The 144179-nt window shown below is 33.5% G+C and overlaps 1 protein-coding gene across 3 annotated transcripts; it reads left to right on the forward strand.

The window, feature by feature from the left end:
* The first annotated feature begins 3346 nt into the window (after positions 1-3346).
* LOC129005976 (calbindin-32) lies at positions 3347-108417 on the forward strand. 3 transcript variants are annotated; one of them, XM_054435053.1, is made up of 14 exons: positions 3357-3391; positions 30121-30185; positions 77438-77581; positions 79227-79312; positions 81745-81834; positions 82411-82497; positions 83975-84031; positions 84402-84485; positions 88518-88573; positions 89801-89846; positions 90348-90359; positions 102769-102825; positions 105840-105911; positions 105995-108417. In XM_054435053.1, the coding sequence occupies exons 3-14, from the start codon at positions 77440-77442 to the stop codon at positions 106142-106144; spliced, it is 939 nt and encodes a 312-aa protein (XP_054291028.1). In that variant the 5' UTR covers positions 3357-3391; positions 30121-30185; positions 77438-77439; the 3' UTR covers positions 106145-108417. The 3 variants fall into 3 exon arrangements, with proteins under 3 accessions (XP_054291030.1, XP_054291028.1, XP_054291031.1); XM_054435055.1 differs by lacking the exon at positions 30121-30185 and having other exon boundaries at positions 3347-3391; XM_054435056.1 differs by lacking the exon at positions 90348-90359 and having other exon boundaries at positions 3370-3391.
* Positions 108418-144179: the final 35762 nt, after the last annotated feature.

The raw sequence follows: 144179 nt of genomic DNA on the forward strand, positions 1-144179 counted from the left end.
GCAGTTTAATTTGATAATTAAAACATTATGGAATTGAATTTGACCCATTTATAGTTTTATTTTATGAACAGAAATGTTTTTTTCGGTTAAACCTTCATTTGATTTTTCATTGTTAGCAAGTCTGGTTAGTTTGGTTAGGTTATGTAGTTTAATTTTATAATAAAAAAATGTAAAATAGGATTTGAGGCATTTATAATTTTATTTTATGAACAGAACCATTTTTTTCGATTAATAAACCTTCATTAGATTTTTTCATTATCAGTACGTTTGGTTGGTTTGGTTAGGTTATGACGGTTTAATTTCATAATAAAAAGATATAAAATTGAATTTGAGGCATTTATAATTTTATTCTATGAACAAAAATAATTTTTCACTTACTAAACCTTCGTTATAGTCAATCAGAAGCCTCTAAATGACACTGTTAGCAAAATTAATCCTGAAAAACAAATTGTGCGGAGCGGAGCCCGAAAGGATTTGTCAGGAAAAAATATGCCCATATGTTAATCGGGAATGTGAGCTATCATCATGCAAAATTTCTGCCCAATCCGTCCAGTCGTTAATGCGTGATTGAACTTCAAACAAACAAACAAACAAACACACAAACTTTCACATTTATAATATTAGTAAGATAAGATAAGTAAGATAAGATTGATTGAAATAACGAAGAATTTCAATATTGACATTGAGTATTTAATTTTAACATATTCCCAATATTTGAGTGTTTATTAACTTTCTTTCGTTAGTTAGATTGGGATGGGAATAAATGATAACTTACCATTGATACGTGAAGTTTCCTTTTCTTATCTGTTTATTAGATAAAGTTGTACAGCCCAACCGCTTGTTGTGAACGATTATAAACGATTTTGATTAACACAGTAAACAATCATCAAATTAAAAATATTGTTATTAGAAGTAAACCTTGAGATATATCTAAAACTAATCCACGCCGAGGTTCATATAGGATGCATTAAATAATGTAAACTCTGTTGAAAAGGAGATTATGGCGCACAGTTCAATTTATTTTACATTTGTATACAAGACAATAACGAATTGTGGATATTTATAGGCATGCACTGTGGATGCGATACTCCCTGGTGTGGATTAACGTCCGCACTAGTGAGTACCACGACTATCCGCAGTACTATCCTGATAATTAGACCAATTAGTATACACCAAGGCAAAAATGTGGTTCGGACTCCACTATAAACTGTAGGTCCCCTTAGTTGCCTTTAGCTGTATGGGCTATAAATTAACACCTGTGTCAAAGGAATGTCGGCCTTAGTCACTAACAAGACTACAAGTACGCCACTAATCCTACACTCATCTCCATTCATACTTGGCTTAAAATACCTACTTTGTATGGTCGCCATTTAATAAGGAAGTATTAGAGTAATCTTAATTTGGTGTAAATTACCATTTCGCTTGGTTATCTAGTTACTGGCTCGAAAGATAGTGCAAGAGTAACCTGAACAAAAATGCGATCACTATGACGTACAATAAACGTTGTTTTTGCCTACGTTTGTGTTTCTTCGTACATCACTATGTTTGGATCGCAACATTTTAAATTTTTGACTAAATATGTATTACTTTTTATTTTTTTATTTTCGATACCTATAGGATTAGTTTTCAAAGAACGTAAATTTGGAAGGTAAATTTGTTTACCTTAGAAATATGACCACAATGAAAAAATTCTAGTATGATCAGTAGTACAACGATAACGCAATATACTATCTAAATAAACAATTTATGTCGTTTTTGGGTTGAAGACAACTAAAATATTGGCACATTACAGTAAAAACAAATCAAGTTTAAATTCTATCTCGGTTAACCCAATCCTAAGACAAACACACTTTTATAAACAGTTGGCTGGTATTTTGGACGAATCCCAAATGGATATTAGATAATATAGACATAGACATCGACATAGACATATTTTATTTGCACATAACATTCTTTACATGTGTTACATACAGAATAGGTGCATTGTCAGAGTTAAAATTATCAGAATATAAAAAATAAAATAGTAATCAAGATAATAATATAAATTAACAAAATTGAATGATAAAACTATTCTAAACTAAAAGGGCATTGTGAAAATTTGCAATTAAATAAAAGGCTCTGTCAATTAAGAGGTCACCTGTTTTATCTTTAAAATTATTTTCATTTAACAGTTTATAGTTTGCAGGCAGCACATTGTACAGCCTGAGCCCAGCATATACTGGACTTATGAACTAGGACTTATAGTGGAATATCGTTACATAAATCTGTAAGTAAGTAAGGTGTTTTCCTAAAATGACAATTATCATGTATTTTTGATAAAACGGATTGAAACAAGTTTTTTCTTTAACTTCTGAAAAGTTACAGATTTGAAAATCTAAGTCAAATAGGCTTCCCAATAGAGATAAGCATTTGCGGTCTTGGCAACCCATCAAACCATAAAAAATATAATCATATGTTGGCAAATAAATATTGGGGCCACACAATAATCCATGATTAGATAATGGTGTAGGATATTTCTTTGTGAATTATTTTACCTAAAAACAATTTATGTACGTGCAGAAAGAAAACTTTGCCTCCTAAAACGTGGATATACAGTAATATAACGATGAATAAAAATATTCTAGTTTTTCATTAGTAAGTTTAGGCCGCTTGAAAGTGGCTGCCTTGTTTTAAACTATACAATAATGTTTACCAAAAACTTTTAAATATTTTCCAACACATTAAATACATGCTAAAACTCTGCATTAGATTTTAATTATACATAAATATATTTAATAAAAGTTCTTAAAGTATTAATATAGTAAAAATAAAACTAGTATTCCCATTTTCTTCCAGGCTTGATGCAATGCCTGAAACAAAGTAGGTTACATAGTCCACAGTTAGTCTAATATTTTTTACATAATTGACTAGTCTTAAAGCTTTGTTGCTCTATTTTAAAAATAGAAAATACCTGCAACGGTTTTGCTATGTTCACCGGCCATAAATAAGTGTATTTGATATATATTGTCTTTCGCAATCAATGTTTTTTTTTCAATTCCGTGACATTTTTATAGTTTTGAAATTGATATTTCAAATTGGAGCAATGAGGTTCCGAAAACAGTTGTTGATTGATTCAACAAATTCGTTATATATTATTGTGGTAATTTAATACACTACTATTTCAGTTTGAAACGAAGTAGCCAATTTTAAGCAGCTCAAAAAGCGTAACAATAATGCAGTTTACCATTATTATGTGCGAACAAATAAAATGTACTATTCGAGCAAATCCCAGAGTGCACGCCCGGGCCGGGGTAGAGAGGTGGCACAGTGTGGGGGTTGTAACGCCTGCGCCCCCAGCCTGCGTCTAGTCCAGTGTTTGCTGGAGTGACCTCTTGACAACATCTTTCCCTCGGTAAGTACAGCCATTCAGTCAATTCGAGGGAAATGACAGTAGTATCCAGGCGAGGGGTGGTTAAAACCCCTTGGTTAGAGCACAGACTAAAATTTGATTATGAATTCTTATTGTTTGAGTGTTTGGAATGAATAGTTTGATGACTGAGTCACATAAAAAAAAAAACAATTAAGTAAATGATGATTTTATCATAAATAACATTTATAAATAAATTAAAGTTCAATTAATTTGATAGTTCAATGTTCAATATCAGACAATCACAATGTTCAATCAGACACCACACCAATAAATATTTAGTTTTAATTTTCCCCATTTACTAGTTGTTTTTGAGCCATCGAAAACTTTTTTTAGTCAATACAGTTTTCAACGTGTACGAGTTTACTTTTCCCCTTTACGTACATGATTTCGAATTCTATAATAACTAGCTGTTACCCACGGGCTTCACCCCGTTTGACTTCATAAGTATTAATACAACTATTGGTTGGTTCAGTTTTTTTTTTATTATTTATTTACAATCTGTTCAACAAAAATAGAACAGCAAGCAAATATGATAAAATTTAAACGCAGTAGTTAATCTTTATCTAACAATTAAGGTAGCACACAAACTTTGCATATTGGTACAAAGTTATAAGTCCATACATTTCTAAAAACTACAACTCAGGCCCAAAACATGGCATCTTTTCAATCTACGATACACAGTTGCTGTTGTCCAACAAATTTAAAGCAAGGTAGTTAGTATGGTATTATAATTTCTTAGTATTTGGCACTCAACCTTGAAATTTCTTCTTTGACCGTTGGGGTTCGACTGTCCCTATGAAGCACTTCGTTATTAACGAACCATGGTGCCTGGAGAATGTTCGTTAGAACCTTGGATTGGAATCTTTGGATGACGTTCAGATTTCATTCACTGGATATTAACAAACAAATTAATACTGCTGAGGTATTTTTAACATTAGGTATAAATAAAGTTCCCTTTAGAAAGGAATTACGACCTTAAAAGGCAATATATGAAATAATGGATAGTGTTGCGCAAGGTTTCTCGTCATGACGAACATTTTAAGTATATGGTTTATGGAGGTGTGACTTTTAGTTTTCTCAAAGGTTCATGGGTACTTTGGGCTTTATATATGGATAATAATTAAATTTAATTCCTAATTTTATAAATTAAATACAAGTTTTTCCAATTGTTAATCTATTTAACTAAACCAAAAATAAATGGCATCAGCTATCTGACACAAATTTTCTCCCATAAGCTTGTCAACAACATTTATCATGGGCAAGCAGTGAGAGTAACTATGATACCCATTTTATATTGAAAAATCACAAAAGCTGCAATAACTTTTGAACCGTAATTGTTACAGAAATGGTCACTATTTTGTTTAGAGTTATAAGGGCCATAACACATTAATTAGAATCAAACCCGGTTTTTTCCAAAGTTCGATTTCTTGTAATTTTAAGGTTTTTTTAAATGTTCTGTTAAATACTGTTCAACTAAAAAACTACATAAGTTACAAAAACTGTTGAACCGTGATCAGAATTTGAATGACCATAACACTTAAGTTTTAATCGAAACCGGTTTTTTAAAATCCAATTTTTGTTTTTTATGGGGTTTTTATTAAAATAACATAATTTGCAATAACTTTAAACCTATGATTTTTACGGAAATGGGATTTGTACAATTTTGTTCATAATCTAAAGGAATAAAACATACTAAACCTTCATCAAAATCGTTCAGGCCATTTTCGAGAAAATCCGTGTTTTCTGTTACCTAATTTTATGGTTTTCAATGGGAAAATCACCAAAGACAAAGGCACCATTAAAAATAAACATTTCAAACAAATAAAAAAAGCCTGGACATACCATGGATTAGGGGGTGAAAGTAAAATCCATTGTTTTTGGAATGATACTACAATTATTGGTGTTATAAATACCCAAATATTATTATTTCGTCAAACAAGACATTTTTGATCAGTAGGAAATAAGTTTGAATATTATATGGTTTATATGTTTTTTGTTTAGCTAGGCCTAGCTATGGCTAGTGATGCATTGACTAAAATTAATATAATGTTAAAACCAAAGAAAGTCATAGAGATTCTAAATAGTCTGTTTATACCAAAAAGATCATAATATAAGTGCAAATATAAATACCATCCAAGTATCATTGTAATAGTTATACAATATTATGCATAACATATGACTAAGGGACCAGAATGGCTATATTTTTATTTGATTGCTTTACAAAACTGAACGATTTGCAAAGAGAAATTCGTGTACTATTGAGGAGTTGTTTAGTTGTTAATTGCTCTATACTAATTGAATGCTTTTAGTGCTGTTTGGAGTCAGTAATGATGTTACTGGAGATAACTCTCTGACCACTAACTGTCAGGATTTTGCCCTTGATTAACAGTTCTTTTAAGTGCCCAACAAGATCACAACAATGTAAGTTTTCCTCTGTATAATGAAAAAGTAAAATATTTTGTGGTAAAAAAACGTTTTTGCCTTAGCAAATTAATTTTGTAAAATTATATAACTGAAAAAAAAAATAAATATTCTAAAAAACAATAACGTGAAAAAGTTAATAGCTCAGGAAAGTAATTTGTGTGAAAAGTAAATAGGTAAATATGTTACTGTTTTGTTTCTACAAATGTTAGAAATTACAATGTTCAGCTTATTTTGTAAATAATGTAAATTCTGTTGGTGTGTAAATGGGCAAGTAAAATAAAAGCAAATGTAACAAAGGCTGTAAAAAATATAACTCGGAATGTATATTATATTACAGTTATAAGATCAAACTTTACACAGAGATGGGTACTAAAAGATATAATAGTTATGTATTTTTCATGATCTTATAGCGAATTTCCCTTATAGGGAATAAGCTATTCTCATGGCAAGACCTAGACTCGGGACCGATTTACTTTTTCGTTTTGAGGTACCCAGAGGCTAAAAACACCTTCCGTTCAAATTCACCTATAAAAATATGTGTGTCCGTTAGCGAGATAACTCGAGCAAAAGTGATCCGATTTTGATGAAATTTTGTACAAACGTGTAAACCTGCGTTTAATCGAACGCATTCGCGAACCAGCATGATCGGACTTTTTGAACAGGGGGTTTTATGGTGTAAAAATTGGGTTTTCCCATTTTTGACTCTAAAAACATAACATTTCACAATTGCTTTCCAAACAATTTTGTAAAGCTGAAGAAATAAATAATTTTGTATATTGAAGCGTTGTTGTATGCCTAACGGTTACGGAGATAATAAAAACAAATTTAATTTAAAATTCCCATGTTATTTTTATAAATGAACTAGTGCAGTTTGCTCGTTTATGTATATATTTTAATAAAATTTGGTAATTTGTTAAACCAGCAACATAACAACATAAAATAAAACTAACAACATTTAATTTAAAACACACCTCAATACCTTCCCTGTAGCAGCAAACCGAAGTACTCATTAAAATTAATGTTTTTTAAATAGGAATAAAAACTGCCAATTTTTATGGAATGTTTTAGTAGAAATCCAGCCACGTAAATGAAAATTCGCTTAGTCTGCAGGTTTGCTGCGGCGGGGGTATTTTCTATTTACTGTATTTTTGCTTTTTCCTATTTATAATTTCTTTTTGGATTGCACTTGTTTAATGATCAACAAAATTATAGAATACAGTGCTTGAGGGCAATTTACTTTTACATTTCGTCCATATACGGGTATTTTTAGTAGGCCTAAAACATAAACACAAACATTGAACATAAATACCCCCACCGCAGCATATCTGCAGACTAAGCAAATTTCTATTTGCCTGCTTTGATTTTTAATCAAATCTATTTCTTAACCTGTAGAGCAACTTGTTATAATATTAGATATTTTTGTCTTGGTAAAATCTGTGATTTATTTTTTAATCTGATAAACTTTTCAAAACAAATAAATATAAAATCTTACAGCATGAACAAATCCAAAACCTAATTTTTTGCCACAATGTCTTTTTGTTGTGGTAATAAAATAGCGAATACTCTTTTATTTCTAAGAACCTGCCCATTTACTTTAAAATGAATTATTATTATCGTTGTTAAACTGTGTATACAAAGAGAAAAAGTAGAACTTATGTGACAAATGTTATTGCAGGTTTTGTCAGTGACAGCTCGCTATTACCACATGCGTTTTTTGTTACAGCAAACAATGGTTTGGTAAACAAAAACTTTTCATTGTTCAAACGTAACGCTGTTAAAGCACACAAGCGAATGCAAAGTACATTTTAATCTATTTGTTAGGATTATCCTTTCTTGAAAAAATCTTTTTAGGCATTTTTTTAATACTAGTAAAGCCACTTTTACATTTTAAAACTTAAAAATAACAGTTTTATAATTTTGTTATTTAACTTTGTGTTAATTTGCCAATTCCTTATTGTGATGTACACAGCGTGGCTGTACCGAAGATTAATTTTTCTTAAATACATAGTACATAGTAGTTACATAGTATACATTTATCAACATGATTTAGCGTTACCGGTAAATGTAATGATTAATACCGCTTTAAAATGTGTTTTATAATCCTAACAGTACCATATTAACAATACTTGTCCCAAATCAACACAAATCCTCATACAATCTGTGTCAATAGCGTGCCTAAGCTATTCGCTCAAATCGGTTGGAACGCTGGAAGCTGATTGGTTGCCATCTGGCAGAACTCCAGTCTGGTATTCCATTGAACAGAGCAAAGTGTGCATAAGTACTTCCTTTACTGTCCTGACACATTACGGCGATGGAGGAATATTCTAACTGTTAACTGTAAAATTAAGTTTTAAGTTCTAGCGGTGTACGGATGCTGTAAAAGTTTGTCCCTTCTTTCTCCAGCGTTGCAAATCGAAGTTTAATTTTATGGCCATGTAATACAAATCACATTCAAGAAACTATGCGATTCTATAAACATGCCTTGGTATTTCCCCATTCAAGATAAATATCTGCGGTATTTTTGTTGGGTTAAAACGTACTAACTCCTATAACGATTTCATGATTACAAAATATACTAGCTGTTACCCACGGGCTTCACCCGTTTGACATCATATCATAAGTATTAATAAAACTATTGATTGGTTAAGTTAACCTGAAATAAACAAAATACAGTAAAAGAAACAAAAATAGTCACACCTGATTTTAATAAGGCAATAAATTGAAAGAATAACAAACAAGTACAGCTGAGGTATTTTTAACCTTAGGTATATGAAAAGTTCCCTTTAGAAAGGAATTAAAGGGCAATTTATGAAATAATGGATAGTTTTGCGCTAGGTTTCTCGTCATGACGAACATTTTAAGTATATGGTTTATGGGGGTGTGACTTGTAGTTTTCTCAAAAGTTCATGGGTACTTTTGGCTTTATATATAGATAGTAAATACGATATATCATTCCCCATTACATCTTGGGAGTTTTACAGATTTTTGAATTTTGATTGTATTTTGTATTTAGGGGATTTTGAATCTAAATTTCTATGACTAATCTAGTTTAATGTTCATTATTTTTTCTTGGTCGTTGAATGCATAAGTGTTTTACTACACTCTCCGTTTCATGCATGTCGCTGTGTCGCCTGCTTTCTTCTGCAGGCAATACTAGCGCTGCATTCATTTTGCTGTCTGGTTATTTCAGGGGTTAAACCTAAACATTAGCAATGAAACACACTACATTTATTATAAAATTGAGAATATTCTATTTTATATTTGGAACAAAACTGTAATATATAAAAATATATTTATAAATTTGTTCTTTCCAGTGTTTGCGAGTTATGGCTGAAAAAGGAATCCTCCCTGAAACTTAAGTACCCAGATAAAAAAATTTGAAATCCCTGTAGTGCAACATAATTATGACAGATTTAGGTGGCTGCATAAGTATTTCCTAAATCACTGTCAAATTTGAGTTGAAAGTACAACTGACTTTTTCCCGAGCTGATACTAATCAATGAAAAATTTATAATACAGTAGAACCTCGGTTAACCGAGGTAATTGGGACCGAGGGTACCTCGGATACGGCGAACCTCGGATAACACGGAACGTAACCTAAAAATCGTTACCGGGGCTAAAAATAGCTCAAGATATACTAAAACATGAACAAAAGTTATTAACTGAACTGTTGTTTAGTTTATTAGTACAAGAAATGTTATTAGTACGCAATAAAACGTGAGAGGAAACGGTAACACTCACAATACTAAACACTGTTTTAATATAACACTCAATTTATTGCACAACTGAATACGTATGATATAGGCTACACAATGTACAGAAGTTTAGTTACAGTACAGTATTCCTGTTTACAAAATTAAATCAAAGAAATGAAAATTAATTTACTGTACATTGTACAAAAATAAACAAAGTAAGCTAATCTTTTTTCCCAAAGAAATCAGTTATTGTTTTTTGACTTAGATTAGAGGATCTTAGGTTAGCCGCCCTGTTGCGCCAGCGTCGCAGCCAAACTAAATCGTTTGTTGTTGCGGTTTCTTGTTGTTCAATGTATGCCAGTCACTGAGCTAAAATTATAACTGGAGGTAGCACTGCCATTGCAGAAGTCTGTTAAAAGCGTGTCGCTGATTTTGTTAGGTTGGTATAGCAGCAGGTTTTTTCATCCAATAACATGGCTTCTATAACTAGGTTTGCATAGCAGTGAGTTTTTTCATCCAATAACATGGCTTCATTTTAACTCACACCTCACGCAAACATGGCGGCTGGCGACACGCATCTTTGACATTCAGTGCTACCTCCAGTTAGAATTATAGCTCAGTGATGCCAGTGCTCCCTCGATCATTCTTAGACCTTCTGTATGTGATATTTTCTCAGTCGCCCCATCAGATTCATCGCCGTAAAAAAAAACTTTTGTCGAATCGGGGTGGTGGGGAGAGCGAGTGGCTCAGTCGCGTCTCGGCATTGAAACAGTTCGCATTGGTCCGGCGGCGAGCGGTGTCGGGTTACAACACCTGCAGCTGCTCTGGCGAGCGGTGTCGGGTGACAGTGCCGTATGCATTCGGCAAAGATAAGCGCTAAGCTACGCAAATATTTGGCCGAGGAAACACAACAGTTGCCAACATTTTACTGTACAGTAGTTTTAACGCATTGCAGGCTAGCGTGCGTATTGCGATAAAAGGAGCACCCAAACGCTCATTACTGTACGTAGTTTGTGCGTGTTTCTTTTGCTTTTTAAATAAAAACATCGTTCGAGGACGGCCTCGGTTAACCCGGAGTCTCGGTTAAGCGAGGCTCGGTTAACCGAGGTTCTACTGTACCCCCGCCGCAGCAAACCTGCAGACTAAGCAAATATCCATTTGCCAGATTTTTTAAAATCCCCACTTCAGAACTTTTAAAGCCGAAGGGGAAAAGCCTACAGTCAGTATCGAAGTGTGAATTACCATCGTTGATATGGTAGCTATATTTTTCCTAAAGTTTAAGCTGAGTCTGTTCAGTAGTGTTTACATTGTAGATTGTTATAATGTAATAGTATGGATGAAACCAATTGTAAACAAACTTTTGTCTAACTTACTATCACGTCCCTTGATCAAGTAAATCACAGCAGTTAAACAAGTCACAATACACAATTACGCTAACATTTGCATTTCGTGTTATCAACATCACTTTAATCAGAGTTACTGCAAATAGCTTCCCGAGTGAGCCGTCGAAGTTTAGCGGAGTTGAAAGGAAGAGTGAAAATAGCAAATAAACAACTCAGTCAGCCGTTTAGATTTAATCCAAACTGGTGCCAAAATCAGTAAGGCGACTATGCTACAAACGTTTCTCAACTTTTCAACCTGAAGCCTAATTAGCGTTCTCATTACACGACATTCAGCCCAACTCTTTGCGTCTTAGGAAGACAAAGTTTATGAAAACTGGACGGGTTATTCTTCTCCCATCAAACAACATTATTTTAGAGATTAGAAAGGTCGTTATAATTTCGCAATGATTCTATTTATTTATGTTTGACCTAACTGCTTGTCTGCAGCGAACTATAGTTTGACTGCAATGGCCAGCCTCGAACCACATAGCTAAAACAATAGGTGATTAGAGGGATTTGAACTCGGTACGTCCGGGGGAGACGTTTCACTCTCCAATCACTAGACTGTTTGGGTCTTGAATGTTTGAAGCTTTCGTGACCAAAAAAATTTTATGCTTCTATACCAATGATAAACATCAATGTTTATGGCTTTTAGATACCGTAAATGAAAATTTAGAAATAATTAATCATAACCCACATTTAAATAATTTGTAGCTGATTTAACACGAACAAATGTTTTTTTTTTATATTTAATGTTGAATACCACATAAAAAACAACACCACGCGCATCCTGAGTATTAGCTTTCATTAGACTATGTGATGATAGGAACCCGCCCGTTCTACTGACGGGGATCTGATAGTCAAGAAGAAACTATAGTGTTCGGCACTAAAACAGCAGTTTGTTTGAATACAAGTTTCTATTTTCCAGATATACAGGCAAAACTATTAAAGGCCTGCGCATGACTGACGTAAACACAACATGTGAAAGTTTCATGCCAAACCAAAATGCCTTGAAAATAAATGTCGGATGTAAAGTAAAGTAAGTATTATTTAGTCCATATTTGACATCGAATGATATACCTGAAAACACCCCCGCCGCAGAAAACCTGCAGGCCAAACGAATTTCCATTTGCCTGATTGCGTTTTCACATCTATCTATTTAAATAACATTAATTTTAATGAGTACCTAAGTTTGCTGCTACAGGGAGGGTAGTAAAATGTGTTTTTTTATATCAATAACTTAGTACACAATGAAAAAAAACAATCGCCAAGTTTAATCGTAATATATCCAAAAACAAGCAAACTACGACAGTTGACTTATCCTCCATAAGAATAACATTGAAACTATTTATCCGTAATCAATACACGTACAACAACAGTTAATATAAAATTATTTGTTTTAAGCTCTAAGCCCTAGCCCTAAGGTAATTGTAAGCATTTTTCTATTCGATAAAATGGTTTAAATACCTCACCATTGCACACTTTAAAGATTGACATTTCCGGTACTCTTGTCTTTTCCGTGAAAGGCTGAGAAAAGAAGGCACAAATGCGTTACCAACAGACATACACACAAAAACACAGAATAAAGGACAACATTGAATTAAAACAACTACCTTATAGCAAAATCAACGTACAGATTAAAATACCATTTAACATCTTTTTTAGCGGCATCCAAAATTACTATATTTTATTTACTTATCGTGCAGTGATTATGCCGTTCGTAATAACAATTTATATTATTTCCCTAATCCCAAAGATGACCCGAAGTGTTGTCGACTACTTTATTTATTCCATGAAATAAATTGAATGTTGGTGACAAGTGAGACGAGTACTATAAAGACTGTTATCCCAACATGTTTTATGCAAGCAGAAGTGTTTTTGTCCCTCAAGTATAGGTTTGGAAGGAGACGTCTCCCCGGAACAAGGGATGGGGAGGTTTTTATAAGGGGATGCTGAAAACATTGTTAACATAACTCGCCGCTTATCGAGTTACAATGCCATGAAGTAAGAGCGTCCTTTCCTCTACATAAAACCGTTTTATGTCCTTGTAATGCCGATGCTTTGCTTTTTGGGGTTTTACTCATCAATACTGGGGGACCGAGCCATTGCTATAGTTTATTTCGATTGTAAAAGCAATATAAATGATACTCACGTTTTATTTACGATTAATTTTGGTTTTTATTATTTAAGTTTCAGTGCAATTTAAATTTATTATGATGAAAATGTTAACCTGGCAATCCACAACACATTAATTTATTACACAGTCGATGGTAAAAATCACTCGTTTATGCCTACTTTCATAAATATTGTAGCTGATTATGGTAAATTTGTTTTATGTCAAATATACACAAACGGTCTATTGCTTGACAACCGTTGGTTCTAGAGGCTTAGTTAAAAAACCCCAATCATTAGTGACTATTTGCTATATGATAATGTCCTGGCTTGGCATTAAAAAACACACCTTAAACTCCGTAATCAATTAAAAAAAAATATCTTTGGAAGGTGCGTTGGACTGTTTCCTTGTTTGTGATCTCCCCACATGACCATTCGAAATTTATATAGGAATAATTTGATCGATCTTTTAAAACATGAGATCGAAAAGGATATTGCCTTATGACTCCATTCATAATATATCTTATCCTGGAATTGCCTCATCAGTAAAACTACTTGCATTGTTAGTTTTCTTTTATCACGACCTTCAAAATTAGGGGTCACTCGATGGGGCTTAAAATGATGGGGGTTTAAAATCTTTGAGTTTCCCCCCAAACCCCCCAATTTTGGGTTTGCGAACCAAGTAGCAATTAGGGTCACAAAGCTCATAACATGCCATAAAGGTGTGCAGAGTTTTTAGTCTTTCTAGTATGGGCCGTTAAAAAATTTACAGGGGGTCTCCAGACTTTTTATTAACCCTGTATAATGAAATAATACATTCATAAGTTACAATCATAAAGTAATATTACTTGTAAATAAATTATACTTAATCATTTATATTTAATCTTGAACTCTATTTATTCACGTTTTGATAACATACGTGGTTAGAAGAATTAACTGTGTTGAGACCTCGTTAATTTAGCCAGGAAGCTTTAAAGGAAGTTTGCTGGGTCGTATACTTAGCTGAAACTTAAGAACCAAGCAGACTGACGTAGATTACTGTAATCAAAAAAATTGTAATGTATTTTAAATGGCGATATTTTACGTATGGGATCATTGTTAAACATTTCTTGGCTAAGTCAAACTACTAAGAAATCGTCACTCGTAGAGCTTTACAATACGTAACCAATATTTACATCTTGAAATTAAGATGTAGTTTTACTAGCTCTAAACCTTAGTATTTCCTTACATCGTCATCTTCTGTATACAGGATAAAAGGCAAATACGACTCACTGACAGATGACCTCAAAACATATACGACATTATAAATTTGGTACGTGATGTAGATGTGCAATAAGACGGGGTTTTGGGAAATTCGTAATTTAAGGGGGGTTTAGGTGGGGGGGGGGGGGGGGGTTAAAGCGATTTTCGGTGAAAATTTTCTAAGTTAGTCTTTATATTTGGGTATTTAAAAGCTAGCCACTGATTAGATGTTAAATCTGATGGAAAATCGTTAGTGCGTGATTAAATTATCCACAACTTTGATTTTTAAAGTTCTTTCTATCTCAAACTGGTTTCGAGTAAAATCAGTTTAATCAAAACTTTTGAAAATTTACTTCCACATGTTTGTTCCTTAAAACAAGGCAGTTCTCATTAAACCACGATTACCAAACTTAGTATATCTCCATATAACATGAATAGTGTTTTTGTATAAACATTATGTAGGTCGTCCTAGAGAGAGTAGTTCGAAGCTCCTAGTTCGCCCTGAGTTTGGCTTCAGTAGTTCCAAATGTTTAGTTAGTTTAGGTGATTGGGGTATATTCAAATGAATTTAATCCTTAATAACTGTTACTATACGGAAAATTAATGCAAATAAATGGTTATTTTAGCCCGTAGCGAAGTCATAACTTCAGCGGGTTCATAATAATAAAAAAAGTATGTCAGGCGAAGTATGTCTGGCTAGTGATGTATATTTTAAAGTAGATTTTAATAATTTAAATCGGTGAACTTTCGTTTGTTCCCCTATATAGCACTAATAGCACTAAACTTGTTTATCATTTGTCTCATGAATTCAACACTATTAATTCAATATGATTGTAAATACATTGTAGAGTATATTATACATTTTTATTGTTCGTGTTGTGCGCATATGATTTGAAACAAATTATATTTTAAGTTGTTAAAACTACATATACCTAACTGGGTTACAAAGCAATGGAAAATGCGTTGATGACTCATTATAACCTCTTTGTTATATCTGTATGTATGTGATTAAAGTATTGTTTTTGATAAAGGCGAGGAAAACATTTATCTAAGTTATTTTACTCCTTTAATTACGGAGGGCACATGATGGGTTTTATCTTTTAGCAGGACACCAGACACTTGCTTCAATTAAGGTAAATAAATCTAATGAATTTATACATCTAAGCTTTTATAGTATTCGGTTACACGGTAAAAAAACCCCGGAATGTAGGCTAGCCTAACATCGAAATCTAATGCTGAGTTGAGATCACAAACATTGTCGACTCTTTGCAACAAAAACAATGTTGACATTTGGCCGGTTAAATGAGCTTTGATATTAGATGGGTAGCAGTAAATCCGCTCTTTGTTGTAGGCTACATTTGGTTTCCAGAAAGTATCGAATATAATTATATGAATATGGAAGAAGTAATGTTATATGTTTGCTCACGGCAAAAAATGGTTTATGTAAGCTTTGCCGGAGCTGAATATGCTGAATTCTAAAACCTAACTGAAGATACTTTTTTTCAATTAGAGAATAATTTAAAGGTCCTAGTATGTGGTATTCTTATTTTTTTTTTAATAGTGAACTCTCAATAAAAACAGTTTTTTGGGGAAGTCAGTAATTCTTCTCAGACTAACTCTTAGCGCCAGGACATCAAACGTTCAAGAAATCAATAACTGATCGTCAGCCTAGATAGACTACAATGTTTACCTTGAAGAAGTAATGTCTGTTTAACAGTTCCTAGATGAAGCCAATATCATCTCTGACTCACTCACTAGTGTCAGGACATCAAACATGCAACTAATCAATAACTGAAAGTCCTTAAAATATACAATATTTACCTCGAGGTAGTGATGCTTGTTTAACTGTGCCCAGATGAAGTCAACATCGTCTCTGATTCACTCAATAGTGTCAGGACATCACACATGCAGCCAATCAATAACTGATTGTCAGTCTAGAGAGATTCAATCTTTACCTAAAGTAGTGATGTCTGTTTAACAGTTCCGGTGTGAAGTAAATATCATCTCTGATTCACTCAATAGCGTCAGGACATCACACAGCCAACTAATCAATAACTCATTGTCTGTCTAGAGAGAGTCAATTTACCTTGAGAAGCGATGTTTAACAGTTCCGGTGTGAAGTAAATATCATCTCTGATTCACTCAATAGTGTCAGGACGTCAAACATGCAGCCAATCAATAACTGATCGTCAGTCTAGAGAGATTCAATTTACCTTGAGGTAGTGATGTCTGTTTAACAGTTCCGTTGTGAAGTCAATACTTCGTCTCTGACTCAGTTGTATTTTAGGACATCAAACATTTAACCAATCAATCGTCAGCATACAGCAGTCAATCGTTCTTCAGTTTGAACCATTAATGTCAAAAACAAATATTGTTTTTATGGTTTGCAAACTGTTTCCAATTAAACAGAAATAACCTTTGTTAATTTAAAAAAAGAAAGGAAAATACATCGCTTGGTTTGGACTGTACAACTTAAAAATTCCTCACTTCCTGTTACATTTCGCCTGATTGCAATTCCTCAGACTTATATAGCTAATAGTTTTTATTTTAGATTCGTAATATCAATTAAAAAATCTTCTTTGAATGTATTATTAAAAGGATATATTGCCCACCATGTTTTATAATTGACGTGTCCTTTAAGTTGGACATCACGTTTAGGATGTATTAGAGCAACTAATTCCAAATGTATACAATAGTCTTGAATTTTGTTTGTTATACAATAAAATGTACCAAACCTATCTATCATTAAAATCGTATTCTTACACCACAGAGTCCAATAGAATACCAAGATGCCAGAAACATTAGCCTAAAAACGTTGGCCACACTCAGAGAGTTGAATGAGAAAAGTTTTATAATTGAACTTCAAGACAGTCAATAATAGTGGCCTTTTCGGTTTATAAACAATTATTATGAACACTGGCTTTTGTCATTTCTTTTAGGAAACCATTGGTCATATTAGTATGACCGCTTCCAAAACACAAGTTTTCCACACAAAAGTGCCGTAATAGTTTGTTTTAAAAATAATTCTCTATAAATGAAACTGTTTGTAAAACTAGTGTTTTATATTGGAATTTGCGGCAATTCACTAATGGCAATACTTGTTGTGATACAGTGAGCTTGTCGTTAGGAGCTCACTATGAGTTGTAGACTAAGTAGTCTGAAATACAAAAGATGGAAAAAGTATGCCTCTGTGCAGGTGAACTATCTTTATAGTTGATATTTCCCCCAATTAACATTCATCCGATTACTTATGAGTATCGAACTTGGGAATAACTCGTGTATATTCGCTTGAATAATCCACCATAACTATGGGTCATTCGTTCATATTAAAGTGCAATGCAGTGCTCTTAAAGACTGCGACACAAAGTGCCTCTTCAGAAGCGGGTTTGAGTGCAGCTACTAAACTGCATAGATCGACTAAAGGCAGCGAAAAAACCACTTTTTACCCACGATTACTCCGACTTGTTGATATTGTAGCTTTCGATAAAAGCGTTATGTCTTAACTGTAAACTCAGAATAGTAGTGTTTAAGAGGTTTCCTACCCTTAGATTGGGATGCGTATTAGTTTTTGGTTGACGTTGTATTGCAATTTATTTATTTATAACAAACAATTATTGTTTATTATTCATTGTGACCCTTGGTTGGAATATATCATCGATAAAATAATAATTTGTAAATAAAAATACTTTTTAAAAATGCCACGTTTTTAAACGCACTAAAAAGTATAAAATAATTTATACAATTTTGAGAGAATAAATACTTGTAATATTTAAAACAAAAAACGTGGGGCACATGCTGATTTATAATTAACTTCACCTATTGGACTATTATGATCTATTGCATGCGCCCCACGTTTTTCGTTTTAAATCTTACAAGTATTTATTCTCTCAAAATTGTGTAAATTATTTTATACTTTTTAGTGCGTTTAAAAACGTGGCATTTTTAAAAAGTATTTTTATTTATAAATTATTATCTAGTTTTTAGTCTTTAATGTGTAAATATGTTAAATCTATTTAATATAGCCTCTTAATACTATAAAACACAAAACCTTATTATCTGTAATCAGATGTTTTATCTTTACTTTGAAATGATTGTTTTATATTTTTAGAATATCTTGGGAGCAGAACCTGTACCTCTTAACCTCTGCTCTTCTAACTGTCAAATTTAAGTATTTACAGCTGACTTAAATTAATTTATATGTTTACATCCTTTTAAAATGTAAACATGGAAAATTTTGAAGCCAAAGGGGCGTAGCCCAAGGGAAATATGAAAATTGAATGATATAATATTGCATTGTCTTCCATTTGTGAGCTATGTTTCAAGTTTCAAGTCTCTAGCTCGTCGGGAAGTTAGTATAAAATTGATTTCAAAATTTGTACCGGACAAGAAAGCGAGCTAATACAAACGTTTTAAAATGACTACATATCCAACCACAGTTGTTGGTATGATGGTTAAATACGTTGGTAATCCGTTAAAATACAGTACTATGGAAAAATCAACAACGCCCTTTAAAAAAATATTTAATAGAAAAAATACGACGGTCGCACATTTTGTAATCAACACACTTGAAAAGTTTATCCACGCCAAACCTGTCACCACAAACAACAATGAAACATCAGGTATCTATAGAATTAACTGTGACGACTGTCCAAAGTACAACATCGGCCAAACTGTAAAATGTTTTAAACAAAGATTTAAAGGTCATATACCTAAAAGATCAAACCATCAACAATCCAGTTACGCTGAACATATTTAATATCGGAATCTCACAACTACACATCTATTGATAAGAACATGGAAATAGTTGAAGTATTACAAAAAAGTTTGAAGCTTGATGTTAAAGAAGAATTCACCATCTACAAAGCTAAAAAGTTCGACCCATTTAACATTCTAAATTTATCAGACTTCTTTCCAGTCAAATATTATATTTTGATTCATACATTGACAAGTTACAAATCAAAGAAGAAGAACAAAATAAACTGAATTACAGGTGGCACTGGAGAGAAAGAGAAGAAACACCCATCATACACAATCAGTCAGTTTTATTTAGTCAGTGGCAGTGATAAGACAGTGTTGGACAGCCTGTGTAGGACTACAGTTTTATCAATTTCTATTCCATTTTAAATATATTATCAACATGACAAGTTTTAGTTATTGCGATTGTGACAATCTTATAAAGTATCTATTGACATAGGTACCACAATCTATTAATACATTGATGATGTGGTTACCTACCATATGACCTGACGAAGTTCTATGAAACGAAACTAGTCGACATACCAAAAACTGTGGTTGGATAAGGTAATCATTTTATTTATCCATTGTTTGTTCATCTTTATATCATTAGCAGTGCTCAATGTTTACTTTAAGAGAACGATTCTCACGCTGTAACAAATCGACTTCCTTCAAAGGAAAAAACTGTATTAGACACAATAAGAATCGACCTATTTCTAGTTTACTTGTTGGTTAATTCGGGCGTAATTTTGATTTATCTATCTATATATTAATAGGCAAGCATGTTTCTTTAAAACCTTTTTCCTTAGCTAGTGTGCATTACAGGGAAAATATACGCATACTGTTGAAAACATATTTTCCGTTAGGTTTGCAAAATCCCTTTTTAAATTAAAATAGGCTCAAAGATAAGCATAAAAAATGAAATAAAAATTAAAAAACAAATTAACATGGGCTTTATGGGTTGCCATGCTGGTGACGAAATAACAACAAAATACAGTATAAACAGAAAATCAAAACAAATAGAAGAAATTTCAATCACATGTTCAGTTCACAATCAGTTTACAGCGTTGGGTGAAAATAGAGAATTCGGTATAATAGGTATTTTTGGTCGAGTTTTCAACCACTGGATGGCCTCTAGTTTATATTAATAAACATGTGTTAAGTCAAAATAAAGTGCGACAGAGTGGTAAAGAAATTGTAATTTTTTTCGCTACACTACTGTTAAATTAACTGTTCGTTACAGGTTTATCACCGCCGAAAATTCACCGTGACATTGTTAACTACGGAAAAAGAATGTTTACAATGCGAAAGTAATGTTTACAATCTTTCTAGATTTTGCCAACGTTAACAAACAAAGATTTGATTATCGACCATTTAAAGTGCTCGATGAATCTCGCACTTCAAACATATCAAATACGTAATGACTCACATTCTACTCCTGTTATGACATATACTATTAAATGTTACGTCAGGATACATCATGCAATAAAAGTACTATTAAAAGACGATTAAGACGGCGAGCCTACCCATCATTTCAACTCTTAACTTTTTTAAATTTAATTTTACTGTACTGTATTGGTAAGATGATTGTAAATGCACAATTTACTTTTATTTTGATGGTCTACAACTCATCAGTCAATTTAAGAAGACATTTATTTAGTAATCATATGTTCATGTAGAACTTTCTAGGTAGTTTCTAAATCTAATATCAACAATCTAAAATTGACATTGAAAGTAAAATCCAAATATAAAATTCTACTTGAGTATTCCCTCTCTCCATCACAGTAATACATACAGTTCCGGGGTGAACCTGCATTTTATTAGACATCATAAAAATGTTCCGAATATATTTCCCTCAGAACTTCCTTCACTTAGATGTATGAAGGTAATTTGAACTCTTTGCAGTATTTGTCTTTCATATATTGTAGGATAAATTTTCTACGAGTAAAACAACATTTTCACTCTCATTTTACGTAGGTGATTACGTTGTTGTTATAGAATTTCTGTAATATAAATATTTACAACTAAACAAGTAAGGAAAATAACTCCCAATAACAAGGCAAACACTCGAGCAAAAGCTTTATACTCCTTTTATGGGTGTAAAGTTGATTCCTTTTGCCTACTCACTTGGCAAAGTAGAACTACTGGCATAAAATAGATACGTAAAGATTCACTACTTGTTCGTTGTACTGTAATATTTATTGCGATGTCACCTTGCAGAACGTATGTGCTTCTACATCAAAGAATACAACCGGACATATCGCGCCATGAATAAAACAAAAAGGATATAGTCTTTTGTGTCTCTACCATGAGAAACGTTGCTCGTCTCTACAAAATTTAAAATGCAATGAAATGAACGGAAAAGAATTTTACGCCACACTACATTATTTTGATGAACTTCCCACGCAAGGATTTAGTCCAGAAAACAGCTGTTTTCCGCCAGCTTATTCAAATGGGGTTTCATTGCGTAATACTGTTCTGCAATGAGTTTTACCGGACACCGCTGATCAGCTGATTATACTGTATTTGCGTGGCAATGATTGGTTATAAGCAAAAACATAACCTCTCTTAGAGGTTATGACTGGTGATGTTTAGTACTTTAGTTGGTGAAAATATATAAGGATTTGTACGAATTAAGTAGTATGGCGTAAACTATCGTACGTAACTCGTCCAAAATGTGTGTACCGGACTCGTATGGTAATCCCGTACTCGACTTCGTCTCGCACGGGAACGACCACACTCGTCCGGTAAACATTTATTTTCAGGACTAGTAACGTAATATACTTTTCTTGAGAGTTACATTATTACGAACTGCTTAATGTAATGCAATGTATCTTAAAACACTGTATGCAGTTGACATAAGCCAAGGAAGAAACCTTTAAATTAAGGTATAATAAGTATTTTAAGTTTGATAGTAACCATTTACATCTAACTTTATTAAATAAATATAAATATTATTTCTCGTAAAATATTTTATTAGAGTTATACAGGAAATAGTTACAGTACGTAAATCAAAAACATAATTAGTAACCACTTGTTACTACCAAGATACTACTGCAAAAAGATTGACTGTTTTTATAGCTAAATCATTAGGGTTATCTACATAAAAAATACATAAAATTCCAAAAAGTTGAACAAAGAAACTAATAAAAAGGGATTACCTTATCCAACCACAGTTGCAACAAAGATTTAAAAAACATATACCTAAAAGATCACAACATCAGCAATCCAGTTATGCCGAACATTTAATATCGGAACCTTACTACTACACATCTATTGATAAGAACATGGAAATAATTGAGTATCACCAAAAAGTGTTAAGCTTGATGTTGAAGAAGAATCGACCCATTTAAAATTTTAAACTCCTAGACTTTTTTCCAGTAAAATATAATATTTTGATACATATATTGACAAGCTACAAATTAAAGAAGTATAAAATAAGAACAAAACAAACTGAAATACAGGTGGTACTGGAGAGAAGAAGACACCTCATGATTCAGTCAATTTTATTTAGTCATTGCCAGTGATAAGACAGTGCTAGCCAGCCTTTACAGTTTTTATCCCATTTTATCACTTTTTATTCTATTTTAATTATTTGATCAACATGACTAGTTTTGACTATTGTGATTTCGACAGTATTTTAATGAATCTATTGACATACCACAATGTATCAATACATTGATGATGTGGTTGCACACAATGTCTTGACGAAGTTATTAGGAACGAAACTAGTTGTCATACCAGCAACTGTGGTTGGATAAGGTAATCATTTAATGTTTTAGGTTATTTTTATGTTTTATACATTAAAGAAGCCGAAACAAATCTCATCTAAATTTTTGTCTGTAACACTCAAGATGGCGTTTTACGCAATATTCTCCAGGAAAACGAGAGTACCTATCAAGATCCAAGTCATTTTAATGTATTCACTGGATTGGCGAGAGTGTCTTTAGCCATTAAAATATGGCCTCACTACTTTGTAAATAAAATTACGGACGTTCAAAAATGCAGTTTTGTGCGATTTTTGTCAAGTTTTCGTCCAATTTTTATCACATAATCATCTATGAAATAACGAACAGCTGTTCGGATCAAGATTATTTTTTCTATCTGTCACTGATATGTTTACAAATGTTGTTTACAAATACCGCAAACATTGCGATCACGTTTGAAGGCAAATCCCATCCAAGTGAGATTAAAAACGTTTTCTAACATAAAGGATTTAATTAATCGCAAGTGGAATAATATAGTGTAACCGTAAATTAAATTAAATAACTAGGCATCATCCAGGTCAGGAACCAGAGATTCTTTGAGTATAAAATTGTTCTGGAGTTTTGATAACCAGAAAGAAGACATTGAATCAGTGTTATATACGGCTGGGAAACTTACATTTATAATGATCGTCGCCAATAGCTTAGAAACAAGGTTCCAATCATTGACGGCGCTTCAATGGCGGTTGTGTAAAGTGTAAAGTAAAAAATCACAACTGCAGTGGGTGATTGTAACAGAGGTTTACGGATGACGCTAAACTCGATTTTCCAATGTGTCACTTTCTGTTCCTACAATTGAATATGTATAGTCAATAGTTCCTGATAGTTGGCCAATTCGAAATTACCAAGGCAAAAATGTGGTTCGGATTCCACTATAAACTGTAGGTCCCTTAGTTGCCATTAGCTGTATGGGCTATTAATTAACAGCTGTGTCTAAGGAATGTCGGCCTTAGTCACTAACAAGACTACAAGATCGCGCCACTCATCCTACACTCATCTCCATTCATACTTGGCTTAAAATACCTACTTTGTATGGTCGCCATTTCATAGAACTGTGTAAACAGTATTAACATTATTTTATTTTATTTAACAATATATTCCAACCAAGGGTCACAAAGAATAGCATAATAAAAAGGGCTTCCTTTATTTAGGCATCATACTCAAATAAGCTACCGATACTTTATTTATAGTGTATATGGTAGATAAAATTGTATAAAGCTTGTATAAAAGATGTATAAAACAAACGTTGTTCTTATAGAGTTAATTTTGATTTAAAATTGTTAGAAAAATCAGAACGAGGGGGCCGAAACCATCCCTTTATTTAACTAAAAAACTAAATCAACAAAAGACTTCACAGTGATTTTATGACGTTATACGAAGTGAATGAATTTTTATTTATGACAAACATTTTAAAATCCAGTTATAAAACATAATTAACGGCTTCATTTAGCATCAGTTGAAAGCATCACTAATGCGTTTAACCAGGGAGTGGCTCTTGAGAAACACCAACAAGTGTTTTGGCCATCGTCCATAACACGAAGGCTTAAACGGATTCATGCTGTTACTTATCATACTGTTGTGTTATTTTATATATAATTGCCTACAATTCATAATATTACAAAAATGTTAATCCAAACTTGTTTACGTTCCCCGAGTACTTTCATTGATTGAATAAATGATTTTTTTAACAGTTCATAGGCGCTATTTGGCTGTTGTGGAATAGTTGTAGGTCTTAGAGTTTATCTAAATCAAAAATAAATAAAAATACCCCCGCCGCAGCAAACCTGCCGACTAAGCGAATTTCCATTTGACTGATTGGATTTACACTGAAATGTCTACTTAAAAATATAACATTTATTCTTGATTTAAATAGAATTAGTTTAACAAGTACTTAGGTTTGCTGCATCAGGGAGGGTAAAACTGTCTTTTTTTTGTAAAATGTGAATAGTTACTAAGAAATAAAAACATTTTCCAAATTTGATCAAAATATGTTCACAAACAAGCAAACTACAACAGTTCACTTATTGTCCATAAGAATAACATGGGAATTTTAAATTTACAATTTTTTGGAATTTTCTCCGTAACCATTAGGCGCATAATAACGCTTCAATATACTAAATGATTTGTTTTTTTAAGCTCTACAAAATGGTTTGGAAAGAAATTGCTAAATTTTATGTTTTTTGGGTCAAAAATGGGAAAAACCTATTTTTACCCCAAAAAACCCCCCGTAAACCCCCGTTCCCATGGTCCGATCATGCTGGATCGCGAACTCGTTCGAATAAACGTACGTTTACACGTTTTTACCAAATTTCATCAAAATCGGATCATTTTTGCTCGAGTTATCGTGCTGACGGACACACATATATATATATATATATATATGAATTTGAACAGATGGTGTTTTTGGCCTCTACGGACCTCAAAACGAAAAAAAAAATCGGTCCCGCGTCCAGGTCTTACCATGAGTACTACGGTAATAGCTTATTCCCTATATGGGAAATTCGCTAAAAACTAGAAACGTGGGTAAATTTTCATATTACAAATCGAAATAACTTTTTAACCATTATTTATACGCTCACAAAAATAATAATATGAACAGGTGGATTTTGACAATTTGAGGGAAATGTCGAGGGAATAATTTGGTATTTATCTATTTCCAGCTCACAAAATCGTGTCGCCGGCAATAATGTGATTTTGATTGACCGATATCACAGATACACGAACGCTTGTCTGGTCGATTAGCGTTGAAACTCGAGCGATCTCGTGGAATGAATATGTTATTGAAATTAAGTGTTGAACAATAGAGTTTGATGTGGGTTAGTAAATATACAACTAGTAGCTATTGTGCTTAGTAAAGGATGGGCACTCTGCTAGTATTTTGTATTTACAAAATTTAATATACTGTATGTATAAATGTGGCAAATCTACCCAAGTGCATTTAAAATCTACAACAAACCCCAAAGGTATCTTGTAGGATTATCTAACGTAATCATAAAAAATTGAATAGTTTTGAATAATGCTATTTTAATCTGTACGGTTTGGGATGGGAGTAGAATACGCCAGTTTTAGGATATCAATCCTTACATCAGTAGGGATTGATTAAATGAAAACAATAATGTACCATCATAGATGTATATTAATCATTATGTTCACATACTCTGCAGATACTGCAAACCAAAGGAATATCCCCCACCACTTTCAATATGACACTTTGTTTATATAACAGGACAGCAAAATGTTATCAATATGTCTCGTTGGCAAGCCCTAGGTTGTTATTAAAACTGGAATAGACGTATTATAATAATCCTTTGTTTGTATAAATTATATTTGTGCAACATTTCAGTTAATTCGATCCAGTAGTTTATGCATAGTGAAAACAAATCGTTTTACAGTCATTTAATTTTTATGATAGAGTAGGAAAATCGTAGATTTTAACTAAGTACATTCAAGCCTTAAGTAACACGATGACAGACTATGCTCCTGTAGTAAACTCGGCGTATATTCAGTTAGTACATGGCTTTTAAGCCACCAACAAGTGTTATTTGGCCACTGTCCATGTTCTGAGAATCAGACGCTAGTAATATGTCGTGCATGTCGCATATTACTCGTTTGAAGTGTTTTATATACCTAATAAATACAAGAATGCAACTAATCTCAACATTAAATAAACTTATCGGGAGTACAGATAAATTACAAGATGTGATATCAGTTGAAACTCGACTGAAGTAAAAGATTTTGTATAGTTTTCTGTACCAAGTATTATGAAATGCAGAGACCGTTAGTAAAAGTCTGTGAGTCGGGTTCTTAAAATAATAATGAAATAATATTAATTATAATAGTGGTTGTGTGATTTGAACCTGGGCGGTGGTTCCGTGATCTCGTCCGTGTGACGATAACCATGCCAGTAACATTATACATTTACCTTTTTCTAAAAAATTTAAATTATTTCTGTAACTTCTAAAAAGATCCAGCATGCCAAGGTAAAAGAAAACCGGTAACTATTAGCCAATTTTGTGCCAGGAAATAGGACAAATTCGTATACTAGAAAAGTAACGGAAATGGACTTATCCAAGTCAGTGCGCAAAACTTGGGGAGGAACTACTTGGCCTACTTATACTTGTGTTGCAAGGTAAAACTGCATTTTTTCAAGTTAAGCACGTTTTAAAACTTGACTTTAAACAAGACTATCCTCGCCTACTTGGGTATATAATTCCCCCCAGTATTACTATTACTGGTTCTAACTTGTACAAACTTGTGAGGAATTTCAAAATTTATGCGCGCCTTGAGTGCTAAGTCCGTGTTTTGTTTTACTACGATAATACATTTTAGGCTTAGGCAAATAAATCAACACAATTTATGCAATTGTTTATTTAAAACTCACGGTTTTTAAAACTGTTTTTTTTTTGCTTAATCATATCATTCGAAAATATTTTAGCAACAGTTTAAAGTAGGATAATTCCTCGAAACTGTGGTTTGGAGCCCATGTTGAAGACTCATCTACCTATTTATAAAACGAAAAGCGAAAGTTCCGTCGGGCGAAGAGGACTGTTTCTGTGTTTACGAACTCTCTCTATTACCTACCATATTAATGTCATTATTAATTAAATGGAATATGAAATTAATTGTTTCAGGAATACGTGTTTCTTAATAGTATTTTAACACTTTCAATAATATTTCAAAATGTTTTCAGTAGTATTATGTAATAACAAATTAGAATAACAAAGATTTCCATAATGCTATACCGTAGTTTAAATAGTTAAACACTGGGTGGGGCAGCATAACTTCCTTTTTTCAAAGCTTAATAAAACGCACTGTATGAGTCAGCCACCTTTATTTAGTTTTTATAGCGTTAGGATATTCCTAAAGTTTTATTTTACGTAGATTTGAAGAATAAATCATACAGGTAACGTCTCCCATACTAGATGTATTGAGTATACTGATTTCTGGTGTTTTTCATTACCTTTTCAAGCATAGCAGGCGTTATGTTGGCAATTTCTTCCTGGATCTTGTTTTTTTTTTATCTTGGAGGGTCCTTGGACGGTTCACATAAACGCGGGACTTTAAAAAAACCCCATAGAAAAAACCGCAAGGGGACAAATCGGGAGATTGATCCGGCCATTGCAAATCGCCCCTGATTGAAATAAGGCGTTTTGACAGATCCTGCACAATCGCCATCTTGTATGGATGGAAATGTAGGTCTCCTAAATGTAGGAAAATTCTCGTTACAGAACGATTGGAATATCCAAGGGCAGACTCATCTTTGAGCGCTGGGCGCCTTGGTGATCGCAACATTGCCTCAATGTCATGCTCTCACTACCTCAATGTTCTTAGGTGATCTAATGGGCCATGGGACTCCAGTTTTTATTGTTGCACTTGCAGTTTGTCTAAACGTATTGAACCACATAACAATTGATTTCCGGTCCGGAACAGGGTCCAACGGGGCTAAATTAAACCGATTTCGAAAGGCACGCTGTGCTGCGATCACCGATCACTGAACATCCACTCGAAAAGTAGGCGTCAACAGCAAACGCACGCTCCTCCAACCCATAATGACAACTAAACTGTGCAAGGACAAAACTTTATAGCCTTGCCTCTCGAACGAGACTGCTAACTCTTCGCTATGATATGAACAAACAAAATGGCGCACATAAAAAAAAAGAAGTTTTGCTGCCCCACCCTTAGATAGCTGATTAAATTAATTTAATCTAAGGGCTCATAATATGTTGGTATTTAAAAATTATCGTATAAGTAAAAACAATTAGAGTAAAATGTATAAGATGTATATTGTATATTTTAAATGCGAAAATTTAAGTTTCATATGTATTACTCCACTAGTTACTATAGTTAAGAGCTTGTTATCTTGAAGTCAAAGGTCCAAACAATATCATTGGCATACGTCAAACCCTTGTTGATGCCCTTTAAAGGTCACTCTCTAGACCTAAATTGATCTTGTTATTGTGGCCTAGAAGCCTATATTTTAAGAGTTTGTATATAACAAGCTCTCGGTTGCGATATAGCCACTATGTTTTCATTAAATGAGTATACTTGGCTATACATTCGTAAACTTATAAATCATTGATACAGTTGACCATAAGAAGTAAAAATGAAATTTAATTTTTTACACTAATCTTTCATTTACAGAGAATATGTTGTCACATAAATGCATTGGTCTACTCTCTAAAATAACTATAGTGTTAAAGTAAGATATTATTCTAGAGATGATTAACGTACCAATGTAAAATAATCCTAACGATATTCGGAGCAAAGCGGAGGATCCATTGCATCTAATGCTAGACCAACTGATTGCTACATACACTGACTCTTTTCTAGTGTCTATGCCAGTAGCATTTTGAATTAAAGCACGCAAAGGAAAACTGTTCAAAGCCCTTAAATGTTTAGTGGATATGACAGGAATTGCACCCGTTCACCTCGCACTTTCCACCTAACCACTAGGCAAAATTAAGTCACAGCCAAATTAAAATTGACCCCCAATTTAAAACAGCAATAGAATAAGCGTATACCGTTATGAATCTGCGTCACATAATCAGGAGAGTAAAAGCTGCAAAAAGTTTCAAGAATAGTATAACAGTAGTTTACGCAACGATTGCGTACAATGCTAATTATGCGAGTTGCGTACACTACACTTTGCCTACGACAATTTCTAAATTAATACAAAAAATCACTAATCATAACTTCCAAGAGAGGTTATGTTTTCGTTTGTTGTCCCTTCCTTATAGTCACCGATTGGGATGCAACTGATGCAACTGTCCCAACCACTCACTTATTGTTTAATAAATTGGTCTTAACAGCTGATAAGTTGACGTTCGAATTATACAAATTTTACCTCTTTTCTCTTAATCCTCGAACCTCATTGGTCCGTTTCTCGTGTTGTAAAGTAAAACAACAATGTTGTTAAGTGAATCTTTTAAATTCTAAGAACTGAACCGGAACGGCTAGTTTAATAAACGGTCGTAGATAAAATAGTTTTCTGCTTGAATAAAAAAAAGCAACTTAAACGGGAATACACCAGGGGTCGATGCATATTAAAGACCCGTCAACATTGGGAATCCGCCGGAGACTGGCTGGTGTAAATGTTGTATTGGATTTCCATTTGAAACGTTTAGTACTTAGCAAAAGAATTACGGTACATTTATTTATGGTGATGGAAATGGATCCCGTGTGCGTAAAAACATGTTTCCTCCTCTTCATAAAAATAAGTGTTTATTAATAATATAATTTAACACGTTCCCTACCAACCGTCACACTACTCTGAAACTGAGGGATGAGTATCGTTGGTAGCTAATGTGTTAAGCTATAAACATTTTAAATAGTTTACTAAATTGTTGTTATTTTTTCAGATTAATTTGGTCAACCAATAAAAACACACACACACGTTTAACACGTTTAATACACGACAGGATCGGTAAGTTATTCTAAATTTTATTTAATGGTGCTGGTTAGTTATTATAAAATGATCACACGATCATCTTACCTTATCTGGAGCTATGAGTGTACTATGGATCTAAATAGAAGTCATGCGCCCTGCATAACAATCAGAAGTTGTTTGATTTAGAGTTTACCAAGATTAAGACAAAATACAAATTTAGTGAAAACAAACTATATTTAAGTTAAATTAATCTTTCAAACATCAATTAATTGGTATAACATTATTCCAGCATAAATGCATGCATTTTAGCTATGATTGAACCCAAATAATTAATGAAAATGTAAAAGGTTAGGTACAACATTGTTGTATATTGTACTGAGCGTTCCCACTACTTTGCAACGCGGAAAGCTTTTAGATGTAAAATCGCGCCAAAACCAATAACGGATTCTGAATGACGCTTTGCTGCTTTTGGCACGGCTGGAATATTCGATAGTTACCATAATATGTACACGGTTTACGATTCAAACATGATATCGAATATACGCTTGTCAGGGTTGGTTGCTTTTCAAATACTATGAATAGAGTTTGGATCATTTATATAATTTTGTAAATAACTTCTTGATCAGCATTTTACGTGTTATTAAATTTACGGAAAGTAAATAAAAGAAATGTTTTATTGATCGCTTTCCTCATTTTGTTATTTTTAGCTTCTCTTACTAGGTATTAGTTTTTTCAATCTTAGTAGTTCAACATAATTTTAAAAGCTATACTAAAACCACGCCGAATGTTGAACACAATTTAAATAATGATTTTCAAATTGCTTAATATGAATGACAAAAATGAGTGTTTTTTTATGTTGACAGGCCTAGTTCAAATTACACGGGGACTATTGATTTGCAGCTTAACCTGTGAATTCGGTTAGTTAATAAATACATAATTAATTAACCTTAATTAATTACTTAATCTCTTTGAATAAATACAGGGTGGCTGAAAAGTAACTTGCACCTCCTCTTAACTTTTCAACTACTTGAATTATTTGAAATCGGTTTGCGGCAACCCTCTTAGTTATGAAGGGTTACAAAAATGATGGCTAATTTTGCAAATTTTTCCCTTAGGCAGCGAGGGCAGGGGGTAGCTCAAAGGTTTTAAACCACAAGTATAGTCGAGTTTAGTATCATTTTACAGGTCTTGACAAAATTGAACGATTGACATAAAGCAAAGAAAAATCGGATCACTAATAACAAAATAGCGCCCTAAAACGTTTCAAATCCAAATAACCATGAGGGTGGCTGAAAATAAACTTGCACCCCCTTCAACTTTTGCTATTTGAGATATTTGAAATCGGTTTGTGGCAACCTGTTTCGATATGAAAGGCTACGATAATGATGGCTTAATTTTAAAATTTTGCTCTTAGATGGGGGGGGGGGGGTTAGCTCAAAACTTTAAAGTAGGAAGTATGGTCGATTGTCTTATCATAATCTTATTGTAAGTATCATTTTACAGGTCTTGACAAAACTAAACAATTAACATAAAAAATATAAATTGGACAACTAATAACAACATGTTAGCTACAAATCATTAAGGCAATGGTTATTAAAAAGTAATTTTTTACAGCTATTTTGTTATAAGTGGTTCGAATTATACTTTCTTGATGTCGACCATACTTCCTATTTGAAAATTTTTAGCTACCCCCCCCCCCCCCCACCCACACTACCCACAAGGGCAACATTTTAAAAATTAACCATCATTCTTGTAGACCCTCATATCTAAATAGGTTGCTGCAAACCGATTTCAAATATCTCAAATAGTTAAAAAGTTAAGGGGGGTGCAAGTTAAGTTTCAGGCACTCTCATGGTTATTTGGATTTGATACGTTTTAGGGCACCATTCTGTTATTAGTGGTTCGATTTTGGGTTTCTTTATGTCAATTGTTAACTTTTGTTTTATAAAGAAATGTTTTATTGATCGCTTTCCTCATTTTGTTATTTTTAGCTTCTCTTACTAGGTATTAGTTTTTTCAATCTTAGTAGTTCAACATAATTTTAAACACCTGTTATATTACATATATTACATATATACCTGTTATATTACACCTGTTAAGTGATACCAAACTCGAATATACTTGCCGTTTGAACATTTTGAGCTACTCCCTACCCCCACTACCCCTAAAGGCAAAAATTTCAATATGAACCATAATTATTGTAGCCCCTCATTTCTAAGAAGGTTGCCGCTAACCCATTTCAAATATCTCAAAAGGTTAAAATTTTAAGGGGGGGGGGGGAGTGCAAGTTACTTTTCAGCCACTCTGTATATTTACTAAACATAGCTCAACTTGTGCAATATTTTTGACTTATGGGTACAAACCCAAATTGCTAAGATCCATCCGATAGGGCTTCTCTAAGATGCTTTAGTCTATGGTTAACCAAAGAAGCGATATAAAGGCCTAAAAGCCGTGGTAACATTATTCCGGGTCGGATGAAGCTTACAACGTCCGGTCGTTCAGAGTTGGTTGAACTAACGTGATAACAAGTACGCTAGACTGGATACCTTGGTCACGCCAAATATAACTTAAACATAACATAATACAGTAGTTACAATGACATTACAGTGTTGTGAGGGAATCAATTCTAGATTTTACAATTTTGTATGCCAAGTTGTAATATGTAGCATTATTAAATATTTTATTTGATCTCAGATACTATATACATTAAAAAAATATTTGTAGATGAAAACATTAGAATGAGAAAATATTTCAAATTAATGTAATATAAAATGCTAATATATAAGTGTAAGGTTTCCCTCATTTCGCATAGAAGGGTAAAATATTAATTATTATTTAACACATCAATATGTAACAAAACCATAAAAATCAGGACAAATGGAAATACGATGATCTAAACGCAATTTTTAAAAACAAAAATGTTTTGTGTAGTGACAAGCACTAAGCTAATATTTTTTATCAAAACATAAGTGAATTGTGGTCATGTAGTATTTTTATTTACTATTGCCTAGGAATTTCTTAGCCATTTTACGCTAGTTTACAAAAAGTACATGTCAATAATCAAAGTCAAAATAAGAGCCTGCATACAAAGACAACGTATAACAAAAGCGTGTGAATAAATAAATAATTAAGTATGAATTATATAACTTGTTAACATTACAGACAAGTTAATAAATGGTAACAATTAACATCGATAAACCAAAATATGCAGTACTTAACTAGTTTAAATGAGGACAAAAGTAAAATTAATGTTTATTGATGTTAATTGATTGATGTTGATTGAATATTTAAATAATGGCTCGTACATTCAAATATATGTACTGTATCACTTTTAAATTATGAAATGTAGGTTATCGTATGTTAAACAATACTTGTAAGGTAATATTCCCTAATTCTGTCCATTAAACCGAAGGTTCTCGGAAGTTATAAATGTTGTAATTTACAAGTTTTCGTGGTTGTCTAGCCTTATTAATCTGATGTCTGTTCGGTGTTCTGGAAAACAATGACTATTTGACTGCACAATGTTTAGGAGACAAGTTCGCTTTTACCTCTAATAAAGTTACTTGGTTATAGAAATCATGGTTATCGAATACGTATAAATATGTTTTACAAATTTAAGTAGTGTTTGAATATTTATTGAAATGGAGACTTCTAGGATTCGTGCTGATCTCAGAATACTATTAAACGGTATCAACTATCTGATACATACTTTATCTTCTTAGTTTGTCAACAAACCTTATCCTGGCCGGGAGTAACTACAGTATGATATTTTTGCAATAACTTTTGAACCGTAATATTTACAGCAGTTGGGGGTGGTGCCATTTGGTTTAGAATGAAAAAGGAATATAACTTATTAAATATTGAGATATTGTAGGAGCCGTTTTTGTGAAACCCTGATTTCCCGTTATTGTATAGAATTTTAGGGCAAAATCACCATTAAAAATACATAAAAAATAAAGGAAACGCCTAAAACAAACACACACACTTCACTTAGAAAACCAATTTTGCGGGTTACAAAAGACCCAAAACAACAAAAACCCACTAGAAACTCAAATTATAAATTTTCTTAGAAAAAAAAAAAAACTTTATAACATACTATATATTAGGGGTGAAATTAAAAATATATTATTGCCTCAGAGAAAAATCGTCCATTGGAACTCCCTAACTCTTACGTTCAGTAGTAAAAAGCTGAGAAATAATAAAACAAATGACCTCCGTAAAGTAATAATCCTACTCTAAACTCCAAGAAATCAGTTTAAAAGAAAAGTTTGCGGTAAGAAAAGTATGATGCAGTAGAGGTGCAAAAAGTGATGAAGAAAGTTTCAAGAGGAATGAGGTGTTTTAAATTGTTTATGATTTGCCAGGTAAAATGTTTGCTGAACATATTAAATTAGTTAAAAGCGCATTGAAATATCTTTTTTTCTTAGGAACGAGATTTTAATTTTGGTACGTGAGTGCAAATAGATTCGATGCTTCTTACAATCAATTATTTAACTTTACGATCTGTAAATAAAAGAAACCATTTATATTCGGTAGTTGATCCTAGTTGATCGGTAGTTGAAAACATATCATTGACTTTCCCTAAGAAGGCTCTTCTGTAATTCGTGTTTCTTAACCTACTATTAACTGAAGATTGTTTCTTCGATGCACTTATTTTAAATCCATATTGGTTACGATCGAGCAGCCTTCAAGTGTGATGAAGTGTTACAAAGTGTCATATTTTGGATTGGATTTCACAGTGTGTGATCTTGGTAAAAATACTAGAGAAGAATCAACAGGTTCCATACAATTAATAAACAGGTCTATTGGATTTCACAGCATGTGATCTTGGTGAAAATACTAGAGAAGAATCAACAGGTTCCATACAATTAATAAACAGATCTATTGGATTTCACAGTGTGATCTTGGTGAAAATACTAGAGAAGAATCAACAGGTTCCATACAATTAATAAACAGATCTATTGGATTTCACAGCATGTGATCTTGGTGAAAATACTAGAGAAGAATCAACAGGTTCCATACAATTAATAAACAGATCTATTGGATTTCACAGCATGTGATCTTGGTGAAAATACTAGAGAAGAATCAACAGGTTCCATACAATTAATAAACAGATCTATTGGATTTCACAGCATGTGATCTTGGTGAAAATACTAGAGAAGAATCAACAGGTTCCATACAATTGATAAACATATCTATCATTCGAGATACTTATTAAGTTTATAAAAAGTAGTTAGTAGTAATGATAATAATGAATAAATTATAATTAATAATTAAGTTTCCACTTAAATAATATTTCCTAAAATATTTAAGATTTGTTCCCTATTTAAATGAAATCATGTTTAATGTCTAGGTCTAATACTGTACTTGGGTTTGCTGATACTACTTGGGTTTAGTGAAATATTAATGGTTAGTATAAAATATTTAAATTTGCCAAGTTTTATTAAAATATATTCATAAGCACAAAAAATGCAACAGTTTTTTTATTTATTTCTTATCTTCTATAAGAACAACATGAGAATTTTAAATTTAAATTATTTTAAATTTCATCCGTAGCAAAGATACCGTACGAAAACAATCCAAAAAAGACTGATTTGATTTGATTTTATTTCCTTTAGTTCAGCAAAATGTGTTCGAGTGAAATTGGGAAATTCTATGTTTTGATGTCATCAGATAAAAATCTTTTTGTCTCATAAACCCTGTTCCCATGGTCTGATCACGCTGGTTCGTGAACTCGTTCCAATAAATGTAGGTTTACAAGTTTGTACCAAATTTCATCAAAATCTGACGATATTTGCTCGAGTTATCGTGATAACGGACACACACGCTCCGTGCTTTTGAACGGATGGTGTTTTTGACCTCTAAAACGAAAACGTAAATCGGTCCCTGGTATATAGGTCTTACCATGAGACCTACAAGTTCGAGCACTTCAAAAATGTCTTCAGCTGGCCAATAAAGATGAATATTATTCATAAGAGGAAATTTAGGATTTTCAAAAAAAAAGAAAAACATGTAGAAAAGTTGAATGCTGCCGCATTGGTAACTCTTGATAAGAGTGTTTTATTGCTTAATTCAGGAGTAATTATGGACTTGGCTATGTAATCTTCTGTCCTTGCTAAGTGTCTTTAGATATTATCGCATAAGTTGGAAAAATACGTCCAGGATAATACTCATCAGACCAAAATACGACGTGAGTGAAAATTATTCAATTATTCTGGAACTGTTATAAGCGTAAAAAATCTTTTTTTAAAGTTGTAGTGTAGTCACATAGGATTTTAAATTGTTTATGCTTGGTGAAAGTGGTAGCGGCAAATGGTCTCGGAATTATCGATAATAGATAGAGGATGTAAAACTAATTTACATATGTAACAGAAAGTAAAAGTCATGAAATGAAGTAATTTCGAAAGCTTCGTAAAGAAGCCTATTCAAATCAATTTGCCTGATTTAGCTCAATGAATGTATGTTTTACAGCAGGAAGGCATCAAAGGGAGCTCCTAGCATTATCACTGACAGAATGGTTTTATTCAATCACACCTCTGTGAATTCACGTATTACTGTATTCTTTAAGATATCTTGGAACTTATTTGTGTCTGCCTTTAAAACATCTTTAGTCAATGTAGTACGACCGTAGACATAACATTTGTGTTGGTTATTGTATGTTATGGACTAAACTTGCCGTAAACAATAGAGGAATATTAATTTTAAAATGGGGATTGCTGGATTGTAAAACAAAATAGAAAACTTTACAGTCCACATGTTAGATCTCAGTCAAAATAGTAAATGTTCGGATCCTTCTTATCTTTTACCTCTGTGGAATAGTATTTACTTGTAAATTACTTTCGTTATAGATGTTGAAGTGTTATAGATGTTGAAGTGTTCACTTAAATACAGTTATTACCTACTACCTATACAGGGTATCCCGGAAGTCAACAGCCAAACTCAGGGAAATTGTTCCATGGGTCAAAATAAAATGAAAATCATGAATAATCTTTTTCAAATAATGACGCGTCAACGAGATATCCACCAACAATTCTTATCTTAGTATTTAACATTTTTATCTCTAAAACTATGAAAGGTATCGTAATTAAATTTGGTATACAACTGACAATAACAATAAAATATTCTAAAAATATCTCTATATTATCAGCCATGTTAAAGATATTAGAGAAGATAGCTATTCGCCCAATAGGAAGCCATATAGATAACAAAATATAATTATTACCTAAACTTCAGTCTTGATTTAGACCTAAACACAGCACAAGTACAACATTTTTAACTGTTGACCTAAAGGTACCTTATCTATACCATTATAAAATTGAGGTGGTGTCTGTTTGTCTGTGCGGCTGCCACGACTAAAATACTAAACCGATACAGCCAAAATTAAGCACAAAGATGGTCCACATATCTAGGAATGTCATAGGCCTATTCACTTCCCACGGATGTCCAAAGTTTTGAGGTGACATTTTCAAAAGTAAATATTACTTTGTCTCCATGGAAGCATGAGAAAATTTACAATCTTTGTTTACCTTTGAGTTGTCATTTCAATGTTAACAGTCAGAACTGCTAAATGCCAATTTCACAATAATTTCAGACTATTGATCCAAACAAATAAAATAAAATATTTCACACAACTATGTGGTAAGTTTATTTATATCATTGATTATGGAAATAAAGAAAGATTCTTTAACCGTAACTTATAAAAAATATGTTATTGATATATTTTAATGTAAACAATAGGACAATTGCAATGTAGGCAGGAACCTCAATTAAAGGACTGTAGTCAATCACATTAAAAATATTGAAGATATATCAGCTGTTAGATTTGTTTTAGTTTTAGTTATTTTGTTTACTTTTCCTTGAGTGGAGCCTTAATAGTCAATGCTTATGTGTTCCAACTGGGAAAAAAATCTGTAGATCTTTTTCTTGTCACAAGGTCATTGATAAGATTAATTAACATCACGAATAAGTGCTTAATCGACCAGAAGTTTGCCATGGACAAGGTATCTTCTCTGCGTTCTCTTCCCGTGGCGAAGCAAGGACAGAACAACTAGTATTTTGTAAGGAAACTTTCTTCTACATATTTTAAAATTATAACTACTCAAAGTTTTTCTAATGTATACTTACTACACCAAGTAAAATTAAACCACTATATAGATAAGAGGAAGATAGTTTTTCACGCTGGGTTTATATCAGCCAGTATTACACCGGGCCTTGTAGGGATTGCTGTCTGATATATTAGGTTGTCTCGCACCCATTCGGAACGGAACATACTCCTGCTAGGATTATTTTCAATGCACATTTATATGATGTAAATGTTTTAATACTCTGTTTAATTATATATTATATATTATTATATTTAATATGCTTAAAAGGTAAATGCTTTAATATTATATAATCAGAAACTATTTCAAAATCTGCAGAGTAATATTACTATTCTGTTATAGATTAGCTTTTGTGTTTAATATCAGACAAGAAAATATATTTATTCATTGACGATAATTTTTTTGTTTGATTTAATTTCCTTAATACTCCCGGTTTGCTTATGAAGAAGTCAGAGTATTTTTAGGGATGTCGTTACATAAAAAAATATGTTATAAACATCGAATCCTATAGTTATAATGCTATTATTAATTTTTGTCCTATGACGCTAGGCACGAGCCCGGAATCGTTTCTTACATTACTTCAGGCTACATAGGGGTTGCGGCATTATCCCTTAGATCAAATTCATTGGTGGTTTGGAGGGACTTGAACCCGGGACCTCAGGGACCGAAGTCCCGCGCTCTACCTCTATACCATATCACTCCCACAGTTATCTATCTATCTATCTATCTATACTATTATAAAGAAGAGGTGGTGTCTGTGTGTGTGTGTGTGTGTTTGTATGAGGTAATCTCAAAAACTACTGAACCGACTGGGCTCAAATTGCACACAAATGAAGCTACAGCTCCGAGGAAACATATAGAACTATTCCCGTTTCGATATTATCCTAGGGCTCTGCCCCGTGGGCTTTCAAAAATTTGAAGTGAGAGATTTAAAAGTAAATATTGATTTATGGTATCCATGGTAACAAAGAACAAACCTACAAAGTTTAAAAATGTAAACAAGCAGAACTGTCAAATGAATTTTGATTTCATAATTCCACACAGCTGGTTCAAACATATTAAATACTGCACGAATATTAGAACAGAGAGGGTAAGGATTATAAATTTAAAATAATGATGTCACTAGCCCGAATGTAAACATTATTTAACATTACTTAAATGGAGCTGTCAAACCATATGTTAATGTAATTTGAATTTCTTTAGTATATGATTCTTTCAGTTACTTCATTTGTTTATGTTTATGACCTATTATAGGCCTACTGATTCTGTTCTAATATTTGTGAAATGCTGTAATAATATTTTACAGGGAAATATTCGTTGTAAAAAAAATCGTTCATGGATATAGGAAATAATTAAGATTCTATAATCATTGCCGTATTAACCTAGGCTCTTATCCTGAGTTTTATAAGGTTTGTTTTTTTCATTTATTTTTGTGTAAACAGTAATAACCCCCCTGCCGCAGCAAATCTATAGACTGAGCGAATTTCCATTTGCCTGATTATAATTTCACTAAAATCTATACTATTATAAAATTACCCTTATTTTCCATATCTATATATCTAATTACGTAAGCCTAAAATTTTACAATGAAATTGTGAGTGAACGGGAGGCCGTAGAAAGCTGGGAGAGGTCTCATTTTAAAGGTCTCGGCATGAAATTTTGGGGAAAAATATTCATTTTTCTTAATTATGCACCAAAACGTTGTTACGGAATAAAATAATTCACATTTAAATTGCATTGGAATCTAGGTAATGTCTGCTTTGTTTACTTTAAAACATGTGGTTTAACTTTATTTAAATCATATGGTAATATGTACTATAATATGTCTATTATAAAGCTGAAATATACTTTTTCCCAATTTTAAGGGTCTGGTTAATGAAGTACGATTGGTTGTGTTAGTTATGTTGAATAAAATTTTAAGTTAGAAGTAATTACTGGAGTAGGCAAAGGGATATTTTTCATGCTAAAAAATAAAACTAATATCTACAGATTCTAATATGCCGTTTAGGTTTACAAGGATTCAATTCCCACTGTGATTAGCTTTCGCTATTTCTTATTATTAAAGCAAACTAGCGGCTTGTGGGGGCAATTGCCCCTTTATATGTATATAAATATTCTAGTAATTATTTTGTACAAATTATTAGTCTAATGGGTTTTTGTACCCTACCTTGAATTGTCGTTTAACATTTTTGTATATTGTAATTATAAATAGTTATTACATACATGCATAATGCTTTTTGATGTCCGCTCTGTTTAAAATAAAAATTCCAAAAGACTGATCATGCGTGTGTTTATAATATAAACACAGTTTCGGTTTGGAACTATTGTAAAGCTTTTCGTTTACAGTGCAAACCATGAAATACATTCTTTTATTATACCTTAAAATCAATCCTTGGTTTTGTATCGTAGGTAGCATAAATAAGTAATCCCAGTATGAGTTAACAAAAACGTACTATTATCAAGTTAAGTAGTACAGTTAAATTTTGTTTCTAAATTTGGCATTTGGAAGACCATTTGGCATGTTTCTAAGAACCAACATTGTCTCTTTTGCATACTGACCCCGTTGCAAGGCACGGGTATAGCTGCTAGCAAATACGAATAGTAGCGCTGGTTTGCAGTAGCTGTTCAAATGGCGCTACTAATTGCACCAACGGGATTGATTTGTTTAGTATCTAATATGAATTAGAGTTAATCATGTACTACCACAAAGTATTCTTTCTACATAAATTACAATTCCATAATACCCCCACCGCAGCAAACCAGCAGCCAAAGCAAATTTCCATTTGTGTGACTTTATTTTCGATTAAATCTAATTCAATAATATTAGGTTTAAGGAGTACCTAGGTTTTTGCTGCCTACAGGGAGGGTTACGAAGTGTGATTTTAAGGAAAATATCATTAGCTTACTATGAAATAAATAAATTTGCCAAGTTTGATAAAAATCGATCCATAAACAAGCAATATTACAACAGTTTACTTATCCTACTAATATTATAAGTAAGAAAGTTTGGATGTACGGATGTATGGATGGATGGATGGATGTTTGTGACAAGTAAACGCGAAAAATACTAAACCAACAAGGTTGAAATTTAGTATGATGATAGCTGACATTCCCGATTAACATATAGAAATATTCTTACCTCAAAAATCCTTTCAGGCTCCGCCCCAGTGGCTCAGGCGCTGCAGTTTCTCATGTAAACCTTTTTAGTATTCATATTTAAAGAAATTAATGAATTTTATCAGCCGTTTCAACTTCACAAGTTGGTTCTATGATATTAAATAGCATTAAAAAGGTATAAGGCTTACCAACAGGGTGCAACACTATTATGTTTTTTGGGTACTTTCCTGTTAAAGGGAACATTCATTATTATCGATGGTTTTTTTCGATATATCGATTTTTTCCCCTTTACGATATATTACAAATTGACAGCTGATATTTAGGCTAAAATATAGTCTATTATATGGAAAGAAATGAATCTGTTCCAAGCTAACCTAACATAACCAACCAAACTTGCTGTACCATTTAAAAATTCCGTTTGATAACAGAAAAGGCGAGTGGAGAATATTAAATGGAGTTTTTAAATGTTACAGCAAGTTTGGTTAGTTTTGTTAGGTTAGTTTAGAACAGTTGTTATATTTCAATATATTTTTTTAAATTTTTGTTTGTGATTTTTTGACGTCTAAAAATTTACACGTAATATATTTGCAGCAAAAAAAAAATAAGCACAAGATTGAATAGAATTCTTCCTTAGACATTTTTAGATTTTTTAAATGCTACTGCAGATTACTGGGCTAAGGCAAGTATCAAAAACCATTTCACATTTTTAAGATAAGAGAGTCTCACTGTCAGAAGAGAGGTGATGTGTCCATTGAGGGCCGCGTACTCTCGGGAGATGTTCCTTTTATATCCCTCAAAAAGGCCCTTTCATGTACTTTGGGCATATCATGTTATTCAACCCTTCTGCCTTTATAGCCCTTAGTTCCCTTAGTATCAATATACTACGAGAGTTTGTGGCACTTTTCAATTTTTGTAAAAGTGTAAGGTTATTGGAGTATAACGAGCCAAATATATAACTGATATGCTGGAGAAATTAGGAAATATATGTTATAAAGTGATAAATGCTATCAAATGCGGAATCAAGGCTTATAGACTTAGCTTAGTGGCCACTGGCCATACAATCTGACGTGTTGTTTAATTATTTTTTTCATCCTGAAACACTAAAGCACAATGAGTGGTATTCAAATCAAAACTTAGTTTATAAAATATTATAACTAATTATTATTAAATTCGTGACATTATACATTTTTAGTAATATGTAACCAGCCGGCTCCCACGACGATGTCATTAAATAGTACAGGCCTGTATTCCGTCACCGAGAACCATTTTGTAAACTATGTACGTGTCCCAGTGTGTTTGTGTTTATGTGAGTTTGACGATGTTCAAGCGACCGACTATGACAACAACGTGATACTTCGCGATATTACCATGACGGAACTGGCGTTGAAACCATACAAAAGTAGATTCATAATACAACTATTTTGAGCTGGGTCGAAAATAAAAGGTAATTAAACCACTATAAATATTGGTCCACTTCTCTTGTAGAAACAAAAGATAGCAAACCTGCATTCAAACATAACTGGTAGATGCAAAACGTGTGATCAAATAACACATTAGTTTGCATAGCTCCATCTATCTTGTGCATCGGACCATAAAACCAATCTAAAGGCGGAAGTTGATCCTCATACATCGTTGCAAAGATACATTGTCGAGTTTCCACACATTTGGTCACAGTAGAAAACTGTTACATTAAAAATAAAGTAAAATAAAATGACTAATGAAAATATAAATAAAACATTGTTTTATCTGCTGAGGCACAATGTTATTTTCATTCTCTTAGGTAAAAAAAAAATATGCATCTTGCTATTGATACTGGTTAGCTCTAATATTGATTAAGGGGTTCATTGAAATACAGATTTCAAGATTAGAGACAACCAGTCACGAAGTTTGAGCTATGTATAATAATAATTATCCGTCCAATGACATTAGTAAATGCATCACAGACCTTTTTGATCTAGCCTATAACAAATTGGAAATTTGACGAATTGAAAATGTGATTTTGAGCTGTGAAGAATTTGCATCCAATAAGGAAGTATTCATTCAGCTAACGAACATCTAATAGTTAGCTCATCAATATTCTAATAGTTTAATGATTACTAGTGGCTTGTAAAGGGACATAAGTCCCTAAAAAGCTCAATAATATAAAACAAATTATTCTAAAATTCAAACAAACTAAGAAATATATTAGCTATGTGTCAGAATGTATATTCCTGTACGCCATATCTTTTGTGTAAAAAAACTTTTTAGCGAATTTCCCATATAGGGAATAAGCTATTACCGTAGGTCTCATGGTAAGACCTAGACCCGGGACCGATTTACTTTTTTGTTTGGAGGTCCCTAGAGGCCAAAAACACCATCCGTTCAAATTCATATATATATATATATATATATATATCTTCTAATATATAAAATTCTCGTGTCACAGTGTTTGTCTGCAAACTCCTCCGGAACGACTTCACCGATCGTTATGAAATTTGGTGTGTAAATTCTGTAGGTATGCGAATCGGACGTAAACTATTTCCTGTTTCGAAAATCTTAAAAGGGCTCCGCCCCAGTGGCTCTGGAGTTTCCCATGTTAACCTTATGAGAAATGGAATTAATGAATCTTAACAGCTGTTTCAATTAAACAAGTTGGTTCTGTTCTATGATGTTCAATAGCTTTAAAGTTACAAGGATTACCAACAGGGTGCAGCACTATTATTTCTTTTACATTTATGACAACAGCTAATTTGCAACCAAAGGGTGAGTGAGCGTAGCGAACGAACTTCAACCTGGAGGCGAGTTAGCGTAGCGAACGAGCTAACCTGAAGGCAAGTGATCGCAGCGAACGAGCTCCAACCTAAAGGTGAGTGAGCGTAGCGAACGAGCTCCAACCCAAAGGTGAGTGAGCGTAGCGAACGAACTTCAACCTGGAGGCGAGTTAGCGTAGCGAACGAGCTAACCTGAAGGCAAGTGAGCGCAGCGAACGAGCTCCAACCTAAAGGTGAGTGAGCGTAGCGAACGAGCTCCAACCCAAAGGTGAGTGAGCGTAGCGAACGAACTTCAACCAGGACGTGATTGAGCGATGCGAACGAGATCATCTTGAAAATTAAACGTAACGGTAGTGTTTTTGAATGTTCATTGACTACGGAGAAAATTAAAAAAAAATTTAAATTTATAATTCCCATGTTATTCTTATGGAGAATAAATAAACTGTTCTAGTTTGCTTGTTTATGGATATATTTTAATCAAATTTGGCAATTTGGTTTATTTCATACTAAGCTATCAATATTTCAATTGAAAAAACACACCTCAACATCTTCCCCGTAGCAGCAAACCTAACTACTCACTAAAATTAATGTTATAGGAAATAAATCTGAAAATTTATAGGGAATATTTTAGTAGAAATCAAGCTGGGTAGATAGAAATTCGCTTAGTATGCAGGTTTGCTGCGACGGGGGTATTTGTTTTTTGTCTTTGTTTGCCATTGTTGATGTTATTTTCAATAAATCATTCGAATCACTACAAAAGTCGCTAAAGGCAGCAAACATATAATTGTTTGTGAATAAAAATACTGATTTATTAAGGTAGCTTTGGTCTTGTGGTTGATGGTGATAAAAAAAGGCTTTCCTGATTGGAATTTAGCAAATCGTCTTCGTCAAATATGAAAAGGCAAATAAATAAATATCAATATTTAAATCAATATGAAAAGGCAAATAAAGGTGTGTTGAGGTAAGCTTAGTTTCTTGGCCAAACGCGCTATATTAGCATCCCTACCCAGTTAATATTTCTAAGTGTATACTCCATTTGTTAAGGTTGAACAACATTAGGGTAGAGTAAAAAGGCGTCCCATTGACCAAACTTAACCCTAGATTTGTTCTGATCAACATAAAAAAAAACTATAATTAGTGTAAGTTTGTGTGGTGGTAATCCTCTTAAAGGTGCGATTGTCCATAGATAAAACATTAGTCCTTTACTGTTTTATCTATAGATTGAGTTACATATTCTATCAAATTAGGCATAATCATCGGCTGATTCTTAATTTTTTGCGAGCAACAGACAGTACCTGTGTAAATCTCCAAACAATATTGTTTTTCCTCCCATTGGAACTTGTCATAGTACTTACTTAATTAAGGAATATATATTTCCTGTAAAAACCTATTCCATCTTTTTTCCCAGGTTATTTTTAAGAGTAGCCGTTGAGGTTGATCCACTTCATACAAAATATTAATTAAACACTTCATTAAATCTCAAATTTAAAATAAGAAAATGTAGAATAAATCTAGAACATATGTTTTGAAAGAAAAACAAAACGGAATTTTTTCATTTTATCTTGAATTGTTAATTATTTAGTCAATGTGGTTAAACGTTAAAAATACACAAATTTGAAAAGTTTCACAGTAAAATAATTTATCTCCACATTCTATAACGTAACAAAAAGTCTTAATCTTAGTCTAGTTAGTTGATAGGTATCGTTTTCCCTGGTTTTATATTATAGTACACTAGTTGAACCCGTGCGAATTCGCACGAAGTTCTTTTTGCTGTTCAGTAGGAGTATTTTGCAGAACGGAGTTCTGTTCATTATGCTGAAAACTTGCGCGTATGGATTAATATCAACCAAATGTTGAGTCAAAATGTGCATGATTTCAGTGCTGCAAGAGCCATTAGCTTTGTTTATCATTCTTTCTTGAACAGCGGTTTCGACGTCGTAGATATAAATTTGGACATATGTGGGATGCTTCCCTTCTGACGGTTGTAAGGTGCCAATTGAGTGATAAATCGTGTCGTGCACCTTATACGTGAAAGACCCTCCACCTTTATGTTCTTCAATTTTAGCTCGAGTGCTGACCATTGCGAGCGCAGAGTTGTACTATCTAATGTTCTCTTTGTAGTTTCTGCTCAAATGATTTGCTCTATTAAGTAGGCTCTGGATATAATAGCTTTCTCGGTGTGGTGGTAGATTCACTTTTCCTTTATGGCAGCAGGATGAAAATCCTTCGTCTCGTCCTCTTTGTTCTTCTTTAAAATGTAGCGCACCACATTTCTGACATTTTCATGCCATTTAGCCGAGTGAATGCTGCTTGTATTTGTCAGTGTAATTTTGTAAATACACGTTGCCAACTAACTGTTCCACTCGTTACGTGTCAATATTTCTTTGTCGTCGGGTCCTTGGCATGTTAAGACAAAAATTAAATGTAAAAATGTTCTCCCGTCGTGTCCTATAGGTAACATTTCTTTGCCGGGTTGCTAATTATTTTAAAAACATGCAAACTGTTAACATTTCAAAACCAAACAAAACAGCTGGGATTTGTTTAACTAATGTTTTTTTTAACTAATGTATTGACATCTGTTTCAGAATATAATAACATTCAAATCAATCCCAATGTCATCCTTATGGAAGGAACTTTGAGGGCAGCCCACGCCCTTAAAAAGATATATTTCGAAAATCTAAAGCCAGTTTGCACATCTACACACCTAGACGAACATTTTGGTATATAATATGTGGGGTTAAATCTTAAAACAAAAAAGTCTTATTGTTCACAAAGTTTCATGTCGCGTATTAAATATATAGATTGCAGAATTGACTGGCAAATAAGTAATCCAAATGTTAACATTGCGTACTGGCTTGATGATTAAGCACGATCATATGATTTGAAGTAAACAAAAATCAGTAGTAAATGGCTTCTAATGCTATTCTTAGAACATTTTACGTTATATCTCGTTTTCTAGTAACTTTATCCGATTCTGATATTTTTACCGAGTCCCTGGGGTCAAAGAGAGTCCCTGGGGTCAAAGACCTTTAATTTAAGACCCCTCGCACATTTCTGCGTCTTACCAGACGTACACAATTTTCTGGTAAAAATTTGGCAGAATTATATAAAAGGATTGGCGTGTTTTTAAAACTCGCGCCAAAGTAAGTAAAACTTTGTCTTTACAATAAAGGTAATGTAGCAGCTCACTTCGAGGGATTCTCAAACACAATTCAATAATTTAAATCAAGTTTAGGCTTTGAAACTGGGACGTGTTTCCGAGCAGGAATTTATTTACAAACCGTTTGTCTCAGAATATCCAACCCAGCTTGTGGGTTTATTTGTGCCTTCTTCAATTGAAGCTGTTAACATGTCGAATGTATAGCATATTTCACTTCACCAATTATTTTGTTCCTTGGCAAGTTCCCAGTGCTGCCATTATAGTCCAATACTTGGGTGGAACGGATATAACAAGTTGGCTCCGAACCAGGTTAATATGGTGATTACTACATACCCGGCTTGTACCGTGTTCACTTGGTAGTTTTAGGTATTGTTTAACCACATAGTGAGCCTGCGGAACCCTCTACACACGTTGTAAAAACAAATTATTTAATTATTTGGTAGGGGAAATTCTCCAATACAGGAAACCCGTCTTTTTAAACAAACATAACCTAAGAATAATATACAAAGCTATGCGGGGCGAAGCCGACGGGTAACAGCTAATTTAGATTTTGTTCTAAACTGCAACATCTAAAGTTGAGAATTCACATAGTAAATTAATTTGAAAGCCTTTATACATGCTGAAGTATTTAACTGCCCATTTATGTGAAACATTACGTGGGTTTTATTTTAACTTCTTTATTCTTATGAAAACAACCTATCTGCTACAATATTTTTTTTAATAACGATTCGGCGTCACCTTGTTTTTAACACAAGTTTCATTAGTTGGAATCTCTAAAGATTCCGAAGGCATTATACTTTATGTTATTTAGGTTATAATTAGACCATCCCTGTTTCATTATTAATGTGTGACCTACTTTTAGTATTCTAGTATTACAGTACAATATACCATATCCTACCAAGGGTTAAAAAAACAAACGTACTTAAAACGGCAACTCTAAAACTTTTCTATCTTGAGTTTATTACAAAAGTGGTATTGCATAACAATTCAAATAGTAATATGCCTACCATATCGACATCGGCTTTTAGCCTAAGGCACAGGCGAAATATAAACTTTAAAGATAAAACTTAACATGTATTTTAAATTTATTTTACAAACCATTGCAAACCGCGGGAAAGTTGTTGGCCGTTTCCCTTTTCCGTTCCTGGGAGGAAAGTGCTCAACTTCTATTGTTTGCTTTAGCATTTCTCCCTGAAACTAAATTAAAAGAAAATGTAGCTTTTGGGCTCACAATATTAATTTAGTTTTATAAGACGATACAAATAATAAAACGGTCAACGGTCAGTTATTGCACCAAGACAACTGTAAAAATATATATTATTAAAGTATATGTTTGACCAATGCTAAGAGAACGTTTATTATATAAGGCCAGTAAAATGTTCCATAACCAAAGAAGTTTACCCTTGTGATTTCCCTAGACGACCATCTTGCCTTTGAGAGTGTTGTTGGGCTTAAAGATTTTCTATCAAAGTTTTCAAGTTGTGTTATTCTTTCCATACAAAAAAACATATTTATTTTTATTACTGCTTTCATAAGATTTTAAGGATTAAAATAAATACGAGTTAATAATGTTTTTTGTGTGATTAAACTATGAATCCTACAGACATATCTTGGTTTTTAAAACAACACATAATATATAGATTTTAGTTAACTTTTTATGTTTTCTTTATGCGTTTACGTCTTTTTTAGTGAATTTACCATAAAGTGTGCTTTAATCTATTACCGTAGGTATCACGGTGATACCACGACTTGGGACCAATATACTTTCTTGTTTCGAGTCTCCAGAAAGAAAAACAAAAGGCCAGGAGATAATAATCTACAAAAGGAAAAGAAAAAGTATGTATGTGTGGAATACTCCCATTCCATTCAACACACGCTCACGAAGGAGCTGAAGAAACACGACATTCAATTGACTTTTAGGACTAACAACAAAACAATTAACAAATTGAATGTTTCAAGTGGCGTAATTGATAAAGGTGAAAAGTCAGGTGTGTATAAGATTAATTGGACGTAGTTATGCAAAAAGGAACCAACCCACAATTTTTCGGATCTGTTGATATGACAACCAGGTTGTAGAGCTCAACAGGCTTTATTTTCTACAAAAAAGAACCAACCCACAGAAAGATACAATATTTTTTTATAATTATTTAAAATTACAGCTGTTTAGCTTTATAGGTTTTTGCTTTCTACAAAAAAGAATCAAGTCTTTTGGTTCTTATTACAGTTAAAGTAGGAGCAAAAGTGATGGTATCATGTAGCATGGTTCTCGTTTGCAAATAAAGGAATTATTAGCTATATGGCAACCAAAGGCTTTTGGTTCCCTTTTGCAAAAATAAGGAATTATCAGCTTCATGACAACCAAAAGTGCTTGGTTCCTTTTGTCATTTTTTTTCTATAATTAAAAGATTTGAAATCAATGTATCATCTTATACCAAAAATGCACCATGACTTTTATAAAAAAGTTGTTTTACGATCCCAATATTGAGGATGACATCGTTGGTTTTGGCGGTGAACCAGATTTTGAATTTGCCGAAGATGAGTGATGATGAACCATTGATTATAGTAACAATTGTACCTGTAATATTAATATACTACAGTAATTTCATACTGTAGTGTTATCGTAAATTAAATTAAAATATAGTTTTAATAAGACAAATTCTTTATTAGGTAGCTTTTACAACAAATGCAAGATCCAGCATGTTTACCAACAAAAACTAAAACAAATAATATTCTAACACCATATGTTTCCAAACACATATGAATAACAACACATCTCCCCTTTAAAGATAGAACCTCCGGGTAGGTTTGAATTGTCTTGTTGATCTTCTTAGATTCGCTAAAGGATTTTTCTGCGATGCCATTGCAGGATGATCGAAAGGTTCTGATCTTCTCAGGTGTTCTGAAGGACTGCTGGTTGAGAGTGATCAGAAGGCATAGTAGTGCTAAATCTTTGCAGTGATCTTCTGTTCCTCCTCAAACAACCATCTTGCGTTTGAATTATATAGGATCAAAGTGCATGGTGTTTGTTTAATATAGTTCCTTCTTGATTCCTGTCCTTTATATGGACTTGAACTCCATCAGGTAGAAACGGCAATTCTGTGGCTCTATGTCTTTTGTCAAAATAAATCTTTTGACGATCAGTTCTTGCTTCTTCCTTTTCCCTTAACTTTTCAGCATCTACCAGATAGTGTCTTAGTTGATCGGACATTATTGGAACATAAGTGCGGATCCTTCTCCCGAAAAGTAATTCCGCTGGACTTTTCCCATTTTCTAGAGGGGTTGCTCTTAACATAAGTAGCATTTTGTGGGGATCATCACTTTTTTCTAAGTGGTACTTTAAGTTTTTTGCTTGCGCTTCGATGAAGCCGTTGCTTTGTGGAAATTTTGGGCTTGATATAATCAATTTAAATCCATAATCACGACCAAGATGTTTGAATTGACAGCAGTCAAATTGAGAACCACAGTCGGCTCTCACTGTCTCAGGTACACCGTGACGTGCGAAGATGGACTTTGTACATGTCACAATAGTGCCAATTTTTAAGTCATTTAGTCTAGCAATCTCCATAAACCTGGAATAATAGTCTGAGATTAAGAGATACCAGTGACCTTTGCACTTCAGCAAATCGGCACCCACTATCTGCCAAGGTCTGTCCGGATAAGGGGTTGGTATCAGCGGCTCTGCTCTCGTAGCGCGATTTTCTGCACATATCTTGCAATTTTCTACTAGTTCTTTGATTTGTTGAGAAAGACGAGGCCACCACGCAGTCAATTTTGCAAAAGATCTACATTTTGTTATGCCTTGATGTCCTTCATGACATAGTACATTAGCTAGTACATTGGCTCTTAGAGAATTTGGTATTATAATACGATTCTCTATGATACCAGTAGGGCAATACATCCTCTGGAATCTTAGATTTTTCTGGCCAACCTTTCACACAATACTGTGACACATGTTTTAGAGTTTCATCTTTCATAGATTACATTTTTAGAAGGAGCGAAATATGTATCAAATTTTTTAAACTGTTTTGAAACTTTTTCTTTCCTCAGATGTCAAATTAAATGATTCAAATATGCTTTCGGCCTTTTCGCCCATCATATATAGTAAGGTGTTTACCTGATACGGTTCGTCTTCATTGGTGAGCCCAGATACCGCTTGAAAGCGGAAGAAACGGGTTTTCCATTTAGACCAGTTTTCTCCCTTAAAATCAAAATGTTCTGTGGAAGGAACACTAAAACCATTCATCTTTATGTACTGTATAGCTAAAACAATAAAAAAACCCCGCTACCACCATGTAGTGTTATCGTAAATTAAATTAAAATATAGTTTTAATAAGACAAATACTTTATTAGGTAGCTTTTACAATAAATCAAGATCCAGCATGTTTACCAACAAAACTAAAACAAATAATATTCTAACACCATATGTTTTGAAACACATATGAATAACAATTACACACACTTTTAAAACTATTATAGTATTAAGTAAAGACTTTTTTTGCATTCAAAAGCCGTAGAAGCTATAGAAAGTGTTGAAGTGTCTGTTTTAAATACGGAATATATTTATTACAAAAAAGAACCAAGCTACTTGATCACCTTTTTACCCCAATTTATTATAAAAACAAAAAGGAACCAAGCTACTTGATTACTTTTTTACCCAAATTTACTTTAAAACAAAAAGGAACCATCCCACATTTTGCGTTAAAGATTAAAAACGGACGGTTACTTAAACAAAAAAACTATGCCAAATTAATTTTACAGCATTGTACTTTTACCTAAATATAAAGTATAACTGATATTATAAATAATAGAATTATAAATAAGCGTTAACTTTGGGTCCATAAATCTCAGTTTTAACCCCCTGTGGGATGGTTCCTTTTTGTATAACTACGTCCAATTGTGCAAGTTGCCCGAGCTACTACCTAGGAAAGGCTGGACGTTCATTCAAAACCAGATACAAAGAGCACCATCCATTTCCTAGAGCCGACAAACAAAAGTCATCGTTTGCACAACACTTGGTTTGACAAAAATCACGACATGAACGATCTGAACACTGGCTTAGAAATACTCCACACAAGTAAGAAAGGCAATATACTGGACACCCTAGAAGAGTATGAAATTTACAAAGCTTACACCGAAAATAATTTGGACGACATAATTTTAAATGACAAACTACAGTACAAGTCACACTTCATATTCAATAGTCTTTTTTATCAGAAAAGGAACAAGAAGCCAGGAGTACAAAGTTCAACTGATAACGCCACCACACCGGGCTCGACATAGAAATCTTCCAGTCGGTTTTTGCTCGGAACGGGAACATGTCACCCGTTAGTACGACAGGCCTGTTCGGTTTTTGTAAATATTTTAAATGTATATTATTGTTCGTATGTGTTACGTGTTTAAACTTCAACGACGCTACTTTAGCCGAGTTTGTGTTTTTGTAGTCTGACGATGGCATTGTAATGCCGAAACGGCCGTAACATAGTTACACCACAAGATTTTGAGCTGCAGTGACGAAGGTAAAGCCTATTTTTAGTTATTATACAGCTCAGGGGCTAAAACATGGACTTAGGATAACTTTGTAGTGGAGAGTCAGGTGATCGTTGACATAAAAGGGTTTTGATGCCCATGTGCTGCAGAGATTGGTATTATTCAAACGGTTTCTATGTTTACGAGCCTCCGTAACCCACAGCTGCTTGTAGTCACGACACACGAACTTAATTATAATAGATGGGTTCGGCCGATCTCTTGTCACTTGAAGTCTGTGCGCAGTTGAAATCTCTGCCCGTGAGAATCTGACGTCGATGAGTCCGGCGATATCTTCAATAAGTGCGTATATATTCTCGTTGTCTTTGAATGTTACACCCACGATCTCAATGTTGTCTTTCCGAGAATACTATTCTAAATCACACACACGCGTTTGCAAAGTTCTTATAAATTTATCAGTTTCCTCTTGTTTTTTTCCCAATTCCCTTTACATCGTCCTTTAATTTTACACTATCAACCTTGAGAGAGTTTAGAGAATCTTGCATATTTTTTATGGTATCATTGACTTTTCCATCAGTTGATCCCTACAGTTTCAACCACTAAACATCACTTAACTGTTTTTTTATATATATAACTAAACAAATAAAATTATAAATTGATAATTAATATAACCCAGTAAATGTGAGAGTTCGGAGTACTTTAATGCACAGAGCTCGTTATATTTGCATTTTCTATAACGAAGTCTGTAATTGCTTAAGTCGTTAAAGCCATTACTTACAACGGAATAGTCTTCATCATGCCATTATCCACCATAATAAGACTCTAGGTCGAGGAATATTATTTCTATAGTTATTTGTGTCTAAAGGGACTTTTCACACGCGTTACACATTAAGTTTTTCCTACATAAAGCATTAGGTTATGTTGAATCCAAGCGTTAAACGACATAAGAATGTTAACAAAAAACAACAGGTTAAGTCGTTGTATTAATATACAAAGGCTGGGAAACGCTGCACTAGCTGATCGTTCCGTAGTATCTTTATAAGGGTTTCAAACTTATTTTCAAGCGTACCCGTGTTACCTGCCTAATAAAAGGAAACTATTGTATGCTGTTTGTTGGAAAGTGCGCAGAGTAAGTGAATGCAGGAATAGCTACTTAGCGTCCTACAATCAGGCGACTGTAGGAAAAATATAATTGATTATCAGTCAAAGTCATCGGAAGGTCTTTAAACTCCTAACAAAACTATAAAAAAATCGTCCTATTAAATAAGTGTTTATACATCTCAGTTTACGTATAAAAATATTATTATGCGTTTCTGTTTGACAATGGGGTTTAATATTTCAGAGAATGAATAAATGAAGGCGGAAAGTCTTGCAAGAAAGTAAATTATAGGGTTGCGTGAGTTGAACTTGGCTTGTGAATAATTTGGTGGAAGCATTACAATGTTAACTTGAAGTATTTGCTACACGAACATACAGAAATGATAATCGAGCTGGAAATATGTAAAGGGATTTCGACCGAAAATATATTAATTATGGTAGCCTTTCTCAAATTAAAAAGAAAATTGAGTCTTTTTACTTTCAGAACCTATGCCTTTGTATTTGTATTACAAAGAATTAAGGTATGTTTACAGTTTCATGAGAAAAAGTTTAAAAATTAAATATGTGTAGAGAAATTAAATTATATCTCATATTGTTGAAACTCTTTTTACTACAATTTACTCAAAGTATTTAAAATGTCTCTCATTACTGGTAAATTGAAAGTAAGGCTTAGTTGCGGGTTTATATTTTTTCTAAGGAGTGACGTGTCCGAAATTGCGATGGAAAAGCTTTACTTTAAAATGGATTGTGATGGTAAAATGTACTTCAAAGTGGATATTTTACTTGTTTTTGTATTTTAATTTAGTTTCAGGTTTATCCTTGCACCGATAACCTGAAAAACTCCTAATATCCTATTAATATTTAAGGTGGGATTTTTCACTATAGCTTGATATAAGCATGGTTAAATGACTGAGTGAGCAGCGTTTCAGTGACAAATAAACTCAAAAACATCCTCTCCAAACATAGTTTCAAACATATTTTTTAGGTCCCTCCTTCACACTCTACGACACTAGTTTAGCCCGGAACTGTTTTGCACATTACTTAAGGTTAGTCGTAGAGGGTTGCGGCATTATCACATGGATAAAATCCGTTAGTGATTGGCGGGATTTGAACCCGGGCACTGAAGCATCGCACTCCTCCACTAGACAAGCTCTCTCCCCCTCTTCAAACATACTAGAATGTAAAATAAACTCCATTCATAGCTCAAAACGTTGTTTGTATATTATTGTACCAGAATAATATTATTTATCAAAATCTACGTGATTAAATTCTTCCTCACAAAACTGCGAATATTATTTTATTGAACAATATTCCTAAAAAGACATATCAGACCAATCTGATAGTTTCTTATCTCAAGAAACATCCTAAATCGTCCCAATTTCTATTTCCCCATCTCAGATTATGGGCGTAATAACTATGGAATAAATTGAGTTTCGCCCGGGGCAGTGATAGTTGGAGAGCGGTATCAGCCGCTTCAGCGAGCTCTGTCCGAGAAACCTCTTTTGGCAGAGACTATTACGTTAACAAGTTTTGGGTACCGCCGATATATCTGAATTAAAAATATTCTTCTTGGAATTGGTTTAAATATACACTTACTCTACTTTTATAAAATCACTTGGTCATTAGAGAATATTAATACTGTGATATAGAGACGTGATTCCTAATTCCTAACCAACTAATGAATAAGTTGCTGTGTTTGGGATACACATGGGACATAATGATGATTTACATATCGTTTGGAAGTCTCTTAGCCTAATATATAAAAATATACCCACCTTTTAAGGGTTTCAAGTTAGGGGCCAGAATTAAATACTCTCGAGATGACAAGATGAGCCTTTATAGACTAACGCTTTGACCCATTTAAATTATAATTAACAGCTAAAATTGTATTAATAATAGATCTAATTCACTAATGCAATCAGATAAGTTCGCCAACCAAACAGGATAACGTTATACGATAGGCCAAGGAAGCAAGATTCAAGTTTGGTGTAATAAATTAGACAATAATTATACTAAATTAATTAACAAGCCCCCTAGTAGCACAAATATGTATTTTATAAATATTTTATATATTTAAAGTTGTATTTGATAGAACCTCGAATAAAATATATATATAATATATTTTTAATAATAGTTTGATATATTCAAATATATATTTTAAATATTACCAAAAAGCAATGCAAAATATAAATTAAATATAAGTTTTGAATATATAAAATAGATTCATAATATCTATTGATAAAACAAGTATAGAATCTATAATATACATATTTTATATGTATATTTTTCCTATTAAATATTTAAAAAAATTGTGTGTTAAGAATATTTTAAATATATATATAAAATATTTTTGAAACTATATTATATATTTAAATTATTTATAAATATATTTTGAAACACGTCAGATATTTTTATTAATAAAATAATATTATATTTGTAGAATATATAGCCAATAATCTATATATTTAATACACAGTTGTAACACTGTTTTCCCAGTAATTACTGGACCGATCTTCAAGATTTATGTCTCAAATTAAAGGGGATATTGTGTAGGTTTGCCGAACTTCCTTAGAAATTACGTTTTTTCTAAGGGCTACGACCTACAGCCCTTCAAAGGTCGAGTCAATACAATTCTTATTGAAGAATATAAACACAGTTTATAATTTATTCGTCAGCTGTTTGATGTTTGTCGGACATTTGTTATTATTTTTATAACCTCACTTTCAGTATGTAATTATTAATCTAGGAGTTCCTGTTTATAAACACACGGTTTTGATCAAGAAAAAGTGTTTTATGCCACAATGTATTATTTATAAATGTATTTGAACATTATTTGTATGTTTTTGGTGAAAATTTTCTTTTTTTGGAATGTTTTAGTTTTTCTGTGAAGTGATCTAAAGGAAAATGGTAATTGAGTTTAAGTTTAAGTTTGAGTATGAAATGTGAAATAATACCCATAGTAGGGGACGGAAACTTATTGTGTGGATCAATATAATTTATTCTCTATAGCCACCAGAACAATCATAGGGGAATCCGCTTGCAAGTTGTACAGATAATTGCTAATGAGCGGGAAACATGCAAACATTTTGTAGTAGGTGATGCATCTTACTCAAGATCAGTGTTTGACGTTCAGCAGTACCAAATTATACCTTATCGAGATGGCGAGTACGCTGGGATACGTGGAACTACAATTTATCAGTTAACTATGCCCTAACTATTTTTTTCGAGTACACAGGGAAGTCACTGTAGTGCTTGAGAAACTGTGACTTACAATTTCATTTCTAGCGAAGAAGTATGTGACTTGATGTTTTATGGCAATGTTGACTCGGGTCATTATAGCTTTATGAAACTTGATCATTAACCCCAGGGTGTGAAAAGTACAAAAGAAAAAGAAAAGGTAACCGTGCGTAAAGAGACATACAGAACAAAAACACGTAGAGAACCATAGAAAAAAAGTGAAGAGTAGTGATGGTGTTAAATGTACTCTGAAAGTCCCTACAAAAATACACCGACTCTTTTGAATTGGGTCGTTAAATTGGATTTTTTACTACTGCAAATCTACGAACTTCGAGTCAGGACAGACTAACAGGGATACAAATATATTCTCCTTATGTTATCACAAGGGGAAGGTACAATTAGCTCCTTTATTAACATTTTGAGTTCACGGAAAATCTTATCAACGGGGCTACAGCGACTATAATAACCTAATAAAGTATTAAGGGTCAAAAATAACAAAAAAATAACTATTTGTATAATATAAGATCATACAACTCTGCATTTGAAATGGTGAGTTCTAAGTCTTACTTGAATCAACACCTTTCTGGTAGTCTATATAATTTTAAGATGCGGGACTCCTTTTACCATCAGATTGGACCGTTAATACCCTCTAACATTGAACCAAAGAATGTTCAACTTTATATATACGACGTAAACAGAATGGGATCAACGATAAGTGAAATACGACCGACTGCTGATGCGTTATTTACATGTGTCTATCTTTATTCCGTAAAACAAATGAACAAAACACAACGAATATAGGAATATACATGAACAAATTATCTCCATAGCATCAGTAGGTTATTAGGTTATAGCATTGCGCAGTTGTATACTATTTATTTTTCAAACGAAACTCGAATTAATGTAAAACATTAATTTGGTTAAACTAATATATCGGTTTGGTCAACATAAAACAGTTTATACAGACCAACTATCAGTTATATATTTCATGTAAAAAATTAAGCAGCCCCTAAATGAAATACAAATGTAAAACGTATTTGTTAATTATTATGTCTTTTATCGTTGATAATATTCCCGTAGCGGAGCACGGGCGGTTAACTAGTCTTTTATAATTAGCAAATCAATAATTTGCATCTTTTTGTTTTTTATAGTGTCTATATATTAATACATGCATTTTTTGTATGATAATTGCTATTGTGAAAGCGTTAAAATTAAGTTAATAATAATACGTACTCTTAATGGTGTCACTCTATCATACACGTAAAGAAAAAAATATCAAATAGTTAAGAGGCAGTATACATGTTCGACAGCTACATTTGGGTCAAACGAAAAAAAGTGTTGATGGGTTTTATTTTTTTAATTTGTAATATGTGACAATGAATGTGATCATAGAAATCTCGAATGATTGGCTAGAAAAGGGTGCTAGTGACTGGCGACCTTTTAAGAAACTAATTACGGTTGTATATGACGTTCTAAAAATAATTATTTGATTTACATAGGCCATAAATTACATAATATTTGTCATAGTATTTAAATTAATTTTTGTAGTTTACTGTATTTGTATTCGTGGAGACTACTCACTATTCACTACAGCACTATTCAACTCAACTACTTGATGCCAAAACAGATTAACAGAATCATATTATACTGTAGTATCAAAAATATTTCAAGTATTGCAACCAATGCAACTGAGGGCCACTCTTTGACCACTTGAAAACTAGTGCTAACAACAGTCCCAAGTAGCTCAGAGGTAAGGTAGGAGGCTCATAATTCGAAGGACCCAGGTTCGAGACCCACCAGGGCTGAAAAAATTTTATCCAGTAATTTTTTCAAAATTTGTTTTTATGAACTATTTAATCAATTTACTCAACTGATAATTGTGTTTTTCATACTAAATCTTTATTATTTTGTGTTTTTATGTTTAGGCCCCATGGGATGTTTGGAAGAGATATTAAATACAGTTTTTATTTAAATATTATTCACTAAAATATATTATTGGAACATATTTTTTAAATATTTAATAGATTCAAAAACATATTTTTTTTATATTTAATATATTTTAAATATTATATAAAATTGACATTAATACACACTTGAGATATATAAAATAGATTTTAAATATATTTATTCATATGTATTTAATATATATTTGTGCTACTAGGGCCAGTCTATTTGTATTGATTAAACCTAAAAAAATTACATGTATGAACACATGTTTACACTCACTACAGCCAAAAAGGTTCACCCTCAAAGATATTCCACCATACTTTACCGCTTCTAGCTAAAGAATTTCAACATTAGCCTACATATTTTTGGTCGAGTTTTCGACCACTGGACGACCTCTAGTATATATTATTACATTCTGTAAATATCTTAAAAACATTTAGAAATAGTTATTTGGAACTATATTTTAAATTGGAGTAATGGTGTTTGGTAGTCATTCTCTTCCCTTTGTCATAGTTATATTTTGACAAAAATCACATCGATCAAAATTAATTTTATTGTAAATGTACTTCGGGTCGACTCTAATGTATTTCGTAATACGCAAACTCCTACTACACAGGTGAAGCAATCATTCTCAAATTTCGCATGGTAATAAAGATCATATTGGCGAGTGCTAACATATATTGTGTTAACAGATTCTCCAAGGAATACACCACACGGGCCTTCAAATTTTCAATGTAATCCTTATCAAAGCAGTATTTGACAAAAACAAAGGCATAAGATCAACTGTTGACTTGAGAGTCCTTGGGGCCTAGACGTTCTAACTCGTAAAACTAACAGAGAACTACAAAGACAATTTTTAATCCCACAGTATACAAGATATTTAAATTACAATCACTTTGGTATTAGTAAAAATATTTTAAGATTGTAAATAACTCTTCAGGGGCTGTTTGAAATTAACGAAATTAACATTGCTCTTATGGCAGGCATATCCAATATGGTTGTTAGATTCCATGGACTCGCTTGGAGATCAATTCAAAACTGCAAAGACAATTTCTTATCTCACAGTATACTAGATATTTAAACTTTAATCACTTGGGCGTTTGAAATAGTTATTTGTGTAACTAGTGGGCGAAGTGGCACTTTGCTGCACACGACAGAAATGTTAACAGTTCTCGAAAAGTTGTTCTAGTGCAGCAAAGGCAGTTTGCACTTGTGCTACCCATTATATTTTTCATACAGTTACCATAAATCATATAAATAACTAGTCTTTCAAACACTGTACAACACAGGTTAGGTTAACCTAACAGTTACAAATCCAAACATCGAACATTGAAATGGGAAACGCTGCACCAGCTGATCGTAGTCGTAATTTCTTCAAGTGTTGCCAACTTATTTTCAAGCTTATGTGGATTACGTGCTTAGAATAAAAGCACACTGTTTTGTGTTGTTTGATTGGAATACTGGTATGTGCCAAAGTAAAAACTGCGTGCCAAAGTAACACTTTCTGTACGTTAATCTGGTGCCGTGCTGTTTCAGCGCGTGCTCGTACTGTGCAGCTCTCTTGTGGTCCCTATTTCTAGGGAGGACATAGCACTCACCCGTCTAATTTCCAGGAAGGACCTAGCACTCACCTGTCGAAATTCAACCCCTAGATTAACCTGCGGTAATTTGGAATTGCTGATGTCTTGCAGTAGATATTTTGAAGTCCGAATATTCAAACCACCAATACCTTCAGGAAGGTGGCAAAGGGGTCGGTGCACCTACAGTCAATAACCAGTTTCTTTCAAGATTCAAAATCCAAGTCAGGGATTGCCAGTACAAATTTTCGTTGTTCAGTTGTGGTTTGTGAATTAAGCTGAATCACTTAAATAATATTCAAGCAGTCTCCACAACTCGAGCATACTTGGCAAATTTGACAACAAGACCCCATGTAAGGTAGTTTTAACACCTCCAAGCTAAAAATGCAGAAAAATGTTAAACCATAGATAAAACACACTCGCTTGTGTTGGTTAGTTATTATGGTTAGTTATTAGTTATTATGGTTGAACAATGCGATGCGACACGTATTATTGACTCTCACAAGCCTTGAACATGAAGCGTACTGGATCCTTAAACTACGATCTTGGTGCTGGGGTTATCAGGGTATACGGTCATTCATGAATTATGCGAAAGCCCAAAGCCAGTACCGCTAGTTAATTGAAGTACAGAGCAGACAGACAGACAGACGGACGAGCGTTGCAGGCAGACAGCGCTGAACAAGCACGCGTTGTACGAGCACGTAATCCTATAATCTGCGCAAGGAAGCCCAATTTGGCGGGTGACTGTAGGAAAAAATTTTTTGGACAATTGTTATTGTTTATTGTTACACTTATTTTATTTTTTTTTTTTTAGAATTGAGTCTTGCTGCCAAAATACTCATGATAGGGTAAGAGCTAGAGTTATTGGCACTACCATAGTTATTGGCACCTTTTTTTCAAAGTCTCGTACACCTAAATGCAAAAGTCGGTGGAAGAGGGGAGTTAGTTGCTGAGATGCCCACATGAGTTCTCTGTACTTCAGTGTGTGTTTGGTTATTTCAGAGGCCATGATAACCTGCACAGAATTTTTTTTTCAAATGCTTAGCCGATTTGTATTGATTCTTCACATTTCCTTAAGAATGTGACAAGGACTTGCATACCTGTTTGTTGTTTCCTATTAAAACTGAGCGTTAAAAATTACGTTTTCATTATTTCATTAGTATTAGGAAGGACTGATATGTCTATTCCCGCCACCCATTTACCCAAATACTTAAAATTATCTAATATATGAGGGTGCCAACAACTGTGTCTAAAATATGTAGTGATTTAGTTATTGGCACTACCTTGGCACTGCCAATAACTGTGGTAACTGGCATGCCAATAACTGTGGTAAATACACTAATGCCGATTGGCACTGGTAATTATTGTGGTTATTGGCATGCCAATGACTGTAGTCACTGGTAACAGGTGACACTGCCAGTAACAGCATTTACTGTCATGGAAGTCTCTAAGTTATCGTAACATGGTTACACGAGTATATGCTGTGAAAAATAATTTATTTAGGCCAACATACTTAATTTATATATATAAAGATACAAAGCTTCGCATAAGTAATTTTTACCATATAAAAAAGGGTAAACCAAAAACCGATCCATCATTATTATGTTTAAAACCATTAAAATTCTGTCGAAAAGCCCCAATCAGGATCAAATACGTAACAAAGAGAATACAAAAATTGGCCTACAAAAGATAAAATGTGAACGTTGTAATGAAATATTTCACAGAAAATATTTTGATGGCATTGACTACGAGGAACCAATACCAATTAATATGTATAAAGACGGCATTAAGTTCGGTAAAGGTGTTGCCAAAGAACTGAAACTAGGCCTACCGTGAGCAATTTTAAGGATTTTAATTTTACTTACGGTACTGTATAATTTTAATTTTTTCTTCTATATACTATAATATGATTAGGCATACATCAAAGACAACAAAGACCACCTTAGGACGCTTAAAATGTAATATTTGTAGACTTTTTTATAGGTGCCAATAACTGTGCCAAGATGTGACAATAGCTAGATGGTGCCAATAACTATGGTTTTTGTATTTTTTAACATTTTCATTTTTTAATAAACTTAAGTAATGATATATATATTTTCTTTATACATCACAGTATTCTCAGTACATTCTGCTACATGATTAAAAAAACGTAGATATTAAAAAAAGTATTGCAAAGGAGCTGTGGTAGTTTTCTCCAAAGCTTACCGTTAAGGTGCCAATAACTGTAGCATTTACCATATAAATAAAATAAGTGCCTGACACAAACCGCCTTAGAACTAGTATCATAACTTTTTTGTACTTAAAAAAAAACTAAGGAAAAAAATATTGTGAACTTTGCCATTTTTTAAATCTATTGGTCCTCGCCGACAAGTTTTGTAAACTTAGCGAGGCAAGGCAAGTAAAATCTTGAATAAACATATTTGCATTTGACTATTTATCAATAACTCTTCAGCAGCTGTTTTAGCGAATTTCCCATATAGGGAATAAACTATTACCGTAGTACTCATGGTAAGACCTGGACGCGGGACCGATTTCTTTTCGTTTTGAGGTCCCTAGAGGCCAAAAACACCATCCGTTCAAATTCATATATATATATATATTTATATATATATATATAAATATATATATATGTGTGTCCGTTATCACGATAACTCGAGCAAAAATGATCAGATTTTGATGAAATTTGGTATAAGACGTGTAAACCTACATTTATTCGAACGAGTTCGCGAACCAGCATGATAGGACTATGGGAACGGGGGTTTACGGGGGGTTTTATGGGGTAAAAATAGGTTTTTCCCATTTTTGACCCAAAAACATAAAATTTAGCAAATTTCTTTCCAAACCATTTTGTAGAGCTTAAAAAAAAACAAATAATTTAGTATATTGAAGCGTTATTATGCGCCTAATGGTAACGGAGAAAATAAAAAAAAATGTAAATTTAAAATTCCCATGTTATTCTTATAAAGAACAAGTAAAGAACATATTTTGATCAAATTTGGAAAATGTTTTTATTTATTTCTAACTATTAACATAAAAAAAAAAAAACAGTTTTACCCTCCCTGATGCAGCAAACCTAAGTACTTGTTAAACTAATTCTATTTAAGTAGGAAATAAATGTTATATTTTTAAGTAGACATTTTAGTGTAAATCCAATCAGGCAAATGGAAATTCGCTTAGTCTGCAGGTTTGCTGCGTCGGGGGTATTTAATTATAATTCAAGATTTCCGCTAGCCTCCAAGAACTCTTAACGTCATAAAGTCCACGGTCGCGTATACTTTAGCCCCCCCCCCCCCCCGGGGGGGCCACAAAAAAATTAATGAAAAAGGACCAAAAAATTATGTTATAATAGTAAAAAATAAATTATAAAATACCATAACTAAAATGTTTATTAAAATTTTTTTTATATCTTATAATGCCAAAATCTTCAAAAACACGGCCCAGGCATGTATATGGTAATATAATTACTTTAAAGGAACTCTTGCAACTGTTATCAAGGTTATTAGGACAGAAACTGTGTGGATCATAAACATAAACAAATGACGTTACTAGCTAGAACCAATAATAACATTAACACATGGTTTGGTCGGGCTTTGACAGTTAAATTAAAATATGAACACAAACATGACGTTTGCTTTTGGGCTTGGGACTTTATTTGGTAATGATTAATAATGTTTCTGTTATAATATTCAAAAACTTTTAAAGTTAACATACAACTGTTATGAGTATAATAGTAATGTTGACCTCACTAGAGAGTGCACATCTCGGTGCTCAGTCCTCCCACTATCCTCTGTGACAGGTCATTTAGTCTAAGTTACCGCCGGAACCTTAATCACACCTTTCCGGATGGCTTGAGATCTGGGTCTCTAAGGACCATTCTTAAATATTATTATCTTGATACCAGGTTATTTTACGGAAGTTACACGTTAAGGTAAATACTTAATTTGTATTAAACCCTACCAGTCATAGGAAAATACCCCCGCCGCAGCAAACCTGCCGACTAAGCAAGTTTCTATTAGTCTGAATTGATTTGATGTAATTTTTTTTAATAACATTATGTTTAACGAGTACATAGATTTGCTGCTATAAGGAAACTAATAAAGTGTGTTTTTTTTAGTAAAATAATAATTTCTTAGTATAAAATAAATAAATTTGGCAAGTTTGATCAAAATATATGAATAAACAAGCAAACTACAACATTTTACAATATTCTCCTTAAGAATAACATGGGAATATAAATTTCCAATTTTTTGAATTTTCTCCTTTACCAATAACCGTCAAAAACACTTTGATGTAACCACCATATTTATTGTTTTATTAAGCTTTTTAAAAGGGCTTAGAGAGAAAATGGGAAATTTTGTGTTATGAGGGCCTAAAATAAGAAAAACCAATTTTTACTCCATAAAATCCCCCTCAAAACCCCGTTCCCATGGTCTGATTATGCTGGTTCGCGAACTCATTCCAGTTTATCCCGCCTTACACATTTAAACCAAATTTCGTCAAAATAGGGCAAAAACAGCTAATTTGAACTAAGCAGCAACAAAACCCTGTGATATGCAATGAGAACTGTCGTGTTTACAGTTATGTTTATGTTTTTAATTTCACGAATGATTTGTGATATTTTGCGAATCTAATTTATTGTTTCTATTGTTTGGGATAAGTGGTAGAACATTATGGCTATGGTAGATGTGTAATACTATAGTATAACGTAAATTTCAAAAAGAAGCCAATTTCATTATATTGTGTACTGTGTACTACCCCATTGCAAACGCAAGTTGAAGTTGTACAGTTATACTCAAACTGTACAACTTCAACTTCAACTTCAACTTTCCAAATAATAGAAAGAAGAGTTTGATTTCCTAGACGTCACCATTACCAGATACAACAGCCAATTGCAATTTAAAATCTACAGAAAACCAACCACCACAAATTAGACGATTCATTCATTATCACATCACCCACATAACCATAAAACAGCTGTCTACAATAGTTTTGTCCACCGCTTACTCTCCATACCAATGAATCCAACTGATTACAACGACGAAGTAAATACGTTAAAACATATAGCAGTCACCAATGGCTATAATAGTTCCCTGATTGACAAACTGATAAATAAAAAATGCAATAGAAATGATAATAAGCCACAAGATAAGAGTAAAATATTCGTAAGTGCGAACTACGGTGTCGTACTGAACCACACCTTGACTAAAGAATTGGCTAAGAATAATGTGGTCGTATCTTTCAAAACGAACAATAAACTGTCTACCAGCGTCAAGGAAAGACAACTGCCTAGAAGTAATACAATGGACAAAACAGGAATTTACAAACTAAAATATGACGATTGTCCCAACTTTTACATAGGCCAAACATCAAGATCTTTTTCCACCAGGTTTAAGGAACATATGCCAAAGAAAAATTCCAAATCAGCGTATGCCAACCACTTAATTTCGACCAACCATAATTACACAAATATTGACATTGACAACAATTTAGAAATAGTACAACTCTGCAATAAAGTACGATACATGGATACAGTTGAGGAGTTTGAAATCTACAAGGCGCCAAAAGAACAACCACAGAATATATTAAACGAAAATTATCATTCGAATCAAACATTATTTACAACACCGCTATTCATATACACAACAAACAGAAAACAAAGGAACGAGATAAGGATAACATTGAGAGTAGGGGTAGGGGCAAGGCCCCACTAGAAAAAACAGGCCATGCTGCAGCGCGGGTAGCGCAACACTACGTCATAGTGGTGGATAGTTATACTAAACTCTTACCATTAAAATCTTACAAACAGCCAGCTTGTTTATTTACCTAAAACATATGGGAATGGTGATGGCAATGAATTTATCAATGAGGGGCCTTGGTAGGGGTCAACGCTGACGGCACGTGACAGTCGCGACGTATGTTGTTACCGTCGTCTGGTCGACCAATATTAAATGTTTCGTGTTTCCGTGTGTTATGTGTTTTTTGTCTATTTATTATTAAACTTTTGACGAACTCCACTGCGAGGAATATGAAGACTACTTGACATTCTTCTGACCTGATGATGTGCTCCATTCGAAGCATGAAACAACTGTAGTCTTACTAACTACAAAGGATCGTTTTGACAGTAACAAGGTAAATTAAACCACTATATAGTTAATTCAGACGATCCAGAGGCCATTCCATCATGATAACTAATAAACTTAAACATGGCTTCCATTTCTAGCGCCACAGACGTATAAACGATGATCAAGGTCAGCCCACTTGTTGTGCAGAATTTCTCTTATAACAATGAAGACAGCATCTCTGATCCTTTCTCTTAGATGGGCTGAATTTAGATTTTTTTTAGAATTAAGTATGTTTTTCATGACATTTATAAAGAGATAATAACATTGAGACAGGCCCGGGCTTCTTGGAGACCATGCTATAGGGCCACATCTACCAATGTACAACATGTTTAGTAACTTAAAATGTTTTTTTAACTGACCTAAGTGTTTATGAAATGCTTGCTCCAACGACAAATGTTATTTTAATGAAGTGGAGCTTTGTTAAATGTTCTTTTAAATGCTCGTTGTACTAGAGTCACTGACTTTAGTTTACTTAAAACACTTAAAATTTTTTTACGGAGAACATGTTTGCAAAGAAAATATAACTTAAAGTTTATTTAAATAATTGGTAGGTTGTCGATTATTGCAACAATCAACACATTTTTTATCAATCTAAAGAAAACTGTTTGGGCTGCCGGATGCAGGGATACCAATATAAAATATTTAATTAGTTTACAATAGTTTTACAGACAGTTAAAATCCCACCATTATTTTATGAAATACTGTATTTACTGTATTGTCAACTACAAAAGAATGACTATGAAACTGTATTCTGCCGCTGTCACTACCCCAGCTAGGTCGTACATCTTAGCAATTCTTTTCTCTTTGCAAGAAGGAACATGTGTTTCAATTTGTCTTATTACCAGACAATGTTCAGCGAAATTGGATTTCAAAAAACACTTTTCCAGGTGCCTACGCGTGAACACACATTTTTCATATATCATTTTCACAATTTTACCCGCAGTATATAGCACACAAATTTAAACGTACCTAGCTTAAAAAAGGTAGATAACGATTATAGGAACTACTCTGTTCTGCTTCACAGTTTGCAATGCTAGTTTATATAATATTTTATTAAAAACAAATTTGCTTTTGGATTCTTAGGTTTAAATGTTTAAGGGGTGCATTTAAAAATGTAAAAAATAGTATAAATATTTAAATACATAGATGGATTTTTAAAGTTAAATATGCATACTTCCCCCCATTCTCGGTTACACGGGTGTATCAATTATTGATATACCCTCGCTATAAAATTTTGAACAAGTAAACAAAAATTAAATGAAACAATGACACAAAGTAAAAATGTTATCTTAGAATAAAAAATCCTTATATTTTAGGCCAAAAATTATTGTCCCTCTAACTACTTCCCCAGTTGTGATTCCTACTGTACAACTATAAAATAGAATAGAGTCCAGTCCCGAGCAGTGTATTTGGGGTGGGAGAGGTAGAGGTGGAACAACCGTCCCAGTGAGCACTGCCCGAGAAATTTCGTCTAAATGGGTTATTTCGTTAACGAGTTTTTAGCACTGAAAATATCTTGATTTGCTTTAAAAACTACTTAAGTAAATAGTTATTTGTGCAACTAGTGAGCAAAGTGAGCAATTGACTCACTCGAGTGAATTACTTACTCACGAGCCGTAGGCGAGTGAGGAATGGTTTCTCGAGTGAGACAATTGCACTTTGCACCCGAGTTGCACATTATATATTTCCTACAGTTACCATAAAACAAATACATTGGTAAAGAAACGTAACATATTTTTACTCAGAAGTGAACTTTTAATATGACATTTATTGATACAACAGTACAACAGCTGACCAGCTGATTTACAGCCAGTGCTGCCAACGTATTTCGCGCGCATACGACTCTGTCAGCATATTACGCGCTCACTATTTCGTGCCTTCGCGTTGCAAATCTGGAGTGAGACAATGTTAACATTGTCACACTGATGAGCGAATTGGCCACTTTGCTTTCTCAAATCAGTGAGAGAACATGTACATTGTTAGGTAACTGTAGGAAAACAAATTAAAAGCATGTCTGAAATCTGCATTCAGGTTACCTATTAATATTTAGTAGATTGACTGGTATATGATACGTTAATTATCAAAATGCTTTTATCCTAGTTTTCCAAATCACAACAAGATATATTATTTTATTTTTATTCGTAAGAATAATTCTAAAACAACAGTTTTTTTTATCTTCTCCGTCACTATTAAGCACACAACAACGGTTCAGCTCAACAAAATGGTTTGAAAAGACGTTTTTAAATTTTATGTTTTGTGAGTAAAAAAGCTGGAAAGACCAATCTGTACTCCTGAAAACCTCAATCCCGCAGTCCGCTCTTTCAATTTCAATTCAATTTCAATTTCAATATTTTGTCATGAGAGCCGAAGCCCCCTGACTACATACCCGGTACCTATCGTGAGACTTACCCGGGCCCCATGATGTAGGCCGAAGCTTACGCATCAACCTTTTGCACATCATGGGCGGATGACTTAAGGTCATCAGGCTCACCGGCTGCCGAAGCAGACCCTTCGGAAAGAGGGTTGCCCCTCAATCCTAACCAGGGTTTCCGGCTACTTGTTTAAGCGTCACTCCACCTGGGTTCCACTAGGTCGGGACCTAGAGGACCATAGTAGAGCGCCCCGACGCATTTAGTGCAAGCAACACTCGGGACCTATCTAATCCCTGACAGGCAAACCCGCCATCAATAGCCAGAAGGAAGGGGACCGTCAGCAAGCTGCCGGGGGGAACCCCAACCTCCCATTTACACCACTACCCGATCGAGGCCTTACCCAGTTGCTGGGAAACCAGAGATAACCAGAGCGATGGATCCCCGGATACCTCTGGCGGGCTCGGACCCAGCACCCGATCTACTTCGTTTGCCCGTCAGACCCAACATCACTGCCAGGTCATCGGGGTTTCCCAAAAGGAGGCAGGTATAGAAGTGGGACCCACCCGGATGAACCTATCCACCAAAGGTGGCGACATCCTTGACTCAATTGAGGTTCCGGGAAGAACCCCCCACACTCAAGATAACCATACCGTCCGTGATCAGAGACAGGGATTGGTTTGCATAAGTGCCTACAAACCGTTGCCCTCACACTGCGGAAAGTTACGTTTCCCTTGAGTGTCCCCATGAGCTAAGGGTACTTGCCCGTTTTCACCTCCAGGAAAGGCTACTTCCAAAGTCGAGGATGTGCCACTCTGAATGCTGGTCGCACACAACAAGCAGGCCGAAGCCCAGAGAACCACAGACACAGGTAGGTTAGAGATTATGATGCACTTCCATCTCTCCTAGAGCTAAACACCCCCCCCCCCTATCCTGGATGAAGGGATGTCACTGGGACACAATGCCCAGTCGTCCATGTCTGTGGCCTACTTGAAATGCCGATTCCAGCACCGGACAGTTGCCTCCCCTTTGGGGGCTTAGTTTTTCACCTCCCAGGACGAGGCTACTTCCAAAGTCGAGGATATGCCTCACAAAGTGTCAGTCGAACACAACAGGTAGGACGAGCCCGAAGAACTCAAGTCACAACCACAAGCTACAGGCAGGTGAAAGATCTATGAACATAATCAACACTAGCAGAGCTGAACACCCCACCACCCTGAATGGAGGAAATGTCACTGGGAACTCTCACTTTGGGTACAACCCAAAGAGGCTGGCTTGCCCAGTCGTCCATAGCTTGTGGCCTACCTGAAGTACCGGTTCCAACACCGGGCAATTACCTCCCCTCTGGGAGAGCTAGGGTCCGCGTGGTCGCCAGGCCACGTACCCACGCAAGCGTGGGCCCCCTGCGGAGCCGCAGTCCGCTCTTCGTGAACTCGTTTGCTGTTTGCATGAATACCTGTTAGTTTGTTTACTTGTCTGTACCAAATTTAATCAAATATTGGGGTTATCGTGCCAACGGATATTTTTTAAATCTTTGTATTTATCATACGAAAAATAATTATAAAAAAAAATTATAAAATAAAATTAAATATTAAAATAAATAAAATATTAAATAATAAATTAAATTTAATTAATTATTAATTAAATATTAAATTAAATATTAATTAAATAAAATAAAATTATAAAATAATTTTCCTGTCTAATCAATTCGATCGGATGGTGTTTTCAGTCTCTGGGTAGTTCAACATGAAAAAGTAAATCGGCCTGGGTCAAATATAATTCAAAAGAGTAAGCTTAATCAAAACAGTAGATTTCCACGAAGACAATGAGAACCGTTTAAACTCGAAGCGGAAGCTGATGGATGATATTGTGTGTGTTTAAAGTAAATTTAACGACTGAAAAAAACGTTCCTTATCGTAGGATTGGAACGAAATCATTTGCGGCCTCAGGACATAAAGAGCTCCAAATCGTATGCCTCATTCAGGGCCGCAATGCAGAAAAACAAATGTAAATTGTGAATGTTTTTTCTTTGTAGTTATTTTGTATATTATATTTCTGTATATATTAGGTTAGTTTAGTTTTAGTTTGACTTGAGTAAGTTTGAAAATCATGTATATGAAACTCGCTCGTAAATAAAGGCCTTTTTATTTATTTATTATTTATTTAGGATCTTGAGAAAATTGGTATCATATACTAATCATATCATTTCATACTAATATTATAAATGTGAAAGTTTGTGTGCTTGTTTGTTTGAAGTTCAATCACACATTAACTACTGGTCGGATTGGGCTGAAATTTGGTATGATGATAGCTCACATTCCCGATTAACATATAGATATATCTTTATCTCAAAATTCCTTTCGGTCTCCACCCCAGTTGCTCTGGAGTTTCCCATGTTAACCTTATGAGTATTCATATCTAAAAGGAATTAAAGAATTTTGTCAGCTGTTAGCTCTAGAGTTTTTAAAAACGAAAATACACGTTTTTATCTTGAATATTCAATATTGAGCCAATCTTTTCATCCTCAGATCAATGTCAGAATCAATGGTAGAACACAATGAAAATTTTTGAATCTATGAAATTATAGAACACGAAAAGAATTTTAGGATTAAACCGGCAAAAGGTAAAGCATAGGAATGTCGCCTGGCTTAGCTCCAAAACACCGGTGCTAAATTATCAAAAGCTTGCTCGGTTTTTACTGCATACTTCTTGCTATAGGCTAAATTAATTCTTTACTAAAATTCGCTACTGAAATTAACTAGCTACTTTAGCTACTGAAATTTGGAAAAATATCTATATAGTTTGTTAGGGTGGTTGCTATAATAACCCTCAAATAATAAAAATAAGTGTTTATAAGTAAACGTTGTAAAAAAATTGCTTAAAATGCGAGATGTACTCGTTTGACTGTGATTTTGCTGGCAGATAACTTTGTTATTATTTGTATAACAAGATCATAGATATGTGATTATCAGAAAAGAAACATAATCTGAGATGTTATGTCTAAAACTAAGTTGAAAAAAAAACCGATATCATATACATGAACAAAATGTATATTTTATATACTTATGCATTAAGACGCTGTCTATACAATCTTCGTTAAACAATACAAACTGTCCAACATCAACTGACCGTAGAAATGGACCTGCTCTTGAACCAGCTATTTTTAAACAATACTAATCAATATTTTTAATTATTTGGTAATCTTAATTTACATTTATGTTTTAATATATATTTATTCTAAAATTTAACCCACTGACGTAATTAAATGCAATAGTACATTGACATTTTATTTTTGGTCACATGAGAAAATATTTGATTTTCTTTAAAAAGGTGGTAGTAGTGGTTAACTCAATAACTTCTTTAATCAACCAAAGTAACAAATACAAATTTGCATTAGTCATGTCAAACAAAATGTATACTTACTTCTAAAATTAAAATAAAACAATGACGCTTTAATCAAACTAGATTAATGACAAGCTTCTTTGAAATAACTAAACCCAGTGATACAAGCACGGACACTGTAGAAACTCTTGGCCAAGAGTAATTTTGTACTTGCCCTTTGAAGCGGATCAAGTCCGACTCCAGCTGAAGGGAGGGAGGAAGTAGAATGAACAGTTTTGCCGATTCCAAACTTAGGTAAAACAACTAGATACACTGTAAAAAATCCCAGACACTTGGAGGTGTAAGTGGTGTGGAAAAGTCTTGAACATAACCCCAAACTATTTACATTCAACAAAGGCCCGCTTACAGGGAACCGCGGATAAGAAGGGTTTGTATAACAGAGGCTCCAAGTGAGGCTTATACAAGACAATAAGAAATGTTCCTTGTCGTTGCCTCCTCCCTCCCTTCCTCACCCCCCCCCCCCCCGTCACACTTCTCCTCCAGCCATTGTTACAAGGATAAAGTGGTTATTCGCCCAATCTCATCAAGGGTTCAGTGTAATACCTCAGTATTTATTACACTCATAACTCCTCACAGGAAAAGAGTGGGTGTGCCTTCGAGTGACAAAACAAAAGATTTAATTGGATGTAATGTACATAAGAATAATACCCCCGTCTCAGCAAACCTGCATACTAAGCAAATTTCAACTTGTCTGATTACATTTTTACTAAAATACTTCCATAAATAGGACATATTTATTCCCAATTTAAATAACGTTACATTTAACGAGTGCTTAGGTTTTGCTGCTACGGGGAAGGTAAAAAGTGTTTTATGACCATACGTCAATAGCAAAGGATGAAATAAATAAATTTGCCAAATTTTATCAACATATATCCATAAACAAGTAAACTACAACAGTTTTCATTTTCTCCATGACATGGGAATTTTAAATGACACTTTTTTGTAAATTTTCTCCGTAACCGTTAGGCATACAACAGCACTTCAATATACTAAATTATTTCCTTTTTTAAGCTCTACAAAATGAGTTAGAATGAAATTACAAGTTTTATTGTTTTTAGGGTCATAAATAGGAAAACCCCGTTTTTACCTTAAATATATATGCATTTGAACTGATGGTGTTTTTTGTCCTCTGGGGACCTCAAAACGAAAAATTAAATCGGTCCCAGGTCCAGGAATTACCATGAGACCTACGGCAATAACTTAGTCCTATATGGGAAATTTGCTAAAACAATACGAAGAACATAAGTTTGTGTCTACGAATAATGAAGCTGGTGGAATTGATCTCGGGTATTAGTATTATCATATTCATATGTATAATTTGCTCTTAGAATTCCAAATAAATATGTAGCCCATTAAAAACTACGCAATACGCTCCCTTTTAGATACAGTTAATAGAATAGGCAAAATAAGTAATCATTTCGGTCGCAGTATTTAGTAGGTATAGTTTTGTAGACAATAATTTTACTTTCTGCACATTCAAACAACTGCCGATCGTGAAAATTACCTTGCTTGTATTTTAATTTAAAATAGACAATCAGTGAAATAAATGAGATTAAACATTCCATGAACTACTGAGGTTCAGGAATCATTACCACAACAAATAAGTTTATGTTCTATATTCAATATTTAAACGACAAGAAAGCTTTTTAAGACGATTTTGCTATTTCGTTAGCATTGTACGAACACAGCTAGTTACACCGGGAACTCCTTTATCAATCGCTCTACAAATAAAATTATAGAAGAAAAACATACTGCTCAACAAAAATGAATAAATCGGAACCTACAATGAACCAAATGAATTTATTTTTCAAAATTACAAAATGAAAATGACTACAAATGCTGACATACATTTCCGTTAGATTTGTAACGGTTACAGTTTAACTATATTTATCAAAGGGTAGTTTTAGTACCTATAAATACACCATAATCAGATTCATTACCTCCATTAACTTCCATTAATTAGCTGTAAACTTGTGGTAGTGATTATATGGAACAGAGGCTATCGTGGTTTTGTAACGTACGTTGGACCGAAACAGCGTGAAATATAATCATTCCGGTTCGATAAATGTAGGCCTATGACTATGTTGACCATTATCTAAACATAATTGAGCGAAGCTCTTATACGTCGACTCTTATGCTTTTCGTAATACGCAAACTCCTCCTAGACGGCTGAATCAATCGTTTTCAAATTTTGCGTGGTGATAAAGACCATATCGGTGAGAGCCAACATTTATATGGCGTTAAAAAAGTCTCTCAGGAATCCGCCCCACTGGGTCTCAAAGTTTCAATGTAATCCATATGGAAGCAGTATTTGACACATAAACAAAGACATATGATCAGCTGTTGACTTTTAAATGCAGTAGATAAAGAAATAGCTAATAGCATTATTCCACAGATATTAGAATAGAAGCGGTATGTATCATAAATATAATCAAATGACGACACTAGCTTGAGGTCCGTGACGTAGGAAGTGGTGCAGGAAGTAGTAAAGGTGAGCAGTCTGGAGTGTGGAAGCTGTTTATGACGATTATATTTAGGTATCTGCATTCCTAAAATTCTACGGGAAGGCAGGGAAACGGGTCCGCGACGTAGGAAATGGCGAAGGAAGTAGTCAAGGCGAGTTGTCCGGAGTGTGGGATCTGTTTATGACCAAAACATTAAGGTATTTGCAATCCAATAATGCTAAGGAAAGGGAAACAAGTCCGCGACGTGGAAATTGGTAAAGGAAGTAGTAAAGGTGAGCTGTTCGGGGTATTTGATCTGTTAATGACCATTAGATTAGGGTATTTGCAATCCTATGATGCTATGGGAAGGGAGGGAAACAGGTCCGTGACGTAGGAAGTGGTGATGGAAGTAGTAAAGGCAAGCAGTCCGGACTGTGGGAACTGTTTGTGACGATTTGATTAAGGTATCTGCAATCCTAAAATTATATGGGAAGGGAGGAAAAAAGGTCCGCGACGTAGGTAGTGGTGAAGGAAGTAGTCAAGGCAAGCTGTCTGGAGTGTGGAAACTGTTTATGACGATTAGATTAAGGTATCTGCAATCCTAAAATGCTACGGGAAGGGAGGAAAACAGGTCCGCGATGTAGGAAGTGGTGAAGGAAGTAGTCTAGGCGAGCTATTCGGAGTGTGGGAACTGTTTATGACGATTAGATTAAGGTATCTGCAATCCTAAAATGTTTTGGAAAGGGAGGGAAACAGGTCCGTGACGTAGGAAGTGATGAAAGTAGTAGTCAAGGCGAGTTGTCCGGAGTGTGGGATCTGTTTTTGACAAATAGATTAAGGTATTTGCAATCCAATAATGCCAAGGGAAGGGAAGTAAACAGGTACGTGACGTAAGGAGAGGTGAAGGTAGTAGTAAGGTGAGCAGTGTGGGAACTGGAAACCGTTTGTAGCAGTTAGATTAATGTATCTGCAATGCTGAAATGCTATGAGAAGGGATGGAAGCATGCCCACGACATAGAAAATGGTGAAAGAATTAGTAAAGGCCAGCAGTGCGGAGTGTGGGCAATGTTTGTGGCAATTAGATTAACGTATGTAGAATACTAAAATGCTATGGACAGTGATGAAAACAGGTCCACGATGTAGAAAGTGGCTTAGGAAGTAGTAAAGTATGAGCATAGTGTGAGAACCGTCTGGGGCAGTTAGATTAATGTATCTTCAATCCTAAAATTCTATGAGAAGGAAAGGAATCATGCCCCACGACGTAGGAAGTGGTGAAGGAAGTAGTAAAGGATAGCAGTGCAGAGTGGGGGAACCGTTTGGGCAGTTAGATAAATGTATCTAATACTTAAATGCTATGAGAAGGGAAGGAAACGGGTCTATGACGTAGGAAATGGTGAAGGAAGTGGTAAGGCTTGCAGAGCAGAGTGTAGGAACTGTATTTGGCAATTACATTAATGTATCTGCAATCATAAAATGCTATGGAAAGAGAGGGAAACAGGTCCACGACGTAGGGGGTGGTGAAGGAAGTAGTAAAAGTGAGCAGTGTTGAATGTGGGAATGGATTAATGTATCTTCAATGCTAAAATGCTATGGAAAGAGACTGTAAATTGTAGGTTAAAATGATTACGAAGCACGAATCGATACATGCAATCGTTTACAATAGAAATTTACAACTGAGTTGACAACAGCTGATTTTTACTCCATAGATTCTAAAACGATTTTTACTCCATAAAGAGTAAAAATGCTACTTTAGTCCCGCAACGCATGCATTAAAAACGACTGTTTTTACTGCAGTAGGCTATGACAAAAACAATATAATATGAACCCTTGATGACTCCGCTCAATTTTTTGGATGCCCCTGCGAATGCCACCTAGTTTTAATTACAGAGAATTAAGATATTCTCTTAATAGTTTTAAAGGAACTGATAATTATTGTTTTGACTAACTTGTATTTATTATAACCAACATAGAGCAGAAAAATATTTAATAATATAATTATTATTAATTTATATAATAATTATTTATAATAAAACATTTATAATATAATAATTATTATTATTAATATATATAATAATTAATAATAATATAATTTAATAATAAGACGATTCAATCAATTGAATAGTCAAAAATATTTGGACATTAATAATAAAAACCAAAACCGGAATTCCCTTTTCATTTTCTCAGCGTTTATGCTGTTTTGCCATTTTTAATTACACGTTAAGTAGCCTATAAGTCATTTTGTAGAAATTTGAAATATAGTTCCTAATTCCTGGTTCAATAATGTTATTTTAAATACTTTCGATCTGTTGCTATAAAGTAGCATTGTCTATTATGTGTGTGTACATATTAATTAAATCAAACTTCAAGTTTCAAATTAAATCTAGTATAAATACTAGTTTCACACTTTTTGCCAGGTTCCTAAACTTAACCACAAATAAACCTACCAATTTCTGTTGATTAAAAATTGTTTTATTTTCAGAAATGACATCAGCAGCCGAAAAGAAGCTTAACCTGGAGCGGGCCACAAACTTCATGCGACAGTACCGAGACCCGCAGTCCCGTGAACTCAAGAAGTTGTCCGCCAACCAGTTCATGGAGGTCTGGAGTCATTACGACAAAGACGGTCAGTCCGAGAACTAGGAGAAATAGTAAATTATTGTAAGAAGGGTAGAAAGAACAACATCAAGGAGTCAAAGTTAGTGTACAAAACAATTTAAAAAAATAGCTCGATTGTCAATAAAATTTAATGAAGAGAGAATAAACCTAATGGTAAATGATAAGCGGTAGTAGAATGGTTGAAATTTTGAGGAAACTACACCATATTCGTAAATGAAATAAAACAAGTAGAAAAAAATAACATGATCACAAGGTAACTTGAAAAAATTGGAAGGCTTAGACTAATTAAGATAACCCAGTAATAGACTTAGGTAAACTGTAGTCTCGATTTTGTTAACTATTTTTTTTCTAGACAGGTAATATTTTTATGTAAATTATTTTTAAATGCGATAAGCAATTACAGTAAAATAATTTCCAAACTTACTATAGTCTTCAGCTTACAAAACTGTGTGATTCCATTGTTCGTAAGCACAATCTATGAGATGACAAATGGACTCGGTAGAATTGAAGGTCAAACATTTAAAGAAATTCAAGCTCTTAAAAGATACAAATGGAAGGTTGACACGTATGCATCTTCATCTCAAACTAATCCTTCTCAGTTTATTACAGTATCGTTATAAAAACATTATATAAAATATTATATTCTTTTGGATTCTTCGGTTTAAATAATTGAGGGTTGCATTTAATAATGCGAAAATATTATATTCACAATCTTCTTAATACCAAACGTTATAGAATTAAAACATAATATAATCATGCACATAATGCAATTATTGGCTAAGCCGTTGGCATGTATAAATAAAATAAAATAAAATGCATGACAATGTTCGTTGTTATGGACAGGTAGTGATATATTTTCATTATTGCAATATACAGATTGAGAGAGATTTTCATTTCAATTTCAAACAAACTCAAACAACCCTCTCGACAAGAGAGTGAAATAACTGACAGTAAAATAATTTCCAAAAGAAAGATAATCCAATATTGATTAATGGATTGGTTCTGAAAGCTTCGACAATCTGAAATAATTCGTTTCTAAACGATTTCAATTAGTTAGGCTTTGGAAATCTTTCAAGCTAAATGCACCTGTTTAGTTAAATCTCTAGAATTGAAGCGAAAAAAAAACTCCGCAGAATCAAACATCAGAGGTTATGGAATATGTCTATTTTAACATAATGATACTAGACTAACGACTCCTTACCGTAATTAAGTTTGTACCGCAAATCGTTGTTGTATAAAATAATAACAATGCTTGGCTTAAAAGTTACTATAAATCAACCAAATGTTTAGTACTTTGTGGTTAGTTTTTTTAACCAAATGTTTTGTCTAATTAATCGATGTTACTGGGTCAACTTGCCTTCGTTAATGCTTTAGCCTGAATAGTTTATGTATCATACACCTGAATCCAATTAATTTCAAGCCATCAAACTTAAATATAGCTTTTCTTAGGATCGAAACAACAGTTAAGTGAGCTACGTAACCAAATACTCAACTAGGCTACAATACAGTAAGAGATTCTTGCTTCTCAGTTTTAGGTTGATCTACATAATTAGAACTTTATCGATTCGTAACTTTAATGCTTTTAATTTAAAGTAACTATACATAAGAAGTTCTTTAATTCCCTGACGTTCAATGTCCATTATCTGTTACAGGCAATGGGTATATAGAAGGGACGGAACTAGATGGGTTTTTGAGAGAATTTGTATCCAGTGCCAACGCAGAAAACGTCAGCCCTGAGGTAGGTTTGAGCTCTTGCAATATGCTTAGAAAAGTTACCCAAAAACATTTAAAAGGATTCGAAGAATCGAAACTGAACAATTTATGGTTTAGGTTTTGATTAAACCTATTATTTTTTTCTATCTTACATCACAGTTATCACAATAGATACAGACATAACTTTGGATACCGAACTCCACAACTAGCCCATAGTTCGTTGGAAAATGACGTATTTTACATAGCTCACATCCTTTACCGCAACTTGCCGCCCAACATAACTGATGCTGAATCAGGCAGTGTCGCTGTATACAGTATAAAAGCAAGGTCTGTGAGTGGCTGATGTAGGACGAGAGGCTGCAGAGGCTATAATTCGCTCGCCTTACATTTAAATTCACCTCTTACCTCAAACACCGCCATAATGGCTATCAACATACACTTTTCTATAGAATAATGTACATATACTGTATTTTTATTGTTGTGCTTAAGGTTCTTTATTTGTTAAATAATATTCTAGTATACATTTATATTTTTAAGAGCTCCTGATATGTATCCAAGAGTTTAGACGTACACATTATTTATAAAATGTGCTCCTGTGTTTGATCTATGTACAATACATGTTTTCTGCTGGTAAGAGCTCTTCCCTCGAGCACGGACTTGTATTCTTACCAATGATTACGTATTCATGTATATTTCAAGCTGAATAAAGCGATTTTTGATTTGATTTGATTTGATTAATAAAGTAAAATATTGAGATGGGCTAGTAATATAACATTAAAAATTCATTTTTCTTAAGGTAACGACACTTTATATAAAAAAAAAAAACAATAATAAAAATAAAAACTAAACGCATAGTGTCTATCAAATCAAATCATCTTTATTTCGAACAGAAAATCTGTATAACAGCGTCACAAAAATATAATAATTTATAAATAAAAAACTTTTTTAAACAAAACGTTTTTAAACGCCCTAAAAAGTAGAAAATAATTTACAAATAATTTATAAATATGTTGAGAGAGTATAAATACTTGTACGATTTAAAACGAAAAACATTGGGTGCATGCAATTAAATGATAATAATACATTAGTTCAGTAGGTGAAGATAATTGTAAACTATCTATTGCATGCACCCCACGTTTTTCGTTTTAAATCGTACAAGTATTTATACTCTCTCAACATATTTATAAATTATTTGTAAATTATTTTCTACTTTTTAGGGCGTTTAAAAACGTTTTGTTTAAAAAAGTTTTTTATTTATAAATTATTTTATACTTTTTAGTTTTAATGTGTGTGCATGTAAATCTATTTCAAGCGTCTATATCAGATTAAGACAGAGGCATGTGGGAAATCTAAGGTTTATTTGAGTTTCTTTGCATATAATTATGTATTAGATTGCATGTATGGCCTACCTACTAACTATAAATATATAAATCTATTTGATTTATTGTTTACTTTATAGAATACTAAATAAATAACAAATGTCATTATTAACAAACTCCTTTATATCTGCAATCAGATTGTTTATCTTGAAATATTTTATTTTATTTCATTTATTTATTTATTTTAGTTTATTTTGAAATGTTTGTTTGTATAAAGAATCTCTTGGGAGCAGAACCTGTACCTCTTAACCTCTGTTTTTTGAACTGTCAAATTTAAGTATTTACAGCTGACTTAAATTAGTTCATATAGGCCTATTTACATCCTTTCAAAATGTAAACATGAAAAATTTGGAAGCCCATGGGGTGTAGCCCAAGGGAAATATGAAAATTAAATGATATAATATCGCATTGTCATGCATTTGTGAGCTATGTTTCAAATTTCAAGTCTCTAGCTTATCGGTTACATCGTTTAAAATTGATATCAAAATTTGTAGGAAAGCGAGCTAATAAAAACAAGCCCATGGGGCGTAGCCCGAAAGGAAATATGAGAATTAAATGATATAATATTGCAATGTCATCCATTTGTGAGCTATGTTTCAAATTTCAAGTCTCTAGCTCATCGGGAAGTATCAAAATTTGCAAGAAATCGATTTAATAAAAACAAGCCCATGGGGCGTAGCCCAAGGGAAATATAAAATATAATTGTATAATATTGCATTGTCTTCCATTTGTGAGATATGTTTCAAGTTTCAAGTCCCTAGCTCATCGGGAAGTTAGTATAAAATCGGTTGCAAAATTTGTAGCGGACAAGAAAGCGACCTAATAAAAACGTTTTAAAATAAATCTAAATTCTAAAGAACTCAAATGTAACAGAACAGTCTAAAATTTAAATTTTTTCACTTTACATTCTGTTCAACAGGTACTTTGCTGCAGCTAGAGTACGTATTTCAAATTATACTAACAAAAGAAATACTAAGTGTAAAGATTTGATTCTAATAAAAACATTTTTTATCATGTCATTAAAATATTAACTAAGTAAAATGAAATCCAAGCATATGCAAATAATGCGTTGTTGTAGGCGGTGTCAGACGCCATGTTGGTGGAGCTGAAGCAGTGTTTCATGGAGGCATACGACGACAACCAAGACGGCAAAATAGACATAAGAGAGGTGAGTGATCGTGACAAGTAGGCCTATACGTGAAATAGACATTTTATGTAGCTTTTACAATTACTTTTACACTAAAAGGAAATAAGTTAGCTTATTTGATATTCAAAAGGAGCTACGTCTATTTTATAATTCACTTCATACAAATTCAGTCGATTAACCTATTCGTCATACTGCAGCACAATGCATTTTGCTTTCAATCCATGCATTTGGAGTTAATGAAAAAAATTGTCTTTCTAGGTAGAATAATGTTAAGCTTAAGTCGAAGACGCTCTAAATTTATTTGGTTGTGCTTTCAACCACGGATTTTTCTTAAGAAAACAGCCTGGTTTTGTTCAATAATGCTATATCATTATACACATTTATTTATGTGCTAACTTAAAGGTAGGCCTACGATAATTTCAGTAATAAAAATTAGAATTTATTGGTGGGGAACATATTTTGATCATATCTTTCAGTTGAACTTGTTTTAGTAGAACAAAAATTGAACAGATATAAAAGTTTGCCGGGTGTATCTTACACTGTTACAACGTCAAGTTGGATGCACGATGTTGTAATTTTCGTCACAATGTGTTACAGCTTGCCCAGCTGTTGCCGATGGAAGAGAACTTCCTATTGCTCTTCCGTTTCGATAACCCTCTCGAATCCAGCGTTGAATTCATGAAGGTAAAAACATCGATTACGTTTATTTTAAATGAACTTGCCTGGATGGAGGCCAGAGTGCGGGATTTTAGCACTAGAGGCCTTGGTTTAAATCGTTCCAAAGGCTTTAAATCTGTGATAGGTCTTTTAGTTTGCCATATTATTGTTTTATTTGATAGGTACACAAAATCTATAGTTTAAACTAGCTGTTACCCACGGGCTTCACCCAGTTGACTTCATAAGTGTATAGTCTGTGTATAGTCAGTGGCATTAACACAACTATTGATTGGTTAAGCTGAAATAAACAATACAAAATACAGTAATTCAAACAAATAATCACACCTGATTTTAATAAGGTAATAAATTGAAAGAATAACATACAAATAAGTACAGCTGAGGTATTTTTAACATTAGGTATATGGAAACAGGGGTGCCCACAGGGGGGTTTGATGTAGCAAAATGCGACATCAGAAATTTATTTGGGGGGGATTCTATGATTTTGAGGTGGGGGGGGGGGCCAGTGGTTGGTTAAAAGCACATACAAGATTAATCAGATAATTTTTACGACCTCCTTAATTTATTACTGGGGTAATTATGCAATCAAAATCCCGTTTGACATTTTATCTTGATTAATAAATCATTTTATAATTGCTATAAAATATATAGATACTTTTATGTGGATTCCCACTTTCTGACTCGTATCATGTTTGACAGTGAGAACAACTCCATGCCAACTGCTGTCAAAGGATTATGGTTGGCTTATTAAATTGTATCTGCAATTTGAGTTAGCTTTTACCTTTCATTATGAACTCATTCTCAAATAGTCTCATTGCCTTGAGGACCTATTGATGGTTTTTTAGGTTTGTTTATTATAATATATACTTGATTCATAAAATACCAGTATTATGATAATAATAATCATTTTGCTATTTTTACAACATGAACAACAACATGAAAGCTTGTGATAATATTTTGGCTCTCCCAAATAATTATGCCTGGGTCATTTATTCATTGGAAGAAATGACATACAGTACTGTGACAATTTAATTAAGGTTTTTGATAGGCTATGTGTTTACGTTAACTTCAAGAATTGAAACACATTATTCTGGATTAATTAAATTGTATTTGTTATTGTCTTTTCTTGAATCTAGAAAGAGCTTCAAACAAATTTTACTAGTATTAGAATAGATATATAATTATTTTTTACGCCACACTACACTATATTGACGACCTTCCCATGCAAGGATTTAGTCCAGGAAACAGCTGTTTGTCGCCATGAGTAGTTACAAGTTACAGAGTAAGTACTAATTCTGGGCAACATCTTGTACTTTGAGTCATTGGACACATCGAAAGTAGTCTGTTTAGTGTTTATGTAACTAGTTCAAACAGAATATAACTGTGCCGCAAGTTGTAAGATATTTCAAATAACTAACAAGCACACTTTACAAAAGGTTTGGGTAAATGTAGAGAGTTAACTAAATTATGGCTTTTTCATTAATAGATTTGGCGAGAATACGACACAGATGGGAGTGGATACATTGAAGCTGATGAACTAAAGGTAAGACATTTCTAAGAGACGAATAATAATATAAAAATCGTAAACACGCGAGTGAGGAGTTATCTCAGTTAAAATAAATAAAGAGAGGATTGGTTACAGTAACACGCAGTAAAATACTATCTGAATAATAATTAATTAATTAAATTTGATTTATTTTGTTATAAACAAAATAAAAAGATTATTCATAATGAAGATTTAACATATTTTTTTCTCACCGATTGGGTTAAAGGTCTGTTGACACATAGTATATTCTATAAATTGTAGTATGTAAATATGTTTTCCATTAGCTATAGCCATCAATGTTCGTAGCTTAGACACGAAAGAGTCCCATCGACGCGCATTAAATGTTTGTTTGTTTCGGTGTTTACAGAACTTTCTACGAGATCTGTTGAAGGAAGCGAAGAAGATTAATGATGTGTCCGAGGATAAACTCATTGAGTACACTGACACCATGGTGAGAATTACAATTTTGTATTTGAGGATGAGGGCGTATTTGATCACTTTTGGCAGTTTTTCTTAATTTTTTTAAAACTATAAGCTGTGTAACTTATAGTATAAGTTAGTTTAGTTGGAATAGCGAGGTGATGAACACTTCCGAATCGTACAGAGCATAGCTGAACCGTTCGCGGCAAATCGTCTGTCACTGTTGCTGTCAAAACGCCCGGGTTATTTCCTCATAATAGGTCAAATAATAGGTTAAATTGTTATGGTCCAGTTTCCAAGGTGAAGGAGATTGTAAATAGATTTATGTAAATAAATAGAAATATCATTGTTGAATTATTTGTAGAAGAAATAAGTTTTGAAGATCTTCAAGTAATTTAAATATTGGGCATAGATTACTATTTTTGTTTATGGCTCTATCTATATAGGCCTACCTGTATATTTAGAATGGCATAACATTTTTTTCTTCCTATATTTTTATTATTTTATAATGCATGGAAATAACGAGTAACATAGTTACAATATTAATTTAATTAATATTTATTATACATTTATTTATTTGGTCAATAAATTTAGATAATACTACGGATAGATACTAACAGTAATTGGAATAAGGTATGTGTTTAAAAAAGTATCTACTGACTTGTTAACATTATTTATACAAAAGTAAAAAAAAATTTTCACATATTGCATTTAATTATAAAGTATGTTTTAACATTTATTTAGAATGTTTGCCTAAATATAGGTAAATCTTTTTTTCATAATTTATTTTCCAGGATACAAATAAAGGATAATTTTTTGATAAGGATATTATATATTGAGAAAGATCGAAGGATTAGTTTGACTTAGGTATTTGCTTGATTGGATTTTTAATTAAATCTATTTAAATAACATTATGCCTAACAAGTACCTAGGTTTGCTGCTACAGGGAGGGTAATGAAGTGCGTTTTTTTAGTAAAATATCAATAGCTTAGTATAAATTAAGTTGATTTGCCAAGTTTGATGAAAATATATCCGTAAACAAGCAAACTACAACACAGCTAACTTATTCTCCTTAAGAATAACTAGGGAATTTTAAAATTTATAACTTTTTAGCGAATTTCCCTATAGGGAAGTAGCTTTTACCGTAGGTCTCATGGTAAGACCTAGGCCCGGGACCGATTTAATTTTTCATTTTGATGTCCCCAGAGACTCTATATATATATAGATATATATATAATATATATATATATATATATATATATATATATATGTGTGTGTGTGTGTGTGTGTGTGTGTCCATCCGCACGATAACTTAAACTGTCCGATTTTGATAAAATTTGGTTTGAAGGTGTAAGGCGGGATAAACTTGAATGAGTTCGTGAACCAACATGATCGGACTATGTAAACGGGGGCTTATGGGGGGTTTTATGGGATAAAAATAGGTTTTTCCCATTTTTGACCCTAAAAACGCAAGATTTCACAATTTCTTTCCAAACCATTTTGTAGAGCTTAAAAAACGAATAATTTAGTATATTGAAGCGTTATCATGCGCCTAATTGTTATGGAGAAAATTAAAAAAATGTTAATTTTAAATTCCCATGTTATTCTTATGGAGAATAAGTCAACTGTTGTAGTTTGCTTGTTTATGAACATATTTTGATAGAATTTTGAAAATACATTAATTTCTTATTAAACTACAGTACCTTTTAACATTTTACATTTAAAGAAAAACTTGTTTACCCTCCCTGTTGCAGCAAACCTAAGTACTCATTTAACTAATTCTGTTTAAATAGGGAATAAATGTGATATTTTAAGGAGACTTTTTAGTGTAAACCCAATCAGGCAAATGGAAATTCGCTAAGTCTGCAGGTTTGCTGCGTCGGGGGGTATTTAATGTTCTTCGTAACCAATAACCGTACAAAAACACTTTAATATACTATACAATTTGATTATTTAAACTTTTTTAAATGGTTTGGAGAGGAATTAGATATGTTTGTGTTTTGAGGGTCAAAAATGAGAAAATTAAATTTTTACCCCATAAAACCGAATATTTACCCCATAAAACCCCCCTGAACACCCTTTTTATGGTCCAATCATGCTGGTTTGCCGACTCATTCAAGATCGTCCCATCTAACACCTTCAAACCAAATTTAATCAAAATCGGACCAAAATGACTCAAGTTATCGCGTTCATGGACACGTTTAAATAAGTCGCGCCCCCTCCCCCCCTTTATTTCGTTAAAACGGGGGAAGCACACAGGGGACTTTTAGGGTGTGATTTTACATACCATAACAGACATCTGTGCAAAAAATTAGCTTTATATCTCGCATTTCCGGGTAAAAACCTATATTGACTGGGCTATTTTGGGTGTAAGTATAAAATGCCTATTGCAGTATACTTTTACTGAGTTCAAACTAGCTGTTGTTATGATTGCAAACAAATTAATAGTGCTGCACCCTTTTGGTAAACCTTTTAAATTTTAATGCTATTGTTTTTTTTTTTAGAATAAACTTGTCTAGTTGAACCAGCTGACAACATTCATTCTTTAATTCCTTTTAAATATACTCATAAGAATAATTATAAGATTAACATGGGAAACTATAGAGCCGCTGGGGCGGAGCCCGAAAGGATTTTTCAATATGGCTATATGTCAATCGGGAATGTGGGCTATCATCATGCCAAATTTCAGATTAATCTGACCATGCGTCAGATCAGGTTAATGCGTGATTGTACTTAAAAAAAAACACACACACACTTTCACATTTATAATTTTACTAGCAATATACGGGTACTCACCCGTCCTTCTTACGGGGTTGGCATAAAATTCTTATTGCAGTTATACTCAAGCTTTGCGTTTGTAATCGGAGAGGACAAAATAACAGTTTGATAACATTTGCTTTTTTAAATTTATGGTATACTATAATATTACACATCTACCATAGCCATAATATTTTACCACTTCACCTAAACAATAGAGAAAAATAAATTATCAAAGATTCACAAAATATCACAAATTTTTCATGAAATTGAAAACATAAACATAACTGTAAACAATCCTACTTTGACAGTTCTCATTGCGTATCACAGTTTTTTGGTGTTGCTTGGTACAAATTAGCTGTTTTCATAAATGCAAAAAAATAATAGTGCTGCACCCTGTTGTATCTTATAACTTTTTTATGCTATTGCATATCATAGAACCAACTTTTTTTAGTTGAAACAGCTGACTAAATTCTTTAATTCCCTTAAAATATAAATACTCATAAGGGTTTTTTTTTTACTTTATTTAATTTACAATCTGTTCAAGTTGAACAATAAGCAAATGATATAAATAGTAATACAAAAATAACTTGAAGAACATGAGCTAGTGATTGACCACCGTCAACACTAACAAACAAAGAGGGTTAACATGGGAAACTCTAGATCCACTGGGTCAGAGTCCGAAAGGGTTTTTGAGATAAGAATATGTCTATGTTAATCGGGAATCTGAGCTATCATCATACAAATTTTCAACCAAATCTGACCAGTAGGCCTAGTTGATATAACACACAAACATTCACATTTATAATATTAGTATGATATAATTAAATCAAAACTAAATTTTATTTGAATATTTCCAACGGATTTCCAGTTGAGATATCTTTGGTTAAAATAGCAATAGTAGTGTATTTCCATAAGATTAGAAAAAATATACAAACCAGGCTGTGAAATGTAACCCAAGATTTACACAAAACATCAAATACTTTCTTGTGACCTGAGTTTTCACAGCTTTAAGTGTTTTTATTTAAAGTTTGTATACTTATTGTGTAACTAGTTAGTTTCAATATTGGCACGTTCAATTATTTATTTAAAGTTTACAGATTCTTTTTCAGGCTAACCTAAAATACAGCATGCACAATATCGAACAGCACTTGTTATAAACAATCACTATTTATTAGGAGTTAGTTATTGTATTTATCACCTTTAGCGAAAGCTTTTTGAACATGTTATGCAGATGAAAAAGTGCAACGCTATACATAACTTTGTACCATTTTGGAGATTTAAGCTCATTATGCGTATGTTGCAGCTTCAAGTATTTGATGCCAACAAAGATGGACGACTTCAACTTTCAGAAATGGCTAAGTAAGTAAACATTGTATTTGAAAAAGAACACAAAACACAGACATCCATTCAATTATCTTAAGGAGTCTATTTCAGAATTTCCTAAACCTGAGAGTTAAAAAAGAAAACAGTTATAGATATTCTTTATTAATTGATAAAAATGAGCAAGTTTTAAAATAGTTTAGTTATATAGTCTTCAGTTATTCTTATTATTAATTATTGTCATTCTTTGAAATATTTACTGTTCACTGATTACATGTGAACTAGTTATTTGTGTAACTAGTGGTGAAAGTGGCACTTTGCTGCACACGAGAGCAATGTTTACGCACGAGCCGCAGGCGAGTGCGGAATGATCTCGAGTGCAGCAAAGGCCTTTTTCACTCGTGTTACACATTATATTTTTCCTACAGTCACTATAAAACATAAATAATTAGTCTTTCAAACACTATACAACACGTTTTTAGGTTCAGCTAGCAACACAATTACACAAATGGTGCCCTGGAGAAAGTAGTACCCGTGGTCCGTATTACTCCGCTATTTTTCCTCGGCAAGAAATGTGCTCCGTCTTTTGAGAATATAGTTCCGTATGTTTTTGTAATTTGAAGTGGTTTCCGCGCCTAAAAAAATTGCTTTAAAGGTATTTTCTTGTTTATTAAGACCGTAGGAATGTTTTAAAAACGTTTAAAAGAAAAGTCCAGAAAGTTCAGAAATACCAAAACTATAAACACGAAATGACAGGTTAAATCGTAGTTATAATAGTCAATCAGCTGTTCATAGTATTATTATCTTTAAGTGTTGCCAACCTATTTCCAAGCGTACACGGATTACGTGCATAATAAAACCACGCTGTTTTGTGTTGTTTGGTTGGAATCCTGATGTGCGGCAAAGTATAAACCGTGCGGCAAAGTATAAATATGCAGCAATTAGCAGCTTTCTGTACTATAAACAGTACAGGGAAGCCAACTTTGTCGGGTGACTGTAGGAAAATATTATTTGTTAGTTACTAGCCTATATTAAATATTAATCAATTCCATACAGTACTTACAACTATTAATTTTAAAATATTTCAGCTATGTGTTACCATTCAAAATAGATAATAAGTAAAATAATATATTGTTTACGATTTTGAAACCTTAAGCAAACTGTCTCGAGTATACGTTACGAAAACCACAACTCGATGTTTATTTATTGTTATCGCTCTGCTTTAGACTTTTAACAGTAATATGTGTTAAAGTTGTTATTGTGTAGGCTGCTACCTGTGAAGGAAAACTTCCTATGTCGGCAAGTGTTTAAGGTATGTTCTAGACTACAATACTGCACTGTTTGTTTTTTTTTTTGTGTACTTGAACAAAATAAAACCTTCCCTGTCCAGCTGTCTTAGTAATAAATGCTTTCCAAGCATTATTTTTCATCGAACAGTAAAAAAAAAACATTGTAAAATATAGTTTTTATTTCTGTGGTTTTATTTCAAATCAGTTTTCCACAACCAGGTACCGAAACCTTCTTCATACATTTTGAAAACATCATTTATCGAGTTTTGCAGTTATTAAACAGCTGGCTTATAAACAAACGCCTTTCCCTATATGAAAAATCTTTGGTTTAAACTATGAAAATAGTATATTAACTGTCAACCATAATTAATTATCATGTAATGCTTTATTAAATAATCATTGTATTAACACATTACCACAGCAGTTAGGCTTTCAATACACACACACTTCGTTGTTTATTGTTTAAAGCAAATGAAACTGTTTTCCCCGTGACCATTGTTTGCTTGTTTGTTCTTGTCTGTCAGGACGGGATGGAAGTAAGTACACGAGTTGGAGTGTTCAAGTTTATGAGATGCCGAGTTGCTGTATATATCAGCCCTAAGTCCACCATCAATTCTCACATTTTTTTTTCAAAAGGAAACAGTGGTAACCATTTGTTTCACGAAGGAAGTTTTACAAAAGCTAGTCAAATGTTTTGTCACATCAAATTATTGGCATTTTTAAAACCAACCATTGACATGTTTTGTATAATATATGATACAAAACAAGTCGTTATTATTAAATGGAACTACGTTGATTTTTGCTATTGGGGTATTTACTAAATTCATTTTATTGTTTGCATAAATTAATTTATGAAGTATTGTTCGAGTTATGGAAATATAAAATTCAATGGAGTAATAAAAATTGTAGTTTTTGACTATCCTATTTTAACGTCTTTGATATCATGAAAGTAGTTTATTTTCATGGAATTTTATTGTTTTAAAATTCTTTTTAACAAGCATAGGTTTGTCACGATTAAGAATATGTAAGAAAAAACGCGGGAACTGTCAGTATTGCAGAGAGAAATTAGGATCAAAGTAAAAACGATAAAAGTAATATTACTATTAAGATGAAATTTCGGAAAATATTTAATATTTTTACTGTTTATTGTGTAGAAAGAATAAAAAAGATTATACGTTATAATTAAGGCCCCTTAGACATTACATTTTATTAAATTAGTTGTGTAAATTAGAAAAATGTATTTTCAGTATATATAGCGGTACATGTGTGAGTAGGTGAATGTGTTCACTAAAGAATTTAAATATCTCAATATATATTAGCGTTAAAACACAGTTATATTTTGAACTCAAGGCAGGGATATCTGCGTAGGATCATGGGAATTGAAGTGGACTTTGCCAAATTAGGCTTGGCTGAAATGCATGGCTCTTAATGCGCAAAACTTGTGCGTAATGTAACAGTTTTGAAGAAAACGACATAAACTTGATAAATTCAAATATAAATAAAACGTTATAACATTCATACCTCCTTCCTTTACCTAACCTAATTTGCCCTCCCTATGATACATCGTCACTGTACAAATATGTAGCAAATTTACGTTTAACAAAACCTATTGTCATGTTACTATCACTTTAAGAGTAATAGTTTTTCCTAAGAAGAATGTTGTAGCAGTTAGTTCTCTTACTTTTCCAAATATTTTATTTTTTACTACACATCACCTCTAGGTACAAAAATATATTAATTAAACAATATACACGTTACAACGTTTTTCGTTTGGTTAAATTTCCAATACATTAAAACCTATTGAAATTGTTTACTATTTATATTCTATGACTGCATTGGTCGCTTTATACAATGTGTAAATTAAGTATTGAATCAAATCTGTATTTTTTAAACCAAAATATATAGAAATATTCTGTTTGTAGCACTGATTCTTAACAAAGGTTCCGCAATTTTTTACAAAACAAAATTGTTTAACCACTCAACTGGGTAGGGGGTGACTTTTTTTCCAAATAGCAACCTCTATTGAGTGACCCTCATTTTGAAGGGCTTTGTTCAAACTACCTCGGGTTTGCGTCATTTTATTTCTTTTGACAAACCCTTCAAAAAGATGAGTCACTCAATAGGGGTTATTATTAAACTAGGTGTGCAATGCAATTGTTTGCTTGCAATATTGAGCTGAGCTAGATTAATCCAATACTTTTCTACAGTCAATGCTACATCTGTTTCTCGCAAATGAAATATAATATATTTCATTTACTTCACTTTACTTTACTTTACTTCATTACTTTCATATTATATTATACTTGCAGTATCCAAAGTCAATTATAAGTTTGGTTATCGTAAATGAATTGTATACTTGCAGGAACCAAAGTTTATGTTTCATTTGGTTCTCATAAATTAAATGTCTACTTGCAGTATTCAATTTCAATGATATACAGTATTTGGTTCGCATAAATAGAATGCCTATTTGCAGGATCTGAAGTCAATGGTATGGTACGTCTGGTTCACTTAAATGGAATGTCTATTTACAGGTTCAAAAGTCCATGGTACGCCTGGTACACTTAAATGGAATGTCTATTTAAAGGTTCTAAAGATAATGGTACGTCTGGTTCACATAAACGAATTGTTTATGCAGTATCCAAAATCATGGCACATTTGATTAAAGTAAATTGAACTGTTCATTTGCAGTGTCCAAACTCAATGGTACATTTGGTAAAAGTAAATAAATTGTTTACTTGCAGTATCCAAATTAAATGGTACATTTGGTAAAAGTAATTAAATTGTTTACTTGCAGTATCCAAACTCAATGGTTTATTTGGTTCTCGTAAATTGCCGTAATTGTCCACCTGCAGCATCCTATTATAAGTCAATGGTTCATTTGATTTATATAAATGGAGTGCATATTTTCAGTATCCAAACTTAATAGTATCTTTGGTTCACATTAATAGAAATCATATTTGCAGTAGGTAAGTCTGCAAATATGATTTTCATTGCACCCCTTTGAATAGGTATTCAAAGTCTGCATTAATTATTTAGTCTAGTTCACGTGTCTAAATGGAAAGTCTACTAGCAGTACCCAAACTCAATGGTAGGCCTATATTTGATTCACATAAATGGAATGGCTATTTGGAGTATTTAAAGTCAATGATGCAGCAGTCTAATTCGGGTGACCCTAATTATTGGTTACTCATTTTGTAGTAAATTATGCTCCATGCTATTAATCGGATTGTTCTTTCCTTTTTCTCTGTACGGTATTTGTAATGTGCTATTTTAGATGATTCGTTGACTAACATATGATACGATTCTTGTTTACCTTTTGTTGTTTGTAATCTTGCAAATAATGGCATGGTAACCAATTAACCCATAAGGCCCATGTTAAATCTCTACATTTTAAATTCACGTAGGGAAAAGCCCTGTGGTCCGATTTGTACAATTTCAGATTTATACCTTCCCATGGTTAGTTAATATGACTGTGCTAAATTTCGTGCATATCACTTCAGCCGTTTAGGAGGAGTATTTGTAAAACAAAAGCAGGAGTGTAGTTTAAGAGCTTCGCTCAAAAATAAATCAACCGCACCCCTTACCATGTTAAAGGGGTTAAAAATTATTGTTGATGTAAAAAATTGCCAACCTATGTTAACAATCAGTTCCACAAACAGAATATATCTATCTACAGATTTGTTTCCATATGTTTGTGAATTGGTGCTTTTTCACATACATTAAATAAAATTTTGGAATACCGGTACCTGCCATTTTGGCTGGGAAACGGAAGCCTGGCGAGCTCTGGCCTTAATCCGGGGTCGAACCCTTTTACGCTTCATTAGGCTTCAGTTCGCACACCAACTAGCTTTCCCCCCAAGAATACCTCTCTCCCCAAAAAGTACCTAACCCGTGGGTAAGAGAAGAGGATGACTTTGGTGCCCCGGTTGGGGGAGGGGTGCAAAGGGCAATGGCTTTGAGGAGGAAACACTTCCGTTACTGAGAGGGCAACTGATGGGATAGTGACCTTCCTAGAATTGAATTCTTATCGTTGAGATATTAAGTTAAACAAAATGTATTGCAGCCAATTCTTTGAATCACTAGAGTAATAGCATAAAGACGATTCAGGAAATGAGCTAGCTATTTCCGTCTTGAATCAAACTTAAGCATGAGTAATATATGGACGGCTCAGGAAATTGCCAAATAGTTTCTAATACATAGTTGTTTCTAACCTTTATATTTTCTACTCCCTTAGTGCACTGTTTTATTTTACAATAAAAACCAAAAACTTAGCTGTGTTTTTTTGGGAATTTTATTATCACTTCATTATTATTGTATATTTGTTATTGTGAATATTGTTTTATATAATTTATCATCTATTTAGTCAATCAAATTCATAAGAACAATAAATAGTTTTATATACCTTGTTGAGTTCACAATAAAAGTATCTTTAATAATTAAAGTATTTAAATAATGATGATTAAATTTAAAACAATAACGCAGGCCTAGTAACTAGTGTTGCATATACAACATTCGGTTGTGAATTTTCTTGTGCTTTGCCTTGAAACAAAAATTAGTTATATATGAGCGGTCTCTGGAAGATCACGCGGGTTTGGATGAATAGTGCCTATTGATTTGTTTCTATTGTTTCCGTACAGATTGATCAGTTTGTTAAGCGAATTTTCTATTCAAAGGTATAGGCTATTAGCTATTACTGGAGATCTCGTTGTAAGACTCCCAGGACCGATTTACTTTTTCGTTTTGAAGGGTCATAACAGCCAAAAACACCACCCGTCCACATTTTTAGATATATGTCCGTCAGCACGATAACTCAAGCAAATATAATCTGATGTTGATGAAATGTGGTATAAACGTGTAAACTTTCGTTAAATAATAAAATAGGCATTTCCCATTTTTGACCCTAAAACATACAGTTTTTCTATTTCTTTCTAAACCATTTTGTAGGGCTTATAAAAAAAATCATTTAGTACCACAAAGCGTTGGTTGTACGCCTAACGGGGGGATAAAATTCAATAAAAATGGTAAAGTAAATATTACTCTTTGTTATTTTTTTTTTTTTTTATCAACTGTTGTAGTTTGCTTGTTCATTGACGGATACTAATCGGGGAAATTTGTTTATTTCATACCAAGCTATCGACATTTTAACCAGCAAACACACCTCTTTACTATCACTTTAGCAGCAAACTTAGGTAATCATTAAATCACTATCATTAGACAGTTTTAAGGGAATATTTTTGTGTAAATCTTGCTAGGTAAGCGAAAATTAGCTTAGTCTGCAGGTTTACTGCGGCGGTAGTACGTTATTTTATTATAAGATTGAATTTGTCTGTTGAAATGACATATTATGGAAGTACGTTGTTCATACAATTAAAATTTTTATAGTATTACATTCTTATCATTCGTTAGGTAGTGTTAATTTCCCCATTATGTGTAATTTTAATATTTAATTCCCTTATTAAATGTGTCCTACACTTAATTTGTCCACACATATTTGTAATTTGTAAATAAACCTAATGTTGACAAATATTCTTTTCAAGCCAGCACAACACCAACTCCCAAATATAAGAGCCCCCATAATTATTTTAAGAACCCCTGAACATCTTAGTAATAATCCTACAGTATATTAATTACTAGCATAGCAGAGTACCCGTCCTTCTTACGGGGCTGGCGTAAGTATGAAATGCTTATTGCAGTTATACTCGTAAATAATATACTACAGTATTTCGTAAATTCGGTAAATTCCGAATAGGTAGGCCTAAATATAATAACAGTTAAAGCAAAGTTGGAGAGGTTAAATTATAATTTATTTTTTACATTTTAAATTGACATGTTTGCCTTAATATTACGGTTTAAACTTCCGCGAGGGCCACGTACATTTCCTAATCATGTACTTTTCACTGCTTACGCTTCTTCGAAACTGACCAAAGTATACATTTCATTATCTAAATCATCGTATAACATCATAGTAGCCACTAGTTATCTCTCCCGTGAACTTATTTTACGCACCGACCATGTGTATTGTACGCAGTCTAGGAAACCACTCACGGCAGCTGCATTTTGGGACCTGGACAAAAGCCCTGCGGCACATCTATTACGCGTCTAGGAAACCACAGCCTTACGACTACGATCAGAAGGTGCAGTGTTTCCCATTTCGTTCGATGTTTGGATTTAACTTAACCTAAAAAAAATGTTTGAAGGACTAACTATTTATATGATTTGTAGGGAAAATATAATGTGTAACACGAGTGCAAACTACCTCTGCCGCACTCGATAAACTTTCAACACTCGCCCACGGAACACGCGTAAACATTTCTCTCGTGTGCAACAATGCGCCACTTCGCCCACTAGTTACACAAATAGGAATAATAATAAGCCTATAAAATGATCTATCATCATGCGAAATTTCAAACCCAATTCGAGTCATTTCTTGATTGAGTCCTAAACAAATAACGAACACACACACTTACAGCTTTATAATATCAGTACGGTATACAGGGTGATTGATATAAGTGTGCCAGCCGTTTTATTCGAAACGGCCTTGACATGGTAAGTGCCTTGGATTTTTTATTTAAAAAATTATAGTAAAGTCCAAAAAATTATTTTAGCCGCCATTTTTCCAATATGGCCGCCAACTTTGATTTCTCTAATGGAACACCCTGTATTTTATGATGTATTCTGGTAGAAAAAGTAATTTCAAGACGATTTTATTCTTGTGATTTTTTTCATAAACCTAACCGTTTCAAAGATAATAATGGTTTAAGTTGTGAAATTTTGAATGGTTTTCAAACAAAACAGCTGGCATGCTTGCTTAGGCCTTTATCGAAACTCTTTCTCATGCAGAAATTTCAAAACTTTAACCATTATTATCTTTGAAACGGTTAGGTTTATGAAAAAAAATTACAAGAAAAAAATCGTCTTAAAATTACTTTTTCTACCAGAATACATCATAAAATACAGGGTGTTCCGTAAGAAAAATCAAAGTTGGCGGCCATATTGGAAAAATGGCGGCTAAAATAATTTTTTTGACTTTGACAACAATTTTTTAAATAAAAAATCCAAGGCACTTACCATTTAACTTTTTTTGATATCTCTTATAGTTTTCGAATAAAACGGCTGGCACACTTATATCAATCACCCTGTATAATGATGTTTCGATTGCCAATCTACTAATGCTGCCCAGGTTCTTTAATAAAGTCCTATAACAAGTACAGTTGGATTTTTTTAGCTAGAAGCAGTTAAGGTGTGGTGGAATATCTTTGAAGATGAACCTATTTGGCAGTAGTGTGATCATGTGTTCAGACCTGTCAAATTTTGAGGTTAAATAAAAACAAACGAACTGACACAATAATTCTTGGAATTGACAATAGTTAAATATACTTTAAACTTACTCTAGCCTACTTTTATATAACTACTTGGCAATATACAGTATAGAATATTAAGGCCTACTGTGAAATAGAGACGTGATTCCTAATTCCAAATCAGCTAATGAATAAGTTGATACTTAATTATTTCCGCCAAATGATAGGTGATGGTTGCTTTGATAATAGTTAATTATATGAGTTAGTATTAAAATATTGAATCTTCTTGCATAAGTTTATTAATTTCGATCATTATATTAATAAAATAATATGGTTGCTGTGACTGGGATACACATAAAATAACCGTTGGGACATACAGTAATTATAATTTACGTCTAGTTTTGCAATATATCTTAACATCTAAACATAGACTCGCCTTTTGGGTTTCATGCTAGAGATCAGAATTAAATACTCTAGAGATGACGAGATGAACCTTTATAGACTCACGTTTTGACCCATTTAAATTACTGTATAATTAACAGCTAATTGTATTGCTGATAATTCATTAATGCAATCACTAATCAAATAAGTTCACCTCATACAAACAGGATAACATTATACAATAGGCCAAGGAAGCAAGCATAAATTAAACAATGAAATATACTAAATCATTTCATTTGATCTTAAATGGCAATTCTTTCGTAAGTAATACAAAACGGCCTCTAAATGCTTAATTATTAATTGCCAAAATGCCAGTTTGTTTGTTTTGATTTAACTTCAAAATTTGACACATATAAACACATTATCGTACTACAGCTAAATAGGTTCATCTTCAAAGATATTCCACCACACCTTAACTGCTTCTAGCTAAAAAATCCAACTGTAGGTAAGAATATTTTTGTATATATATACGCTTCATAGGCTACACATATATTTTTAAAATTATATAACAAAAAAAGATCTATAATTTTAGCATTAGTATTAACTTTCAAACGCCAATCAATAGATACTTTCTTGGAAGCTCTGTTTTCTGTTTAGAAACTACTTTGCATCTACTTGTAGTGCATACAACACACGGCCACGCTCTCGTGTTGTTCTCCTCTCGCCACAGCTCACATTCACCCTCTCTCTCCTTCTTCCACCCCTCTTTACTCGACCACCCCTTTCTCCCAGCGAAATACCCGGTATAGTACTGTTGGGGAGAATAGGCTTATGTCAGGTAGTCTTCTCCACTCGCCTCGACACTCTAATGACCCCTTAATTTACGAGTTCGATAAGCCGGGTCGCCAGCGCTCCTACACTCATTTTGGCTAGGGACCCACCTCGGGTTTGCGTCATTGTGTTTCTTTTGACAAATCCTTCAACATGAGGTGTCACTCAATACGGATTGCTATTTGAAAAAAAATAAGTCACCCCTACACTCTGTTAGGGGGGTTAAAATATTTTTGATGTAAAGAATTACGGAACGTTTGTTAACAATCAACGCCACAAAAAGAATATTTCTATCTATTTCGGTTTAAAAATTACGAATTTGTTTCAAGACTTAATTTACACACTGTATATATGAGTAAGTAAGATTTACACCCAATTCTTTTGTTAACTGTCTCAATCAACTTCTAAAAGTCATAGAATAAAATTAGTCTTTAAAGTTCTGACGGTTTTATTATAATGATATTAGTTGAGTTATAAATTATCGTTGTATGTAATAGGTACTGTTTAACTCTATTGTCATTATGTTGATATATATGTAGTGGCCAAGTTTAACGATTTAGGTAAATATAAATTCTATTAATTTACATCTTGATTTTTTTTAGATTTGTCTGTGGCTTTACACAAAACCCACGTATATACTACACACACTATCCAACTGTAAATATGTAGTTTAACGCACCAACTAGTAAAATACTTGGATCTAAAGTATGATTGTCATTCAAACATGAAAATATCACAAAACACTATATACCCCATACTGTATATAGTGTTTTGTGATATTTTCATGTTTTAATGACAATCATTCACTTACTGATTTAGTTTATCTTTACTAGTACTTGACTTCCTTCAATTTTCTTGTTTCCTCTTCTCTTCAAAACTGTCTTGTAGATTAGGCAATTTATGTTCAGTCGTATTTGTAGTGTTATGGGTGCTTTGTAGTTTTTTAGAGAAAGTGTTGAGAAAATAATTGAGTGGTATGTTTTGAGTAACTTAATCTTTAATACCTGTGTTACATTTTTTTTTGTGCAACAACTTTTTGTAAATAGAAATTTATGTAAATAAAGTTTCATCTTTTATTCTTGGTTTAATATTACTTTCATATCAGTTTTATTATATAATTATTGATTGAAAATTGATTATTTATTTATACTACATATTTCTAGTAAATATTTTGTAGTTTTGTTTGTTTACTATTTGTTGTACAGTTCATAAACCCTGACCTCTCCAATAAATAATAAGTTTAAACAATTATTTAAATATTCATCAGATACATTTATGCATCAAGTCATCAAGACATTTCCATTTTGTGCATTATGGGCTTATTATCTACATCTGTACTTAGATTAAATAAATACTAGATAACATGTTGCTCGATATCGAGCAAAACTGAAACTTGTATAAAAAAAAACATAAACAGCAAGACATTAATCAAAGAGTCACTTTTTTCCCCCCCCTTTTCCTTTACACTGTGCCTACCTAAAAGTATACCAGTGTTCAATTTTCCTTGCCCTTAATCTTTGAGTGCTCTCTTATTCCTTGCCTTTTCTCTGTTTTTTTTCTCTCTCTTGATTTGTGGTCTTCCTGTCTCTGTCCCTACCTTATTCCAATTTGTGTGAGTCATTTTTGACCGTTTGATTTTTTTATTTTTTTTTCGCAATCTTCATAACAATGACATCAGATAACAATGAACAAAAACTTAACAATGATGAGTTCCATGAATTGTTTTGGTAACTTTAAGTTTGTACTCTTTGTTGCCAGTTGCCATAAATGAAAGGTTCGTTTACCTCATTTGTGCAATTCACCACAATAAACTTCGGGTTCTTATTGGAAACTCCCAATCTGAAGAGTCACTCTAAATGAATGTATATGACTGATTATAGAAATATAAAAATATTGTGACGTTAAAAAATATAAAAACAATCTACAATATTTAAATTTGGCCAGGTGGTGCTTTGGTATCAGCATTAAAAATTGCTGCGAAATCTACACAGGCAGCACCATTGTAGCGAGGGAAGACACTTCTGTCTCTTATTATGTACATAAGAATCTCACTTGACTCCTCGGAGCTCTCGTCCCTACATAAGGTCTGCCACAGTCTTCAGAGATTTGCAAATGGGTTGGCATTGTGACCCTATTTCTCGCATATTTTTTCATTGCATTTTTTTTATTGTGCTTAGTTCTCCTTTGGGTTCTAGTGACATTGTCGTACTTACTTATATATCTGTGCGTATTCAGGATCATCACCTTCTTGTGGAATTAGAGGACCCACTCGGTGGTAAAACGTGTCATGGATCTTAAATTGTAGATCCCCTGTGGAACTTTCTCATCTTAATGAGCTTTGGAGCTGACCATGATAAAGGCAGAACTGAATTGACGAACTTTATCCAAATAATTTCTGCATATAAGTCTCACAGTCCTATTTTCAGATTGGGAGTTTCCAATAAGAACCCGAAGTTTATTGTGGTGAATTGCACAAATGAGGTAAACGAACCTTTCATTTATGGCAACTGGCAACAAAGAGTACAAACTTAACTGTCTCGGCCAGTCTTTTCTTGCTTAAAAATATGTAAGCCACTACAATGTAAACATTTAACGTTCATTTGTCCGAGATTGGACTATCACAACGGTGGTACTACCACTATGTACCCATCAAATGTTCAATTGTGAGGTTGATGCAAGCGGTCATGTTCGCGTTCACTCCAGCAACTTACAGTTCTTCGTCGTGCTGTCGGCATTTGATTTTAAATTGAAATGAAATAAGAAAGTTAACCAAACAACAGAAAACACTATAAATAAATTGGAATTTTGATACACATTGTAAATTACATGATAATATGGTAATGTAACGGATAACTGCCCTGTGAATAATCACTTTTAAATATTCACTTCATCACATCGAACTGTAACTACATAATAATCAGTAAAATACGATGTAAGGTATATCAATTATAGACAAAAAGAATTAAATATTTATTCTTAAACACTTTGTTGTCTAGTATTGATAGAAAACTCTTCATTATGAACCAGAACCCAGACTTATTTAACAGATTAAAACAAAATATAAATTCCAGCTTCGCTCTGGAAGTTTTAAGTCCTGCAATCTATGGTTAACCTTAAAAACTACAGTATTTCAAACTACGTCCATATGTCATTTGTAAACAAAGGGAAATGTGTTTGATCAAATGTCAACAGATAGCGCCGCCTTCCAAACTTTTAGACCTTAAGTGTACTTAAGTGGCGCCCTTTCATAATATTCTGAGACGTATTTGCACATCTACGTGAATATGCCTTTAATTTGACACCTCAAACTTTAAAATCCATCAAGCCGTTATTGAGTTATGACAGTGAAAAGAAAACTGCTTGAGTATTAATATATAGATTCTTACAAATGTAGTATTAAATGTGGCGTAGTTTTTGTAGACTGAGGGTTTTAAGTTCTTGTATTTGTTCGAGTAGTCATTTTAGGTTGAATAGTCTGTCATTTCATTTTACAAGTACAGTAGGGCATAGATAATTTGTTACAGACATAGCTTTATAGAGATGGTTTTTACGTTACATGTATGGATCAAAATGAAAGGTACAGTATGTTCAATGAATTTCAATTTTACGTACTTTTATTCATCAACTTCTTTATAATAATCTTGCACGTGTTGTAAGTACGCACTAAGTAGAAACACTATATCTGCCATACAAAGCTTTAGTATTTACAATATATTAAGGTCACCTGAAACTCTTATAATTCAAAAAGTCAGACTTATACAATTTACATGTAAACTATAAGACATTATACAACGGCGGTATATGTAAAAAAATGTATTTTTAGGAGATTATTCATTTTTAAATCAATAAATTGTTCATGTGTAGGGCCTACCTTAGAGAATAAAATAAAAGAATATGCCTATGTGTATCACTCTAGCCCTTGTAAATAGGTCTAATGTGATATAAGCATGGGACTAAATTGTGATACAGAATAATATTCTGATTCGCTGCTAGGGGGGTAAGGAAATGTAGAAACGAAAGAATATGTAAGAAAGAGAAAAAACACACTATTCTAATGGCTATAAAAGAACAAATAACAGTTTTTTTTTTACTTTTTTAAAATAAATTATGTTTTAACAATAGTAATATAAAATGGTTTTAGCAAATGTTGCTAGGAACTACAGTAAACTAAAAAATTATGGTAATATATTTCACCAAGAAAATGCTTCAGTTAGCTTGAAGATGGCAACCTAGATTTCCGATATATAGTACCATAAATTATAACAGAGTATTATATTGTAAATATTTATGTGTTATATGACAGAATTTATATTTTCAGTGCGTACTTTTATTAATTTAAAAGGTCAAAATTGTTAAATATATAAGTAGTAGACTAATAAATATGAAACTAAATGTGTACGAAATAACAACTCTTTCTAAATTGCCATTGTTGCAGGGTGCCACGAAGTTAACTAAGGATGATATTGAGAGAGTCTTTTCCCTCTACGATAGGGTAAGTTAGTCAGATTTTATGTTGAATTTCAGACCGTAGTTAAGATTTTGTTCGCAGCCACATAATGTGACGTGCGAATAACTTTACATGTATTGCATTACAGCATTCACCGATAATATTACATTTTGAATAGGTTAAATGTTCACAGTTTACTGCTGTAGAACAAGTTTTTTTTTTTGTAAATATTTTTGGTGAGTACGTTACTTGTTATAGGGCTCTGTATTTAATTATTTAAACTTCAGTTGAACCATATCGTAAACATTTACTATAGTATCAATGGTTATTATTTGTGTATTATTTGCAAAGTGACACTTTGCTGCACATGAGAGAAATGTTTAAGCACGAACCACAGTCGAGTGTGGAACGTTTCTCGAGTGCAGCAAATGAATTTTGAACTCGCATTACACGTTATATTTCTCCTACAGTTTCAATGAAGCATATAAATAATTAATCTTTCAAACACCATACAACATGTTTTAGGTTAGGTTAATTCCAAGCATTGAACGAAATTGGAAACGCTGCACCAGCTGATCGTAGTCGTAGTATCACAACCACCTCCAATACATTATTACTCTTTATTTTATATATTACTCTTGCATATTTACTCTTTGAATTTTTGCTTTAAACTTACTCGTTTACGAGCTAGATGATGCAAAATGTATACAGGAAGTCATTTTTTCATAGGCTGTAACTCTTAAACGAGTGGGTTTATTGAAAAGATTTCAAGAATAAAAAAGTTTTGGAATTGCATGTTCTATCTAGAAACCTGTTAAAATATAGGGTGTTCTGTAGGAAATTTCAAAGTTGGCCACCATATTGGAAAACGGCGGCTGAATAGCAAAAAACTAAAATCATATTTTTAACTGTCACATCAAATAAAGGAATGTCCCCCATTTTAAGTTTTCTTTAATTCTTACCGTTTCCGATATCTTAATGGTGGTCTCCTTGAGTTGATCACCCTGTATATATGTATACAGGGTGTCCATAAAAAAACATTTGAGGACTTTTTTAAAATTTTTTATTATTTAGCTATTTTTTTACCTCAATTAGGAAATATAGATATAGATATAAACTATACAAACTAGATGTACTGTGTGAATTTGTTTGTTTCCTATCAACAGCTACCCCCTCCTTATACATTGCATGCGCCCCTGTTTTTCTTTTTGAATCTTACAAGTATTTATTCTCTCAACATATTTATGAATTATCTCCTACTTTTTAGTGCGTTTAAAAACGTGGTACTTTTAAAAAGTTTTTTATTTATAAATTATATACTACTTTTTAGTCTTCAATGTGTAAATATGTTACATCTAATTTAAATGGCCTGTTAATACATGAAAAAACCTTTTAATCTTTAATAAGATGTTTTATTTTGAACTAGCTGTTGTACACGTGCTTTGCAGCAGGAAGAGGGCACGATATAGAAACATTTTGATCTGTACATCTGGTATAAAATAGTTACACATCCGCCAACGCCAACGCTTTTAGAGATAACATTCAACCTTTATGGCCTTTATAGAAACTTGTGGCTTTTTAATCTGGTAAGAAGTGGAAACCTCCATTTTGGATTGGATTGATTTTAAATCTTGCGCAAGGCTGACATGTGAAAATCTAGCAAATTTTCAAATAACATTTTCACATACATGATTTACCCTCAACTCCCTTAGTTACATATATTTGTCTTTATTTTTTCAATCTTGAAGTTGCAAAACTATTAATTATTAAATTTAAATGATCAATTTCTTTAGTTCAATTTTCTTTACATTTAATCACAAATCCTTCCAACTTCACTCGCAATAAATCATTAGCAACACTAACATCAGCTGGTATTCGTAATTTAGAACCTCTCTTGAGCAGAACATGTACCTCTAAACCGCTGCTCTTTGAACAAACTGCCAAATTAACGTATTTACAGCTGACTTCAATTACACTATTTGTATATACTGTATTTGACTATTTACAAGCTTCCAAAAAGTAAAGATTGAAACTTTGGAAGCCCATGAGGCTTAGCCCAAGGGAAATATGAAAATAACATTATATAATATTGCATTGTCATCAATTTTTGACCTATGATTCAAGTTTCAAGTCTCTAAGCTCATCTAAAAATTGATTCATTGGTTAAAATTGATTCCAAAATTTGTACCTGACAAGAAAGCGAGCTAATAAAAACAATTAAAAATAAGGCAAAGTTATTCGGGGAAAAACTTACTTTAGTTATTTGTCGTCCGATCTTTTTGATCTTGTTATCGTTTGATAGGGAATAAGGAATGCTAAAGTGAGTATTCCTGACATTATTTCATATAATTAGCCGTTTTTGAGTTATTCAAGTTATACAAATTCAAACAACCGCTAATTTAAAATTTACAATGGAACCAACTAAATTATTTTTTCTATATTAGGTCTTTCATGTTAGTTAACATGCTTGCCAAATTTCATAATCATCTAATGAAAAACTCCACAAATAAAAATATTTTTGTATAAAAATCAAAATGGCAGATATCTGGGTAAATATGCATTTCACAGGTACTTTTTACTTCCTTTTAGTATGAGGATTCATTTCCCAAAGCCCTGAAAAGTTTTTGTGGACACCCTGTATATACCGGTATATATATTTTTACATACATAGGTTTTTTGCCTCTGGGGACATCAAAATGAAAAAGTTAATCGGGCCCGGACCTAGGTCTTACCATGCCACCTACGGTAATAGCTACTTCCCTATAGGGAATTTGCTAAAATGTGGTTTTGAACAACAGAATAATAAAAAAAAATACACATGACAGGATTTATAAAATATATTTATTTGTGTTATGAAAATTGTTTAAGATAATGATTACGATAACCGGATTATTTAACATTTGATCTGTGAAATCTGCGGTAACTGATGCGAAGATCCAACCCCAGCTTCCAACAATCTAGTTTATTCTTGTGTATTTGAATTTAATCATGTAATTTGATATTTTTCCCCTCAAATTTAATCTGATCTTTTTTCAACCAGAAACCATTTTTTTTTTCAGGACAACAACGGAACGATCGAGAATGAGGAGCTAAGAGGATTCTTAAAGGATCTCCTTGAACTTGTAAAGAAGGTAATTGTCTGAAAAAAGAATTAACTTGAAATATTGGAGGGATTTTTTTTATTGTTACTTCATATTTTGTAATTTTTTTACAGGACTACGACGCACAAGACCTCCACGAGTTCGAGGAAACGATTCTACAAGGAGTCGACTACAACCAGGACGGGAAAATAAACAAGAAAGAGCTCACAATGATATTGTTGGCACTGGCCAAACACAATCAAGAAGAAGAGACCAGCGCATAAGCTTATCCGTAAACGGATTTGTGAACATACAAGAGCGGTTCCGGTTCCGCCACGTGTCCAGCTTGAATGTCGTCATTGTTTCAAGGCCATCTGTCCCAGAACCGGATTTTTGCATACTCAAAGACTGGTGATCCCGGGCCTGTTCTCGCGTTTTTATTTCATATTATCGGTAGAGTAAAAGTAGTAAGCGGATGCCAAATATTGTGGGTAGTCCATTAGGGACAGGAAGTAAAACAGGAAGTAAACTATTCTTCAGAGACACCTTCAACAAGACATATTTCTGTGACCATCCAACTTAAGTGTTTATACTGGTACCTACTACCCCTCATATAAAAACAACAGCATTTTTCGTAAGGCTAGTTACATTGTTACTTCTGTATAGCCGAAATACCCCGTATAAAAGCATAATCTGATCATTTCTTTTCCATGTCAATATTCTCTGTAATTTAATTTTGATTTTTCACAAAAGAGAACAACTGTGTTAAAACGTGTTAAATATTCAAATATTTATTTTTAGAGAACATATCAATTTGAATATATCCAAACTACATTTATTTTTGTATAGGTCTATTTTTTTGTAATCAATAGTTCCAGCTGTGTTTTTTTTAACTTATTTGCTGTACTATTAACCTGAACGTAAACAAATAAACTGTTGGTTAACTAATTAGGATTAACAAAGGAAGGAGGTCGTTATGGATTCAGTCTCTCTGCTTGCCAAACCTGTACATCCAATGTCAACATAAAATATTGATAGTTATATATAGTACTGTAGAGTGGAAGTTATGCACGTATGTTCTTTACCTAATGCACTTTAAGGCTTATATTCACAAGCACATGTTTGCTCACATACTCTTCTGAAAAGGGATTAGACTAGTACTTCATTCATCAAACTTAAAACAATTTTAGAAAAGCCAATAAATATACAACATAACTTATTCACACTATTTTTTTACGATTTCACTTTCTCTAGTTTCATATTGTTTAAAACACTATTATTAGATGATGAATCCTTATCTAAAATAACTCGCAGTAGGCAGACTAACTAGCCTACAACAATAAAGTATGTATAAGAAATAAAAACAAAATAATATTTTTGTTAAGTATAAATGATTTTTATTAATGATATTTATAATACAGTAGGCCTATGTGATTTTCATATTTATGTTTCCAATAAAATTAAACTGCCTACAAGCCGCAATGAATACTACTTATTTATGATGCTTTGTACTGATTTTACAAAAGCATACTAATCCTAATCTTACATACGACTATTTCATCTTTAGTGCGTACCAGACTTAGGCATTTTAACTTTGTATAAGTATCTTAGCTTAGAAGTCTTGACAATTCTCCTGTAGGAATGTAGAAGGTTTGTGGCAAAAAAAATAAGCTGGAACACTTTAAAGCCTAATAGAAAAATCTAACATATGAGGGAATATTTGTTTTTTAAACGCACAATTTCTTACGATCGCTGGGTATTTTTTGCTAGCTGAGCAATATGATTACAAAATTCTTACCACGCGTGTTATACTCGTATTTAACATGATCACGGATTTTGTACTTCCACAAGAAACGTTTGTGACTGATATATGCCAGATAAATAAATTGTATGATGTTTTAAAATCCTTAATCTTATTGTATGGTTGCCAAAATCATTTTATAGTTTAGAAAGTTTAGATTGGGTTTTATTTTAAAAATTTATAAATAGACTTGTGTATATATTTAATATTTTATATTGATGTTATGAGTGTTATCGTTGTTTAGCATAGTTTATTTGGGAATGCTTATTTAAAGATAAATAGAGTGTAATTATAAGTTAATAATTTAAAGCTATATTTCTGATTTTTACGCATCTGGATGCTCTTTTGTCGTAACTGTGATAAGTGAAATTTTGACATGTTTCTTTAGTTCCTATAATTATAGTTTTACAAATACATAATTGACAAATCATATTCAGCCAGTTGAATAAAACGATTGTATAGGCCAAGTCCATGTTTCGAAACTGGCAGTTAAAAAACCATTTTTAGAATACACACCCTTAACAGGTATGCATTCTACTAAAACCAATATCCGAAACATAAAATACATAAATTACTTTTTAAATGTGTATAAATTGTTTTTATCTTAGCAACAGTTAAAATTGTTAGTTTTAACGAATATCTTAGAGTCTGTTTACAGTCCATTATATTAGTTTTGGGGTTAAAGATGATTAATTTTAGATATCTCTGTTAAGCTTTGGACTTTATGGATTTGTTTGAATAAAACGTAAAAAGATATATGGAAAATCTTCATTATCCTCCTACATCCAGAAATTGTAACTTTAAAATCAATACGAAATGTAATTTTGATACTCTAAGGGTTATTGATTATTGATCTTAAAGTATGGGATGTTATTTTTTCAATGCATAAAAATATATAGTATTGAAAATTGTATAGGCCTACTTATAATTCATTAATACTCTTTTAACGGACACAATTTTGTAAACACTCATTAATTAACCTGTAACAGCATGCACCAAGACTTTCTGTTACACGGGTCCCCGGTAGCTCAGGTGAGGGGCGGGGTTGACTGAGAGCAATCTTGCCGATGACACTATTAATTATTTGTATTTTGAAGGCGCCACCTTGTTGAGGGTGGTTCAGCAGGAGGGTAACAAGGAACCCCAAATCCTTCCCAGAAGTCAAGTTAAACGTAAGATGTTAATTGGCCGTGTCTTAACAAACCTTGAATTGTTCAAAAAATCGTCAAACTAAACCATTATGTTAAATTGAAATCTTTCTTTGTACTTCCCAAGTAATAATCTTATGCTACCTGTTTAAAGCCAAAGGTAAACAAAAGTACTCAAAACTGAATGCTGAGACACAAATTTATTATGTTATAAAAAATTCCAAACTCAATTGTCTCAGTGATAACAAAAGAATAGATTCTTAATCAGTTAATCGTGGCTCTCCGTTGATTTAGAATTAATATCAAAACAACAATCTAAATAAATTCAATAATCTCCTAGGATATTAAGGAGCAGATAGTTCTCAACTAAAATAGTTCCCAAGAATTTTTAGATAGGCAAAGATATTCTTATCGCTAAACAAACAAATTAAAGTATCAGAGAACACTTAATTACTTCACAATTCTTTAAATTATTTACATAATAGACATGTCCTGACGGTGGCCACCGGAACACCTAAACAAAACAAAGTAGACATAAATATCTTATAAGCTAGAAATAGTTACAACAAAGGATTCGTTGAACGAGAATCCAGATTATAAATCCATTGTGCTGTATCGATGACAGTCCCAGTTTCCATTGCCGAAAATAATCACGAGATATTGAAATCTGAAGTCACTCACCAAGTTATGGGGCCCCAATCACACAGTCACCTCGACAATACACATCCGGTCGCGATACCGTGCGGTTCAGTGTGACAGTGGCAGCCGCAAGTCGATCACGTGTGATACACGCAGGTCGCAGGTATATAGGCAGTGGTAGAGTCCAAGTGTGTCGCTCATCCGACAGAATTCACAGCCTCCAGTACCCAGGAGCGGCGAACAGCAGTAGGGAAGGCAGTAAAACCCAGTTGTAAAACCCTGTTACACAATTATATTATAGCCTAGTGCCATTCAAAATTGTTTCAATTAATCAGATAATTAAAATGGATTGTCCCTATTTTTGTACAATTTTGTAAATAATCCCTGGTAAAATGTCTAAATATTATGTAGGCCTACACTTAATCACATTAGATTCGTAAATCATTAATTTATTCTATTTCATGATTCAAATATAATTGATTTTTAATTCACACAGTACTACTTTTCTTTCATCTTAAATAATTGATTGTCTACAATAATTAAAGTACTTTTCAGCAATAAACTGGCATCTTAAAAGTAGCACACGGCTTCAAAATTAAGCTGATTTAAATACTGAATTGATTTGTCATAAACTCAGATAAATGCTGTACAACAATTATTTAAACATAGATTAAACGTTTGAGCATAGATAAAACATACTGGAGTTATGACTGAGTCGATTTTCGGGTAAATGATTTCTTTGTTGTCTTATTTTTTCTGTTGCATTCAATTGTTTTTCATTAAACACATATACATATGTTCTGTGTGAAGAATGTGTTTATGTTTGCGTCCAGATCAATTTTAAATTATGATAACAGAGATTTGCCAGCTTCTATTAATACAGCGTAAAGTCGGATAAGTTTATTCCTAATAACCTTCATACATTTATTTTCATTCTTAGTTGACCGTTGTTTGTAAGGTATCCTGTGCTTTTACTTTGATATAACATTTTCTAATATATTAGCAACCAAATATCGTAATTTATTTAATTGAATTTTAAATATGATATTGCAAATTCAATGGTAATTTGTTATTTAATTAGTATTTGTAATATAATGGCTAAAACATACGTTAGTCTATGGTAATATTACCTGGAGGGTAATACTTTGGGCAATTACCAAAACTATTAACTTAGTTTTTTTTTATCAAATGATACATTAGTCAAACTAACCAATCTTGGATACAACGTGTTCCGTTCCTGGTCAGAACTATTTTCAGGGATTATTTACGCCTGAGTGTTTGTAAGGGGCTTAGCTATTTTGTCTAAATATGAAATTACCGTTTAAACGATAGGCGTATTGTTTACTTCTGTGTGTACATACGTGTTTGTAAATACCTGACAAATATCACATAGTTGGATTTATCTTACTACAGTATTATAAAGCTGGGCTCAAATTGACCAAAAATAAAGCTACAGTTACGAGGATACTTATAGAACTGTCCCCGCTCCGATATTGACCTAGGGCTCTGTCCCGTGGGCATTCAAGTTCTGAGGTTAGAGTTTTTAAAGTAAATATTGATTGGTATCAATGATAACGAAGGACAAACCCACACAGTTTGAATGTAAACAAGCAGAACTGTCACAGGCAAATAATTATAATATACAAAAATAAAAAATTAATCCAGGTTTTATGAATTAATTAATTAATTAAGGTTCAGAGTGTTTTAATTAACCCTGTGTGATAATTTTTTTATATTCCCAAATTATAATGCTGCTATTACCACTGTACAATAAATATTGATTTTATTCTATATGTTAATGTCATTAGTATAGGATTCTTTAAGTTTGTTATGTTTTTAGTCTATACTGAGTCTGTTCTAATATTTGTGAAATGCTGTAATAGTATATTAAGTTTCTGGTTCTGGAAATAGGTTTTTACCGGACGAGTGTGGTCCAATAAACACATTTTAGCCGAGTTGCATACTATATTTTATGTCATACTACTCTAAGTAAACGTAACAATAAAAATCTGTACAAGTCCTGATATATTTCCACCGACTAAATGACTAACAATCACTACCCATATCTCCTAAAGAGAGGTTATGTTTTTGTTTATAATCACTTGTTCTTAAATATAATCAGCTGGTTGGTGTCTGGTAAAAACTCAATACAGTATAATAGTGTATAATGAAACCCCGTCCGATTAAGCTAGTGGAACAGCTATTTCCAGACTAGATCCTGCGTGATAAGTTTATTCATGGATATTATATTGATTAAAATTTTATAATCAATGTCGTATAAACCTAGGCTCTTATCCTGCGTTTTAAAAGAATTAATTTTTATGAAAATCAATTCAAACAAATGGAAATTCGCTGAGTCGGCAGGATTGCTGCGGCGGAGGTATTTATATATACTAGATAACACGTTGCTCGAAATCGAGCAAAACTGCTACTTGTAATAAGAGAATATAGAACCAATCATTAACAGCAAGAGCTCAATCAAAGAGTCACTCTTAAGTAATATCTATGACGGATTATAGAATTAGAAATATGTTGTAAAAGATTATATAAGTAATCTACAATATTGAAATATAGATCCGGTCTCATATTGCTATGGTTATCTCTTATGTACAGAAGCCAGTGCACTCTATGAGCAAGTAGATGACAACCACAACCACACACTGTAAAGTGAGCTTTTCAGACCTAATGTGGTAAGCTAAATACATCTCTTGACGCCAAACAGTACGACACACACGTTCTATAGCATTGTTAAATTATTTCTACGATATGTTCGGTTTGATGTGTGTTTAAATTAGGCGCCCCAACCAAAGTCTCCGGTTGGGAACGTGAGAGGGCAAATAAGTGGATCTAACGAAAAAAACTATGATTTATGGCCAGGTGGTGCTTTTTCAGCTTAAAAATAGCTGCGACATCTAACAGGTAGCATCATTGTACCGAGGGGAATCACTTCTTTTGTACATTATGTACACCTTTATTATGTACATAAGAATCTCACTTGACTCCTTGGAGGTCTCGTCCCTACAAATTGGGCAAATGGGTTGGCATCGTGACCCTGCTTCCCGCATATTTTTTAATTGAGTTTTTTGTTTTAATTAATTGTGTTGATGCTCTGTTAGGTTCCAGGGCGAACGTCGTATTTATACATCTGTAGGTATTCAGGATCATGACCCTCTTGAGGAATTAAAGGACCTACTCGGTGGCAAAACGCGTCATGGATCTTAAGATTGTCGATCCTCTCATCTTAATGAGCTTGAGAGCTGACCATGGCAAAGGCGGAATTGAATTGACGAATTGTACTGTATTCAAATAATTTAGGGATCTAAATCTTACATCCCTGTTTTTGGATTGGGAGTTTCCAAATAAGTTCCTGAAAGTGTGGTGAATTCCGCAAAAAACTAACATTTCATTTATGGCAACAATTTAACTGTCTCGGCCAGTCTTTTCATGCTAAAAATGTAAGCCACCACAATGTTAACTTTTAATGTTCATTTGTCCAAGGTTGGATGTATCACCACAGTGGTACTGCCCTCTGTACCCGTCAAATGTTCCGTTGGGAGGTCGATGCAAACGTTCACGTTCGCTCCCTCCAGCCCCTAACAGTTCTTGGTCTTTCTGGTGGCATTCAAATCAAATCAAATCAAATCAAATTATCCTTTAATCATTTAGTACACAATATACATAAATAGCGTCAATACAATAATCGTGATAAAACAAATATCTTAAAACTAATGTATAAGAGTCAATGGAAAAAATCTTTTACCTTATAACAGCATTTACTACATAAAAACTTAAATAACTGTTTTTTAAACGACTTAACGGAAGCTGCAGATTTAATCGAATCAGGCAGGTTATTGTAAAACTTAACACCAGAGTAGTGGGGAGAAGATTCTAAAGTTGAGGATTTATGTTTAGGGTATAAAAGGCAGCTTTTGTGTCGGGTATTATAATTATGATTGTCCGAATTAACAGCAAATTTAGAAATATTTTCTTTCATAAAAATTAATAAATTGTAGATATACAGACTGGGAAAAGTAAGGATATTATTGCTTTTAAATGCATTTTTACAAGAACCCCTAGCTTTGATAGAATAAATTGTTCTAATTATTCTTTTTTGCAATTTAAAAACTTTTTTATTTTTGTCGGAATTTCCCCAAAAAATAATTCCGTAATTGAGAATAGGATAAACATATCCATAGTATACCATCATAAGAGTGGAAATATCAACTGATCTAGAAAGAATGAGAGTTACAAAATATGCTTTATTTAACTTTTTGATGACGTCTGTTATGTGAGTTTTCCAGGTTAATTTATGATCTACTGTTATTCCTAAAAACTTGGTGGAGTTAGCAAGGTTGCAAGATAGAGTGGTGTTTTCGTGCGAAAAATTGTTACTAAAATAATTTTTTTTTTAAGTTTATTAAAAGAGACTTGGATTGATTTAGTAAAAGTCCATTAGCTTGAAACCGACTTTCCAGCTTTTGGAATTCTTGTTTTATAAGCTGTGGAAACATTGATTTATCAGGATGGGTGAAGATAGCAGAAGTATCGTCAGCAAACATAACCAATTTAGAATTTAAGGTCATGGGCAAGTCATTGACATAAACCAGGAAGAGTAAGGGTCCAAGAATGGACCCTTGAGGTACACCATCTGTGATTAATCTATAATCAGATTTAATTCCCAGTGAGTGCAAATTTATACACTGTTTTCTGTTGGATAGAAATGAAACCAACCATTTACTGGTCCTGCCCGATAAACCATAAAACTGCAACTTCCAAATCAGTATATTATGGTTTACACAGTCAAACGCTCTTGACAGGTCACAGAAGAGGCCAGATACATTCTGCGACCTGTCAAGAGCATCAGCAACCTCAGATACAAAGCTGAATATGGCATCTACAGTGCTTTTACCCCTTCTAAACCCATACTGATTCATGTTGAAGAGTTGACATTTATCAAGGTAATCATACAACCTATTAAAAACTATCTTTTCAAAAATTTTTGAAAATGTTGGCAGTAATGAAATGGGCCTATAATTAGTTAGTTCTTTTGGATTGCCTTTTTTCATAACTGGTATCACGTTTGAGAGCTTTAGTACATCCGGAAACACACCGGTATAGAGTGAAGTGTTGATTAAATGAGCAAGTGGGATTGAAATAAAAGATGAACATTGTTTTAAGATGAAGGGTGATATTTCATCCCATCCACACGATTTGGAAGGTTTAAATTCGTTAATTATTTGCTGAATTTCTTGAGGATCTGTAGTTTTGAAAGATATTAACATGGAATTAGGTCGGACCCCTTGTTGTGATAAATTTATTGAGCTTTCAGGATCAGAATTAACATTTAGAATTTTGCAAGTTTCTGTAAAGAATTTGTTAACATAATTTAACTGATTTTTGATGTTTACGGATTCGGATAAAAATGGAAATTTATCTATTTTACTGGCGGAAGTATTAGTTTCTGTTTTTACAATTTGCTAAGCAGTTTTAGTCTTGTTGAACGATTGTTTAATTTTATTTTTATTATGTAATATTTTAGCAGTTCTTATACATTTACTGAGCACTTTGCTGTACTTTTTAACATAGTTTTTAAAATGCAGGTTTGTGGATTGTTTGCTGAGCTCAAAAAGTTTCCGTTTTAACCGTTTCCACGTTTCCGTTTCCACATTTAATTCTAAATTTAAATAAAATACGAAAGTTAACCAAACAACAAAAAACACTTTAAAGGAATTTTGATACACATTGTAAATTACATGATAATATGGTAATAGGGTAACTGCACTGTGAATAATCACTTAAACCTTCACTTCATCACACAAAACTGTAACCTAAACTACAATATGACAATTAAGTAAAATACGACGTAAGGTAAATCAATTCAACTATTACAAACATTTTGTTGTCTAGTATTGCCATGACTTAGTTAACAGATGTTGAAAAAAAAACAAATAAATTCCGGCTTGCACAATTTGTTTTTCAGGATTAATTTTGCCAATAGTGTCATTTAGAGGCTTCTGATTGACTATAACGAGGTTTAGTAATTGAAAAATTATTTTTTTTTCATAAAATCAAATTATAAATGCCTCAAATTCAATTTCATATTTTTTTATTATGAAATTAAACCGTCATAACCTAACCAAACGTGCTGACAATGAAGAAATCTTATGAAGGTTTATTAATCTAAAAAATAGTTCTGTTCATAAAATAAAATTATAAATGTCTCAAATCCTATTTTAAAAGTTTTTATTATAAAATTAAACTATCATAACCTAACCAAACTAACCAGACTTGCTAACAATGAACAATCAAATGAAGGTTTAACCGAAAAAAATATTTCTGTTCATAAAATAAAACTATAAATGGGTCAAATTCAATTTCATAATGGTTTAATTATAAAATTAAACCGTCATAACCTAACCAAACCAACCAAACTTGTTGATAATGAAAAAAATCCAATACAAAAAAATAGTGCTAAGGGTGGGATTTAAACCTACCCCCCTTACCCTTACCACCCCCTTACCCTTACCTTACCCTTGGATCATCAGCCCAGCACTCTACCCATTTCACCACCGAGGCCGTTGACATCAACCGTATCGTTGCGGTAATGATGTTCCCTCAGCCAATCAGAAGCCTAAAAATAAACCTGTAGGCAACACTAATCCTGAAATAAGAATTCAGCTTCCGGCATTACTCTGAAAGTATTAAGTCCTGTGGTTAACCTTAAAAACTATTTCAAACTACGTCCATATGTTAAGTTGTAAACAAAGGAAATTGAGTTTGATCTAATGTTAACAGATAGCGCCACCCCCAAATTTTAGCCCTTAACTGTGCTTAAGTGAAGCCCTATCTTAATGTTCTGAGACGTATTTGCACATCTACGTGAAAATACATTTAATTTGACACCTCAAATGTTAAAAATCCGTCAAACCGTTATCGAGTTATGACTGTGAAAAGAAACCTGCTTGCGTATTAATATATAGATTTTATTTGTAAACAGTTAACACTATTGCGATATTTTTTCGTTTACAGTACAAACCATTCACCATGTAATTAGATTATACATTAAAATCTATCATTAGTTTTGTATCCTAGGTAGGTTATATTAGTTTTCACTGTCTGAGCAAACAAAAACATACTACTTTATTATCAAACTACTCAATACAGTTCAATTTCGTATCTAAATTAAATGGTGTATGTGAAACAAATTTTTTAGACATTTTAAAAGACAACCAAAATTGTCTCTTTTGTATACACTGACTCCGTTAAACAAGGCACGAGTAAAACTCCTACTAATGTGTAAACTAGTGATTTGTAGGCACAAAAGTCATAAAAACTCTGATGTGTAACAAATTATTGTTATATTTCCAAAATAAGAACTAAATTGTCTATGTGCCAGAATAAATGTCACTTGGCAAAACTACTACAATACTGAGTATTTATTTGTTTAATCTTATACTCCTTTGGAAAAAGCCAAGCAAAACTCTATAAAGTTAGGGTATCAAGCAAACATAACCTTAGATTTATGTTTCTGGTTAACATCAAAATGGAAATTAAATTCTGTATAAGTTTATGTGGTGCAATTCCTTCAGATAGTGTTCTTAAATTAACTCGCTCCAAATGAATAGACTTATTTAAAATTTTAGCAGGTTCATCAATAATAGATGCCTAGTGATAATGTTGAGCATACAGTACTGAATTATTAATTTGCTTCTTAATCCACATTTTTAACTATTCATTTGTAAATAGTATTGTGATTTTCTTTCAACGGGGCCATTATTATATCGTTAAAAATCTTTAAAATGTATTTGATAATTATTGAAATAAAAGTTTTGGTTGAATAAATAAGAGTATTTCCTAGTTGTTGAAGCCACCCACGGAGTTCCTTTTCATTAATGTTGACACACGTATTTTTTAGTTAGCTTAAGAAGCGCAAAGGAAAGAAACACCCTTTTGGGTTTTACAGTTATGTTTGAATGCTCTCCTTAAATTCATAAATACAATTTTAGTATTCACCCTGCATGTTAGGTAACTATTTTACGTTTTATTTAACAATTTGAGCTGACACTGTGGCGTCACACATTTACTTACTGAATGACTATCAAAGATTTAAACACTCTTAAACTTAATTCATACTTAAACAAAAGTTTTATTCGAACAACTTTTAACGATCTATACGTTTATTTTACTAATAGCAGTTTACCTTACAAATGGAAAAATATTTCCTCTAAATATTTAAGTGTAAGGTAATTAAAACCACATAGTAATAAGAACTGAAAAACGTACACATTTAATACATTTGTATGCGTTTACTCTACCAATAGAAACAAATCAACAACTAGTGGGTATATGCCGTTTGCTTGGTTACAGGATTTAAATGTGATATTGTTATGTCACAGATTTGAAACAACCTTAATGACCTTTTATTATTATTGCAGTCTTTGATACATATTTAAATACAATTATTTGTTATTGATGATTTTCATTAAGTACGGGGGGTTTAAATGTTAGTTGAGATTCCAACCTAAAGATGACATTGAAAAGGCACTTGATTATTTTTAAATATTTCGAAGAGATCATAATCTAAAAGATATCTTTCACTTTTAGGTTTTGAGGTGAAGGAAATATGAACTTAGTTTGAAGACTAAACCCCCTTAAAGAAAGCCCCTAAACCCCTTAAACATAACAAGTTATTTGAAAGTACGAAGGATACGTCAAATAACACTTTTAATGATATATTCACACCCATACGGTTTACTTACAAGTCGGTAAATCCATAAAAGGTGGTAATGGCGATCGATTTCAATTGGACCCTCCAATCATCATCAGATCCAACAAGTAATTTACCTTTCATATGTACTTATCGTCTTGCAAAGTTATTTATCCAGTTATTGCAATAAAAAAAGTAAAACAAACTTTATATTATCCATGATCAATCAATAACAGCTAAAACCCTTATTAAAAACTTATCTTTGTTAGTAGTGCAAAAAACAGCATTAAAGCTTTCACACTACACTGTTAAAACAACGTAAATATGTAAAAAAAAAACATAAAAATGGTGTAAAATCGCACCGTTTCCAACAAAACGGGGAAAACCGTAGAGTGGGAAAGAAGCGTTACTTATTATCGCAATATTATAATTCTACACTACTTGACTTGATGAGTTATTTGCAACCTGAAAGTTTGGTGTAGGTATAACTAACACGTTTGGAAAATTCAAAGATGAAATCAAAGGAAAAATCATCTATGAACACGCAGGGTTAAGATCAAAGATGTATGCAAGCAGATCTGAAGATGAACATCTCATAAAAAAATGTATAGGTATAACCAAATCAGTAGTGGAAAATACCATATCTTTTCAAGACGATAAGGATAGTTTATGAGGTTGTCATTTACTACTATAAACACAGGACCTGTAACTGGCACCGTAACCCAATGGATAACACTTCAAACCCTTACCTAGGAGACCGGGGTTCGATACCCGGTCGAGGCACGCACTTTTTATCCACAATTTAACAAATAAACAAATAAAGTTTATAATTTATGGTATACCTACGTATACAGTACGTAAAGTGAGGTTATGGCGGGAATGCAGACAACCTACGTATGCAGGACATTAAGTAAGGTTAGTACGTACACAATACGTAAACCACACCCGCATACCACCTGCCCCCACATCTCAACCAATAAGTCACCTCGCCCAAAGAGGGTCCTCTTCGGGCGATGTAGAATCCCCATATTCCCCCTACTTAAATCAAATAATTATTTTTAGAACGTCATATACAACCATAATTAGTTTCTTAAAAGGTTGCCAGTCACTATTACCCTTTTCTAGCCAATCATTCGAGATTTCTATGATTACATTAATTGTCACATATTGCAATTAAAAAATAAAACCCAACAACACTTTTTTCGTTTGACCCACATGTAGCTGTCGAACATGTATACTGCCTCTTAACTATATGCCTAACTTTTCTTTACGTGCATGATAGAGTGACACCATTCAGAGTATGTATTGTTATTTACTTAAATTTAACGCTTTCACAATAGCAATTATCATACAAAAAATGCATGTATAAATTGATAGACACTATACAAAACAAAAAGACGCAAATTATTTATTTGCCAATTATAAAAGATTATATATTTTACAAACATATTATTATTTTATAATAAAAAATATCTGACGTGTTTTAAAATATATTTATAAATACTTAAAATATATAATATAGTTTCAAAAATATTTTATGTATATATTTAAAATATTCTCAACACATAATTTTTTTAAATATTTAATAGGAAAAATATACATATAAAATATGTATATTATAGATTCTATACTTATTTTATCAATATATATTATAAATATATATTTTATATATTCAAAACTTATATTTAATTGTTATTTTGCATTGCTTTTCGGTAATATTTTAAATATATATTTGAATATATGAAACTATTATTAAAGATATATTATTTATATATTTTATTCGAGGTTCTATCAAATACAACTTTGAATATATAAAATACTAGCTGTAACCCGCGGGCTTTGCCCCGTTTAACTTCTTAATTTTCAAGATTATCTCGTTCGCTACGCTCACTCACCTTTAGGTTGGAGCTCGTTCGCTGCGCTCACTTGCCTTCAGGTTAGCTCGTTCGCTACGCTAACTCGCCTCCAGGTTGAAGTTCGTTCGCTACGCTCACTCACCTTTTGGTTGCAAATTAGCTGTTGTCATAAATGTAAAAAAAATAATAGTGCTGCACCCTGTTGGTAATTTTTGTAACTTTAATGCTATTGAACATCACAGAACAGAACCAACTTGTTTAATTGAAACAGCTGTTAAGATTCAATAATTTCATTTCTCATAAGGTTAACATGGGAAACTCCAGAGCCACTGGGGCGGAGCCCGAAAGGATTTTTGAAATAAGAATATGCCTATAGACTATGTTAATCGGGAATGTGAGCTATCATCATGCCAAATTTCAGCCCAATCCGACCAGTATTTTTCGCGTTCACTTGTCACAAACATACAACTATCCATGTTCCATGTTCCTTGTTCCATGTTCTGTGTTCCTTGTTCCATGTTCCATGTTCCATGCTCTATGTTCTATGTTCCATGTTCCATGCTCCATGTTCTATGTTCCAAGTTCCATGTTCCTTGTTCCATGTTCCATGTCCTATGTCCCATGCTCAATATTCCATGTTCCATGTTCTATGTTCCATTCTCTATGTTCCATCTTCCATGTTTTATGTTCTATGTTCCATTCTCTATGTTCCATGTTCCATGTTCCATGTTCCATGTTCTATGTTTTATGTTCCAAATTCCATGTCCTTTGTTCCATGCTATATGTTCTATGTTCCATGTTCTATGTTCCATGCTCTATGTTCCATGCTCTATGTTCCATGTTCTATGTCCCATGTTCCATGTTCCATGTTCCATGTTCTATGTTCCATGTTCCATGCTCCATGTTCCATGTTCCATGTTCTATGTTCCATGTTTCATGTACTATGTTCCATGTTCCATGTTCCATGTTCTATGTTCCATGTTCTATGTTCCATTCTCTATGTTCCATGTTCCATGTTCTATCTTCAATGTTCCATGCTCCATGTTCCATGTTCCAAATTCCATGTTCCTTGTTGCATGTTCCATGTTCCATGTTCCATGTTCCATGTTCAATGTTCCATGTTCCTTGTTCCTTGTTCCATGTTCCATGGTCCAATTTCCATGTTTCAGGTTCCATGTCCTTTGTTCCATGCTATATGTTCTATGTTCCATGTTCCATGTTCCTTTTTCCATGTTCCATGTGCCATGTTCAATGTTCCATGTTTCATGTTCCTTGTTCCACGTTCCATGTTCCATGTTCCATGTTCAATGTTCCATGTTTCATGTACTATGTTCCATGTTCCATGTTCCATGTTCTATGTTCCATGTTTTATGTTCCACGCTCTATGTTCCATGCTCTATGTTCCATGTTCCATGTTCCATGTTCCATGTTCCTTGTTTCTAGTTCTATGTTCCTTGTTGCATGTTCCATGTTCCATGTTCTATGTTCCTTGTTCCATGTTCTATGTTCCTTTTTTCATGTTCCATGTTCGATGTTCCATGTTTCATGTTCCATGTTCCTTGTTCCATGTTCTATATTCCATGTTCCATGTCCTATGTCCCATGCTCTATGTTCCATGTTCCATGTTCTATGTTCCATGTTCCATGTTTATGTTCCATGTTCCATGTTACATGTCCCATGTTCCATGTTCTATGTTCCATTCTCTATGTTCCATGTTCCATGTTCCATGTCCTATGTTCCATGATCCATGTTCCATGTTCCATTTTCCATGTTCCAAATTCCATGTTTCTTGTTCCATGTTCCATGTTCGATGTATTATGTTCCATGTTCTATGTTCCATGTTCCATGTTCCTTGTTCCTTGTTCCATGTTCCATGTTCCATGTTCAATGTTCCATGTTCCATGTTCCTTGGTCCATGTTCCATGGTCCAATTTCCATGTTTCAGGTTCCATGTCCTTTGTTCCATGCTATATGTTCTATGTTCCATGTTCTATGTTCCATGCTCTATGTTCCATGCTCTATGTTCCATGTTCTATGTTCCATGTTCCATGTTCCATGTTCCATGTTCTATGTTTCATGTTCCATGCTCCATGTTCCATGTTCCTTGTTCCATGTTCTATGTTCCATGCTCTATGTTCCATGTTCCATGTTCCATGTTCAATGTTCCATGTTCCATGTTCCATGTTCAATGTTCCATGTTCCATGTTCCATGTTACATGTCCCATGTTCCATGTTCCTTGTTTCATGTTCCATGTTCCATGATCCATGTTCCATGGTCCATGTTCCATGTTCCATGGTCCATGTTCCATGTTCCATGTTCCATGTTCCATGTTCCATGTTCCATGTTCCATGTTCCATGTTCCATGTTCCATGTTACATGTCCCATGTTCCATGTTCCTTGTTTCATGTTCCATGTTCCATGATCCATGTTCCATGGTCCATGTTCCATGTTCCATGGTCCATGTTCCATGTTCCATGTTCCATGTTCCATGTTCCATGTTCCATGTTCCATGTTCCATGTTCCATGTTCCATGTTCCATGTTCCATGTTCCATGTTCCATGTTCCATGTTCAATGTCCTATGTTCCATGCTCTATGTTCTATGTTCCCTGTTTTTTGTTCCATGTTTCATGTTTCATGTTCCATGTTCCATGTTCCATGTTCCATGATCCATGTTCCATGGTCCATGTTCCATGTTCCATGGTCCATGTTCCATGTTCCATGTTCCATGTTCCATGTTCCATGTTCCATGTTCCATGTTCCATGTTCCATGTTCCATGTTCCATGTTCCATGTTCCATGTTCCATGTTCAATGTCCTATGTTCCATGCTCTATGTTCTATGTTCCCTGTTTTTTGTTCCATGTTTCATGTTTCATGTTCCATGTTCCATGTTCCATGTTCCATGGTCCATGTTCCATGTTCCATGTTCCATGTTCCATGTTCCATGTTCCATGTTCCATGTTCCATGTTCCATGTTCCATGTTCCATGTTCAATGTCCTATGTTCCATGCTCAATGTTCTATGTTCCCTGTTTTTTGTTCCATGTTTCATGTTTCATGTTCCATGTTCCATGTTCCATGTTCCATGTTCCATGTTCCATGTTCCATGTTCAATGTTCCATGTTCCTTGTTCTTTGTTCCATGTTTCATGTTCCATGTTCTATGTTCCATGTTCCATGCTCTAAATTCCATGTTCCATGTTCTATGTTCCATGTTCCTTGTTCCATGTTCCATGTTCCTTGTTCCATGTTCTATGTTCTATGTTCCATGTTCCATGTTCTATGTTCCATGTTCCTTGTTCCATGTTCCATGTTCCTTGTTTCATGTTCTATGTTCCTTGTTGCATGTTCCATGTTCCAAGTTCCTTGTTCTATGCTCTTTGTTCCATGTTCCATGTTCCATGTCCTATGTTCCATGCTCTATGTTCTATGTTCCATGGTCTATATATTTCATGTCATATGTTCCATTCTCTATGTTCCATGTTCCATGTTCCATGTCCTATGTTCCATGATCCATGTTCCATGTTCCATTTTCCATGTTCCAAATTCCATGTTTCTTGTTCCATGTTCCATGTTCCTTGTTCCATGTTCTCTGTTCCTTGTTGCATGTTCTATGTTCCATGTTCCATGTTCCATGTTCAATGTTTTATGTTCCTTGTTCCTTGTTCTATGTTCGATGTATTATGTTCCATGTTCTATGTTCTATGTTCCATGTTCCTTGTTCCTTGTTCCATGTTCCATGTTCCATGTTCAATGTTCCATGTTCCATGTTCCATGTTCCATGTTCCATGTTCCTTGGTCCATGTTCCATGGTCCAATTTCCATGTTTCGGGTTCCATGTCCTTTGTTCCATGCTATATGTTCTATGTTCCATGTTCTATGTTCCATGCTCTATGTTCCATGCTCTATGTTCCATGTTCTATGTCCCATGTTCCATGTTCCATGTTCCATGTTCTATGTTCCATGTTCCATGCTCCATGTTCCATGTTCCTTGTTCCATGTTCTATGTTCCATGCTCTATGTTCCATGTTCCATGTTCCATGTTCAATGTTCCATGTTCCATGTTCCATGTTCAATGTTCCATGTTCTATGTTCCATGTTACATGTCCCATGTTCCATGTTCCTTGTTCCATGTTTCATTTTTCATGTTCCATGATCTATGTTCCATGGTCCATGTTCCATGTTCCATGGTCCATGTTCCATGTTCCATGTTCCATGTTCCATGTTCCATGTTCCATGTCCTATGTTCCATGCTCTATGTTCTATGTTCCCTGTTTTTTGTTCCATGTTTCATGTTTCATGTTCCATGTTCCATGTTCCATGTTCAATGTTCCATGTTCCTTGTTCCTTGTTCCATGTTTCATTTCCATGTTCTATGTTCCATGTTCCATGCTCTAAATTCCATGTTTCATGTTCTATGTTTCATGTTCCTTGTTCCATGTTCCATGTTCCTTGTTCCATGTTCTATGTTCTATGTTCCATGTTCCATGTTCTATGTTCCATGTTCCATGTTAAATGTTCCATGTTCCATCTTCCATGTTCAATGTTCCATGTTCCATGTTCCATGTTCCATGTTACATGTCCCATGTTCCATGTTCCTTGTTTCATGTTCCATGTTCCATGATCCATGTTCCATGGTCCATGTTCCATGTTCCATGGTCCATGTTCCATGTTCCATGTTCCATGTTCCATGTTCCATGGTCCATGTTCCATGTTCCATGTTCCATGTTCCATGTTCCATGTTCCATGTTCCATGTTCCATGTTCCATGTTCCATGTTCAATGTCCTATGTTCCATGCTCTATGTTCTATGTTCCCTGTTTTTTGTTCCATGTTTCATGTTTCATGTTCCATGTTCCATGTTCCATGTTCCATGTTCCATGTTCCATGTTCAATGTTCCATGTTCCTTGTTCCTTGTTCCATGTTTCATGTTCCATGTTCTATGTTCCATGTTCCATGCTCTAAATTCCATGTTCCATGTTCTATGTTCCATGTTCCTTGTTCCATGTTCCATGTTCCTTGTTCCATGTTCTATGTTCTATGTTCCATGTTCCATGTTCTATGTTCCATGTTCCTTGTTCCATGTTCCATGTTCCTTGTTTCATGTTCTATGTTCCTTGTTGCATGTTCCATGTTCCAAGTTCCTTGTTCCATGCTCTTTGTTCCATGTTCCATGTTCCATGTCCTATGTTCCATGCTCTATGTTCTATGTTCCATGGTCTATATTCCATGTCATATGTTCCATTCTCTATGTTCCATGTTCCATGTTCCATGTCCTATGTTCCATGATCCATGTTCCATGTTCCATTTTCCATGTTCCAAATTCCATGTTTCTTGTTCCATGTTCCATGTTCCTTGTTCCATGTTCTCTGTTCCTTGTTGCATGTTCTATGTTCCATGTTCCATGTTCCATGTTCAATGTTTTATGTTCCTTGTTCCTTGTTCTATGTTCGATGTATTATGTTCCATGTTCTATGTTCCATGTTCCATGTTCCTTGTTCCTTGTTCCATGTTCCATGTTCCATGTTCAATGTTCCATGTTCCATGTTCCATGTTCCATGTTCCATGTTCCTTGGTCCATGTTCCATGGTCCAATTTCCATGTTTCGGGTTCCATGTCCTTTGTTCCATGCTATATGTTCTATGTTCCATGTTCTATGTTCCATGCTCTATGTTCCATGCTCTATGTTCCATGTTCTATGTCCCATGTTCCATGTTCCATGTTCCATGTTCTATGTTCCATGTTCCATGCTCCATGTTCCATGTTCCTTGTTCCATGATCTATGTTCCATGCTCTATGTTCCATGTTCCATGTTCCATGTTCAATGTTCCATGTTCCATGTTCCATGTTCAATGTTCCATGTTCCATGTTCCATGTTCCATGTTCAATGTTCCATGTTCCATGTTCCATGTTCAATGTTCCATGTTCCATGTTCCATGTTACATGTCCCATGTTCCATGTTCCTTGTTCCATGTTTCATGTTCCATGTTCCATGATCTATGTTTCATGTTCCATGTTCCATGTTCCATGTTCCATGTTCAATGTTCCATGTTCCTTGTTCCTTGTTCCATGTTTCATTTCCATGTTCTATGTTCCATGTTCGATGCTCTAAATTCCATGTTCCATGTTCTATGTTTCATGTTCCTTGTTCCATGTTCCATGTTCCTTGTTCCATGTTCTATGTTCTATGTTCCATGTTCCATGTTCTATGTTCCATGTTCCTTGTTCCATGTACCATGTTCCTTGTTTCATGTTCTATGTTCCTTGTTGCATGTTCCATGTTCCATGTTCCTTGTTCCATGCTCTTTGTTCCATGTTCCATGTTCCATGTCCTATGTTCCATGCTCTATGTTCTATGTTCCATGGTCTATGTTCCATGCCATATGTTCCATGCTCTATGTTCTATGTTCCATGCTCTATGTTCCATGTTCCATGTTCCTTGTTCCATTTTCCATGTTCCATGTTCCATGTTCCATGTTCCTTGTTCCATGTTTCATGTTCCATGGTCCATGTTTTATGTTCCATGTTCCATGTTCTATGTTCCATGTTCTATGTTCCTTGTTGCATGTTCCATGCTCCATGTTCCATGTTCCATGTTCCATGTTCCATGTTCCATGTTTCATGTTCCATGTCCTATGTTCCATGCTCTATGTTCTATTTACCATGTTCTATGTTCCATGCTCTATGTTTTTATGTTCCATGTCCCATGTTTCATGTTCCTTGTTCCACGTTCCATGTTCCATGTTCAATGTTCCATGCTCTTTGTTCCATGTTCCATGTTCCATGTTCCTTTTTCCATGTTCCATGTGCCATGTTCAATGTTCCATGTTTCATGTTCCTTGTTCCACGTTCCATGTTCCATGTTCCATGTTCTATGTTCCATGTTTCATGTACTATGTTCCATGTTCCATGTTCCATGTTCTATGTTCCATGTTCTATGTTCCATTCTCTATGTTCCATGTTCCATGTTCCATGTTCCATGTTCCATGTTCCATGTTACATGTTCTATGTTCCATTCTCTATGTTCCATGTTCCATGTTCTATCTTCAATGTTCCATGCTCCATGTTCCATGTTCCAAATTCCATGTTCCTTGTTGCATGTTCCATGTTCCATGTTCCATGTTCCATGTTCCATGTTCAATGTTCCATGTTCCTTGTTCATTGTTCCATTTTCCATGGTCCAATTTCCATGTTTCAGGTTCCATGTCCTTTGTTCTATGCTATATGTTCTATGTTCCATGTTCTATGTTCCATGCTCTATGTTCCATGCTCTATGTTCCATGTTCTATGTTCCATGTTCCATGTTCCATGTTCCATGTTCTATGTTCCATGTTCCATGCTCCATGTTCCATGTTCCTTGTTCCATGTTCTATGATCCATGCTCTATGTTCCATGTTCCATGTTCCATGTTCAATGTTCCATGTTCCATGTTCCATGTTCAATGTTCCATGTTCCATGTTCCATGTTCCATGTTACATGTCCCATGTTCCATGTTCCTTGTTTCATGTTCCATGTTCCATGATCCATGTTCCATGGTCCATGTTCCATGTTCCATGGTCCATGTTCCATGTTCCATGTTCCATGTTCCATGTCCTATGTTCCATGCTCTATGTTCTATGTTCCCTGTTTTTTGTTCCATGTTTCATGTTTCATGTTCCATGTTCCATGTTCCATGTTCCATGTTCCATGTTCCATGTTCAATGTTCCATGTTCCTTGTTCCTTGTTCCATGTTTCATGTTCCATGTTCTATGTTCCATTTTCCATGCTCTAAATTCCATGTTCCATGTTCTATGTTCCATGTTCCTTGTTCCATGTTCCATGTTCCTTGTTCCATGTTCTATGTTCTATGTTCCATGTTCCATGTTCTATGTTCCATGTTCCTTGGTTCCATGTTCCATGTTCCTTGTTCCATGTTCCTTGTTCCATGCTCTTTGTTCCATGTTCCATGTTCCATGTCCTATGTTCCATGCTCTATGTTCTATGTTCCATGGTCTATGTTCCATGTCATATGTTCCATTCTCTTTGTTCCATGTTCCATGTTCCATGTCCTATGTTCCATGATCCATGTTCCATGTTCCATTTTCCATGTTCCAAATTCCATGTTTCTTGTTCCATGTTCCATGTTCCTTGTTCCATGTTCTCTGTTCCTTGTTGAAACAACGATAAATGCACAAATTTTTGTTACAATCATGCTAACACGATCCGTCATAGCGACACAAAACAACGATAAATACACAAATTTAAGATACAACTATATACTAACACGATCCGTCTTGGGGGTTATGTTGACACAAACTCAAATAGTAAATAAATGTTCTCAATGCGTTTGATTGAATTGAAAAATAAATAACAGCAATTAAATTATTGATAGACAGCAGGTTCTTTTTTATAGTGACTGTGTTGATTTTGCTCTGTAAATAATTGTCTTTTTTTTGCGTATTTTTGAGCTCAGACTCTCTTTAAAGTTGTGACAAGTTTAATTCTTTGTTTGTTCTTTGTACTTGTTTCATAGTATCGCGGAAATAGTTAAATTAAACAATAAAACTTTGTTCAAACATAGGTCTAACCTACAAGCTCCTCCTGTTACAAGAATGTCAACATCCAATGTAAACAAAGCTAAGTATAATGTACAACAAACAAACAAGTTCCTTGCTATGCCTTTTGATGAAAATGTAAGTGATCCTGATGATGACTTTGTCTTTCCAAAACGTAAACTTACCTTTTCTTCCTCTGAATCTCAACCGAAACTATATGTCTTAGATTCAAGTGGACTATGTAAAGGCAATAAATATCAAATTCTGTCTGAACATTCTTATTGTTCTAATGGTAATGGCAATGACGTGGATCAATCACACAAGATGGATGATTCTACTTTGGAAAATCAAGTAAATGACCCAAAGTTAAAAATCCCTCCTATATTTTTGCACAACGTAAACAACCACCAAGAAATAATAAAAGATGTCCGAAATATGGTAAAGGCAACTTTCTCAACTCAAGTTCGAGGGCAGTCCCTTAAAGTGAACTTGTCTACTATAGAAGACTTTAGAAATTTGACAGCCTTTTATGATTCTTCTAACATTAAATATCATACTTTTCAACCCCTACATGACAAAAAACTAGAAGTGATTGTCAGGAACGTCCCTACATCATTATCTGAGAATGAAATTAAAACTGAGCTAACAGATCAAAACTATCCTGTCATTAGAGTCACTAGGTTACTAAAAAAAAAAAAAACTTCCACTCCCTCTTTGTGCAGTAGACTTAGAAAACAACGACGACGGCAAAGCTATCTTTAATTTAACCACAATCTGTTTTGCAGTTGTAAGTGTCGAAATGAAAAGAAAATCTAGGCAAATTCCCCAATGCACTCGATGTCAACGCTATGGGCACACGAAGAACTTTTGTAAGCTGGACCCAAGGTGCGTGCGGTGCACTGGTCAACATCACTACTCTGAATGTCCTAAACAAAAAACTGCAGCTCCTCAATGTGTTAATTGTGGCGAAAGCCACACAGCTAACTACAGAGGCTGTCAAGTATACCAGAAAATAACCAGCAAAGATCACAATCGGGGTAGTCCTCGCAATCGCCCTCAAAATGCTACTGAGAAAAAAGATAATACTCCTTCTCCTCCTGATCTGAATTCTGCTACTCATTTTCCTGAGATTCATACAAACTTTTCGCCTCAGGAACCTTCTACATCACGAGTTTCATTTGCTAAAGTTGCTGCTTCGAGCCGCCGCAACACTAATAATTCATTCTTACAAGAACAATCTGATGACGCTCCTGATACGTCTGTGTTTCAAAACTTTGAACAAATAATCCTAGATGTGGTGAAATCATTCATTCATACCCTCAAAAAGATAATAAGTAATGTGATAAGCTCTATTCTCTCAAATGGATCAGGTCAATTATTTTCAAATTAACAATTTAACCCTCCTTAACTGGAATGCCAGTGGGCTTAGAGATAAACGTGCTACTTTTATCGCGTTTATGGTTAGACATAGCATCGATATTGCGTGTATTACTGAGACACACCTGACCAATGTGGAAAATTTCAAAATTAATGGGTATTCTATATACAGGGAAGATAGGCCTAATCCAATAGCTTCAGGTGGCGTTGCAATTTTTGTGCGAAGAACTTTGGACCATCATAATATATTTTTACCTCGTTTATCTTCCGTAGAAGCTGTTGGTGTAAAAATTAATTTAAGTCATGGTGCAGACTTTCGCTTAATTTCTGCCTACAAACCCCCGAACAAACGGCTACACAATAATGACTTGCAGGTGCTGTTTGCAGAAAATTGTTCGACTGTTGTTATGGGGGACCTAAATTGTAAACATCAGATATGGGGTTGCAGAACCACAAACCCAAATGGAAACCGTTTGTTACGACTCACAAATAACTCAAACGTAATGATTGATGCGCCACAAGAACCAACACATTTTCCATGGCAACCTAACTATCAACCAGATATACTTGATTTGGTTTTGCACAAAAACTTTACAGCTCCAATCATCCAAAATGTTTTACCCGAGCTGGACTCTGACTATTCTCCCGTTATAGTAACCTTCTTCACGCAACCTCAATTCAGTTGTCCACCTCAACGATTAATTAATGGAAAGATAAATTGGGAAATTTTCAGTGCAGAATTGGATAAATGTTTAGAAGGTATGCCTAAATTATCGTCTTGCATCGAAATAGAAAACTCTGTAAAAATATTTACCGAATCATTAAAAACTTGTGCCAGGAAAGCTATCTTAAATCCCTCACAATCCACGCCAAATAATGACTACTATCATCCTCCAATGAGAATAATGCGTCTGATTAGAGAAAAACATAAAGTTAGACGACTTTGGCAGCGATACCGTCTACCACACTTTAAAAGGCAACTCAACGAACTGGGAAGACGAGTGAAAACAGAACTCGAGGAATTTAGAATAGACAACTATAAGAAGTATGTTTCTGATATTCATCCGAGTGACCCAAATATGTGGAAAGCAACTAAACGTCTTTTAAGTACTCCTTCGGTCGTACCTACGTTGAAAAAAGACAACCTAATCTGTGAGACTGATTCACAGAAGTGTGAACTGTTGGCAGATTTTTATGAAACTGCATTCCAACCCACTGATCTTGCTGATTATGGTGACGATGAGATGGTGAACGAGACTTTGAATGGACAATTTTTATCTGCTGAACTACCAATAAAGTTTGCATGCCAATCTGAAATTAAAGCAGTAATTAAACAACTTCCACTCCGTAAATCACCTGGCCATGACCTTATCCCTAATATTATTTTGCGAAATCTCACCAACAACGGCTTTTCATATTTCACATCAATTATAAATGCATGTTTGTCTAAATCTTACTTCCCTTCTATTTGGAAGCATGCGGAAATATCAGTTATTCATAAACCCAACAAACCAAAGTCTTCTCCATCGAGTTACCGTCCAATCAGCTTACTGTCAACACTTTCTAAAGTCTTTGAAAAAATCATCTTGAAACGAATTGCCTGTTACATGGATGCTGCAAATATAATTCCTGCTCATCAATTTGGATTTCGGCCAAAACATTCGCCCATACATCAAATTTTACGTATATATGAAACGATAGTCAAAGGGTTTGAGAGGAAACAGCACACAGTAGCGGCATTCCTTGACATATCTCAGGCGTTCGATAAGGTTTGGCATGACGGTCTTGTGTTTAAATTAATTCATTTTGGATTTCCAAAGTATTTAACCAATATTGTAAAATCGTTTCTTTGTCACAGGACCTTCTCTGTTAAAATATGTTCCTCAAAATCATCCATTCGACGAGTCAATGCAGGAGTTCCACAAGGTTCAATATTGGGCCCTGTATTGTTCAATCTGTATATGGCAGACATCCCTCTTCCAGAAGACGCCTCATTAGCTCTGTACGCCGACGACACTGCTATCCTGTGCCAACATTCCGACATCCACGAGGCCACGTATTCTCTGCAATACTCTGTGGATCTTCTCATTGATTGGTTTTACAAGTGGAAATTTCTACTAAATTCAACTAAATGTGAGACCAAAATATTCTCCTTGAAAAAAAATACATTGCCACATGAAATTCAGATCTATGGTAACTTTCTACCTTGGAACCCTGATGACCAGGCCATAAAATATCTTGGAGTATGGCTGGACAAAAAACTTAATTGGAACTACCACGTTAATAAAAAACTGTCCCAAGGTTGTTCACGCCTTGCAAAGCTTTTCCCTTTAATCAATAGGAAATCTACTCTGAAGCCAGCTTGTACAGTTCTAATCTACAAATCAATAATTCGGCCCTTGATTACATATGCATCTCCTATCTGGGGATTAGCTATATCAAAAAACAAACTCTTCAATTCTTTGTTTGAAGTTCATTGTTGGTGATGGTGAGTTAATGTTGTTCAAAGGTTTATTGCGGACATTTTCCATCACGATTGTAAAAAACAATTGTGTGAGCTTTTTACGTTACACCTTTTATAGATTATAGTGTTTTGTGATTGGTTATTATTTGCATGTTGTATCATGACTTGACTGCTATACAGTGCATATTCTTGACTGCTACCTTCTGTAGTGTATTCCAACTTAGGTTGGGCGTTTGTGTATTGTTAGTTGTAATGTGTTAGTTAAGTTTTTTTCACCTGAGGACGGGATCAGATTCCAGATCCCGAAACGTTGGGATAGTTTTTTACAATCGTGATGGAAAATGTCCGCAATAAACCTTTGAACAACACAAACTCTTCAAAATTCAAGTGATTCAAAACAAAATTCTAAGAATAGCGGTGAATGCTCCCTGGTTTGTTAGAAACCGGCATATACATGAAGAGCTAGGAGTGGAGTCTATCTTGGCCTTTATTGAAAAAACCACCTCAAAATTTCTGAAATCTTTAAACAATGTTCCTGGTGCATTAACTTTTCATCTTGGTGAAGCAACTGAGAACAGGAGGCTACGTCGAAGGCTTCCTCAAGACTTCTTGTTGGACAAAGCCTAAAAAAAAACAAAAAAAAAACAACAATTTACAGGGTGTCCCAAATTTGAGCGAACCCGCTATGTTATTTACGTTATTTTCTTATTTTTTCTACTTTTGTTCAAACTTCTGTGTATAATGTAATATTGAACCAGAAATAAATGTTGTAAAAAAAAAAAATTAAATTATACAGCTGATCAAAATGTAAACAATTATGTTCTTCATAAGGATAACATGGGGACTTTCAAAGCCACTGGGGCAGAGCCCAAGGGACTTTTTCAAAAAATGTAATGCCAGTTTGCAAATCTACGCGACACGCTCTTTCCAATGAGACGTCAATGGATAAAATCGGTTAAGAAATGGCGGAGGAGTTCAACCGACAAAGTTTCATGTAGCGTATTAATTATATAGATGAGCTTATTGCGGAATAATCAAAGTGATACAAATAATGGTCAATACAGGTCTCAGATCGTTCAGTTACTCTTGTCGGTTTGTTTATGTAATCAGTAAAGCCAACACTGTAAAGTATGTTTAAGTAATAGTCTTTTTCAAAAACATTTTGACAACTATGTAAAATGTCTATATTGATGTCACCAACATAAAAGTAAGTAGTGTGTTTATTAACATTGCTATAGTAGTTGTTTGGATCAGTTACGAATGAATGATAGTTCATAGATGGACTACGGTATATGGCTACTACATTAAAGTGCCTGTTATCAGTGTAAAAGTCTAATTGTAATCCCGTCGCCTCACCCATTGATATCTGTTGTGATGTTACTCCAAGTTCCGCTTTACAATACACAATTACACCGTCGTTTCTGTTCCAGTGTATTTCAGTTGAGTACACATCATCTCCCTCCAAATCTGTCAAATTGTTTCCACATTCCAACCACGCTTCAGTAAGTACAATTAAGTCAAATTTTACTTTCAAGTCTTCAAGAAGAATTAATACATTATCTATATTTTTATTATAACTGCGAATATTAAAATTAATAACTCCTAAAAACCCCTCTGAGGGTTCTAAGGTAAACAAATCCGAAAATTGTCTATAAGTATGAAACTCCATACAATCATTGTTCCTGTAGCTGTCAATACCAAGTATGTCATCGTCTCCGTCCATGTTAAGCCGTCAGACACGCGCCAAGCCGTTATACATTACTACACACAAAGAGATTAAAATAAAGCTAGAAATAAACATTGATAGCAAAATATTTAAAAAAAGAAATCTAACAGAAAGTCTACTCTGTTCTATTTTATTTTAACATTCTATCGCAAAGATAAAAACTTATCGATCACATAAAATAGTTTTGAAATATTTCGGATACGGAATCAAAAATGCGCTATCAAAAGAATGTCTTGATTATTTGAGGTATGCACAATCACGGACGATTGCAATATCTAAATATTCTACTAATATAGAAAGCTATGGAAAAAATGCACAAAATCCAAAAATGTAGTGAACTGAGATAGGACTGTGTGGATTAAAAATTTTATCTGACTAACCGACCTATTTAGGAATGTTTGAAAATAATTCTTAAAAGATTAGAAATACTTCTATACCGTTATGCTGCTAACAACAAACTAGCCTAGATCGTTATAGAGAAAAATAATATACTACTTAATTTTATTGATTCCAAACTATTTGCATTATTATCAATACCGAAACAAAAATTTACTAACCTAATGGTGAACATACTATTAAAGATACTATTACTTCAGTAATGGTTACAGTTTATATCCTAAGTATCCAGTAAAAATAATGATACCCCCGCCGCAGCAAACCTGCAGACTAAGCGAATTTCCATTTGACTGATTGGATTTACACTGAAATGTCTACTTAAAAATATAACATTTATTCCCTATTTAAATAGAATTAGTTTAACAAGTACTTAGGTTTGCTGCATCAGGGAGGGTAAAACTGTTTTTTTTTTGTAAAATGTTAATAGTTAGTAAGAAATAAAAACATTTTCCAAATTTGATCAAAATATGTTCATAAACAAGCAAACTACAACAGTTTACTTATTCCCCATAAGAATAACATGGGAATTTTAAATTTACAATTTTTTGGAATTTTCTCTGTAACCATTAGGCGCATAATAACGCTTCAATATACTAAATTATTTGTTTTTTTAAGCTCTACAAAATGGTTTGGAAAGAAATTGCTAAATTTTATGTTTTTTGGGTCAAAAATGGGAAAAACCTATTTTTACCCCATAAAAACCCCCGTAAACCCCCGTTCCCATGGTCCGATCATGCTGGATCGCGAACTCGTTCGAATAAACGTAGGTTTACACGTTTGTACCAAATTTCATCAGAATCGGATCATTTTTGCTCGAGTTATCGTGCTAACGGACACATATATATATATATATATATATATAGTTATGAAAACAATCTAATTCTGACCCTCATACAATTCTGACCCTGGTGGGTCAGGATTGTATTGGTTTTATACAAACAAACACCAGGCGGGTCAGAATTGTATTAAATCTATATTCAGCGGGTGGCTGAGAAAGTAATTTGCAACCCCCCCTAAATTTTTAACTATTTGAGATATTGGTAATTGGTTTGCAGGAACCTCTTATACATGAGAGTCTTCAATAATTATTGATAATTTAGAAGATTTTGCCCTAATAAATAACTGTCACCATAAAATGATTCAAATCCAATTAACCACGAGGGTTTCAAAAATAACTAGCACCCCCTGCCCTTAACTTTTAACTATTTGAGATTAGTTTGCGGCAACCTTCTTAGATATGAGGAACTCTAATAATGATGTTAAAAGTTGTAAAATTCAGGCCTTAGGCGTAGTGGGGGTAGGGAGGATAGTTCAATATTTTCAAACGGGAATTATGGTTGAATTTAGTATCATTTAAAAGGTCTTGATGAAACCAAACGATTGATATAAAGAAAATATAAAACTGACTACTTATTTAAAAAGGCAGTCAACAATTAGCCTACCTTTAACAAGTTACTTAAATATTTTTGGCTGTCATTTCGTAATTAGTGATCTGATTTATATTTTCTTTAAATCAATTGTTTAGTTTCGTCAAGACCTGTAAAATGAACCTGTAAAACAGTGAGAAAAACGCTTTTCCAGAATGTACAAGAGTCGTGGAACTCGATTTACACAGTTGCCCTCACCGTTTTAGATTTTGATAAAGAGACATGGTTCTTGGCTAAAGTTATTGCATTATTACATTCCTGTTATTGTTCCTCATTTGATAACTCAGGAGTGACGGGGAGAATATCTGATGACGTTATAGCTGTTTACTCGTTAAAAACGTTGCTTACCACAAAACATTAAACATTTCAGTGAACTAGTAGGTAAGTTGTGAGTATGAAATATGTTCAATCCTTCGTGTGTAATGTAAATCTTTCCCATACCTTCCTCCCGTACTCGACAATTATTTTTCTGGGATTGAGTACACTGTGTTTACAAATTTCTCAGTCTACCATTACTCGAACCTTTTAGCACGTTTTATTACCCGTGCCCAACTACTGCAGTACCCTAGTGTCCCAGCTGTAGTGCGGAGAGCTATTTGTGCAGGTGACAAAAGGTTCCAGTGTGTTATTTTGTTAAACACATCCTTCAAATACTAGGCTAAAAATGGCGGATGTGTGACTGTGAGTTACTAAGGAATTCTGGAAAATTTTAATATGATATTTAGATATGTTTCTTACCCAGGAACAATGTCCTAAAACATTGGTAGGGAGCTCTGAAAAGCCCTGTATATCGAATAGGCCCCGTTTATGCACGAAGTGCGGTAGTGGGGCGGGAGCCACTACCGCTATCGCTGTAAAATTTTTGCCTAACTGTGCAAGCGATAGCGGTAGCGGTCGGTCAATGGCGAACGGAGTGGAGGACACAGTTTTGCCAACTCTCTTCCAAATACACATCTACAGTACTGGTCTAGCCTATGAGTGCAATGGAGTATTTGGTCAAGTTGGTAACCATGGCTGCAGCCGCTACCGCTTCCGCCGTGCATAAACAGTATGTTTTGACTCAATGTAGTTGAAAACCGCTCACTCTCAAACAACCGCTGCGATTTCTAACTACAGCGTTCGTATTGGAAACCGCAGCGGCAAGACAACCGCTACCGCTCTTCGTGCATAAATAGTCTCATTAAACTCAAAGGTGTTGAAAACCGATCCCGCTACCGCAACCGCTCCCGCTCTTTGTTTAAACGGGGCTTTAGGGTAGAAACACACATACAGCGATAGGGAGCGGAGCGGCGCGGGACGGAGTGGCACGATTTTTAGTGACGAAATCAAACCCATACAATCAAGTAGGAACGCGCACACAAACAGCTGTTGCGAGCGCATGGTTAACTTTGGAACAATCTTGTTTGTATGTTCGAGCGTTTGAGAGCGGAGCGGGCAACGATCTTGTAGACATTTTTAGTTCGACTTTAGGCAGCAGGTCGCAATGTAAGCTTGGAAATAATCAATTCAAACTCCCATTCGTGTCGCTCTCGCTGGTCGCTGTTTGTGTGGTTTATGCACGAAGAGCGGTAACGGGCGGGATCGCTCCCGCTATCGCTGTGAAAATTTTGCCAAATAGTGCAAGCGATAGCGGTAGCGGTTGGTCAACGGCATCGATATATACTACGATAGTACGTAGTACTTAGTACTAGTACATATCGATGGTCAACGGCGAACAGGAGTGGGGGACACAGTCTTCAACTCTCTGGCAAATACACTACTTCAGTATGGTCTAGGCTATTCTTGTAATGGGCCCTGTTGTTATTTGTAGTGATTTATTTATTACTTACTAAAAATAGAAAACGAGGACAAAGACGACATAACCTATGATGGAGAAAGTCGCTGCCGTAGTAGGTAGTCTTTTGTCTTTTCAGGATCGAATATGGACACAAGAGGCTTGATCAGTAATCAATATAAACTTGCGTCCATAAATTTATGGGATGATTTCCTTTCAGTCCAAAATAAATAGGTGCTGCTTCTTTATCAATATGATTATATTTCACTTCACTTTTTTTTAGGGTGCGTGATACAAAAGCTTTTGGGTTTTCTGTTCCATTTTCTAGTCTGTGTGATAGAACTGCTCCGAGACCAACAGGTGATGCATCCGATTCGAAGCTAACAGTCAGCTTTTTATTTCCATTGTGAAACCTGTTTTTAGTTTAAGTAGACCTAAATTAACTGTCCTGTCATACTCTTTTGCCATGTTGAATTTCCTTGTTAACTAATGGCTAAACACCAAGCAACATGAAACAAGTTGGCGCCCTCTCAGAGGTTTTGGAAACATTTACACCATCATACTTTGCACTAGTTCTATGTTAGAACATTTTGTACCACCCCCCTACTCTACCAAGATAGGAATATAAATTGAACGATTGAACGATCTATCACTACGAGCTAGCTTGGATAAAGGTTAAGAGAAATACGTGATTTACAATGTATTAACTGTTTAATTTGTAACATAATTCTTATAATCATTAACCCTCCAAGTGTCTCTAGTTTTGGTCTTAATGTTCGCCCATTTATTGCGCAATCGCAGGGTTTTATTAAAATGTATCTTAGAAACTTAAAAACAATGTAAAGTATACTGTTTTATATATCATTTTGTTTGGAAAATTATGGGCTTCAATGTAACATATAAAACATTACAAAAAAAATGTTCAACAATTTTTGTGGGGTTAACATTTCTCAAAAATTATGAAATAAATAAAAAAAATGTATGTTTGCGCTCAATAAATTTTTATAATTTATAGGTCTACAAATATTTTAAAATAGCCACTTTGTTCAGAATTTTATGGGGATTCCAAAAATATAATAATATAAGGAAGTAGATTTGCAAATAAATAAGTTATGGGCAAAAAACCGATTTCGGTACATAGCGTTTAGCTAAGAATGCATAGCCTAACCATAGCTAGGAATCTGGCTGATAATTTACATCAATATCACTACCTACTTCTTCAGGATCATCAACCAGCCCTTCAAAACCACTTAAATCTTCTTATAATGCACCACGTATATTACTACTTTTGATTTTAACACTAAAACAATGATAAACGTAATAAAACACATCAGTCATCGATGCGAGGTTAACCAAGCTGTTTACAAATACGCACGTCAGCTGTCTGCTACAATATTTTCGGAACTAAAATGAAGTAACAGACCTCTGGAGAAAGATTAGAAACTGCCAAAAAGAACGATACGTAACTCGATCCAGTTCAATCCGATTCAGTCAGTCATATGGCCTTCGCCGTAAACGATGTTTGTGTGTCGCAAAAGCGACACATAACACTACACAAAGTGTGTTATTTGTCGCTTTTACGACAAATAACACTCGAATGGTTATAAAGTTTTTTTATGGTAGGCCTAAATGATATGTTAAGGAGAACTGTGAACAGTAGTTAAATATTTTTAAAAACATATTTTACTGAAATTTGAAAATAGTCCGTATAACTTTATAAGGTCTATAATAGGATATGATAATATTTCAACACTAGTTTTTACTTTAAGAAAATACACTTCCAACCATACTGAAATTGTAATAATTTTGGATGTAATATTTGCATTATGAATTTGACTTGTGCCAATCATAAAAACAGATTTAAGCTTTGAAGATGTATACTATCCTAGCCCATTGGTCTGTGTCAGTTTACAGACCTGTGTTGCATGTGATAGTACATAATCAACAAACCCATATATATCTCAGGTTATGATTGTGAGTTTCCTCCGGTCAGGCCAAACAGTCATTTGAAAAAAGACAACATTTGACATCCTAATTGGCTGCCATTAGTCAAATAGTGAATTTAACTTTAGGCAACTACAAGACATCTTTAGCTCTCCTTTTTCTCCAACCAATGGCCTATCCTGTCACAAAACTCTCAAGTCTGAAAAAAAAACACTTAAAATGTTATAAATTGTAACCCTCAGGCTGTTTAGTGTCGTTGTAGCGACTCATAACACACCCGTTGGGGTATTATGATGTGCGAGATATTACGAGCTATTATTATAGGCTTCAGCTATTGCTAAGGGTGCAAATTATGTTTTTGACCCATAATTTATTTAGTTGCAGAATCAGCTCCCTATTTGATAACATTTTTGAAAACCCCATAACATTTAGAACTAAGTGGCTATTTTCTTAAATTTTTCCCTCTGCTATTGTGCAATAAACAGGACAATAATGAGCCCTTTACTGTAGACACTTGGAGGGCTATAAGACATACATTAAAATTGTATGTAAAATTAAACTTGTCAAACTTCTTACATACAGTAGGCTACAATAACTCATGCATAAAATGATACCAGTAAAAGTTTATAAAAATAATATTAATACAGTAATGAGAAAAATGGTACGACAAAAGTTATTTCTAGAAAATGTGATTAATTATAAAGGCAAGTACAAAATAAAGACAAATAAACACTTACAGAAAGCTATATAAAACCAAACACCATTCCTTTCATGAGCTCTAGTCCCATCAAACAATCATCAGATAATACACAGCTTTCAATGATAGAACAACTGCAAAATATAACCCAATAACAAGGCTCTCAAGTGTAGAACAAAACACTGGAAATGTAATAAAATTGAAAACATCATAAGGTATGGAATAATGATAAACATGTAAAAGTTCTTAGATGTATAAAATGTTAGAAATAAATGTTATTTAGGTAAAATATTAGTAATGACAAAATAATGGTACGATAAGATTTTTTTTGTCTGGTTAGTTACAAACCTAAGTAAAAAATGAAGCTAAATAAACTGGTAGGCCTATACACTAACAGAAAGCTATCAAAAACCAAACGCCATTTCTTTCATACATATACTCGTATAAAATATTTAACAGATATACAGCTCAGCTGATTTGCTTTTCAAAATGTAGTAAAAAAAATGTGTCACTAATTTATCCTACTTCAATCCTATATGTAAAAAATACAATACGTATTTTTTGTTTCATCTGCGGTGTTCAGTACCGTTAAGACATTCACCACATTTAGGAAAAAATATGATAAATTACAAATACAAAGTTATTTCTAGAAAATGTGATTAATTATAAAGGCAAGTACAAAATAAAGACAAATAAACACTTACAGAAAGCTATATAAAACCAAACACCATTCCTTTCATGAGCTCTAGTCCCATCAAACAATCATCAGATAATACACAGCTTTCAATGATAGAACAACTGCAAAATATAACCCAATAACAAGGCTCTCAAGTGTAGAATAAAACACTGGAAATATAATAAAATTGAAAACATCATAAGGTATGCAATAATGATAAAACGAGCAGGGTAGTATTTGCCATCTTTCCACTTGACCTCGCGCACATCGCCCAGTATTATATTTGAATTATCCCTGATTTTGTCAACTGTAACTTGATGTTTCACTTTGTCACTCAGGAACAGAACATCAACCGTGCCATCACACCCTGGAATAAAGTTTGAATTTTTTTAGAATTGCTAGTAAAGAAACTTATTCTTACCATTTTATGCAGTAATACTGAAATTTGTGCACGTTAAAAATAATGTAGGGATAAATTGTCAAGTTGAACATAATATTTTATCATAATTCATTATGTATTTTCCGTTTTTCTCTTTTTGTGGACTGCAGACTAAGCGAATCACCATTTGCCTAATTCAATTTTCAATCATAAATTATATTAGTTTTAACAAGTAATTGATTTGCTGCTACAGCGAGGGCAGCAATTTAGTTTAGCAATGGGTCTTGTTATCATGTTTTCGCATAGCACATGCAATTTAAAAATGTTTTTACTCCCGAAATTCTTTATTTAGAGCTACTTGTTTAGGAGTTACAGCGTGTTAAACTCAAGAGCCCCTGGAGCCTAGACGTTCTAACTCGTAAACAATTGAGAAACTAAAAGAACATTTCTAATCTCACAGGTTACTAGATATTTTAATTACAATCACTCTGGTGTGTGAAAAAATGAGATGGTAAATAACTCTTCAGCAGCTGTTTTAAACTATCCAAGATGGCTGCTAGCCTCCAATTACTCATCAAGGAACAAATTACTTGAAGTTTACATTTTGCATCATGTAGTTCCAAGTAAGCGAAATGTGATCGAAAGGGCGAAGAGTAAATTAGTCTTGAAATCGTATCTACATTCTAAAAATACCATAAAATACATCAACAATATTGATGCCATTGTTTAAAAAATTGCCACAAACTTGAAAATTTGAAAACTGTGTATATTATTGTCCTTTTATAATGTAGGTGCAATTTTCAGACTTATTTACTCAACGCATTTTCGCTCTAAACTTACTCACAAGGAGAAAAATTATGCAAAATGTACGCCATTAAAGTACTGTAATTTTTTTCATAGGTGTTGCACGCTGTAACTCCTAAACGAGTAGCTCTAAATGAAGAATTTCGGGAGTAAAAACATTTTTAAATTGCATGTGCTATGCGAAAACATGATAACAAGACCCATGGTCTTCCATGAGAAATGTCAAAGTTATCCGCCAATTTAGAAAATGGCGATCAAATTTCTAAAAAACTTTCCAATATCCCAATGGTGGCCTTCTTTAGTTGATCGTGATGTACTTTATACATACAGGGTGATTGAAAAAGGTCGGGACGTAATTTACGCAGTGATTCCTTGGGTCAAAATAAAGAGAAAATCAAGAAAATAACGTTTTTATAACCGGATTTCTCCCATTTTGTATTTGTTACAAAAACATTTTTATTTTTGGATTGTTTCAACAGATCTTTGTAAAACTTGGTATGTATGTTAAGCTAAAAGAGACCCATGTTGGATAAAAAGTTACTCTAATCCAAATAAAAATATCATAATGGCAGCCATTAATTTTTTTTTATTTTAACTACTAATAACTGGCTTATTTTATTAAAAGATGTCTAGAACACTTTTAATTAGCATTTAATATTTAATTTTGAACTACACCAAGTTCTTAATTATCAAATAGAAAATAGCTTAAACATCGCGATCTTTAGTTGTACGATGAAGCAATTGACTAGCTTAATCTTATTCTACAATTCTACCCCATTTTACAGCTTAAAACCTTGATATTTTATCTATTTTTTATAAGATATTTTTTGACTTAGTGTCGTTTGATAGGAAATATTAAATGCTAAATAAAAGTGTCATTGAGATATTTTAGTAATTTAAATTTAAAAAAATATATGATTAAAAATATTAAATAATAATATTATATAATATATATAATAATATATAATAATATTATATTAATATATTATAATATATAATAATAATAATAATATTAAAAAAATATATAAAAAATATATATAAAAAAAGTGGCCACCATTTTGGAATTTTAAATTGAATCGGAGTAAAATTTTTACATAGGTATGTATCTTCTGCCTTAACATACACACAAAGTTTCAAAATGTTCGGTTAGAATAATCCAAATGTAAGTAGTTAATCGTCCTTACTATGTGTTTACCTATATTTTTTATTTTTGCCTTGTAGAAGTTCTCATCTATCCACTGAACTGGTCTCACATCCCCTTGTTGCAAAATTGTAGAATTTCTAACTCTACTTAGAATGCAGGTGTAACGGATACTATCTTCAATAAATTCAACATCAACTAATGGTTCTGAAATTAAAAAAATATATTTTTTTAGTTTTTAAACTCTTTAGTTTAATGAGATACATACTTACACTGTTTATCCAAGCAAACTGTTATTACCTATACTACTGTAAGTCTGAAATCTACTATTAAAAATGTATTAGAAGAAAATAATTTTATTTACAATAAAATTGTAACACATGTAAAACTGTTAAAAATAATGTAAATAGGTATAGATGTACTTCAAATTATATATACAATAATTTGAAAATACTTCAACTTCTTATCCGTACATAATTTTGGTTTTATCTAAGTCCACGATGACTTCAACAATATAATTAAAAACATAAGCTTTGTCAAAAAAAATGTAAACTTCTAAAATTCAGGATCTCTTAAAGCTATAAGAAGGGTTTACAATCATTGTTTAATTTCACACGTAAAACCTAATCCATACCAAACTTAATGGCAAACTAGCATGTAGAATACGAGTTTATCCACGTTAAGTAATAAATAAATAAATATACGGTACAAAATATAAAGCAACTTATTTTTAAAGATAATTCGTCATAAAAAAAATACTGTGCCGTATGTAAAATCAAACAAAAAACTAAACCTTAATTGTGATGAGACTTTTGACTGGTAAATTAAAA

Source organism: Macrosteles quadrilineatus, unplaced genomic scaffold (assembly GCF_028750875.1).
Source record: "Macrosteles quadrilineatus isolate MER2022 unplaced genomic scaffold, UCM_ALF_1.0 Scaffold_48__1_contigs__length_938360, whole genome shotgun sequence".
In the NCBI taxonomy this organism is placed as follows: domain Eukaryota; kingdom Metazoa; phylum Arthropoda; class Insecta; order Hemiptera; family Cicadellidae; genus Macrosteles; species Macrosteles quadrilineatus.

Bases quoted from the DNA above. Each gene is read 5' to 3' on its own strand.
- LOC129005976 (XM_054435055.1), top strand. From the start codon at position 77,440: ATGACATCAGCAGCCGAAAAGAAGCTTAACCTGGAGCGGGCCACAAAC. The intron at 84,486-88,517 runs GTGAGAATTACA...CGTATGTTGCAG, and splicing joins TTGAGTACACTGACACCATG to CTTCAAGTATTTGATGCCAA. The intron at 105,912-105,994 runs GTAATTGTCTGA...ATTTTTTTACAG, and splicing joins TCCTTGAACTTGTAAAGAAG to GACTACGACGCACAAGACCT.